Genomic DNA, 144,179 nt, shown 5'->3' on the forward strand with positions numbered 1-144,179 from the left:
TCTTTAAATTGAAGTATTTTATATCTCCAAATCTGTTGGTCGGATTAACACCAAACTTGGTATACTTATTGTCAATGCCCTCCTGAGGATAACCCTTGAAGGTTTTTATTGATCGGCCCCTAGGTTGGGGTGTGTGCGTTACAGGGGCCAGTCTATACCACTCCTATGAATTTCACTTTCATTTCAAGTGTTATAGTGTGGCCACGGTACCAAATATGAAATTAGACTGCCACCAAAGTGCCACCTAGGGGCCGATCAATAAAACCTTAAAGGGTTATCCTCAGGAGGGCACTGACAATAATTGTACCAAGTTTTATATAATCATGCACAAACTATCCCTTTAATCCTCATACAGTGTCTGAAGGAGGACTCTTAACTGATATGTATAAGTTAGAAAAGGCAGGTAGCAATGATGGAAAGTAACTATGTACATTTACTCAAGAACTGGACTTAAAGTCCAATTTTGAGGTACTTTTATGTACATTTTATGTAACTTCATACTTCTACTCCACTACATTTTGAGGCATATATTGTACTTTTTACTCCTCTACATTTAGTTGACAGCTTCAGTTACTTTTCAGGTCAAGATTTAAAATGAAAAACATGATACATTTAAAATGATTACCCATTTTTATAAATTAAACCACTTAAAAGTTTATTAGGGAGTTTAAATGAGCGGAGTGGAGTCATTTCACAGTGTGGTATTAGTACTTTTACTGAAGTAAAGGATCTGAATACTTCTTCCACCACTGTCCTTTTTACTTCTTTACTTCTTTATTTTTAAATTATTTTTAAATTATTATTTTTTAAATTATTTTTTATTTTTTTAATTTTCTTATTTTTTTTATTTCTCATTTTTTTAATTTCTCATTTTTAAAAAAAAATTTTGGCGCTAAAAAAATAAAAAATAATAAAAAACATAAAGAAGTAAAGAAGTAAAAAGGACAGTGGTGGAAGAAGTATTCAGATCCTTTACTTTAGTAGAAGTACTAATACCACACTGTGAAATGACTCCACTCAGCTCATTTAAACTCCCTAATAAACTTTTAAGTGGTTTAATTTATAAAAATTGGTAATAATTTTAAATGTATCATATTTTTCATTTTAAATCTTGACCTGAAAAGTAACTGAAGCTGTCAACTAAATGTAGAGGAGTAAAAAGTACAATATATGCCTCAAAATGTAGTGGAGTAGAAGTATAAAGTTACATAAAATGTACATAAAAGTACCTCAAAATTGGACAAAGTTACTTTCCACCATTGCTACCTGCCTCTTCTAACTTATACATATCAGTTAAGAGTCCTCCTTCAGACACTATATGAGGATTGAAGGGATAGTTTGTGCAATTTTTATACAAAACTTGGTACAATTATTGTCAATGCCCTCCTGAGGATAACCTTTTAAGGTTTTATTGATCGGCCCCTAGGTGGCACTGTGGTGGCAGTTTAATTTCATATTTGGTACCGTGGCCACACTATAACACTTAAGGCAATGAAATTCATAGGGGTGGTATAGACTGGCCCCTGTAACACACACACCCCGACGGCAGCATGCCCCGACACGCATGTACTGCGAGGGCCCGTTCAGTACTGCTTGCAGTCCTAGTTTATATATGTATTCAGTATTTATTTTAAATAACCAATTCAGACATTATATTGGTTTGTCACTGGTTTTTATCTTTGACTCTTGAATACTCTTGTGGGCTTTCCTGTACTGTTTGCTGGATGTTACTATCTACTGTCCAATTTATTTGTCTATAAGCCTCTGCAGTAGCTTCAAATTATAGTAGTAGCACACATCAAATGTTATAAATAGCAATGCTTATTATAAAAAAAATAAAATGTTACTCTATCATCTTTAGTGGTGGAAAAAGTATTCAAAATCCCTTACTTAAGTAAAAGTACAAATACCACACTGCAAAATGACTCCAGTACAAGTCCTGCATTCAAAATTTACTGAAGTAAAAGTTTAAAAAAGTATCAGCATCAAAATGTACTCAAAGTATCAAAAGTAAATGACTCATTATGCAGAATGGCCCCACTCAGATCGTTTTATATATTCTAGATATAATTTTCAAGATTATTTGGAATGATGCAGCACTACTTAACATATTGTTATGAGGTTTTATTTTCAAAAAGTCTAATCATTTTAAAATGATCAAGTTTTTCATGTTAAATCTTGACCTGAAAAGTAAATAAAGCTGTCAGCTAAATGTAGTGGAGTAAAAAGTACAATATTTGCCTCAAAATATAGTACACATACCTCAAAATTCTAGTTCAAGTACAGTACTTGAGTAAATGTTCTTAGTGACATTCCACAACTGATGGTCTTGTTGGTATTTATAATACAAAAATATTTTATAAAAGTAAAAATAAACTGCCAGCTAAAGGAATAAAAAATAGCAATGCGGATCCTTTTAAAAATGTGACTCTCTAGATGTACTTATACTATATTATTATATATTAAGAGAAATGTAAGGGAGGGTAGGAGTTGGGGGTAGGGGGAGGTAAGAAGGTGTTCACAGGGATGGCTCCTTGTCCCCTTTTCTTTTTTTCTTTTCCATGTTGTACTTGTTTATTTCTATGTTTATGGCATGTAAGAATGTATTTAAAAATAATTGTCTTAAACTGCCAGCCAATGAATTATAAACTGAAGATGCTGATTCTTTCAAAATGTTTCTCTGTAGTCTTCAGGGTAATGATGAAAAACAAACAAACACACAAACAATTGTCTTAATGAGAGCGAGTCTATGGCTGTCCATGCCGTGTGAGCACGCACTGACAAAACAACTAGGGTCTCATTTAATAACCACAGGTGTACCTGATACGTTGCATTAGACATTCCATCTTATAATTTGCTTGCTCCCTTATCTGCTATGGGTGACTAAAGAACAAAAACAATGCTAATACCACCTGACAATTTTGGAGGCATACATCACAGGATCTGTTTATGGTCTGAGACAGTATCTCCAGCTCCAATTAAGCATGCCAGAATGAGTTGCAGTGTGGACCACAGCCGCCCGGCTCAGAGTTATGGATGAGCAGTCACTCTAGCAATGCCTGACCCTGAGTGCTAATTAGATATGACATTAAAATAACATGAGCCAAAGCCAGGCTTGTGCAGGAATTAAAATGCCTTACGTCGAAGAATCTTCAAATTTAACAAATAAGGACAGACTAATTGGAATTATTGAGGTTGTATTTACATTTACACATTTTGTGGGGAAAAACACACATTGAATATAAGAGATTATACTCTTCCCTACTACTGTTATTGTAGTAGTAGCACACAGAAGGGGCAGATATTTGATTAACAGATGCGTTACTTACACTTCACTCCTGACATCTCAATGGGCTGTTTGTAATATTAAGTGTTTTCACAAAACGGCACGCCATAACCTTTTGCAATTATCGTTCTGAATGGACTGAGTTTGTTTGCAGGGATGTGAATAGTGTGGAGATTCTGTGTTTACTGTTTACCGTAGTTACGAGCTACAGCAACGGGTGGGCGGTAAAAAACACAACCCAACTCTCTTCAGAAAGCAGCATTCAAAATCTTATTTTAATTTGTATATTTACTCCATAAACATTATTACAAAACTCAGCAAGTTACCAATATTACATTATCACCATACAGGCTTGATCACAAATATTTAAAACCTTTGCAACAGTTACAACAAAACAAAAAACAAAATAATACTCAAATAATTTACATGAAAATCTATAAAACAGCAAATTGTCACAAATTATATTTTTTTTTCCAGGTTTTCATTTTTTTTCTTTGCTTATTTGTGTTTTGCACAGTAACACAACACTCTCACAACAAGATCATGGTCTTATTACAAAACTCCCAACAAAATGTAAATATTTCTAGTTTTCTGTTGATACTTTCATATTTTGGTTTTTAAAACCAGAAACTTGTCATTGTATATCCTTTCCACTGCCCATAGAGGCGCATAAAAGGTTACTCACACACACAAATACTTCACAGCACTTTCTAAGAAAAATATACACTTACAAAATATGTTACAAATTGGCACACAAAAAATATACAAGATTTTGTAGTGTCAAGAGTTCATTAAGATTCCTTCTGGTAACAACTCTAGACAGTATATATAAAGCTCGGTAATCTTTTAATGAAAAGAGCAAAAGTAATTCCAATCAATGTCAAAGAATCATGAAGTGAATACATCAAACATAACATTATAATATACATTCATAAAGAGGGTTAGGTACCTAATCTATTTTGCATTTCTTTTTTGTTAACTCTGGGAAAACAAAAGAATGAAAAGGAAAAAAGAAAATAATTGTCAGCTTTCTTAGCACCATTAACATGAGGCAGCTCAACAGTGGCACATTTTGAAAACAAAAGAAAAAAGAAAAGAAAAAGAAAAGTATCAACTCAGAGAAGTACATTCAATTTGACAATAGGCAGAAATGAGAGAAGGCAGACTAAATGGGCTTGCAGCCCATGTGGAGCTTCCCATCAGCAGCTTGTCTTGGTCCTAACCCTGATACACTGGAGAAAAGAAACAAAGGATCATGGCAGAGAGGAGAGAAAAAAGAGACAGAGAAAGATTGATTATGATTCTTGCCATATGCAAGCAATCAATTACTATCACCTATGTGTCAGAATTACCATATCCAGTGTGACAAGGCCTGTTTTTGTATCAAGCTTCGATTTGTCCGCACATCTCCATGCAGTCTCATGTAATTACTGCTACGTTTAAAAATGATATTCAACATTCAAAAGAAAGAGAAAATAAAGGCCTATTGTTTGAGTATATATTTATAAAAGATACTCTTGTAACCAGCTGAAGGGGATCTGCATTTCTCCTGAAATACATTTAGGATATAAAATCTAAAGATTTTATAACTGATTCGACGTGATTGTATGGTTCATTTTAAGGTGGATTTCTTTCAGTGCAGTTAGGCAGTGAATGAGCCCAAAGTAATTCATATAAATGGCACGGGGATGCACTGGATCAGATATTGTCAATACATTTTCTTTTTTTTAATTTGTTCCTTTATTTGGCCATGTTTTACGGGTGAAATTATTTTCTGCCAAAATATTGACCCATCAAAACTGAAATGACGGTTTATGACACAATATAAAAAGAAAAGAAAAAATATCATGAAAAGAATTCAGTTAAATTAAGACATCATGTGATAAATGCACTAAAAATAATCAGAGACTGAATACACCGGTGGTGCAACTTATGAATCATGGCAGTGTTAAAAAAATGTATTACATGAGAATGTCAAGAAAAATTACTGTTTAAATTACCCTTTTGGGTAAAATAGAAGTAAGATTCCCACATGGAGCTAATGCATCGACATGCTTTCCTTCATTTACAAGATTACTGATTCCATTTGTACTGAAAACTGCGTTCACATTCACATTAAATCTAACTGCAAAAATGTTATGTCCATTCACGACTGATGCGTGCATCAGAATCTCTATGAGTAATAAACTGCCTTGAATTTCCTTTACAAAACAGCTATTCAGTGAGGCACAGCCCCAACTGACAAATAATTTCCTTGCTTACCCTCAAACATCTGCACTACACTCTTCTTGGTCCAGAGAAAGCTCGTTTGAACATCTCTTTTTTTTCATCTTCTTCCTCTACAGTAGCCTTCAGAGCAGATCTCCCCTTTGCCTCTCTTTTGTTGCTTCTCAGTGCCAGGCGATGTTGAGGTAAATTGAATTTGGCAAACAAAGTGGGGGAAACGAGGAGAATTCAGAGTCTTTCTGATTTGGTTTAGTGAGTGGTGGTGTACCACTGCCAGCTGTTGGTGCCTTTCATCAGAGAAGAGAGAAAAGTCCCAAATAAAGAATTCCTGTAGTGGCAAGTCTCTGTAAGGAGTCTCCAACCCGAGCAGCCAATACTCCAATGGATAGAAAAGAGGAACAGCCAATATTCACACATATATAAGAGGTCATTTACACAGCATTGTTACTTTTGGCACATTGATTTTAAGATTATAATCATCTTTTTTTGCAAATATTGCATGTCCCTGTACAACAACATTGACAAAAATACTCTGAGGGTGGAGCTTTTATGAATTTGCAAGGCGTAAAAATGTAAATTTAGATAACCAGTTCCTCTAAACTCCAGAAGAAAAACAAGCGTTTGATAAAAGAAAATGGGGAGTCATTCCAACTTTGAGGGGGGAAAAAAAACAACGTCTGATATGTCATCAATACAAAATGGTCCCATCTTGTGTTTTCAAGATGTCTTGGGCTTAAATAGGGCTCATTAATTGTAGGTTTCCTTCTTGAAATGAGCCAGGCAGTGTATGAAGGACAGCAACAACAGGACATCCATATTCTGCATACAAAAACAGATGAGGAGGAGGGGTGCGTAGATGTCACTCAATGCATTTGTGTATATAGCTACATCTTTAGGGAAAAGGGGAATAAATACATAATTCAGGGGAGTTAGTTCTGCTGAGAAAATACAAAAACAAAGTTCCTCAAAAAGGCGACAGAACTGTTTTCAAGGCGTATTCTTTTTTTTTTTTCAGACAAAAATAAAACGAAAACGACTATAAGAAGAACAAACAAAGCAGAAACAACAAAAGCAAGAAAAATGCAGCCATGGTCGTTTCAAATCTCAATCAAGCTTGACACAATCACTCAATAGGTAGTTTGCAAAGTACAAGAAGTTTTTCATGCAGATATTAATTTCCTCTTCGGGTGGGGGTTAAAAGGAAGTGGGAGTAGTCAGGGGGAACGTAGTACTCATGCAGCTCTGGCATAGCGTCAGTGTAGGTATGCTTGGAAGGGAGGGCTGAGCAGGTAGTGGGGGGAAAGTGAGAAGGGGGTGCAACAGCAGCTGATAACAAAATATTACCTCAGTTTCTCAAAAGAGGTCATCAGTGCTATGTCCTTATTTGGGTCTCTCTCCGCTCGCTTCCCCTTCAATGTCTCAATCCGCGGGAACTTTGCACTGGTCTTGTGGCGGTACAGCTTTTTGTGTGCAGGCCCAGGGTTAATAAAGTTGGGTTTATCAAACATGTTACAGCCAAGAGCTAGTTGAGGGAATAAGGGATGAGAGGGGTTGAATTTGGCCTGGTTTTTTCCTCCCTTTCCCCCTGCCTTTCTGCCTCTCCCAGCCCCTGTTAGCGCGGCTCCTTTTTTCTTCAGGTCGGCCTCTGTGCCTGCCAAGATTTTCAGGGTCTTTAGGTTGAGGCTATTGGCCTCAGAGGGCATGCAGGCCTCCGACATGGGATTCCACAGTGGCTCAATGGAGGCCATCATGAACCTTTGGACCTCAGCCATGCCCGAGACAATGTTGGACAGAATATTGGAGGGCTCCTCGAATTCTCTCTGGTCGTCCCCGACCAGGCTGTTGCTCTCTGACCAGCCGGTGCCAGACCAGTCCCCAGTGCTGCTACTGTCAGTCAGGCCTGGGCCACAGCCTGCTTCCTGGTTCTTTGCTGCCTTCCCCTCCAACATGGCCTTTATCTTTTTGGTGGAGCGTGAGTTCTGTTTGGGGGTCTTGACCTTTTCTGACTTAGGAGCTCTGGGAGCCCGGACTTTCTTTGGGCTCTGTCCTGCAGCTGCCTGCTTGCAGTTGCCTTTCCTCTTTGACTTTATGCTTTTCGCGCCAGCTAACATCTCACCAGTCTGTTCATCGAATTCGTTACCTCCCTTTTTATCTAAATGTAACACATCCTGACTGTTAAAGTTGTGCAGTGGAAACTGCCTGTCTTCCACTGTGTATGCATTTGCTGTGTGCTCTTGTTGCTGCATAACGTCACAGTTCCACTTTACCTCCCTGTTGCAGTCCATGGTCATATCATTCACATCCTGGTATTCTCCAACATTCCCTGCCATCTTGATCTCACGCCCCACCACCTGGGGGGACAGGTTGGGGGTCTCGGGAGGGGAAAGCTCTGACAGTGATGAGTGTCTAAACTTGTCAGGGGTGAAGTTAGAGATGTCCAGCAGGTCTGAGGACTCCCTGAGTGGGGTAAGGGCGTCCACACTCTGCTGAATCACCACTTTGGGACTGCAATGAGCTAAGAAGCTGTCTCGGCCCTCCTCCTCACCCTCTCGCTCACAAGACTTGAGGCTGAGGGAGCTGTAATTGCTGGAGGAGGCTGACAGAGAGCCCACTGAGTCATAGCTGATGAGCCTGCCATTGTCTGTGCACAGGGACCCTCTCTGGTATTGCACCTGGCCCTCCACACAGGCAGACTGACACACTTGCAGATCTGCCCCAGGCTGCAGCCCAGCCTCAGTCAGGTAGCTCTTCTCATAAAGTAGCCTGTCAGCCTCAGGGCTCAGCTGGCTGTAGTTAGACACTGGCAGGTTGTCAGTCAGGGGCACAGCAGCTGGGAAGTTGTTGGGTAAGATGGGAGTCTCAGGGGTCTCTGGCCCAAAGCTCTGGCTGTGACTTGCACAGAGCTGTGGGTGCCACATCTGGGGGAAGCTGGGGCAGTTCTGGGGAGACTGTTGGAGCTCTGACTCGGAGGGGGGAGACAGGACGCAGCTCTGAGCGAGCTGCAGAGAAGAAAACTGTTTCTCCTCTAGGGATAGCCCCAGAGGATACTGCTGCCTAGAGGGCTGCTGGGGGAAATAAGAGATAGCTGCTCCACCGGAGGAGTCTGTAGCATCTAACAGGGTCTGCAGGTAGCCCCCCGGGATAACAGGGACACCCGTCTCCACCGCCTCTGAGGAGGGAGCTTTGTCAGTAGAGCAGGTGGACGAAACAAAGGGGAATTTCTCCTCAGATGTGTGAACTGTGGTGGTATTGTCAGAAAAATGGGGTTTGACTGTAGTTGAGCTAATGCCTGCCTCTTCTAACCCAGCAGTAGGGTCCTCAATCTGTGCCGCAGCGACACAGGCATCCGTTTCATTTGTCACGCTCCTCCCCTCCTCTCCTTCTGCCTCTTTCATTTTCTTGCTCCTCAGCCTGGCTTCGCTTTTGAATTTCCTTATCCTGACTGTTTTATTTCCTCCCAATCTCCTCCCCTCCCTCTCCTCCCTCTCCTGGGAGCGGCTCTTGGCTGTGACTGTGTGCGTGATGGAGTTTGTGTCTAATGTGACTGGGAGGCCTGAGGCTGCTATTATTCCCCCTACCGTGGGGGTGGCCTCTTCTTTAGTGACACCTCCCTGGCCCTGATCTGAGAGAGGGGAGCACTGTACTGTTGCTGATTGCTCCACAGCGTGAATCCTCTGAACCTTAAGCCTGTTTGCAATCTTGTATTTCCTTTTGGGATGACTAGAATTAAAAGGGCGATGATGGCGTCCGTTTAGATGAAAACCGCGTTGTTGTTTATCTCTGGCAGCCAGCTTAAGCTGTTCCTGTCTCTCTCTTTGCCTCTCCTGCCAGAAATCCTTTAGAGGAGCCAGTGTCTCATATTTGCTGACTGTGTCGGTGTTTAAGCTCACAGTAGCATCCACAGGGTCCAGCTTGCCCAGTTTCACTGACATGAGTCTCTCTCCTTTAAACCTGTTGATGATGATGTACTTGATAACCACTGGCGGCTCTTTGCGACAGGATTTCCGGCGCTTTTTGGGGCACCAGTCTACATCCTCCTCCTCTTTTTGACCCGAGGGGGCTTTCTCTTTTTTCTCTGCATTTTTCTCGCTCTCAAGCGAGTCAACGTCATATAAGTAATCGTCACTGTATCGAACCTTTCTTTTGGAGCGCAAGCCATAGTTGAGAGGGTTAGAGGGGCTGAGCAATCTCTTTGAGTGTCCCTTTTTAAACTTGCCCTCCTGCAGGGTGTCTGAGGAGGAGCCGGTGCACGAGCTGTCATCACTGAACTCGCCCGACTCCTCTGTGGAATTGAAGTCCATTAGATAGCTGACTTTGGGAGTGGACATGGGTGAGCCTTGTGAACCATCGAGGGGGCTCCTACCACTGCAGTCCCCAGCCTTTCCTTCTTGTCCTGTCTCTAGGATGAGCTCATCCGTTTTGGGCTGAAGCTCCTCAGTACTCCTCCTCAAGACTCCCGCTCCTTCCTCTTTCTTGGCACAGTTGGCCAGGACACTAGGGAAAAAGTTGAACTGTGTCTCCTCCTGGAGCACATTTGTTTTTTCCCTCATGTTGTCCTGGAAAGACTCGTAACGAATCTTCAGCGAACAGACGTCACTGCTTAGAGTCGAATCATCGTCTTCATCATCAAACAGATTGTCAACGTCTTCCTCAGAGAAGAGGTTGACTGACAGTTCATTCTTAGAACAAAGGTCCAGCAGCTCCATCTTACTCTCGCTGATGAAGGACTCAAAGTAGCCCCAGTCCTGGCCGGCATTAGCCAGCAGAACCTCCTCTCCGCTCACTTTGTCCAGTAACAGTCCCTCATATAAGTTCTTAGCTGTTGCATCATCTTCTGGGTCATCGCAGTCCTCTGTTGTTTTGCTCCCATCAACTCGCTTGCCCTCACCCGAGGCTTTCGGTAGAGGGAAGCTAAGTAGCTGGTCAGAGAGGAGCTGCTCCCCAAAGTGACTCACCGTCTCCCCCGCATGGCTCAGGCACTGGATGCTGATGTTGTTGATGTCAGAGAAGTCCTCTCGGCTCACATCGCCTATCCTCACACTTAACCCAGTCTCCGTGTCGGGGTTGGTGTTCGGGTCGTGGGGCGGGTTCTGGATGGTGTTTCGGTCAGTAGCATCACGGGTCTCGATGAAGCAGCCGAGGCAGGTGCGGGTAGGCTGAAGCAGACACTCCTCTGTCAGAGCAGACACAGTGCCAGGCTCCATAATTGTAGCAGGAAGCGGGAGGGCGACAGGCAGCAGAAGGGCAGTCTTCTGAGTGTCTCCTGTTGGGGCCCAGGAGCTCACAGCTGGGGAGGGAAGTGGTGTGGGAGTGGGAGTGTGGTGAAGTTGGGTGACTACAGTTGGACCATCATCGGTGGCAGGGCAGGGGGGCGCTGTGAGGCCCAGAGAGGAGTCGGTGCCAATGGGCAGGGAGAGGCTTGGTGATGTAGGCGTGGTCCTCCGGTGTGTTGGTGGGCAAGCCTGCTGTGAAGTCTCTGCGGCAGGAGGAGGTGAGGATGGAGGGAGCGCAGCATTAATGATGCCGCACAGACTCAGATCACCACTCTGCTCACATACTCCTGCAGGAACAAAAAAAAGAAAGATTTCAGATCTTTCAATTCTTTGAGCTGAAGTTAAATCACATTGTTTTTGTTCTGTAGTTACACTGGCATTTGTTCTGGGCTGCTAAAATGCAATTAGTGTCAATTAGCCCCCCAGAGCTCAGAATGTCATTTTGTGATGCCAGACTTAAACATTAATATTTCAGTTTTGTTACTAGATTAAATAAGAGGTATTAGCAATGTCAAGTTTGGACAAATTGTTACCCATTAATGATTGATGTTCAAATGTAAAATCTGAGGCCAGGTAAGAAGAAACACTGATGTAAAAAAAAAAAGAATTAAAAAAATCTACCAAATTCCCCAAACACATAAAACATGAGGAAGGTGACTCACAAATGGGTCACCTGCCTCATGTTAAGTTAACATGGTGGCATTAGCGAAAGTTTGAAATTTAAAGGAGCTGCACAAAAAATTCTGAGCATATTTATGGTTCAGTCTGAGCAGGGGTTGTTTTTGTTGATTGTTTTGTGCTATATTAATGTTCTGAGTGCAGTGTACAGTACACAATGAGAAATTTATTTAAAAAGCTTACAGGAAGACGTGCAAAGAAATGAAAACTCAAAGTGGGTGTTCGTAATCAAAGGAATGACTTTTACAATTATACAAAATTTATTTCATAGGCTAATGGTTTCAAAATGTTTTGAAATTAATGTTAAATCAAGCTTTTGTTTCCTACACAGGGAAGGAAAAATAATACTCAAATGTTACTAATTGGGTTACTAAACAGCAGTGATTATGTTTATTTGTGAACAAATTGTAAGCAAAATTTTGAAATGTCAAAAAAGAAAAGTGAATTTAGCTAACAACATAGTCTTTTGCCACAGCTGTAATCCACCAGTAAACAAAGTAGAAGAAGAGGTTTCAAACTCAAATTCAAATTTGATCTGAGAAGACAGCCGATCAGTCTTGAGTTGGTGTCTGCTATGTCAGAACTTATTCCATAAAGGTGCCCAATTTACCCCATCAACTCTTTTTCAACAAAGACAAAAACCATCTAAAGTGAGCGTAAAAACTTTTGTGCACAATTGAGAAAGCGCTTTTCAAATTTTTCCCATTTAGCTTTTCTCGTGCAACACTTCAAAATGCTCATAAAAATATGTGGCTGGAAACGAAGCTGGAGACAGTATGGTATTTGTCTTCCTTTACCAACCCGAGAGCAATATATGAGATCAAATTAATGCAATCATCTTGTATTACCTCCCACTCCTTTTAGCGTCTCATCTCTATAGACGCGGACCCAACTTAGCTGTAAGGTAACAAGATACTACAAAATTACACAGATTGGCAGCAACAATAGCAGTAATGACTAAATTGAAATTAGGTTTTCATGATTTTCTACAGGTCGATTGTAACAATGTCTTAATCAGTTGAAGACATCCATCTGATGAGCAACAATCAAAACCCACAGAAGAGGACTTGTAGCAGCAGGCAGATAGCTTTGTTTGCTCTGCATAATTAGATGACAGCAGCGGAGGCAGGTACGTACACATGGGACACGACAGGCCCATATGTTGGAGACTGTATAACCAATATCATCTACACCTGCTTCCCTCTAGAATCCCAAGCTGCTGCCTCACACATATTCTTTAAAATGGTGCCAGAAAAAATTAAATTGAAAAACATACCACAGCAATTAATGTGTTCACAGAGGTTAACGAGCACCGTCCCCCATTTTAGAATGGATGCGCCTAATCATTATTGAGGTAGATAAATGCTTGAGGGGGATACTGCTTAACAAACAGTATTCAACATGGCTGCACTGGCGGTGAGTAAATCTTTGAATATGGATATGATTTGGAAGTGATTTAACGAGGTAATGAAATTTCTGAGAGCAGGTCTCTCTGGGTCTGCGGCCTGCAGACACATTGGAGCAACCAGAACGCCTACTAAAAGCACACAACTGCGCTACTGTTGTCCTTAATGAAGAAAACCTCAGGAGAAATATGCATCTTCACTCTTCCTCTCGCAGTCAAAAAACTGTTACAGCAGCAACTTGTGAGAGGCTGCAGAAGCATCACAGCGAGGCGTTTGCCATCAGTTCCCTTCAATCTGTGAGCAAAAATGACCTCAGAGCAAAAACATGTTACTGACACATGCTCTCTGCGGAGGACAGACATCCTATTCCACATTTAACAGCTATTTTCTTTTCATTTTTACATGTTGAGCCCCATTCCATGAATGGCACTTATTGTAAAGAAATAGGACTGCAGTGATTTTTTTCTGGGCGTGGACACAGTTCATTTGGATTTATTTGGAATTATAAGTAAACAGTGCCCATGCTTAAAATGTACCAAGTAATTTCGCAGCACTCATAGATAAGTAATCATTTCTTTATACTTGTCTTATCTCTTTCATTAGCCCTACAAAGGAGCAAAGCCACAGAAAGAGGGAAATTACAAAAAAAAGGGGGAAATTAACTTCCTTTATCCCCCGTGCTTGCATGAAACCTAAGCTGCCACCTAATATTGCCAAAAGATTGTTCAAAATTGCTGTGAAACATTAAACTCATATTGAAAAATGTGTTTCCTCAGGGTTTATAATGGATTAACAATCTATCCTATCCAATGTGTGCGTGCATGATTTTCTGTGTATGTGTGAGGGAGAGCGTGTGTGAGCATGCGTGGATGTGTGCGTGCATTTGTGTGTGTTCATGCATGTGTGTGTATGACAGGGCGAGCGCTAGAGTGTGAGTATTGGCTTGGGGGTATAGTGTTATCGAGAGGCCATCTGTCTCCAGCTGGACCATTAGGTCTTCAGCTGTTCAGAATGTGCCACAGATCAGTCAGTCAGACAGGTACACAAACACACACACACACACACACACACACACACACACACACACACACACAGGGTCTAAGAGCGATGACTGAAGACGACAAATCAAGTTTGACATTAGAGGTCAAAGGGGGATCGGCAGCTTCATATTCAGCGATATGATACGGTATAATGTTACTACTGCATCTGAGCTGGCAAATGTAAACAAGATAAACATCCAAAATAGTCACTGCTGCCAGAATTCAATATGTAGAGAAAGAGCAGCTGATATACTAATAAAAAACAAGCTTTATACTCTCAGAGATCATCTTGACACAGTTGTAGTTCTGTAATTGTGTTATCAGCAGAAGTGCTCCTTGAATAGAAGCTGAGGCTGGATGTGACACAGCTCACGCGAGCTGGCATGGACATTCACCACTGAGCATATGGAAGGACCCCGGCTGCTGGCAGGAGGTGCTGATCTTCTGATCTCCAGCGCTGCCAAGCCCAGCCGTGCTAGACAGCCCGACCACCGCCAAACCAGACCAGACCAGACCGGACCAGTTAGCACTCAGAGCTCTCTGAGTCTCGCCTATCTTTCTATCCATGACACACAGAGCTTCATCCACCTGAGGTAAGCCCTCGTCTGCTCCATGCCAGGTGGCTCTGTGGGGGAGACGATCCCATGCCGATGGACATGGTCATGGACACGAGGAGTGAGAAAAGTTGGCGTCTGTGGCCTCATCTATTAGTGTCAGATGCCACACACGCACACACGGCCACACATACACATCCATGCTGTTTTTCTCTTCACTCACAATCCACCTGCAGTCACTTTATAAATGCGACAAAAACAGAAAATATATGATTATATGACTACCATCTGTCCCTGATATTGAAATATTGAAAGGGACGAATTATGCTCATTTTCAAGTTTATACTAGATTTTTTTCGGTTTCTACTTGAACAAGTTAACAAGCTTTAACATTCAAAAAACACATTATTGTTCTCATACTGCCCATGGCTGCTGCACCTCTATTCACCCTCTGAGATGCTCCATTGTCACTCCTGTCTCTTTAAGCCCACCTCCTGAAAAATCCCAGTCTATTCTGATTTGTCAGTATTTCCAGATCTTCTGCATCTATGCCCTCATCATCTCTGTAACAGGGTAAATCAGCACTTTCTACTGTGGAAGGTCAACAATCAAACCTTCTGAACAAAAGTCTACACAATGGAACATGTTCCTGCAGAAATATAACCCAAAATTTTGGGGAAAATTAACATCAGCAACCAAGATTACAAATTACAAGTGCATGGAGCAGCTGACAATATATAGACACCTGTCATGACGTTAGCTTGAGCCGAGTGTAGAAAAAAACATTTGGAAACAGACCGCTCTGAATGGTGAGGTTTTTGCTCACGTGGATTACATACGTTTACTGAATTACTTGGAACTTTGGCCACATGTAATATGAACATACAACATTGTAACATCATACATTTGACAGAAAACGAGGAAAAATGCATGAATCAAACTCACACATCCATCCCATGTGGCCTCAGGAATAAAATAGCTCAAATATCACAATATGAAGTACAATGCAAATGAAAACAGCTGACATGGCCCTTTCTTCCTTTTAATGGCTTTTGAAATCATTTTTCACTCCAATCCCCCATATCCGTCCCCTTCCTCCTCCCTTTCTTGCACACTATCTGCTTCCCTACCAACTTCCCCGCTCCTTATCCCTGCTATATGGAGGCTTTTACATTCGTAAAATGCCGAGCTAGCCGTTCTGCAGCTCAGCCACCCGGGGCGTTCACTCATCCAGCTGTTAGGCCAGCCACCGAAGCTGCTTTCCACCTATTGCTCCATCTTTACTATACAACATTTTGTGAATGGTGGGGGGGAAATCAATCCAGCCAGTACAGGATGTTCATAATAAGTGGTGAGTAACTGCAGCATGATTCATGGCCATCCTCCTCAGAGAGCTGCCCTATTCCTGCTCAATGGAGCCGATTTCACCCTTTCTTCTACCGCTGTTTTTCCTACTCTCATTCTCCACCCTCTCTCTCTCTCTTCCTCTTTTCCTCTCGGTGCCTTTGAAGGAGCAGACTAGTGTTGGGGATAATCTGTGTGATTCTCTCAGTGGGGACCGGTCAGTCCCCACTGAGCCTGACCAGAGCTGAAACACTAAGATAAACCTCATCGAAAGATCAGTGGTGCTTGGTAGAGGTAAACTTCAGGGGGCAGTAGGTAGTGGCTGAGTGAGTCTTGCAAAATGCACATTGCATCAATGGGGCTTATAGTTGAGTTAAAGGAAAGGGATATACTGGGGACATACATGGATAAACTTGAATGAATATGAATTAATATACCTTGAATATCACCCTGAAACTTGCAAGATAGTTGCAAGTTTTCTGAAACTGTATGTTTAAATGAGGTATTAACTTTAATTAATTTGTATAAATTCACAGAACAAAAATCTGAAAAGTGGATAAAGCCAATCTCAAAATTATTGTTTCATTTCTTTGACATATTGGAGTCAAATGCTTTTACTGAGTGAATTTTTTAATTTCTCCTTTTATCAGAAAATACTGTCAACAGCCCTAATAAAATGTTATATAAATCAGGCTATGAATGACATATGAACAAACCCCTCTGTAAAAACCTTCAGAATATAGATCAAGATTAAACTAGGTTTTCGTGATTTTCTTCTTAGTGATTTTGGTATATGTAAGTGCTCCTGGAGATTTTTGGCTCAGTGCATGAAAAAATAAATAAAATAAAAAATAAATAAAAAATTGTGGGCTGCCTGCATCAGAGAACATGCAAACTGAACAATTAATTCTGGCTTGAGATCGACCTTTGCAAAGGTGTTCATATTTTTCTTGCAGGCTAACTAGAGGAGACTGGGCTTTTCACAAGGGAGGCTTAAGGAGACAAGGGCTAAAATTGAGTATTTTAGATAATAAAGGTTTATTCATACGGACAGTATGAGAAAAATAATGTGTTTTTTGAACATGAAAGCATGTAAACGTGTTCTAGAAGAAACCCAAAATGCATGAACCTGAAGATGGGCATAATGTGTCCCCTTTAAGTTTTATATCAAGAGCTTACATCATGAACGTGTCATAATGATGCATGGCTTATGTTATTGAGAATTCACAGAATAAACAGTGTTGTACGCTTTGCCTATGCTAATGACTGTGAATGAGTGTGAAAGAATTATTGGTTGCACCATCTTTCACATTTGCACCTTTTTATGAGAAAAGGTAGATGTCATATTTCTTAGTTGTGGAAGCATCAGGAGAGAGGATTAACAATGGCTTAAAAAGCTTCATTTAATGTTTCTTTTCCACTTTTCATTTAAAAAAGACAGGATGTGTTTCACCTCCCCACTATCTTGTCAAACAGCTTAAAACTCAGGGTGAAAAGCTAATTCAGAAAGCTAGTTCAATGGTATGTGGTAACACTAATTGTCTTTTCAAAGTTTTTAAGCTGTTGCGAGAGAAACTGTTGTCATTAAGCTTTCATTTATTCTCAACGAATGCTTCATTATTCTTGGAAAAATTAAAAATTCTCTTCTCAGGTCAACAAGCAAGTATCTCTCAATGTTTAAAGCAAATTTAAAAAGAGTCGAAAAGCAAAATTAACATTTTCATGCACATTTGTAATTAAAAAAGAAGTTAGATATTATGTTAACAAGCTATAAATCGAAAAAGAAAGTGAATAGTTTTCACCTGTGTCCTCCACTACATTTGCATTCTCCGGTTCTGAAGTCTTCACAATCAATGTGAGACTGCTGTCTGTTAACACATCCATCAATACGGCTCAATGCTTCACCTCCTACGCATCATTTTGACTGTCCCACCTGTTGAAAGAGAGAGACAGAGAGAAGGAGAAAGACATGTGAGTACGAAAGGGATCGTTAAAGGGTGACTGCCATGTGTCTAATGGAGAATAATATTAACAGCACTACATTACATTTCACTACAACAAAGGCAGACAAACACGAAGTGGCAGTAATTGAAGAAAAATCTTCAAACATGATAGAGACATCAAAGATGCCCTTGGGGCACAAAACAATCACTCATTTCTTCTCTGCATCACAGATTCGTGTCTAAGATTAATCTAAACTTTACCAACCAAGAAAGTAGCAGAGATCACTATGGCAACTGTTTTGCCATACTATCCTATTTTAAGCTTCATTTAACATTTATAGCAGAGTTGTTAGCCTATGTGAACCTTACATGGGCGGCTCTGAGCATATTTGTTTATTGTAATTAGCTGACTCCCTCCCTCCTGTGTGCCTCGGCATCACAAAAACCAACCCGGCTCAGAGAGGACAGATTAAAGAGATGTTTCTGGGTCGGTGACGGCAAACTGTAAACAATACTTTTTACTTCAGCAAGTGATGGTGAGAGTGGGAGTGGGGATGATGGAGTGCAAAAGCTAATTTTTGTCTAGCAAGAGAACCCGGTAAAATGTAATACACAGGGTCATGAAGTACAGTGATTTTTGCTTTGGTTAACATTGCAAGATATGGCATGGCCTTGGTAGAGGTCTGCAAGTGTCCTTCTAGTTTGTTTGTTGCTCTAAAATTTGCACGAGGCACGCATTTCCCTTTCTTTTGCAAGTGCAACAATTGGTGCGATTGTAGTGCACCTGCCACACGACTATGGCAGAGGAGACGCACAGTAAGAAATATAAGACACAGACAAATCTGCTCAGCACTGTGATTTTGTATTTGACGTATTTAGAATATGCCACTCCATTTCAGTAATCTAATAGAAAATGTTACCTATTTAGGATATGTATTCAGTAATCTGTAGTGGAATACGTTTTAAAAGTAACCCCCCACCCCCAGCCGCCCAGCCCCCCACCCCCCAACACTGGAATACAAAACAATACATTAAGGTAGAGAGAGAAGTTTGTCGGCCTCCTGAAATTGGGTGGGGCGGCACAGAGAAGAGAAAGCATATTAACCTTGTGTGATTCCTGAAAGAATAATGATGATACAAGAGACTCTGGGCCAGTAAATGATGAACATTTGATGTTGTGGCCCCCTGCTTGTTTATATTGTTTTCTTTTTTCAGCTCCTGCAGCCCTTCTCTGGAGGAGTGGTGCTGCAGGATGACAAATGAGCCAGGGGAGGGGATCTAATAACATGATCTCCTTGTGGTGTGAAAACGGTGGCTGTGAGATTAAGACAGACGGCAGACAATAAGACAAAGGTAGTGTGCGGCTGACTACAAACAACTGCCATCTCTTTCATCCTATTGCCTCTAAATGTCATTAGCTGTTCACTGACCTGAGCGGGGAGAGCTACCTGAAGGGGACCCCTGCTTCAGCTTACAGTTGCATACACACCGGCTCAGTGGGTAATTACCTCATGAGCCATCACATCTGCTCATGTGTGCAGCAGGTACAAGGACCCTGTAGGTAGACCCAGCCAGAACCTGCTCTTTTCTTCATAGAGAGGCGCTATTACTGCTAAGGCAGAGGCTTAAGTGCACATGGCATTTACAGAGCTAAGAGATGTTTTTGAGGTCATCTTGTATCAACCCGCTGCACTGACAAATTGAAATTCTACATCTGGCAATAGATACATCCCCTTCCACAAAGCATGAATTGGATATCCCCTCCTGAACTGGCTGACCCGGATGAGCTAAGCCCCGGACTTATCAATGCAACAATCCTCGACTCAGGAAAAGTGAAGTCACAGCAGCACCCTATTAGGAATAGGCTGCAGCCACCGAGCAGTGTGTCTCCAGACTGACACAACACACAGCTGGGATACTGGTCAGGCTACAGAGGTCCTGCCAGAGCTCAGCGCCTAGAGCTGCTTGTGGATGTGTAGCGGGGTCTCTCAATGTGTGTGTGTTTATGCCCAATTGCATGTGTGTTAGACAAAGCCCCCAAGGCTGAGGATCCACAGCATCAGCATCCACTGGCAGCGGCTGCACATACAATCACATGAAGAGTCAGAGAGAGGGAGAGGGAGAGGGAGGGAGAGAGAGAGAGAGAGAGAGAAAATGAAAGCCAGGCATTTCACAACACTCCCAACACCCCTCCTGCCAGCCGGCTCCAATGCCTCAAATGTGTTTATTTTCCACATTATTCATGATTCTCCTGTATGCTCCCTGCCTCTCCCTCCCTTTACCATCTCCACCACTCTGTCAAGACCTGACGAGAGGCCATTTCAATAATGAAGATGGACTAACTGCAATAGAGAGTGCACATAAATTGGAGCTACAGCCAACAAGCATGTCCAATTTGCCAAGCGGTTAAGCCTGATGTCTGGGTGCTGCTTTAAGAGAGCGCCGCGGCTACCGTCAACAGGTTTGTGCCGACCTGATTCATCCATCCACATCATTAATACTTCACAGAGGGCACCATCATTTAACTCTGCAGCAGGAAACCACTCTTTAAACACCACACATTAGGGCACGTAATCACTGTGCACTCATTTCTGGAGTATTCAGCAGGTGTAGGAAAATGGCTAGCACTTCTGACCCCACCATTGTTCTTGCATGTGCGCCGGGGTTCTTTGCACGATGAGAAACAGAAATAGAGACAAAGAGCAGAGAGTGGGAAAAGCCAAACAGAATGATTAGGATTTGATTCATCCTTTTAAGCCCTCCTCCACACACCATGTGTTAATGTGCAAGCTGGATAACAAGATAAGAACATGTTTACTCGCTCTATATGGAACTTATCAGCACCACAATCTAATTCCTGCAAGCCTCGTCCTGCATCCCTATTTCACTGCATTTCTCCATCATTTGATTGCACTTCTCTCCAGTGAAGCGGCAACAAGAGGCATTGCTGGACTGAGATGGTGTATAATTGCCGAAAATACTAAGCAAGGTCCCACAGCAGTGATATATGTAGGTACAAAGGGCCCATTGTGTCAACAGAGGGAAAGAGTCAGGGGCCAAGGAACAGATCCCCAACAGAGGAGCTCTCAAAGAGGGCATAGCGCCACAGGGAACACTGATCCAAACGGACAGCGCTGAAATGGCGACTCCTCTTTTCAGCACAGGTATACAGTTTCAGAGCAGGTTCACCGACTGGCTGCAGACCGGCTGAGTAACCTGCCTCACACGCAACTCGAGGTAATACTCTAGAGCTTTTGAGCTTGCAGCAGAGAAATACAAATACAGACGCAGGTACATAGAAATACACAGAACAAACCATGAAATTAGTGGATATGAAATTCCATTTTCATGCTTTGGGAGGAAAAGCTTCACCTAGCACTACACTATGAACAGTAGTGAGAAGCAGAGACTCTTTCATGCCCAGGAAATGTATTACCTGCCTATTTTAACCTGTCCTTTTATTGTGAAAGGGCAGACATTCTCCAACACGGGCAGACAGATGCTCTAGATCTAAGGGCAGGGCTCTGATTGAGGGAGAACGTGCAAACTCCCCACAGACAGGCCTCTGCTGTCTAGTGACAGCGCCATTCAACAAACTATCATGCCACCTCACTTGTTTCTCTATCCCTGCCCTTGACTAATTGTTGACATTCTCTTAACTGATAGGCGGACTGCAGAGCTCTCTCCGCTATTGTCTGTGTTACACGCAGTATGTTCCCTCCTGCAGAATAAGCAGTAAAACTGTGGTTCGCTCTCTCTGTCTCTTTCTGTTTTCGCTCTCATAAACATGAGCATTGTTCTGTCGAAGGTCAACAGGCTTCCTTACAACGGATATGTCAGCGCTCTCCTCTTCTGAGGGTACTGACACGCCGAGCCAACCTCAAAGACGCATCGCTGTCAATGGCCAACAGATCAAACACTTTGTATCACCTCATGTCTGTTAAATGTTTCACTTGAACATATCGTTCAGGCCACAGCAGACAGACCGCCAACGCTCTAATATGTTCTACGGCTGCATGAGAGAAAATAACAAGTTGTCAGTGTTTGTAATTAGAGCTGGTTGACATGGCTTAAATCAATAGCACAATATCATTAAGAGTTTTTTTGGGGGGTTTCAATATACTGTATAACACCTGTATTAACTGTTTTTCTAACAACTAAGGGGCAGTGCAGTGAATGTGCAACATGCTAATTTACACCTCCAGTGGAAACGGAGAAACAACGTTTAGTTGGCATCCTGTTTTTATCCAATATAATCTCTGTTTTGGTCTCCACCAACTTCTGAGGGAAATAAATGCCTTTTAGGTGATAAATGCTCCACTGTGTTCACCAGCTAGTCGCTAACTTTCCTGCAACTTTGCTACAAACAGAACCCAAAACAATTCCTATACCAAAGTTTTGTCTTGTCTTGTGACATTATTACATCATTTGTACTCACAATTTTGTAAAAAAAAAAAAAAAAAAGTCCACACATATTCAACATCATAGTAACTTCTGACCCGACTGCTGGCTTGTGTTTCAGGGCATTAAAAGATCGACAGTATGTAGGTGTTTTTCTAAATGTGGCTGTTTTCAGTTCATCCACCTCTTCACACAAAGCTCAGATTGTCTGATTATTTCATGAGATTGCTTGTCACCTAATATTTGTGCTGCAGCTAAAGACATATCTCAATAATTTAACACATGAAGAGAAAGAGAGAGAGAGAGAGAGAGAGAGAGAGAGAGAGAGAGAGAGAGAATATTTATCTGTATATCTTAATTCAATGGTGCTTCTACATGTGCTTGTGCCACTGTGCGTCTCCTCTGTCAACTGTTTGCTGCTGTATTTGATCAAACATCCTCACCCAAAATCCCTGACACGGCCACGGTGATGGCAGAGATATGGTACCCGGTTGAGATAATCATCGTCAATCACAGGCTGCTGAGGAGCCCAGGAAGCATCAGATAGGTTGAGATTCACTGTGAATCAGGATTATAGAGCTGGATCTTTATCAGCAAAGCACAACCTGCAGAGCCAGACCTGGACAGTTGTAGCCACTGTTAGCTATAAAGCTAAATCTGCAAACAAAGGTGCATGCCTCAGATTGTATGTCAGAATCTGGCTTTTTCTCAGAGGACTGTACAGTCAATTAATGTTTTCTTCTTAATGAGATCATGGTCCTGCTCAGATACTGTATATGACTGACAGTTCTGGCAGGATTTAATCTAAGCTCAGTATATGGCTTCACAGATGAGTGGATTTTAAGTCATTTATCTTTAAGCTTACATTTGCTGAAATTTCCTCAATTAAATGAGAACATTTCACCACCGTTTTAAGTGAGTGAAGTTTGTGGTAACTGTCATTTACTTACTGAATAATATTTGTTCTGTGAATCATGCATAAAGAAATACTGTTTCTAAATGTAGTTTGTGCTATACTTTTCGTCTTGTGATTACAGAAATTTTTCAGCTTCTCATAATTCTCTTGACTCATTTGGATTCAACTAACAATATGCTATTTTCTGCCAGTAGGGTTCTTTCAATCAAAGCAATGACAAAAGATGAATTTTAATTATAGTCCAGCTGCAGCCTGTAGCACCCGCAGTCAGCTTTAATCAGTACAGATTCCTTCAGTGTTCACCATTCACAAAGTTTTACCAGGAGCCAAATTATCTGCAGAGGTCTCCTCCTCTACCAAACAAAGGGACCATGTAATCAAAACTGGTAAAAACATTTTATTTTTCCCTGTTAAAAATAAGTGTTTCTCAAATGCTGACTCAAAGCCCAATCCAGTTAACATATATATAGTTAAAAACAACCAAGTTATAAAAAGAGAATTCTAAAAACTGTGACTGAAAACTAGATAAAAAGTCAATATATGACACTCTCTGGCAGACTACTTCATGTGCAAGAGAGATATGACGCCATTGACGGTGACTAAATTAACAGAAATGAACCATTTTCTTAATTAGAATAGAACAATTCTCTGGTTCTGAAAATTGTTGGGAGATATTGGGGATAATGTAAGTGCACCACTTTTTTTCTGAGGAAAAATTACATGTTTAACCTTCAACGACATATTTGGACATTTCATATGATAACGAAAAATCCAATTCGATCCACTGAGATGTAGGAAATAAAGAGCTGGACCTTGCATTGAGTTTTTCTTTCTTTTTTCATCAGGCTGCTTTTTCCAAGTTCAACAATGAACCTTCAGCTTCAAGGAGCGTGGAGTTCACCGGGCAGTAAAAGCTCCAAATACAAGCATTCACTGTACATAAGGCACAAACGACCAAACTGAGCAAACTGAAATCCAGCTGTGGCTTCTTTGAGGTTCTCGTCAGGACACAAACAGCAGTGGCCTTCCTGTACTTGATGCTGTATGTTTCTTGGTGAAGGTTATATTTTATACAGTTTTGATTATTTATCAGTAGGAAGAACTGGGACACACATAGCAAGGAACACGTTATATATAGAAGACTGAATTAAATAATAAATTAAATAACTAAAGCAAACAACAAGCATTTTTGTAGCTATAACTGAAGCCATAACCTCAAGCTTCTATGCAGCTTTTTCAACTTCTGTTATTGGTAAATTGCACTTTGCTACAACATAATGTTAAATTACAAATAATTTAAGTAGTTATTGTTTCTTCACAACATTACCCTGAGGGTCAAATTTAGTCTAAAGCTGGACACAAAAACATAAACACCTGTAAAATAGGATTCTATGCAGTAGAGCGGGAGAATATAATACCTTTGCAATGCATAAAATGTCTAATATATTTTAAGGCAGTAAGTGTTTTGGAATTGCACAACACCCTGGACAAAATACACTAACATTAACACCTTATTGCTGAACTTGATTGAATTGCATTACATTGCAAGCTGTTTATTACTTTGTCTTCACAACTATTGCATTAGATTGTATTATATTTTTTCCAAGTGTATTTCAGACTTGTCCGTGTTATTGTGTCAGCCATTGTAATTTAATGTTGAAAAGACATTACAGGTTCATCCTCCGATTCAGGTCTGTATTAAATATTTAACAGATAAAAACTTTATTTCCTTTACAATCCCTCTGCTTTTTAATTAAGATGCTGTGTGCTTTAAATATGAGAAGTTCATTTAAAATGACTGAAGTTATTTAACACAGTGAATTTATATATAAATGCTGCTCGTGAAGATGATGTTCAACCACGGCGCTATTTGTTATTAATTATTTATTATCATGGGAATATAAACAACAGAAGGAGATGGTGGATACGTGTATTGTTAAATAACTTATGCTCAAATTTTTCCTTAACATAGACGCAGACATGATGTTTAATGAATAATAATCTAATTTAGTTTCTGTATACTGGGTAGAAACACAATCTGTGCATGAAATATAAGTTTTTAAATGATTACATTTTAGCTGATAACTATGTCTGATTCTTTGTTTATCCTTTGCACAACCTGAGCTCTTCAGCAGCGAGGAGAAGAGGCCAGAGTGAGATAAGGAGAGGAGAGAAATAAGCAGAAGGAAGGTCAAGAGTGAGGAGAGAAACAACTGATTACAATTCATCACTGTTTGCCACCAGAGACTGCTGCTGCTGCATGTGTTTACAATGCTGCTTCATTCATAGACGTACATGTGATCCGTCAAAACAAGGCTCCCGCTTAAAACAAAAGTAAAAAGGGATGGCGTCTAAATGGCGGTAAGGCCCAGCTGGTGAATGGCAGAGAGAAGAATGGCAATAAGGCAGGTAGTAGGCGAGGTGTTAAAAGTTGATTAGGTTGTTAAAGGTCACATAGTCAGGCCTCATCACCTGTCCTAACGGAGCACAGGAAGTGGCTGAAGATCTGATTGCTGCTGCTAATGAGAAAGAAGCAATGGCATCCTCTGTAACATGTGGATATGTCCTGCTACCACGTTCAGACACCTTCGGATGGTACATGAGCCAGTACCCAGCTAATGTGATGACGATAACAAAAAAAACAGCCTGACTAGCCTGAGGTTGCTGTAACAAGCGCCGCACAAGAACACACAGTGCAGCGGAAGACTGGGTGAGGCATGTAAAGCTAAATTATTTGATCACAGCAATTGAGAATGCAGTGTGGGTTTTCTAACATGCACATGTACTACACACACACACACACTCATACACACACACACACACACAGACATGGGTTTCACACCATAAACTTTCGCATTACAGATTCATTTGCTCATTTGAGCAAATCTATGTTTGGTCCACCCACTGCTCTTGAAGGGTCAGTCTTATGAAACGATTGCGTATTTAATGAGGCTCTGCATACAAGCTCACACGCACGTTCACACACGCGCGTTCAAATACACACTCATTACGTACACAGTTCTCCCACTCAGTACAGTTAAAAACATGCTGATGTATGAGTAACTGCTGATAAATACAGAAGATGCTTCCACCCCCCAGAAACACAGAGCCAAAACTACCAATCATGACCAACCCTTCGAACTCCTGACTGATATTCACACACAGCTGCAAGCACGCACACACTTGCATTGCATGCATCAACTAATCTTTACTGCAATGGTGAAAAAAGGTCAGCCATCAGAGATGCAATTATCATATTTCCAACAGGTGCATTTATTAGAGCTACGCTTCGTTTGCTTTGCTGAATCTAAATCAGGCCGGGGGGGTTGGAGGCCATTACACCGCAGTGATCAGTGCTAATACAGCGACATAATGTCCTGCAGGTTTACACGCCTGCAAAGGCACTCTGTCAATGCCTGTTTCTGCCACAACAATGCCTGTCAGACACATTATGGGTTGAAGTGATCAATATTTTTTATTACCACCACTTTGTTCTACCTCTCGCACATAAGCTCCAGAATAATTGACATTTATGCAATTTTCAGGGCCACTGCTTTTCTTTTCTCCATAAGTGAGCATGTGTGTCTGTCTGTGTTTCTCACTATAAATGAACATGTGGCAGCATGTAGCTCTGGTTATGTATAAGAGAGATATGCTTCTGACTGTGCAGGAGTGTGTTTGTGCACCGATCTGTGTGCAGTTGTGTTCAGCGCTGTGTGTGTAGTTTGTGCGCGTGTGCATGCCGTGCACGTCTTTTCAAGTAAGAACTTAAAGTTAGAGTCCCTCATAATGAGAAGCCCATAAAGGTGAGGTTGGATCACAGGGAAAGGGCATCAGAACAAGAAGTGATGATGGTCGCTATGGTGTTGGCTTCCATGGTAGCACATCTGAGAGAGAAAAAAAAAAGGCACAGCACATGTAGCGACACAGAGCTATACTGTACCTATTTTAATTTAACCACTGCAAGAAGAGACTTGCCTACAGTGGAGTCGGGAGAAAAAAGCAAAATCAAACTCGATATCAGTGTTGGCTACAACTACCATCAATGGCTAATCAATAGAGCAGTGCACCTATGGGAGACATGTTCCATTAAGTCTGTGGGTCAATGTGTTTGCCAGCAGATAGCACTGGTTTATTTTCCCTGACGCTTGTCCTAAGTCCGATACCCCACATGCTTTATTAGCTGCCCTGCTTGGCCCCATTGATGTGTATCAGTGGTCACCCCCCGAGTCCTATCAGTCAGTGACTCTTGGAAGGCAGAGGGTGAGCACATACGACCTCTGACCCCTGACCCAGGATGACCCTCAGTTAATTAGGCGTGTGTGTTTACCAAACATCTGCTCCACTCACACCCTTACTATACCCGGCTGAAAAAATAGAATCATATTTATAACACAGACAAAAATACTACTAGTGAGTTATGATGCAGAGATGGGCTAAATATTGACCGAGATTACTAACAGACAGACAGAAAACTGCAGCCAAATTTCAACTACCCAATATGTTATTGGCTGGTTTAACTAAACTGTGAAAATGTGGGTTTAATTTTTTACATCACTGGTCTTTCAGTTGATGTTTCTTTTTCTGTCAACAACGAGCTCTTTTGTCACGTACATGTCATCACTACACAGGCTGACAAACAGAATGTGAGAACACGCACGTAACACAAAAGCTAGTAATTAATGAAATGACCTCTGAATGCTGCACCTACAGCAGCCCCTTCTTCACAGCTACACACACACACACACACACACACACACACACACACACACGTACTAGAATAGAATGGCAGTCTGTAGCTGCTGGAACCTGCCAATTATTCTGTACTTTACTGGACCCTCGCTGCATCGGAGGTGTGATTGGAATAACAACCATCCTCCGAACCACGCAATTCTCCATTCCCTGTAGGGCAGCACTGAACCAGCTGGAGATGGTAGAGACGATGAAGAAGAGAATGTGTACAACACAGAGGGAGAAAGAGAGTGAGAGAAAGAAAAAAGCCAAGGATTACATGATGAAGGAGAGGAAAAGGGGGGGGTATGGGGGGGCAAAGAAGTCAAAGCTGGGGCTCCCTGGCAACATGCAGAGGCAGAGGCAGTGTGAGAGTGAGTGCTGTCTGAGTGACACTCACTCTCATATCCCCCCCTCTGGGGAAATAACCCCCTTAATCCAGCATGCTCTTTCAGATAGACAAAATCACCCTTCTTCTCCCAGCAAGGATATGAAACGCTCCCCCTTGTGATTCAAATACCAGGGATGAGGGCTGGAAATCGAATAGACAACAATGTGACGTGGCGCAGCTAGAGAAAGACATCAATGCCCCGGTCTCCTCCTCTCCGGCAGCTGACTCGCTGCCACGGAAGAAGGCACAAAGTCATTGGCTGATGCTGGAGGAAGTGGCCTGCCATTGGCTTATTTGTTGGGAGGTGGCAAAACATTGGTTGTAAGAGGCACGGTTTTAGAGATTGAGGCGCCTTTTACTCTAAACACATGCTTTTTACAGGACAAAGAAACACTATTTTATGTTGTGCATTTATGTAACAATATTGTGTGCAGATTTTTTTCTCTTTTCGTCTAACATAAGTGACCTAAATTCTGATTTCTGAAAATCTACTATATCCTTCCTGCTGCTTTTAATGCGTAGCCCCTCTTAGTAATGTGCTTTTTAATAAGCACACACAATGTGACAACCACGTGGAGACAGAGTTAATTAACAGTACGCAGCACTGGACGGACCATGGAATCAATAAAGTAAAGGCGGGCCCGGTTGCAGCAGGCCGAGCGGCAGGACCCGCCAACCACGCAGCCTTTCAGTGTAAACCGAGGGAGGTCTTTTTCTCTCCATACTGGTAAATCACTCCACAGCCAGGCTGCTTGGCACACAGAGCGAACTGCAGAGCTAGGCCGACACAGTGTGATATTATATTAGCATTACAAAGGCTTTCCCACCATCTGTGACACACAGTGGAAAAAAATCACTTTTCTGTTTCCAAGCCCCGAGTGCTGATGTTTCCATAGGTTCTGTGAGGAGGGTTGATGGGAGTGTGGCCGGGGATGACAAACTAAACATGCATTTATTACAGCCACTCTGCCACGTGTGATTCACCTCCAGTTCAGTACATACAGTGCACGTATCATGGTCAGAGCCTTGCTGTTATTCAAAGCCTTTTAACTTGAGCTCAGGGTTAACAAATATGGTTATTCACAGCCATTATAAACCTATCACTGTAACAACAGTGCACTCTGTGGCATTTCTACTCTGATTCAAAAAGATAGGCCCGGTTTATGATCATTTCTAGCATAGCGTATGATAAAAAAAAAATCCATAAAGTGCTATGTTCTCCTCAGTGAGAGCAGATAGAGTTCTGTGCTTCACTCAGCGGCCTAGGGGAATGAATAGACTTGGCTCGTCCACACAGCTCTCCTTGCTTTCCACTGTAGCCTGTTGTCACTAGCCCCTGGTCGTACGCCAGTCGCCTACTTGGCAGGGAGAGGTGCTGTACAAAGCAACTGGCAGGTCTGGTAAATAATGCTGATGGAGTGTGATAGAGAGAGAAGCATCTCCTTTATTCCACACAGCTACTCTATCTGTTTCAGCGGGGAGAGAGGAGAGACAAATGCCTCCTGCTTTTTCCACCCCAATCTATTCGACTGGAGGAGCAGGGGAAAAAAACGACCTACCTAGCTCCTCTTTGTGTTATCTTTCATGATGTTTGCCAGCTTAAGAAAAACCAATAGCCCTCAGCCAATGGCTTACCAGAATACCCAGCACTGCAGGAGCAGACAACCTGCCAACAGCTGGGATTTACAGTTGAAACTTCATGCATACAATTACACAGATGAAGGAGGGACAAGTGGACAATAGCAATGCAGCGTTGAGGGGAAACACTCATCCAGGCAATCATGCAAAGCTCTCTACTTAGTTAGTGAAACAGGATGGAGGGAGGGTGAGAGAGACAGACATGATTATCATAGTGACTTCAGAGTTCAAGCTTCAGCATCAACACAGAAACATGATCAGCCTCCGGTGTGAATGCTTAAAGGGACAGTTCACCCATAAATGTAAAATGCATATTTTGTCTTTTACCTGTAGTGCTATTTATTTCAATCTACAGTAGATTGTTTTGGTGTGACTTTGCAAGTGTTGGAGATATTGACCTTAAAGATTGCTGCCTTCTCTTCAATATAATGAAACTAAACGGCACTTGACTTGTGGTGCTCAAAGCACCAAAAAATACATCTGTACAAGTGAAATGTCATGTTCCATTGTAGGGCTGGGCATTGTCATTTTATATCTCAAATACTACATATACATATATTATATATATATATCGCAAAATGGCATAGTCAATTTTGAAATAACTGAAAAGCCTAATTTGTATATGTGTGAATTAAAGATTTGACAAATGTAATGAGTATTTACTTATTTAACCATTTCAAGTGAAATCATAAAGAAACACAATTTCGAGCTATACACAGACAGTAATGAAAACTGCAATCCTTTAATGCTATTTCCTCAAAATATTTTACACAATAAATACTATGTGCTTCTTCTTATCATTTAAATGTAATTATGCCTCACAATATATGATTTCATTGTGACGATTCCATTGAAAGACAATTCATTATTACTTTTATGATCATTAAATTATCCAGCCAGCACTATTCCATCATACTCGAGCGAATACCTATATCTCCAAAGCTCGACAAGTAACACCAAAACAATCTAGATTGATAAATAGCACCACAGCTAAGAGGAAAAATTTGCATGTTTGATTTGAGTGCCGTCATTATAGCAAAGATCTCTGTAGTAGATTTCCATGCATTGTTGAAAGAAGTTTGTATATGTGGCTTTATGCATGCTGAGGCTTTGGCAGAGCTGAACTAGGATAAAAAAAAAATGGTCATTTGCATTCCTCATTATCCATATTCACTGAAATGATATCCCTCTATCGACTTGGGGACATGAAGGAGCTGTGCAGCTTACCAGAGACTATATCTAACAGGAGCACACATTCAGAGGCAGCGAGCAAAGAAAACACGAACATAAAAATCCTGTAAATGACAGCACATGATCCCATATAAAGGCTCTGCGACAACCTGTAATCCATATATCTGAATGAATGCTTCGTCTATGTGGACCACTGTCATCTGATGTGGGTATTAACAGGGAGTATTACTGCATATAAAGAGCACATATGGCTCAGTGGCAGTATATAAAGCCACTCTCATCCATGTGGGAGTGCAAAGGGTCAATGAGGTTTCCAGCCCGGTGTAATATTCCTGTCACTGAGCCTCATTCTGAAAACACCTGTAGATGCATCTTCCCTTTCACTAAGAGTAATTCGCATTAGCATATGGCCCAGAATATCCAGCCTGGTGAAGCAGTCAGGGAGACAGCCTGGTGAGAGCGAAGGTAGCGGGGTTAGCTCTCTTGTCAAAACCAATATCCACCTCTTGAAGACTAGACTGGGGAGAGGCAGCCAAAATCATCTGCATAAAGGAGAGGCACTAAAATCACCTCTCATAAAATACGACAGGGGAGCCAGCTCACACTGGTTAAAGCATGATGAAAGGAATGGAATCCAGCACAGCTCCCTGTCTGTGGATAATCAAACAACCCTGGCGCTAAAAGCATGGCATTCAAATTCAATTGTGAAAGCTGCTGCTGTCTGAGAAAAGGAAAAGACACAAGAGGAAAAATACATCCCTGTTGTTTTGAACTCTGTGGGAGCTTAAAAGATGTGTTTTATAATGCCTCCCATTAGAAATAAACACACAAACCCTGAAAGCAGAAAAATAGTTAACAGTACACTTGGTATACTATGAAATGCATCGGTAATTGCGTCAAATGATGATTGATTGGTAATGCAATGGAAACAATAAAGATTTATTAAAGTGCAGGCAGCAGCGTGATCTCAGGATATCAAGCCAGAGCATGACAGCCAAATCACATCCCCAAGGAAACAGTGGTACATATTAACGAGCACATGATGACACTATATCATATGGATTATCACAACACGTCAATGCACAAGATATCCTTGTTGTGACAATCCGATCACCTTGTACGGCTCAAGTGTCAGAGAAAAGACAAAGGATTAGAAGATGTATGAAAATTGCTTTGAGAGAGCATAATTTAATCCTCAAAATGTAACTGGTTAATGCATCTACGGGGCGCAATAACATCAACGCACATGAAATAGCTGCACGCGTTTACTGACACAACTACAGGCTTTTACACTTTCGCATGTAGTGGTGCAGCAGAGCAGTCGAGGCAACAGAGAGGAGAGGAGTATGAATGCCTTATTACAGTGTGTGAAGTGGAGCTGGGAGCAGGGAAGGAGAGGGGAATGTCTCAGTGACAGAGGCAGAGGCTGATGAAAGCCCCGCACAGAGCAGTCGAAAGCGCCGACACATGACACAGCTCATAACTGCTCACCATCCAGGACAGGATCGCATTCATGTAGCCCTCTCCTTCATGTATATTTAAACACAGCTCCAGTTCAATTTCAGCTAAAAACATTTGCTTTTTCAACACGTACACATATATTTTTGAAACATCAGGGCGAGTCTCGCACAGCAGCGAGCTTTAAAAGACGAAGCCGCAGATGACCCCAGATTTGTTTTTCTTATCTTTACGTCATTGTTTCGTTTTAATTAATAGAAAAAAATTGAGCAGGCTGTAGTGGCTCTGACACATTAAGACTGTGTGATCTTCACACATGGGTGTATCTTCAAGGCCCTTGGTGTGTTTGTGTATGGGTGTCAATGTGAGAAAGCGCGTGGGTGTATTTGCTTGACTATATCTTTGTGTAAGAGAAAAAGGGAATGACGCGATGATGAGAGCGACTGAGCGAGAAGGAGAGAAAGAGTATAGACATGAGGGCTGAGGAGAGCGAATGAGAGACAGGAAAAACATGGTGGTGATGGTAGAAGGAGAGAGAGAGAGAGAGAGAGAGGAGGGGGTGCACTGTGAGCCCAGGGGGTAGGTAAGATTACAGATGTACACACAATGTTCTGGAGCACAGGCCAAGGGCTGAATAACAGAGTGTTGCTGTTTCTCCAGAGCTGCTTGCTTCAGCTCACTCTGTGCCTTGTTCTGCTCAATGCCCAGGGCAGCCATTCAGAGACTCTCCCCCAGTAACAGCACAGATAGACTCTCATATCCCAAATAGTTCATCCAACAGAATGGCACTGTTGTTGATGAGCCCTTCCCTAAAAAAAAAAGAAAGAAAAGGAAAAGAAACACCCAGGGTAGAGAAAATCAAGGCGAACGCTCACATTTTTCTCCACTGACATATTATTTGTCATTAGCCCTTCCACAATACATTTCCACCATATTTTTGTTGCTTATTCTTGTGTTCAAATGTAGGGCAGTAGGTAATTGCTCCTCCTTTGCCTCCTTCCATTATCATTATAACCAGATTAAGGTGATACTACAATTATCTCAAATGCCATGTAAACATCCAGACTCATGTTAGTCAAATTACGGTAGAAATAACCTGATTAACCTGGATTACATGTCAATCTTGTGAATTGCTGTGGCATGGGTTATAATGTGCATTTAAATGCAGACTCACTATTATTTGCATTTTGAATATATTCACTGGAGGTGGTACAGTGTCAGAAAACAAGGTGCAAAAACTTTTGTCACAGACATTGTCTAATTGTTTTGGCTAGGTATGAATTCTGCACACTGTTTTTTCAGGATGCTATTAATATCAGAAGTAGTGATAACCAAATTATGCACACCGCACTGGTAGAAACACTGTCTGCGATTACTTTTGCAAACAAAATATGTCAAGTAGTTTGACTTTGTTAATCTCCATTTCGTTTACAATTTATCTAACAAAAGACTTTTTTTTTCTGAGGTGCTGGCTCGCATTTAAAAGAGAGAATGAAAAAGCAGCAAACTCATTACCCCGACGTAATTATGTACTTGAACTTAAAGTGATCAACGCTTCAGCAAACAGTTACCTGACTGGAATTTATACTGACTAACTAGGTGATTTAAATTAGGGCAATCAACTTGAGAGGCCAGTCCAAGCAAAGCCTGAAACATAAATGTCCACATATGAAGAAGCACAAACTAGGAAATAATTTTAGTCTTAAATACTGAACTAAAATATTATATATATCAATACAGCTTCACACTCAACACTGCGCTTCCTTGGGTCCTCTGCAAAACACCTTCCATGACATATTTACATCGCTTATATGTGTTATTTAGAGCTAGTTATTTGGGGCCAGGCTATTTCCCAGAACAAAGCAGTCCCTCTGAATGTTACTGATGCTTGAAATGCTTGAGTTTACTAAACTGTAACATCTGCTATCTCTCTTTGTTCATCTGTTCTAAAATGTCATGTCGAGCAGGCTGTACCCATCATGACATTTGGTGGTGTAACAGCAAATAGGGTCTCAATACACCGTACAGTTTGTACATATCACACTACCAATACAAATTCCCTGTAGATATCAAGAGTTTGCACTCGACCCTGTCCACACCAAAACAATATGTTGACATTGAACGTTACAAACCACAGATGAACCCGTAATAAAACGGATTTGGCGTCTGGATTTAAACTAACTACAATGTGAAGTCACTTGCGTCAATATTAGATGCTCAAAACTAAGTGCTACAGAGGTCAGGTGTAGTTGAATGAGGTCGCTCTCCATGGCAGGAGGAGGTCGAGGTGGATGGATGGGTACAACAGACACCAGACAGACCAGGAGACCGCAGTTCAAAAGTGAAAGTGAAACTTAAGTTTCAAAACAAGTGTACCTATTTAAATTCAAACCACAATCTATTCCTAAATCTAACCAATAGTTGTGATGCACAGGGGTCCTGACAAAGCAGGTATGTGACGAGTTGTGAATGAAAATAGGTTTCAGTTAAGAAATGACTAGGGCTGGGCAATATATATATATGTATATATATATATATATGTATATATATATATATTAAATGTGATATGGAATTAGACCATATCACATATATTGATATAGCTCAATTGTTTTTTCATTTTTATATACAAATGCTGCCCCCCTACTAGGGTTTGTCATATTTAGTTCTTTTGTAATGTTAGTTATTCTATTCTCATTTAAATATATTTATTTCAGAAAAAGACTGGAAAATTATATTTTTATTTAAATGTGTACTTTATGGAGCTTTGATTTTTTTTTAAAAAAGGTACACCTGTTGTTATACAGTATTTATGTTCAAATAAATAAACAGTTTCAATAAAACTACTTGTGAGATGTAATATTTGTCATTTGCTCTCACTTTGTGTTAAAAATATTGGGATGTATATCATATATTGATATTCAGCCTAAATATATCGGGATATGACTTTTGGTCCATATCGCCCAGCCCTAGAAAAGACTCATTTAGATATGTCTTCTGTCATGTGCTGGATAATGTCCACATAAGAAGTTATGTGGACATTATCCTGATGAAGGCAGTAATATTAATTTCTAAATATATTACATCAGTAATGAGCGTGTGGCTTTACAATTTTATGTAAGACATCTTAATTTTGCAACATGACATTACCAAAAAATAGCACATTACATTCTAAGTGTAAACTGGGCATGAGTCTGTTCCAACGTGGACGAGGTTGTGTTTAGAAGGGGCGTGTCAGTGAGTAGGCTTGTGTTGAGTAAGTGCCACAGAAAATGTGACACACAACAAAGCCGAGTCCAATACAAGCATGATCACTCACTGCTCGGAATAAAAAGAGTATCTCAAAGCATCCAAGCAGCCTGAGCTTTGCAGCTCTTCCAATCAGCCTCACTACAACAACAACACAACAAAAAACAGTCCTGAAGAGCATCTGGGCAGAGAGAGCGTGGCCCAGCTGTAATGCCACTTCAGAGCAAACACTATTGTGCAGATTGACGCATCGGAACTTGTGCAACATCGGCCAGTTCTAGCATGAAATTCCACTTTCTTCACTATTGATAACACAAGGCCAAAGAGCTATTTTAATGGCATTCGTGCGTAGAGGTGCACATGCAAACCTCTCTGGAATCCTTTTATTAATATTTAGCCTTCACAGTAAATCTAATTAAGTACATGCTTATCAAAACACATCATTTTGTCATTCAACTTCAGCTGGGGGCCTTTTCTTTTATTTGACTGCAGCAATAAGGAGGCAGCCGGACAGGTGAGTGCATTACACAATCCCTCACTTAAGAAACATTTCCAAAGCTTTCTGCAACGACACACGACTCATCCAGGAAAGTGAAACCTATGCACTTTTCTGCACAACAGAGGAGAAGCAGAAGTTACTCCACAAGTTCATACAGTGCAATTCATGGGCAAAAAAAGTTGAACATTTTCTTGAACCAAAAACCTACAAACCATTATTTTTTTATGGGTTATAAATAATATTTTCCAACATCAAAATACCCCTGTTATGATAATAGCAGATATGGTGTCATGTAAACTGATACAGTAAAACAGGGATTGCTTTCACACAGGACATGCTTGTAGCTGTTGTATTATATAGTCATTATGTAATTTGTTTTGTCAGTATGCATATTTCTGATATGATACAGCATCTAATAGGGATCCAAATACACCAACAAACAAACAAACGTTGTGATCTGACTCACTAAATGCAGACTGCTTATTAATCACTTTAGTAATCAGAAACTACAGACAGAAACTGTGCAGGCATCCCTCTCTTTTAAAATAGCTCTGTGTACAACATCACGCATAGAAATAGAACATTATTTGTCCTTTGATGTATATTTAGGGTGCTGTATGTTCCTTCGTTTTGCTCTTCGGAGAAGCAGACCTGGACTTTTTTAAGAGCGCATCAGCAAACTCTCGCCTGCTTATGATCATCCTGTTGCATTGAAACTGCAGCAATCTCTAATATTAACACATAGTATATATAGGCTACAATACTTGGGCCAAACCCATTGGTTCCTGAAGTTTGTAATTGTTTTTTTTGGTATTTTTTAAACAGGACTGTTGGGAGGAGAAACTAGTTTCAGTTTGTGATTCATTCTTACTTGAGCATCCTGTGTAGCCTTTTAAACTGAAATGCTTTGCCTGGAATTAAAGCTGGGGTTGGACATTTTCTAGAAAAGGAGAAAATGTCATGTAATGCGATAAATAAAAAAAATATTTCCTCCTCTTGCATCTCTCCCCTCTCTGTCCCAGCAGATGAATATGGGCATATTCACATGATCAGGCTTAGCCAATGAATTTCATCATTGTTGGATTAATAAAGGATACATCTTAATGACACATGTTTTGTCCTGCTCATAGAGTCTCATTTAGATTGTCTTTTTGATAAGTCAGTCTTCCCTTTTTTGGGCTGCTTTGCAGTGTAGGTAGTTGTTATTGTCAATGCTGGAATAGCAACTTTTTCTGCAGGAATTTACACCATTGAAATTAGTTTTCACCATCTCAAAAAGTCAAAGTCTCCTGTCACGGGTTAGACTTTCTAAAGCTGTACATAGAGTTAAGAGGAGGTTCAGAAGTCTAGTTTCCTCTCAGACTACTTGAATTACATACTGAAAGGTTATTATGGGATTTTTGCCCAATTATGTTCCATTGAAAAACCTATAAATGAAGTAAACACTTGGAAAGGAAAAATGGTTGGCACTTTTGAGGAGTGTGACCGCAGATCTTTGCCATGTAAAATGATTTTTTAAAATGAATGAATGTTTACTGTTTTCTCGATCTGCTTCATAGATTTTCTTTCCAAGTGACTGGGGAACCTCACAGCCCACACTGACCTGTAGGCCTGCCCCCTGATCATGAATATTTATGAGGAAACAAAGAGCAAACAGACATCCATAATAATATCCCACAGACCTTGAGTGGGTCTCAATTTGATGTTGCTAAGTCAGAAACCTTGGCCCTAATCATCTCAGGTCAAAACATCAATATTAATGTTAGCATGTCGATTTAAATTCACGTCTAGCCTAAAGAATACATGAGCTTAATAAATACTGTCATACTATATTGTGTTGTATTTAAGCATATATTGATCATATGAGAATAAACTTTTAGTGGGTGTATATCAATAGTTCTCTATTGTTGCAGCCGAGCATTACCTCTACAGTACACTGCCCTGTCACAGTGATGGATTGATCTGATGTGAACCCACATTTCATCAGTCTAAACATCCATAATGTTGCCCTCAAACTGGATTTATCACTTCTTGGCTTTGGTGTAAAATAGGGCTAGGTGGCCATTATCTTTAAGCTATCAACCAAAATAAACCAGTACCAAATATAATCAAAACCTCTCCATTAAATTTTTGTAGCCAGATTAGAAAACTCAGCCAACTCGGTTATCTATAACATTAACGATCAATTAATCGATTAATCGCTGCATGCATACATGGACAAAATAAAAGATATATATACAGTACTATGCAGAAGCCTGTTTTGATAACAGACACTTTTATTTTGAAAGGATGAAAAGGGACTTCCTGTCGATCGTAAAACTAACTCAGCTGAGGTTATACTGTTAAGATAACATCAAGGAGTTCAATGTTTTATGTTTTAGCCCCCGAAGAGGCACGAGGTTAGTTTTCACAGTAATCTTGCATATTTAAATGTGTTTTGTGTTTAAATAAGTTTTGGATAAAACTAAAATTCCATGTGATCCACCAAATTTTAAACGACCATTAATCGATCATCGATTAATTTTCCCATCCTTAATTTGTATGGTTTCGCTTGCAGCCAATAACTATAAATGTTAGGGATGCGTGATATTATCGCCACGTTATTGGTATCGGCCGATACTGGCTTTAAAATGATGGGACATCGGCCAACATGCCGATATCCACAGATATAACAAACAATAAAATCATAGGTTGCTGCTTCCTCAATGAAATGCCCGACCTTTACGTCCCTAGCACAAGGAATGACTATTACATCATTTCATGCTTTGTATTTTATGCCTGCATTTGCTGGCGGGCATACACACTAAAAGTATGCACAATAACACTGTATGTTAATTCCACTACAGAAGAGACTTGACGATCTCTGCAATTAGGTGTGAGGGTGAAAAAACATCACTATTGGCAATCAGGCTAATGAGTTGTAAAATATCAGCATATTGGATATATCAGCAACAAAAACCAATATCGGGCATCCCTTATAAGGGTTCTTTTATTTAATGCAAGGTGTGATTGGCCCACTACCACAAGACTAAAACCCCTAACAGTCTGTGGTGTGGTGAAATCGAGCGTGGTATATTTGACAGAGTTGGCAATTGAACTTGTAATGCATTTGAGTAAAAATCCTTTGAATGGGGAAGAGTGGTGGTGGCTTTTTATGGAACTAAAAGCTTCCATTCACAGGATGGGAATGATGTCGGGGGATAAAAGGTATTAAATGAAGTACTCTGGTATTAGTATCACTTTAAGGCTCCTGTTAGAGGTACTGGTATCTTCGTTTTAAAAAAATGATACCAGGCCCTATAGTGTGAAGGAATGAACATAGGGTTCAAGCAAGTAATGACAAAAAATACAGGATTTTTATATCATATATCAACAGAATTATTACTAAATAAATTGCTGGTAAATCAATAATAAATTCTGCTCTCCTCAACCTCTATCATCATAATTTTAGATTGCATAGCTAGTGTGTTGTATTAATTTTTCACTGTTAAATTTGTAGCCTAGGCTTTGCAGCAACAATTTTTAATGAAGTAAACCGCTAAGGTGTGATGATTATCAGGTTGACTCGTCGTATTTATGGAAGTAGAGCTGCTGACCTGTGAATAGTGATGGTGAGGGAAGCTGAAGAGGTCAACTGCATGTGGTGCATCACGCGTGTGTTCATTACTTTCTTGTTTTCTGTTTAAATCTTCTAGCAGCACAGGAAACTCTCAGCAGAACTGACTGTAAGAATCACATTGCCCGTTGATAAAATTATTGTGGGATTAAAACGAAATAATTTGTACAGATGTGACACTATTTAACTCCTTTCAAACCTGCAGAAAACTGCAGACAAGTGTTGCGACATGACGGAGAACCTGTTTGAGTCAAACTCACTGGTGCTGCTAATGTAAACAGTAAATAATAACCAATATATTATTTTGCAGCTATGGAGTAGCACACATCTGTTGATCTTTATGAGTCAAGACTCCAAAGACAAAATGAATAAAAACAAATATTTCACTCAAAAATTGGAATAAAATCATGACCTTAAAATCCAAATGTTAGAATAATTGTAATAATTATGATAATAATAATATTTTGCACCTTTCAAAACAAAGTGGTTTTTTTGTAATAAAAACAATAACAAAGCTAAAACATGTACAAGATATAAAACAGGATAAAAAATGTTTTAAGGTATATCAAAGGTATATTATATATATGACATTTTGAACATTAATATAGCAGCAAACAGCTCCCTGCGATGTAAAGATGTAGTGGATTAATGGCGTCTTGAGCACAAAAAGGAGTGAGAACTGAGATGTGAGAATATTATCCGAGTCAGCTTTTGTTTAAAGTGCATTTGCTGATCCGAATCAAGGCCACATTGCGGTTTTGTCATTGGAACAGTGCATCAACTTCACCACAGAGCTCTCTGACCTTGTTACATGCCCTTTTTCTCCAACAATTACAGCCCAGTATTAGGCTTTTGTCCTGTGCCATACCTGGTGGCCTTGCTGCCTGTATACAGCTTCTCCTGTGTGAATGACAGCTGATAAAAGCTCTGGGCTTTTGCTGGCGTCACCGCCACTATGTAATTCCACTGCAGGGGAGTGTGCTTTTAGCTATGAAGCCTACTGCCACAAGAGCACTAAAGACACAGGCACAAACCCTCGCCAAATTGCCCTTAAGCTCCAGAGACATTTCATCTGACATGTTATTGACAGAGACAATTGTCACTACCCTAACTGTGTGTTATTTATTGTGTTGCATCAGTAGCCCTGCGTACACCACCACCACCAACACTAAAGCACAACACCATAGAGAGATAAGGCTGCGAGCTGCATCAAATACAGCCACCCTAATTATGAGGGTCCGCCTTAAAATTTCATAACAAAAAACAAGATGACAATAAAGGCTCTCAAGTCAATAATGCACCAAAAGTGGCACAATACAAAATTATTTAAACAACACAGAAACCTGAAGTAAAATACTGAACGCAGCCTATTTATGCTTGTAAAAGTGTGTGTGTGTGTGTGTGTGTGTGTGTGTGTGTAAGAGAGAGAAACAGAGAGAGACCTTGAGTGCAATGGGAGGAGTAGATGCTGCAGCATTCAGGGAGGGAAAGCAAAGCTAACTGTGAGTCAGACTCTCTTTCTCTCTGTTCGGCCCTTACCTCCCTCCTTCCACTTCCACTCTCCCCTTCTCCTCCCTCTCTCAGCACTTAAGCAGCTGCCTCCACTTATGCAGGGCACATTTCAGATGACAGGAGGGAGGGAGGAAATAGGGGAGGAAGGGAATGATGGGGGGGGGGGGCAATAGAAGTATTGGGGGAAGGAAACAAAAGGTTGCACTATGATTGCACAACGATTCAAAAGCTGCTGAAGGGGGACATTCCAGCCTAGGTGAGGATGCTCCCCCCTCTTCCTCCTCCTCCTGCTCTGAAAACCCACGCTGCTATACATCAAAGAGGAGAAGGTTAACCGCTAGACACAGTAACCTCTGTAATAGAACTGTTTTCTAATGACCATCAAAGAGTGTTTACTACCTCTGGGCCTGTGATTAATGGCTGAATGCACGAGCAACCTCCCACTTCACGTCCTCACTCAGAGACGGTGAAATAGATGTGGAGAAAATGACAGCCGGAATCATGAATGCTTGTGCAGGATCTTTCAGGATACGACCAACTCGACCCCCTGACCCCTTTTCGGAGAGGAATTACCTTCCAATATGAAAACACAACCCACATTCCATTTGCTACTTTAATGAATGCTGCTTTAATGAATGGAAGACAATGCAGCAATGATTTTTCAATATCAAAGTTAATTTTCAACGCCACCTAAGAGTGCTGCAGGGGCCAGGTATTTTTGTAACCATCGCCTTGGTTCCCTTGACAAAAAGCAAGTCGAATTTTTTCATTGGATTGTGGAATATTGCAGAAAATAAACTCTGCGACAAGCGAAATTTATGATACTTACAAATCAACACTATAAATGTAGTCGCCAAAGGTAATAAAAAGCTAACATTAGGATTTAAACAAACCACACCATGGTCACATGACTTCAGCATCACCACCACTAAGCTGACGATGATGTTTTATGTCCCAGACAGCCGCTGTAATCTCATTAAGCTACTCAGAAACATGAATGTTCCAAATTCACTTCTTGAGTGTTTACTGGCATATTTTTTTTTCCTAAAAAGAACAAAATGTGAAAATCTCTTAAACCTGTGTTAGCTACAGACCCAATTTCAGGTATCTAACCAAAAACCCATTGTCTTTGAGACGAGGTGCAAAAATGCTCATTAAAGTTCAGGTTTTAGGAGTCATTCCTGCACCACTCTATATACACACATTTAATAATAAAGGCCTATTATTTCACAAAATTATTTTATCAAAGTATCATTACATTCATGCCCAGTATATTTCTGGTCATGTCGAGCTGTTCTAGTAGGTGAGAAAACCACATATCTACTCATTAGCTTCTGTTTTCCATGACTTTTTTCAATTAAGCTTTTAACCATATCATGAGCAAAATAAGTAGTAAATGCCATGGATGAACATTTCCATTCTCAAAAACAGACAGCCAGAGTTTCATACATCAAATACCTAAAGAACCCACCCGGTCATTTCGGTATTCTGCAAACTAAGTTTCATTATTTTCAAAACGATGGCAGAGACGTAAATAAGAGCTCATTTGCAAATACAAATCGCTCTGTTTTATTTATTTTCCTTAACCATGTTTTTGTGTGTGTGCAAGCCTGGGAATATCAGTCAAATTGTTGTTGAGTTGTTGATATAAAAATCATTTTCATAAGTCATGTTTTTGTAATTGTGTACTCAAAGGAATAACGATCAAGCTGGTGTTGGATTATTTATTTTAACAATGTCTTTTGTCTGTTTTTGCAAATGAAATACCATATTACAGTGTGTTAACACTGTCACATTGTTACTGTCTTTTTTTACACAGTAAAATAACATTAAACAAAATATTAATTATCACAGAGTATTATAGAGACAGAGAATAGACAGACTATTAAAACATGTCTGGGGGACTTTAAGGGACCAAGATGCTCCAAAATACCAGCTTCTATGGGACATATAAAGTAACCAATCTCTGTTATGGCAAACACATCCTCCAAATTAACAACAAAATACAATGTTTCTGATCATCATTTGTCTTTTTCTTCCAAAACCATTACAAACCAAGGTTGTGACAACTCTATGAGGTTTGGTTAAGTTCAGGCACAGAGACAACTTGGTTAGGTTTAAGGAAATATCCTTATTTGGGTTAAAAGACTTTAGTTTGTTAAGGTTAGAATACCTTTATGGTCATGGTTATAATATCAAACAAACAATAACAAACATTCAGGTTAGGGAATGACTGGCTCATGTTTTAAAATGGATTACATTTATGTAGAAACATAAATATCTGAATTCCAAATTCGATTTCTTTACTTCTACGGTGGGATGGGCCAGCGTCTTCATTAAGGACTGAAGAATAAAAAAAATCACATTTCACACACTACAATGCAGATTTAAACCAAACTGAAGGCGTAAACATGCATTGCAGCTGTCAGTGAATACAATATCATGTATTATTTGTCCTGAAGATATTTTTTCAGGCTGAATGCAATTGTCTAGTGCAATACATACAAGCTTGTATTATAAAGCTGGATAAGTTTTGTTTGGTTGTAAACAATGCAGTAAAACGGTTCACTGCAGTGTAATCACTGGTGACAAAAGGACAGTAAAGTTGTTATACTGTAAGGTCTGTTTCCCCTGACAACTGTGCTGATGGATGAGAAATAAAGATGACTAACAGTGTGACTCGAGCAGCAACGGAGAGGAAGCTGAGGTCACCCCCCCTCCAAACCGCCTCTATCAGCTTTGTGAAAGCCAGCGTCGAGGGGGACGGAGGCTGCAGGAGCGGTGCAGGACAGACGGCTGCTGCACTGATTACACTCTCCCTCAGCTTTGTGGCCTTGAGTTAGCTGCACAAATTGTCTCAGTTTTGTCTGATTAGCATTTAATTTAGAGGTTTAAAAAGTGGGATTTTTATTTTCATAACATAAAAATCTTCACAATAATAAAGCTTATGTGGGGGTTGTATTGGTTTGGTTAATACCATCAATCACTTTAACAAACTCACACATTGTCTGGACTGAACATTTTGTTTTGTTTTCTATTTCTGCTAGTCAACATTAAATGTCAGTGTTAAGAGCAAGTGCATTTTTTGTTCTCTAAGCTTAAGTCACAGATGCATTATCATTATTACTTTTGAGGTTATCCGTCAAAATTTTTAAATGTTTTTAGCTCACAATATAATTTATGAAATATCAGAACCTACAAACGGAAACAAAACATCCTTTAAAAGAATAGTTTGACATTTTGCTTAATCTTTTTGAGAGGTAAAACAATTGATGCCATTCTTGTGTCTGTGCTTTAAAGCGACAGTTCACCACAAAATAAAAAATACACATTTTCGCTTACCTTTAGAGCTATTTATCAATGTAGATTGTTTTAGTGTGTGTTGGACAGTGTTGGAGACATGGGCTGTAGAGATGTCTGCCTTCTCTCGAATATAATGGAACTCGATGGCACTCAGCATTTGGTGCCCAAAGTGCCAAAAAAACAAATTAGAAAAATGCAACAGCTATGTTTCTTTCCAGAAATCAAGACCCGGTTGTTCAACAAAATATACAGACAAAGTTATGGGAAGTTTCATGGAGGAACTGTTTTCTTTCTAGTATAATGAGGTTTGATTTTGTGCTGAACTGTCCTTTTGGACAAGGATCAAGGAGGCTGTTAGCATAAACACCGAACCGGAAGTAGGGAGAAACAGCTGGACTGGCTCTCTCCAAAGCTGAAATATAAAGCTACCAACATCATTAAGATTAAAAAAAAGCTCTGATAAAACACTGTGAACAAAAGCCATATTTCTCAAGAGTTGTTGGAGACAAAAGGATGTAATTCTACAATGTAATTTAATGCCATTGTAAAAGGAGACTAAACATCTCACTTACAGGTCAGGTTAACAGAAACATGACTCTAAATGAATGTCAACTCTGCTGCGGTGTCTGAATGTAGCATGTTAACAATAACAACAAATAATTCAGCTATTGGTCCTGTTCAAGGTTGTGAAGCAAAGAACAGACAGCCGGCTGGTTCACTTCACTTTCTTCAGTCAATGTGTCCAGTTGTTGCTAAGTGTCAAAAAACACTTCTTTTCTGCCTATTCAATGAAAAATATGCCGGCCATTATCACTAGAAAGAACAGGAGAGCTTCTGCAGCTAACAGAAAGCCAACAAGCAATAAACTGAAAGGGGTCATTAAATGCATCGTGAGCACACTGCTTCACTTTTTTTTGTTGATAATTTGGAAATGTTGTTATTCACATATTTCTGATGACGATAATGACACGCTTTCAGGCTACTTTAAGGATCTTGAATACAGAAGAGTCACTAACCGATATTCCAGGTAATGGAGGCACATTTTTAAGAAGTGTTCTGAAATTTCTGTTGGAACATTTCGTTCTTTATCATGTTATTTCTGAGAAGCAACAGTACATTGACTAAACTACAAAAAAATCCTATTGGCTCCACAAAGACAGCCAGTGGTAAAATATAACATTACTAACTAATATCCCTTTCACTCTGAGTGATCGACCAGGGTTGAGTTGGCATTTAAAAAGGTTGACCGACATGGCAGGTTGATTTCAATATGAATATCACAGAAACAGGGTGGCTTACAACTGGGGCAAAACTAATTATTTGTCATTGGTTGGAATTGGGGGCGCACGTACTGTAAACAAAAAGTCTTTGCAACACACAACTTTTTCATGAAATTCAACATTGGCGTGGATTTGGATACATTTCATGAACCTGATATAAAGTTATAGTCTGCTATAGTCTACAGTGACACACAGAGCAGGTCACAGTGTCCAATCAGTGCAGAGCACCAGACACACAAAACAGCTGATAATAACATCACAAAATTCACCAAAAAGGATCAGGACGTCAGTGCTCCTTTCAGCTTTTTCATTACAGTAAAGTAAGTGAAATATGCATTTCTGTTATACTTTTGTAAAAGGAAAAAGACAATTAAACAAAATAAAATACCCCATGCATTCACTAAGCTCCAGAAATAACACAGTTTAACACGGTTTAACATTTTACAACAGTAAAAATGCATATATATTTTCATCATATCATGCCATGCAAAAAAACATGCATCAAATTGTGACGTTTGAACCCCCCGCCCATTTCCAGCACATGAGATTATTGTCATTCTTTGCTGCTGGATTGTGGCCGAGGTCGTGTGTGAATTGTCATGTCAGACAACCCTTATCCGACCCTTGTCATTGGTGTGAGAGAGGTATAACTGAGGAGCAATAAGTAATAAAACATATTCGTTGCAGTGACTAACGAGTATTCAGTGGAAAGAGCCTCAGCATCTTCAGATTCCCAATTCCCTTTTTTCTAGCACAATAAATGTCCCTCTAATATGTCCACAGTCTCTTGAGCCAAGACAAAAGCAGCTCATTGATAACAGCTCAATAAGTGAGCATGGAGGTCTGTTGAGGGCTTTGAGGAATTTCTAGTCAATAAGTGACCATAATGGATTCTACATGGCCTTTTTAAAACAGTATTGTAGTCCTGAAATTGCAGTAGCTGTGATTTGCCAACTTCTCCAACACTGCTTACCCCACCACAATACAATAACAATGACGAACACACACTTATAAATAATAAGCAGGTGATAAATTGTTAATGCGCACAAGGGATTTTTTTGTAAAATATATTTCTTTAAGTCTAATAATCATGATCCTGAGAGAGAGGTACACTTTTATCCGGCACGTATTACACCCTTATTATTTTTCTCTTTAAATCGCAACCTTTTATCAGTATTTTGTTTTTCAAAATGAGAGTCGAAAATGAAGACAGTTTTCATCCACATCACAAAATCCATTCCATTACTCTCACAGTGAAGATTTCCCTTTGTTCTCGGAGCCACAAATTATTTCCCTGTTGCTTCAGAAGGCGACTCCTTTGCTTGGCTTCAAAACCAAAGGACGGGGGCAGGTGGGGTGGAGGGAGGCAGGGAGGGGGCGGTGGTAGAGGACAGAAGGAAAAGAAAGGACAGAGAAAAAGAGGGGGATGAGAAAGAGAAAAGGGCCCGAGAGAGACAAGGCAGTGAGGGGATCCGTTAGAGGAAGACTGTGTGCACAATGTGTTTATACTGTATGTGTTAGGGGGCAATAATAAGGAGGGCATGGGACACGGAAACAGCCCCACTCTGCCCTTTGGACCGTCGACAAACTCAAATTTCAATATTCACCATCTCTGGTTTCTAATACGCCGCCTTCTTTTGATATTTGTTTTCCCTTTTAAAGTCATTGATGTTATTAGTTTTTGAAACCCGGCTTAGAGGCTTATTGATAGGCTGTGCAGATGGAAATATAAATGGCCTCAGAATCTCTGATGAGAGAGAACAATAATTCTTGTCTACTGCTTATGTGAAGCTGCAGCACATCTACAACTCTCAAATCACGCCAGGAGGGAGTTTCCGTGTTTTGCTGCGTTGAGACGCTCTTGCATGCTGCAGTTTAGGCCACTGTGATTCCAGTGGACCTAACCAATAATAAATAAAAACGCAGCCTTCCTGTGAAACACTTAATCAAGCAGTATGGAATCAGTGAGAGCAGTAAAAGGAGCACACTGTCACGGTTTTAATGTGTGTCTCTCTGTGTTCAGGAGTGGGGGGGGGTTAGCCTCTCTGATGTGCCACAGCTGAAATTGGCAGGCTATCAGTCACAACCCTGTAACACAATGTACAGCATTTCTAAACGGTATAAAGAGATATGACAGCCAAGAAGGCAGAGAGACAGATTGAGGGAGGGAGAGAGAGAAGACACGGAGACACAGAGTGCAAAGCAGAGAGTGAGAGTGAGAGAGATGCCATTTTTAGAAGCCTGATGTGTTAGTCTAAATGTTTTCTTTACAACTGGGTCAGAACAGCACATTATACTAGACTCAAACAAGCGTTTAAGTCTTTTGACACCGGCAGATCCAACTCCCAGTGCAGCAGGTCACATTTCTCATCAGAAAAACAGACAGTGGAGGTCTTTAAACGATACTATATTGTGTCTCAATGAAAGGAGAAGTTGGCAAGATGTTTGGGAAGGGGAAAGCTTTTCTTTGGACAAATGAGAACAAAGCCTGCCCAGCCTCCCTGTTGGTAATCAGGTCTATTGATTAGTGGCTGTGTGGGGCTGTGAGGGGCCGCAGAGGCCTGGGAGCCAGTGGCTGTGTGCATATGCACAGGGGTATTAGCAGCGCTTATTCTCCTGGCCTGTGGGACAATGCAGCCTCTGAGCGAGGTGATTAAAAGGCCCGAGCTATTGAGCTCCTCCAATCAATGCCCTCCTGTGCTGCTGGACAGAGCCGGAGGCCACATCCTGAACAACACTCACACACATGCTAACATACTATTGCTCTCCCAACCCCTCCAGTTCTCCTTGCCCTCCCCCCCCAAAATCTTAAACCAACTTCGTTAAGTGTCGGGGCCAAAGGGGGCCAAATCCCCATTGCCTCTCTGCTGCATGGCCTGCCATGACCACACCGCATCACAAGGGGACTTGCCATTTTCATCATGTGCAATGGCCAATTAAACAAATCTAATACTGGAGAGAAGAAGGGGGTGTGGGATAAAAGTAGGAGCTTTTCATTTAAATGGATAAGGTTAATGAGTTATTTGTATGGTTGACGTATTCCGATGGTTTAAAAGGTTAGGCGCATCTACACAGCTGCCCTTTGGAGTGATCTCCTCCGTTTCACGCTCCCTCAAGCAGTGGTAATGAGAGGTCACTGTGCACCACGAGGGCCCTGGGAGCCAGCAGCCCCAGCCAGACAAAACCACACAGCCACCGTCATATTACTATGTCCTCTAAAATAAACAGGCCTTGAAGAGAGGAACAGGTCATTTCAGCCCTTTCTCTTAACCTGCCTCTTTCTCTCTCTCTCTTTCAATATCCTGACAAGTGGTCTGCTCTCAGCTCACCGTGACCGGAGAACACTCCTCCCTCTTGTTTTTGGAACATCCACTTTCATATTTTCAATAACTGCAGAATCCTATTTTTGTTTCCTAATGGAGCTGCTGTTTTTTTTTTTTCTCGTCTCTAAATTCCATTTCAGAGAAATGGCCCATCTTTTTTACATCCGCCGCCATAATCAGACCTGCTATTTTTTGCCACCGCATGTCTCATCAACACCTCGGTTAATCCAGTCAAAAATATCACATATTGCTGACATATATTCAGTCATGGAAAATATAACTAATCACAGCATGGCTGTGGAATAACAGAGCACATATATATATATATTGCAATTTCCATGCTGTTCTAAGCATGAACTTGGACTCGTGTTGGTGAGAATTATGAGAAAAGGCCTCGCTTCGCTTAATTCAGAGCTATTGATTTGGTAATTATTTCATAAGCTGGTATGTCCAAATACTCACAGGCACAGAAAAGCCCATATCACAGGCGGCCAGGCGGCCTGGGGTGTGTTGCTGTCAGGTTTGCCAGTGTGAGCGGACAGAGGCGGTGGGCTCTGCTTAAGACAGAGTATTGGACAAACACAAACAAACGAGGCAGCGGCCACTGTGACTCAGTGCTCTAATGAACCAGCGTATTGACTTGCTGGCTTTCTCTTTCTCTCTGCCTCCATGTCTCTCTCTCTCTCTCTCCCTCTCACACACTCACACACTCTGCCTCGCTTGCTCTCTCCCTCTGTCTGCTGTGTTTGTATGGATCCCAGCTGCCACTCGGAATACCAATTACTGTAGGCCCAGGAGTGGGGGAAGGAGAGGGAGAGAGATAGAAGGAAAGAGAGAATGAGAGAGAGAAAGAGGGATGCTGGGGAAGCAATGAGGACATGGAAGGACGGAGGGAGGAAAGGGAAGAAAGAGGAGAATCGTCAGAGAGGAGAGAGGGAAATGGCAAGCGATCTGGGAGGCTTGTCCTCACTTGGTGGCCGGGAGAAGAAGCTCAGAGTCGTGGGTGATGACGAGGAGTAGGAGGAGGGGGGTCTTCATGCCTGAAGCTGTGGCACCTCACAAGGAGGGAAAATCAAAAAGTGTCCCCATGTGAGACACTTACATCCCTGATGCTGTGACACTCTTGCAGCTGACGCACAGGGTGGGAATATCAAAGGGGACCTTTTTGTGGTCTTCCACAAATAGGTGCACCCAGGGAGGAGGAGGGGGGAGGGCGTTTCACAGGCAAAAGTAACATTTTCCCTGTGAATTCCTGGGACGAACCTGGGCGCTACATCTCCCATTACAAGATATTTGTATTTGATAAAGGGATTTGGACCGTGGAGAGCTTTCGGTTCCAATGACACTCTCCCTCTCTCTTTCTCTTCTCTTCTCCAACCACCGCAACAATTCTCATGACAACCATAATGAGCATGCTCACATTCTGCACGATACCACTAATTTGAGAAATTTCCAGCACAAAGACATAATTAGACAAACTAATTAGACGAAGACTTCGCTGCACAGAGATCCTCCGCAGTTCAACTCATCCGCCTACCTGCCGATGACTAAAATAGGAAGCAGCCGTCAAGCCCATCCATGCTTATTCCCCTCAGTTAGTGCGGTGAGATGTTTGTGAGATGGCGCACAAGGGAGAATAACATGATCTCTCCCCGAGGGCTGCAGCCGCTCCTCAGCAGCAGTACAGCAGTGTCTTTGTTGTGGCTTTAGTGTCACATAGGGCTAACAGGTCTTACCAAGCCACAGATTGTCTTCCTATTTTTATCTGAGGCAGTGACATTGTCTAGGTGTTGTGAAAAAGCCGACTGAGAACAATTCGCGCAGGAAAACAGATATATGTAAGACACATTAATAAATCAGAGAGAGGCTCTCATATGTGGCATGAACACTTAAAAATACACGGAGTTCCGGCTGAGGTGTTCATGGTGAGCTATAGGTGAAGTGGTGGGTTTTCTAATGAAGAATATGAGGAGAGTACTTAGAGAGTGTTGGAGAGGCGAGGGAGGTAGAAAGGTAATTGATTTTAAAAGTGATGGGAAAACCCACAGGTCTCAGGAGGGAGCAGCAAACCGTCTCAACGGATACAGAAACCCCAACTGCCTCCAAGAATAATGGAATTAATTCTTAGTCTGATTTAAATACATTTTATAATGGGAACTCAAATTAACATTTCCTAAAGCCTCCAGAGATGGAGTCAAAGTGTAAATTGTTACAATCTTTTTTTTTTTTTACTTTTCTCTCCACAATGGTGCCTTTGTCCTCTGAATATGTGTTCCTTGTACGCCCTGTGTGTTATCCAAATAACAGTGTTCACTCGTTATCATTTTTGTACAGTGTATGGTAAAAAAATCTTATCAATATATGAATGTGGACTGAATCGTGCATACACAAAAACAAAGTTCCATGCCAACACACAAGCTCAAAGGGCCAAATAAGCATGTGCACATGTGTACGTACACATTCATATTTTCAACTGCTTGGCAGACTGCTTTCACTATGGAGCCTTTCTATTTGTAGGCAGGTTTGTAAAAGTAAAAGAGGAAGAAAAACAGACAAGTGTTTGTTTTTCCAATACTTGCAAAATGTAGTGTGGCCACCTGGGCCTGAAAAGTGAACCCAACGCAGGAGTAACTTAAAACAGTATTCTTTAATGACCAGCAGGGGGCGACTCTACTGGCTGCAAATAGATGTCTCAAAAGGATTGTGTGGTTTATGTGGCGTATACACATGCACAACGCCTAACTGCGCTGCCAAGCAAACTGCATCTCGGTGCTATTTGCATGTATTTATATGAAGAAATATGCATACAATTGGTACAAAAACTCTGAAGACACACTTATCTTTACCGTTAGATGAGCAGAGACTGATCAATTAAAAAAACAAAACAGCCCAAGTCAGATTGGGAGTTATCAGTGGCGGTTCTACACAGGGGCCTACAGAGGCCACTGCCCCTGTGAAGAAGCCCCTGGCCCCTGCTGTGGCCCCTGTGTCAAATTAATAATAAAATGATCAATTTATAACGATCAACGACAGAACAATTCTTACCTATTTTTTGTTCAAACAATATCTCATTGTACACAAAATGAACCCAGAATGTGTACATTGTTTAATAGTTTAATTGTACAATAAAAGCTTAAAAAGATAATTCTCACTGTACCACACTTTCCAAAAAAAAAAAAAGTAATTGTGCACAAAAATGAGAAATGTCATTGTCGTACAAAAATAGTTGTTATTGTTGGTAAGTCTCATTGTTTCAATTAATGTATTTGTATCTTCCAAATATACTTAAATGAGATTTTTAAATAAGCTAAAATAAAGGTTTTGGATGCTTAAATACCATCTTTGCCGTTTTTTAATGTGCCCCTCTGATTAAACACTGGCCCCTGCTTGGCCCCCACAGTAAAACTGGTCTAGAACCGCCACTGGGAGTTATTCAGGGCCCCACCCCTCACAACGCACGCTTTAACCTCTAGCACACTTATACTGCCACTTGGATACTTGCAGTCATGTGTAAAAAGGAGGCAAATTGCGCTCAGCTTCAAAACTTTATGGGCATATTTGCGTCATGATATCATTCATGTAATATCTTCAGTGAATAGGTCCTTATGACGTGGCAGATATTTGTTGCAAGTGATGCGCTATTCTTGGAGCTATCAGCTGCCGCAATCCATTCTTTTTTAATTTGCCCCAGAATGTATAGAAGTCTGTGAGAAAAAATCCTTATCATTTGATTCATTACCTCAGTAAACATTTTCCAGATGAGTTTATAGTTTAGTCTTCTAAAAGTCTTCTTAAATACAGCATGATTTTGTGAGCAGTTTGTGAATTATGGTCCCATTTAGAGTAAAATGGACAAAAAAGTAGGGAATGCTTTAGGGCAGCTACCAAGGTTTTTTCATCTTAGAACTTTGACCTTTTCACAGTGTGTTTTCAGTTCATCCAACACCACATTCATTTTATATTCAGTTTATAATCATGATGACTATTGTACATATTATTAATAGCACTTACCCATTACTACTCACTCAGTGTAGCACCAACAACGTAGCCTGATTTTTAGGTTGCTATTCAAAAAGCTAAGACTGGCGGTCAGAAAACTCTGTAGAGCCGACCGCCCTTTTCATAACAATGACAGTGCTTTTCTTTATTGTAGTAGCTAGTTAGGTGAGCTGATTGTCTTACCCGGCTACTTAAGGACACTGAAACCTAACTGTGAAAAGTAAGATAACAAACTTGAGAATGAAAAAGTACAGAGGTGATCATTTTGGAGGCAAAGGTAGTGTTACTGTAGAGCTGACATTAAGTAAGCAGACGTGCAGTTTATAATATGCGCCACACTACATTGTGCGGGTAGAATTTCTAATTCTCTGTCAGTTCACTAAGTCCAGGTAGACTCGATGCAACTCGGGATTAGCAGTCAGCACACATCGCTTCTCTAAGCACCGGCTGCCCCTTAAACAGATAATTCCTACACACAAACACACACACACACACACACACACACATACACTATGCACATAGATACCTTACCCCACCTCTCCAGAGGCCTCATCACTGGAGCCAAAACACTGCAGCAGCATACATCTTTGATAGTGAGTTTTAAACCTATTAGATCATATGGCTATAAAGTATGCATGCAGACTGTACACTGGCTCTCCCCTGACAAAGACTTCTCTCAATGGAATAACACGCATAAATAAACCATAAGCAAATCCCAAATAGTGCACACAAAAGGCAAAAGGCGAGCTTATACGCAAGCATATATACACACCTCAGAGACAGATATCAAAGGAGCAGGTTATACACAGCGTCATTTGAATATAAAAGGAAAGTACCTGGTGTTGTGATGCTCTCAAAGTATTTAGCCCATAGTGACAGAACAACACTGTATCATACCAGTTATAGAAACAGCAAAAGAAACGCTCACACTGGATATGAGACACACACTGGACACAATGGATTAGGGGCGAGTATGTACTTTCAGCGGCATGCTTTCATACTGTAGCCATCACATGTAAGGCACTGTTTGGACCTGAGATATGGTACCACTAACAAAGTTTCCATAGACTGTATAAAACATGAAAGTAGTAAAATCACCCATAGGTTCCTAAAAAGCCATTATGGTGGAACTCCTCCTAACTTCCCTAACTTAACTGCTAATATAAAAATGGGAAAATAGATAGCGCGTGGGTGGAGCTAAGTCGGGCCAAATGAAACCTGGTGGCTGCCTGTGATTGCGCCTGCCTGTCACTCCAAGCGGCCATCCCCATGATTATGCATAAATGAAGCATTATTATAATTTAAACAGGTGACTGTTATAAATATCATCCCCTGTGCAGATGTCACGAACGGGAGATTAGCTATAGAGACCGAAGCCTTTTTTTGTACCAGGCTGTAAACATGCTAAACTTTTTTTTTTTTACATGGGGGTCACCTCAAGTTGCCATTGGATGAACTAGTTTTGGGCATTTTGTGGTGTCTTCATTTCTCAGTTTTATCTATTACAACAAGGTCAAACTTGTCAAATTCAGCAGTGCTCATGTTTGTCTCAAGCTGGACTAAATCTAACTTGAAGATATTTTGTTTATTACAGAATAACAAGAAAAATTATCAGATCCTTGCAAATAATATGTGTTAAAACTACATTTAGCAATTTTCACATTATAAATTAAGTAAGCAACATGAAGGATCGGACAAAGCATCCAGTGGCCGCCTTCAGTACTTGACAGCTAAGTCATTTCTAAATAAGGTTCAAAACCAAACCTTAGACATAAGTTTAGAAGGGGGAGATGGGAAACCTAGAACATTACTTAACTGGAACCTAGAACATTACTTTCCTCTTTTTTCCCCCCGAAAAAATGAATATTACACACATAAATTGGAAAGTAAATAAGGCTAAATACTACACTTGGTATTATACAGAAAGCCTGGAAATTATTCAGCAAAATCCAGATCTCCTGAATACCAACAGTATACAAGATAATACAAAGAATCTCTGAGGCTTTGTGTGACTAAATGATGAATTAGCTCTTTTATCAGTGGCGGATACGCTGAGATGCATATTTGACTCCTTCTGAAGAGCATTTTACTGGCTCCTCTGTGATATATGTGGGCTGTATTCCGACAGTGTCGCTGAATGATGACTTGGGGAAATGGGTTAGAAGAGCACTGAGAGATGGCGAGTTGAAAAATGTCTATTTGCGCATGACAGAGCTTCAGTACGACGCTGAGGATGAATGTGAAGCAGGACGTCGTGGCCCCTTCGTGTATTTTTATGCTACAATTGGCTATTTGTGTGTGACAGCAAAGACTGGGTCACTGTCATATTGTAAAACGTGAGTGCTTGAATGTGAGAAATAACAGAGCTTGAAGGAAACCCAGAGCCAGCAAAAACTGTTACAGGGGCGTGCTGGAGCGAACACACACGGGGAAACAGGCAAGTATACACACAGCTGTACATCCTAGAAGTCAAAGAGCCACAGCACACACTTCATACACCCTTCTGGGATGCATCTGAAATGAGAAGTCCTAATTATTATTTCCATTGTGCCCCACTCCTGTGACAAGGACCACTAGCTGTGAATGATTATAATTATTACCCGTAGTAGAATAGCAGTCATGCTGTTGTATCATCAGCAACATCATCCAACAGATCAGGGTCAAATCCAACTTGAAATTCATGTATGCAATTCAATTCACATTCTCTGTGTTAAGATATTCAAAAACATTTCTCATTTGACTTCTGCTTAGATGTGTCGTGCATGGATTGTGTTTTGCCTCTGGCGTGCAGCTATGGTAAATGGAAAGTAAAGCGCTATCCGTCAGCTGACTGTATCTGACAGGAAGACTATTGCATCTGCTCAAAAGGCTTTTGTCATTCTGCTGTTGCAGCATGATAAAATAGCTATTTGATTCAATTATCACTAATGTTTGATTAGGGCACAAATGGCGCAGTCTCCACAAACAGCAGCACAATTAAAGTGAAATGAATTACAGAGAATCTTAGACCAAACGCTGGTTGTGCCATACATTTTAAACACTCAACATGTGTACGCTGTGAAGAGATTTACGGCAAAATATAGCCTGTCTCTTATTTGTACATAAATTCACAACATCGTTTAGAGTAGCAAACAAGCCTGTCTTGAATGGCTGGTAATTATGTACAGCAGCAAATAAAGCGTGGTTCCTTTCTGAGGCACTGGTGGCTTGTTAAGTGGTGAACAGACAAAACAGCATTTAGAAAATGAAAGGTGCAGGGAAACATCCAGGGCACAGCGAGCTTCTCTCCCATTAGAGACAACACTGTCTGTCTCACGACCGTTTGTTTGTTCCAACTGGCTGTGCTGGGAGGACGCACCCTGAACCCCCACCACCAACAGTAACTATGTCTCTCCCTTTTTTCCGTCCCCTCTCTCCCTCTGTCTGTCCAGCCCTTCCTCTAATCTTCCCACCACGTCCATCCCCCCTCTCCTCTGCAGCTCCTCTGTTTTCTCCTCTAACAGAGTACACCCTACCCTATGTTTTGCTCTCTTTCTCATCATCAACCCCTTTTTTTCATCTCACCCCCTCCTCCATCCTTTTCCGTCCAACAAATCAAAGATAAGGCTAATGAAGGTGGCTTATTATTTCAGCATTCAGGACGCTGACATGTCTAAAGTAACATGGATATGTGGCTCCTCTGGCTCCAACATGAGGAATTAAAAAAAAAATAACATGGTCAAATTAGACAAGGGGCGATGAATCTATTAGGGTTATTATATAACAAAAACCAGAGCTGTTATTGCCACTGTGTGTGCCATTACAAAGGGAACAATACATGGGAGCACACTGTGTGAAACCAATTAAAATCCAGCCCCGTCATATAGCTTCCTCCCTCCCAAGTCATGTTGTGAATATGCCGCTTTCACACCATTCATGTCAGTGCACCTGTGTCCACTGCATAAAATCCCCACCTCTTTCGGCTCCTTCTCAAATTTCCCAGCATCACATCTCACTATCTGTTTCAAGAATCCCATGAGTTGAAATACAAGGGGGCCCGGGAGATTGTGAGCAGAACAGGGGAAATTTCACATTATCTATCCATCTGCAATATAAGGGTCTGATGTGGAAGCAGGAAATGAGCTATGAACGTCAAGCGTGCATGCTCATGGTCCCAGTGGCCACCAGCCTACATATTGAGATCAAGTAGGCAACGCGGAAAGTGGTTTAATAGACCCCAGTTTAATTGGACTTTTATTTGTTAATGGCAGAAATCCTGATGCATTACTTTAATTATCCTGGCAGAACTAATTCATGAACACGGTGCGAAAACGTGCCTGGACTTGGCATTTAAATTGCATCCAACTGCTTTTCTGTCTCTCTGTTTTTTAACTTCCTATCCTCAAATACTTCTGCCTTCCACTGGAATCTCTCTGATAGGACTTGTAAGGCGAGAGATGGTTTAAACCCTCGGTGTACTTTAACCAGCCGGCTGTCATGAATGAATCCAGAGAAAGAGGAGAGGAGAGGCCATTTTTCCCCTAAAAGCGCTGGGGCCCACCCAGGTCCTATATGTGAGTCCATGTTTGCCAGGCTCTCAGAGAGCAGAGCAGCCCTTGTCGGTTTGGCTGCTGCTATGGAGGGAGGTTGGGGGTGGGTGGCGAGGCACAGCTCCCCCTGCAGAGCTCTGGTCCAAGACAACCACAGGCAGCCTCTGCTCACATCTACACTCAGCCCAATCACACATCAGCTGCTCTGTCAATGCCGACCATCAGCCAATGGAGGGAGACCTCCTTAATGTCTTTCTGATTGCACTGTTTTTAATTCATTACATGACTGCGCTGTAACAGTTTTGCCTCAGTGCCTCGCGCCTCGTACTGACACATATTTTCTAAAACGGAGCATTCTTTAAAGTAGATTAGCGCAGTTTGCCTGTCAGCTACAGATGTAATTTTTGCCTCTCTCAGCCACTGTGTATGTGTGTGTGTGTGTGTGTGCAGCGGGATGTGTTTGTTTACGTGTGTGCATGAGTATGCCAGTAGCATGTGAGTACAAATGTGTGTGTCTTCCTGGAACAGCTCCCGTCTCGGGGGCAGAGCAGGCAGCAAAGAGCTCAGCAGCGCCTCAGTCCCTCAGGACACGCTGCAGCTCTCTCCTCGCGGCCATGAAAAGCAATCAGAGCCCAGCCTTCTCCCCTGGACTTACCTCTGCCTTTAATTACAGAACTGAGCCGCGGCAGCAGCACAGAGAAAGACTGCCTCCGCTGGGCCGCAGCCAGCATGTCACAGCCCAAACGAAGGGCTGGGGTCGACGCAGCAGGCCTCTGCATACAGTGGCCCGACATAAACACAGTGTGCTTAAACATACAGTCAGTCCTCAAGGGCTCAGTGTGCTTCTGTATAGATTGGGACGGAGCCAAGGTACTTCCATACTGTAGAGATACAATGTGCAGAGAAAACTGCAGAGTTCCAGACACAAAACACAGCGGGGCTCCATATAGGCAGGGAAAGCCCTTTCTGTAACGAAATGTTCTCGCCTGTATTCTGCCATTTGTACAAGTCAGAACTTGTAGTGCAAGCTATTAGGCCATGCCTCGTCACTAAAAAATGATCAATCATAGAATTAACAAATGCAATACTAACGTGTTGCATCCTTTTCCTTCATCATGCCTTATAGTGCAGGCTGTTCTCATGAACAGTTTGTAGTTATCTCGATAGAAAGTAATGTAAAAAATGTTATAGCTATCACACTATATTGTGTCCGTTTATGAAGCATACAGGCCGGGGACACATTAAGGACAGGTGGAGGGGAGGTGGATAGACCTCAGCTCAAACCCAGGAGTTCGACCAAGGAGACCAGTGTTCGTGTCCTATTGGAAACTCCTTTACTCACATTCTATGTCCCCAACGTAAAGAGTAGAGCCTGACCGCTATGGGATCAATACAGATTTTACAAATGTTATTTCTGATTCTGAAAATTTAACCAACGTCCAATAGGGCAGCGGATATTGTGAATTTTTGAGCTGCAATGCAAAATGCAGTTTTGCACCTATAAGACTATGGAAAGGTACTCAGGAGGCTGCTTTCTAAAACTAATAACTTAATCAACTTAACTTAAGAATATTTATTATTATACATCCTGCATACAATATTACACTCTCAACCAATTCTAGAAATGTTAAATGAGAAGATAAAAAATAAATAAATATCAAACAAATCAGACACTATATATACCGACAACAACAGATACCGATATGCTTTTGATAGGCCAATATCGGCCGATAATATGGGTCAACCAATATATTGGTCGGGCTCTAGTAGTAAGTAGTTATTTTAAGTCTAACCCAGTTCTTTTTTCCTAAATTTAAACAAGTGGTTTTGTTGCCTACAACAGCAAGTATTTCCATGTCACAACATTATCAATCTAATCTAAAACAGCCGCCTTCACCTCGGGCTAGGTTACACAGAAAAAATCAACCATCATCATCATATTTTGGAACAAATACTTAATAGATTATAGAATGGCTAGAAGAAAATGACATTACTTTCTGGTAATGTGGCCTTTAAAGCCAGGTACAATATTATGATTAAAAGTCTAAGATGATATCTCGTCTCATATCACCATATCCATTATCAACACACGGCCCAGCCCTACGGTCACGTCTTTAGAACACTGTTATTTCAAAGGATATCATACAAACTGCGTTGCATAGGCTTTCGTAATAAATCAAACCTGTTTTTGAGAATATGTTATATTGTTATTACAACATGCAAGGTGTAAAATACTTGAAACATGTTCCTCATACATGAACAATAACACGTCAACTGGTAAGAAGAGGGATGACTGATGAGGATCAGTTCAGTCTGTATAATTGAGACTCTCTCCCATTCAACTGCCATGATAGTAGAGGCCCATCACATGTGCCTAAGGCTGAAGCAGAGGAGAAGCCACAGAGCACACATGGGTAGGGGAAGATAAGAGACTATGTACACAAGCTGCTGGTTTTTATTGCTGCAACATAACGCTCGGATAGCATTTTAAACACATTTTCGGAAAACCTTCCAGCGCTGTCCTTGCTACTGTGGAACAGAGCCACGGTGTGGAAATGTGTCATTGGGCTCAATTTCTCACCCAATCTGAAAGTGAATGGAGAATGAGTGAAAGCAATGAGACTGACCAGGAGGTGATGTGAATGGTAAATGCTGTTCAGAAAAACCTTGGTGGCACGTCACAGAATGAAGACACAGTTTGATATGATGGCTCATGATAGTTTCCGCATCTGTGATCTCCAAACCAGCGTCCAGAGCGAGGAGGCGCTCTCCCTTCCACGCGTCACGTAGCCTCAGGCCCAATGACGGCACACATTATCATGTATGTTAATGACACCCACATCAACGTGTCATCTCAATTTGGCCCTCTTAAAGGCTCTCTTTGACTCAATCAATGCATGGCCTTCCATCTGCTTTCCACTGCTGTCTTCACATTAGAGAAGGACAGGCCAGTGACAGGCTGCCCATCAGTTTAACATTACATTTCATTTCTGAAGTCTTCGAACAATGCATGCTGGATAAAGTCAACAACACCCTGACAAATAGGCTAATAAAAGCTCCAAAACATAAATCAAACCAAGTCATGTCGGGTCAATAACTGTGCAGTGCAGATCATTAATTGTGGCGATAAATTCACCCAACTTCTAATTTGAAAATCCCCTCTTACAAGGCTTTCCAATAAACATCAGCCAGGGAAATTTCTAGCTCGTTAAAATTTAATCCAATTAAAACCCTATTTGAAACAAAGTTAACAACTGATTCTAACACCTCCACACACAAAAAACACAGCACAGAGGCTGTTATTATGGGCTGCAGCTCATTATTCTCTTCCTTGTCTATCTGGCAGTGTGGCTGACTGGGACATCCAGTAAACATCTGTCATGAGGCATCCTTAAAGGGGAGCACAGACACAGTAAGCTACTGATCTAGTGACCCGACAGTGCAGGCATTCACACATGCCTTAGTGCACCTGTGTGTGCTCTGCCATCACGGTGTTAAGGCCAATTTTAGGAATTTGTGCTTATAAACCGTTTATGAATCATTTATTATCGCAGTGGAGGGGCCTAGCTCTAAGATGATGTGTTATCCCATTGGGTTTCAATAGCCCATTCATGAATCATTCATTAGTTTGGACTATAGATTATTCCCCCTTTATCCATCTCTTATTCATTTTGGGGCAGCACTGCTCGGGATGCATAGCGTTGATTCAAAATGACGTCCACAGGCCACTGTTTGCCTTCAAAACACACAAACAGTGCAAGGCTTCAATATGAACAACCACACGTGGTATCTGTATTTGTGTTGGATTTCTGAGCCTAAAGCGAATAGGTCAGTGCCTGTGCTTTAAATAAGTGGGGGTATTTTTCGCAGGGAATGGGTAATCGATGGAGCAGAGACGAATGAATGTAGGCTACGACAGCTGTCCCAAGGAGGTAGGGCAGCTACTACACCGCATGCTTGGTGTGTTCTCCCTTTGAATAAAATGTCCGATCAGACCAAATCAGGCAAAGCAGGGATATAAATCAGTGTGTGTATAAATCAAGCTGTCATGTGCATACCTAATAGAGCTCGCTCCCTATTCAAATACACACAGCACACGCTGAATAGCAGCATAATAACGTTTTCACTGCCTACCTCCAGAGCGTATGCGCCCAAACTGCGTTTTTCCCCCGTCGCAATGGGATCCTTCTCAGCTGCTTTGGACAGTATCAGAGATGCGTCTTTCCCCCGAAATGCAAACACTTCCCCTGCATGTTCCCCCCCACCCTCCCCGCCACCACCAGCAGCAGTAGCCCGGGCCTCCAGTAATAGCAGGTGGACGCGCCTCTCAATGATGGAGACAGCGCGACTCTCCTCTCCCCCGCCGCTCCATTTTCAATTACGGAAGAATTCGTATTCCAGGAAACGCGCTATAGGGCAGCCAGCATGTCCTAATATCGCCGCTTTTCTCAGGACAAACAGGGGCCGTCGCCTCTCAAACTCCCGATTCGCGGCGCCCCCTCGCCTGTTATCTACCTTTTACGAGATGCTTGATGTTGCCATTGTCACGGCGTATTTTTTTCTTCCTTTTTTTTGCAGCTGGACCTCTCCCCCTCCTTGCGGCGCGCAGTCTCGTAGGCGCGCACTTTGCCTGCTCCCCCTCCGATTCTTCTCGGTCCGACCTATGAGCGCGCACAGCCAGCCGACGCAGGGCCACGCACTGCTTTGACGGACGCGCTGAGCAAATCAGGTAGCCCACTCCAAATAGGACTGTATCATAACAGGGCAACTGCAATGACATGAATAATGAATAGGCTACTCATGTATGCCTATGCTGGATGATAGGCCCACTCATAACACTTACCGGACTGGAAGCAATATTTGGATAGACTTGAGTCTCTCTCTCTCTCCACCTCTCTCTGTCTGTGTGTGTCTCTCTTTCGACATGAGATCTGCAAACTGAAGCAAAAAAAGAGGAAAGAAAGAGCAAGAAATCAGTTATTAATCGATTAAATAGATTTCAATAACTATAATATAATATACAATTTCAGGCCAAACATAGTTGATCATGTCACATTTCCTGCAGTTATGCTCAGTGTCATATGAGAGCTCACTGTGCAGCTACATGATGTACTGTAAACATGCCAGTGTGTACCCAAACTTGCTTATTTTCTCTGTTTAATATCACTGTGCATTGAATATGTTTTGGACTATGGTTCAGAGAAAACAAGACATCGGAAGATGTTATTTTGGGCTCTTTGAACTTGTGATACTGATTCTTATTAAATATATGGTATTAGTTACAACTGCAACTAGCTATGATATTTATAATTCATTTATCTGACCATTATTTTATCCATTAACCAACTAATTTTTTGGTTTAAAATGTCAGCAAACGGTAAAATTACATTTCTTTTTAAATTACATTTTCCAAAAGCCCATAGTGACATATAAAATGTTTGTTGTACTAACCTGCAGTCTAAAACCCAGAGAAATTCAGTTAGATAGAGGGATACTTTATTATCACCATGTAAAAATAGATAGTGCAAGGAGTGTGTATGTGGGGAGATTAAAATAGTCCATAGAAACCAAAATGTATATGCTTCTTTATTTTAAAAAATTGTTATACGGTGTGTGTATATATATATATATATATATATATATATATATATATATATATATATATATATACATATATATATATATACACACACACACATATATATATATATATATACATACATATATACATATATATACACATATATATATATATATATATATATATATATACATATATACGTATATATATACACATATATATATATATCAAAAGAAATAGAGAAAGAACGAAACAAGCAAACAGACACTGTAAATCATTACAGAAAAACACACAATCAGGAAAATACACAGTGAAGATAAATGTAATATATATAAGTATGCAGATCAGTTTTCCAGTATATAAAGTCGACCAACAGGTAAAAGTACAATGATTGATGTCACATGTGAGAAACTGGTGCCGGTAAGTCTTCTGCATCTTTGATTAAAATATTATTAAAGTATTGATCAATTATCTAAATTGTTTCAGATTAATTATTGGTTGATCAACTTATCAATTAACAGACTTCGTTACAGCATTATTTCAGGTCCACTAGCTTTAAAAGTCTTTCTTTAGACATCTTAAGGCTCTTCAGTTTCCGGCTCCACTGATGTGAAAGTCTGTAATCTAAATGTGCAGTAATGTCCAATGGAACAGAAACACTAAAATAAACAATTTATTCCAACTAAACAGTTGATTTCCTGTTGTGCGAATTCACAATTGAGCTGTAATGGCCTCCAAAAACAGAGACAAAATCTGTCCTTCCACTGCAGCTCGGTCACACATTATTACTGATGGCACATGTAAAGACAGACTTTTTATTGAACTCTTTGTTATTGAACTTGATCTCTGTGTTCCCGCACACAAAACATGCACACTGGTCTGATTTGCAGTATCTTTCTATAACTCTCTTAAACACACACACACAGAGAGCAAATTACCTTGGTAATACATGTGTAACATTAATTTCATGAGCCATGTTTCTATGCAAAGTACAAGACATGATGCTAATGAACTCAATAGTGATTCCATAGTAACAGAAATTATATCCTTGTCGCTTAAAATACCTTTTCAGCTGCAGCCATCAGTTTGTATGGAGGAGACAAATTGGCTTACATCGTTTTTTAAAGAAGTCACAGCGAGTTGATAACAAAACTGAAATCTAAAAACATTTTTATGCTGTGATAATTACAGTTTCTTCACCTCTCTAAAGTAAATAGAGGTAAATCACTACTGCAGAGTGATGACTGTAATATGAAAATATAGGCTCAACTATACAAATGAACACTTATTACATGTTATAATGGATATTTGTGTTCAAAAGTTTGAGGTAAGGGTTTAATTGGTTTGCTTATGTGAAGATCCATTCATCAGCTGTATAATAACGCATTGACCATCAAAGTTAATCCTCTGCCCGTCATGTTTGTCTGCTATAATCATAAATATTGTACAATACAGTATTATATATAAGTAATTATTATCCTCATGAGTTAATTTAGCTATAAAGCAAATACTTTCTTTAAAATTCAAGTAAAATAAAGACATTTCAATGTAAGAAACTGAAGAGAAAGACTTAAATATGCCTGCTGTTCGAAGTACAACTTTTAAAAGGTTCAATCATTTTCATTAACTTTTTCATCAGGCGTGAGAAAAAGTCATTGCAATACATCTTTAACTTATCAGACACAAAATGCATTAAGGGAATTTTCTTAGAATAAAAAGTGTTGGTTATACTGTCTATGAGGACCACATCTATCACGTATTATGAGGACATTCATAGTGAAATATGATACATTTGATAGTGCTTCATGACTACAGTAAACACATGTAATCTGCCTTTGTACTTTACGACCTGCAAGCTTGGAATAAATAAAATGCAAGACAAACCCTACTCCAAATTATTACCATTTGTTGATACATTCAAAATACCTTAAAATCAGAGTCCTCCCCTTCTAATACCCACTGGATAAAAGATGCCTTAGTCTCTTTTGACATAAGGAAACAATCAAACAGTCTGTGTGGCACTAACATACATTTTCCTCAAGTTCGATGCGGTCTCCATCGCTGACCGCCTCCGCCGACAGCACCAGCATCCTGCAAAAGCATGAAAACACATTACACTTTACTCACCACCAACAATGAATGTTATGATAAAGCATGCAGTATTATATGCATAAATAACTTATGATGCTGCATGGACTACTACAGCATAATATAAATCCTTACCACAGTTGATTCTTGAGGTGTGTATCATCATTATAATGTGTGTATATATATATATATATATATATATATATATATATAATGTTATATGACTGGTAAATATATGAATATAGTGTATCAATGTATAATTATATCTATACTATAAATGCTCTAGTGCACTTTAGTTGTGGTCTTTATAGAAATTGTTACCAAAGTGTTTATGCTAAATAAATAATCTATAACTGTCTCTCCTTCCAACACATAAACAATCAAACACAAAATAAAAATTCCACGTTGACAGCTGTTTATAGTATAGTAATGGAATTTTTACAAATATTATAATGTGAATAAAATACCATATCATGTGTAAACAAAGAGTGACACATTGTTTGCAAGTCTGTATTTCAGAATAACAGCATCACTAACATGTCTTAATGTTACGCTCAAACAGCTGTCTATCACAGCTGGAAGCGTTACAGGTCCAAATCCTTTACATAGACAAATTAAAGGAAGTAATTGTGTTTTCATGTTTCTCTTTCACTCCTATTTGGCTTTGCAGGATTTCTGTTGTATGTTTATTGTTACACTGTAAAACAGGAGCTCCCGTGTAAGACATCAATGACAAAGTACATCAATATATTGCCTGTACTTGTTATATATTATAGGAAATAAATGTTAAGCGTTTCAGGATTTTAGGTGCTGTAGCAATAACAAAAGTTTGAAACAAAAGCTCACTGCAGTACACGGCAAAACAAAAAAATGATAAAGAAAACATACAAAATACACTTTCAGATTTTTACTACATTTTGTCACAATTTGTCTGAAGATATCTCCTAAATTCACAAAAAATTAGAACTAGAAAATGCCTCATTTACATATTAAGCAGAACATTTCAGAAAACCGGGGACACCACTTGATTAATTCCACAAGGGGAAAATTCAACTTTTATTTTATTTGTCTATAAATATTAATTTCAGAACTTTCATTATTATTTTGATGGCATGAACGGCTGTTCATGCCATCAAAATAATAATGAAAGTTCTGTTGAGATTGAGTCAAATGTTGTAGATGCAATAAAAACTACTGAAAAATAGTCTGACTGACTTTTCAATTCAGGGAAATTATGAATAGAGTTAATGTCAAGGTAAGTACATGGACTAAACGCCTTCACAGAATGGCAGGAGCATATACTGACAGGCTTAGCATGGTGATAAAATGTTTTACAATATAGTAATAAAATGAGGTTTTCCATGCTGGGCAGCTAAAAAAAAAAAAAAAAGATAAGCTGAATTGAATGTGAAAAATGAGCAGATTCTCCATAACACAGTCAAAATGAATCTACAGGAGGTGACTGGCATTCAAGCTCATGTAAAAGTAAAGGCTGCAAGGAGTTGAGAGCAGAATGTAAATGCTGAAATTTCAGACTTTGATGCTCACCAGCTCTGACACTCGGTGTGAAATCTCCAATAAGATTATGACAGTTGTAACCTGTGTGTATCCATCTTTGTATTAGCATCACTCTGCCTGACCAAACAGTCTACGAACAGGCCATTTGGTCTGATTTGTCAGCTCTGTTTGATATGTGGAGAGCTTGATTCAACAAGCAGTCCTAAAATATACATGCAGGTTCATACTAATCCATGTGAATATGTCTAAAAGTCTTAAAGATGACTGAATGACGGGACACGAACGGAACAAACGCATGTGTCATCCTCATCATGCAGGGCCCGCAGGCATTTGATCCAGTTTTATAGTTTTCTTTTCAGCAAATCCACAGGACAGGATTTTTGCGGTAACATAAACACGAATGGCACACATAACTTTTAGAAAGGTTTATTATAGGCTATATGACAATGATAACAATGACTACTTACGATAACTGGTAAATGGACCGCACTAGTATGACGCTTTTCTAGTCTTTGCTTCACTAAAAGCACTTTAACACTACAGACAGCGCTCATTCATCCATTCACACTGTTGGCCGAGGCTACCCTATATGGTGCCACCTTCAGGAATTCATTCATACACAGATGAACACAGTAGTAGGAAGTCAATTTTTACCAGCTTACATACTTTAAATGCACAATATGTCATTTTCTGGTGCTCGGGGTCTCTCATAACAATGCTTTAGTGAGTTTAGTGTCGTAGTAAAGAGGAATTGTTGGGAATTGTTGTCTCAGCCACCAATGCCATCATCACAGTCAGCTTCCTCAGTTGGGATTCCTTCAGTGTTTATCTTTTAGGGAGTTTTTACCAGGAGACGCATATTCCACAAGTCTCTTCTCCCAAATAAACAAACCAGGTGACTAAAACGGTTAACAACACTGAATAAAGCAGTTGTCTGTCGCCTGTTGTCTAAACCGAACCACACTGCCAAGTTTTGACGTTAACGTTGTGTTTTAAACTGTGACCAGGAACGCTGAGGTATGAGGAAGTGCTAATATCCTGCTGGTGGTAGGGTAGCTCATTTGGAAAAACAGTCCTGAGTCGCTTCGAGAGTAGGAATAAACAACATATGTGGTCGGGTGTTCTCAGAAGACTTTGACATAGCTTGTTTCTCTAATCATTTAAGATCAAGACATCCCATGACTAATCCGGGGCGGCTGTGGCTCAGTTGGTGGAGCGGTCTCCCTCTGATCCGGAGTTCGTGGTTTGATCCCCGACCATGGCAGCCGACATGTCGAAGTAACCTTGGGCAAGGTACTGAACCCCAAATTTCTTCCAATGCTGCTGCATTTATCAGTGTACCAATGAATTCCTGATGGTGGCAGGTGGCACCATGCAGGGTAGCCTTGGCTACCAGTATGAATATGTGTGATGGATGAATGAGCGCCTGTAGTGTAAAGCACTTTTGAGTGGTCACAAAGGAGTGGAAAAGCGCCTTATAAGTGCATTTACCATTTAAAATCCTTCATCCAGTTAAAAAAATATATAATTATATATCCTGGTGCATGCACAAAGGAAGTAAAAGACATAAGTCATTGACTAGCACCCAAAAGAACCTGCTGTTACCTTGATTAAATTTGTGTTTTTCTCAGGGAATTCTTATGACGTAAGCACATGACTGAACAAAATATAACACATTATTATCATTTTCATTTTTACACATTATAATGAAGAAAAGTAAAGTATAGTTACATATAAAGCCTTTAGACCAAACCCTTCAATAGAAAATCTCTTAAGCAGAAGTTATGTCTGCAGTATTGGTTATAAATTTGATTGATTCTCTTCTTAGGCTGAACCTCAGAGAGACAGACAGTAGTGATGATGATGTCATCCAGGCACAGACCCCAGAGCTGCTCCGTAGACAGTGAATAATGGAACAACTCCTGTGGGACTCCTTGACAGCAGCTACAGTCATTTTTACTGGGACATGGGGACTGCTTCCAGTACACAGCCAGCAGAGTAAAAATGTCCACAGATTCCGTGTCACTTCACCTCTGACACCTGATGACATCACTTGTGGAGACTCTGATTTTCATCTTAGAAATGGAGAGTGTGACTGAGTGGATGATTCAACCTGTGATAGCCATACAGCCCCTCCTGCCCCTCCCATCAGAGAAGTACAGGCATATGCACATACTCCATACAGTAACCCTGATTGTGATTTTGTTTCTATTGCCAATATATAGTGGCAGTTCTATGAGAATCATCTCTTTGTGATGAGATAATGTGATTTAAGTAAGGCTAGATACACAAACATGAATTTGAATTTGCTGTAGCCATGAACCTTTGCCTACAATCAGCAGGTCTTACTATTAGCAACAATTTCTCGCCTTCTCTGAAATGCTTCACCAATATTGAAACATTATTATTTTGTTTATTGTCAGACTTTCTTTTAAATAAAAGTTCATCTTCCATCTTCCTTTGCAGTGTGGACAGTTATTGTCAATGCTGGAAAAGCAATTTTTAATAAATTTAATCAGTTTTTCCCCATTTGAATTGAACAACCAACTTCATGAGCTAGATTTACTAAAGCCTGAAAACAGAACCAAGAGAAGCTGCTTTAGTTCAGTTTTTCTTTCAGACCATGTGAATTACGATATGCTGAAATGCTTTTTACAGAATTTTCCCCCTAAAAAAACTGCCCCAACTTTAAACACTAATTTTCCCTTTTAGTATCACGTCTCAGAGTCTTACAGGTCTTTTATGCTTGAGGCATCTTACACAAAATAATAAATGTCTTCTGGAAAATAGAATAAATAAGCAAAGGCATAGTTCACAATTTCAAAATCAGCGGAGTCACGACTTTTCAAAAAACAGATTGTATGGTTTCCTTCAAAAAGAGAAAGCATTTAACCTTGCATGATCAGAAGTTGAAAGGATTCAGTGGTTTTTATTGCTTTAAAGAGGAAGGAGACATTTTTCGCCTGCGAGTGTAAAGAACATTTAAATTCATAAGAGAAGTTTTTTTTATCTGCAGAAGGCGTACATATTACAAATGTGTGTCCTGGCTCATCCAGGCTCTGCTCAGAGGTTGCATCATCAGCGGCATCCTGTTTATGTGCTGTAATACCACTATATTTGTGTTTATTGACTTTAAAAGGATCAGCCGTGTGTGCGCAAGTGCATGCATGTGTGAATATTCATTCTCATTTTGACCAGGAGCATTGATATAGTACACAGGGATTACGCACATAAATTTACACTCCCACACAAAACGGTGGAAATAACTACATCTTCTCTGAGGCATCGATGCATATTTATCAAGGCGTAGACGCCCTTGGCCACATACTAGTTCCATTGTAGTGGGATGGGAGTGAGCTGACTGTCTGGTGCAGAGGGATGGCCCTGAGTCTCAGCCCGCTCTGCTTGTTATCATGATGAAAAAAAACGTGGCGGACTTCAGCAACAGGCCACGAGAGGGTCAGCGGGGATTTGACGTGTGTGGCTGAACCCCTCGTATCACCTGTGCACTCTGAACAGCTTTCATGAGACCACATGGGATGCAGCCCTTTTTTTTAAAACAAGAACCACATATTAAATCATGCAGGATATGATCAAGCTATGCATAGACAGAAATAGTGCATTTAAAAACGGGAGATATCATCCTATCTGCACATCAGCAGCATGTTCTTTGAAAATCTCTCCTTCAGTAGAAGGTCGTGGTTTGCATTAGGAGCTGAATCTCCTGCTGCGGTCCATATTAAGGACGTTATTAAAGGCCTTTGTGCTGCTGTCTTCCTTTGTGCCTGCAGAATGCTGCATGGTAAACAGGGAGATGGCTTCCTCATTACCTTGCGAGGACATGCAGACAAACAGCCCCACAACACTCTAATCACATGCACGCCATACAGAACAATTAGGGTCATTGAGCAACAGATTTTGTGATTCAGTTTTTAAACATAAATAGCCAGAAAGCAAACACCCTCCTTGTGTACGTCCATCTCAGATTGCTCAGTAACTTCAATACTTTAGAGTGTTATGTCCTTGACCGTATCAAACACACACAAAGCTTTGCCTCAGCAAAGCAGAGGAAAAGCACAAAAAAAAAGAAAGAAAAAAAAAATCCTGCTCTGTGTAACATCCAAGGCTGTCTCACAGAACCGGAGCAGATCATAGTGAATTATGTCCACTGAATAATTAGCGAATAACGTGTTAGGGGCAGCTGAACGTTGTTGGGAGTCGCTAATGAATAGTCTCATAATCTCTTCCTAGGTTAGATTAGAAGGACGCCATTAACATCAACTCATCTGCCTGGACATGTGATGCATGAAAGGAGGCCCATCCGACCAGTAATCATCCAGTTGCTTTCCTTTTATGCTGGGCTTTATCAAAGTCTACTTTCATCTATAATGTGTGACTTCCTCCAGAGGTGGCAGAGGCCTCACTATGCGCCGCAGCAGGGCACGGTCTGTCACGTTATTTGAATGTTTTTGTTATTGGCGGTTTCAATTATAATCTTGCCAAAAGGCCTCACAGAAAGAGCCTCTAATGTATCAAGTGCCAAGGAAAGATCCCGCAGGGCTTCTTGAGGGGGGATCCACTGTCATTCTGTCCACTAAATAACAAACACAAGAGTGTTGGGTGTTCATAGATTTAACGCTTCAGCTTCTAAATCGACTTGTATTCAAGGGAAGACTGATCAATAATCTGTTAAATCTAAAACAATTTCTTTGTCTGCTCTCACTCAATTTATACCCAATTCTAACTTGAAAATGAATCAATGGCTACACATGTTGAAACCCATTTTAATTAATAATTGATGGAAAGCAAGATCATTTCTAAATATGAAATATAGTATTAACTTTTAGATCAATTGACGTAATTGTGAATATGAAATGTATCTTGGTATATGTTCATATTTAGTCAACAGACATGAGAGTGGTATCAACCTTCAGAAATTGGGCCAGTTGTTTTTCCATAATCCTGCTAAAAGACAAACGGTCAAACAGACAAACCGAGCTTCCTTGGAGGAGGTAATTAACTGTGAAGGTAAGTACAGGGATTAAAGCAAAAAAATAATAATAATCTCACTGAAATTCTTTTTCAGGCCAAGTCATATTCCTCCTCAGTGCCAGAGTCTGCATATCGATCAAACTAATAGACACTTCAGGAATACATACAAATACATATATTGCATTGTTCATCTCACTGTGACCCATGCACTGCCTTTAGAGCTCATTCAGCTCTATTCTAAGTCGTTGCTATTATTACAAGATATTCTGCAGAAATATTTGTTGCACTAATCACCATGCACCTGACTGTAAATATGTGTCTGCAGGTGTCAATTTTTCTGTTTGACTCTTGTCTTCCCCCCAAAAACAGAATATTTCATTCAATCCTTACATCTTCTGCCTTTTCTTAAACAATATAGTACGTTTTTTTCTAGTACTTATTCAATGTGACTTACCAAAGAAGGGATCATGGATACTTCAATTGGGTACGTGTGTATTACCAGTGGTGGAAAAAGTTTATATCCCTTACTTCAGTAAAAGTACTAATACAACACTATTAAATTACTCTACTACAAGTAAAAGCCCATTCAAAACTTACTTAAGTAAAAGTACAAAAGTATCAGCATCAAAATGTACTTAAATTATCAAAAGTTAAAGTACTCGTTATGCAGAATGGACCCACTCAGATTGTTTTATATATTCCAAACATATTATTGGATGATTCTTATTATTGATGCATTTTTGTAAGCACTGCTTTTATTTTGTAAAGATATGGCTCATTTTAACTACTCAAAATGCTGTAAACGGTTTAATTTTATTTTTTTAGACGCCTAATCGCTTTAAATTGATCATTTTAAATTTCGATCTGAAAAGTAACTAAAGCTGTCAGCTAAATGTAGTGGAGTAAAAAGTACAATATTTGCCCCAAAATGTAGTGGAGTAGAAGTATAAAGTTACATAAAATGGAAATACTCAAGTAAAGAACAAGTACATCAAAATTGTATATAAGTACAGTACTTGAGTAAATGTACTCAACGTACGGTAGTGACATCCGACCCTTGTGTATTTCTAACAGGCAGTGTGGGGAACCACACAAACATGAGCTACATGTTTACACAACTCTGTATTCAAACTCAAAATTGTCACTGCTAATGTAACGTGCAATGAGCTTGTGGCCAAATAAAGTATATAAATTTAGGGCCATTGCTCGGTCTCACCTGGTGAGAGAGGGGTACGGCAGCCTGTAGGGTTTGGGTCAGAGCCTGGTCCGAGCTAACATTTGTTAAAGTTGATGTAATATGCAAATATATATGACGATGCTCAGGTAATTTAGTGATATCCCCGCAGCTGTTGCCAATGTTGCAAGCTCATAAATTGGCAGAATGTAAATTATGTAAATAAATCACTTCAACTATCTGTTAACCCCACCAGTATTAACTAAAACACTTGAAACAGATTGTCCCTCATTGAATTCACGCAGAAACAAGACTTAAATATATGAATATGCACACCAAAAACTAAAAACATTTACCAGTCGGTGGCAAACTCCAGTTCAAATTCCAGTATACGCCCTCTAGAGAGCCGTTAAATTCACTTTTAACATCATTTAACATATTACAACCATAAAGACAACTATACAACTTTACAGTAGAACGTTTCTGTATAGTTTCATTATGTTCTGGATAGGTTTTATTTAATTACTTACCTGGAAAACGTTGTAAAGGGCAGAGAGTGGGCGCAGTCCGTCATTGCTGTTGAGCAGTAAGTTGCTTTTTTGACCTAGCACAGCACCCGTACCGAATATAGGTCTAACTTCCCAGCTGTTTAATGTCACCTATTGGTAAATCTGGGTCACCTATTGGTAACCTGGAGCCAAGTTCTTGGTTCTGTCATGTATCATTCATATATATTTTTTCAACAATGTGATTATGGTCCCTTTTTGACTCATTCATGGCCTCTGTGGAATCCAACTGACAGAAAAAAACTTTAATCCCTGTTAGTAATGCAAAGATAACCAGCAGCTGCCTGAAGCCTCGGGCTATATTCAACAAACAAATGAAGTGAAAAGCAAATTTGAGAAACATTTTTTTAAAATTATCACAGAAATATTTTTTTCTTCACTTGCTTATAAATCATCCTGTAGCTCCCTTATTTATCAAACATCCACTTATGGAAACCACCAACATGGAAAGGGCATATTCTACTAGATGGGAAGAGATGATGGAGAAGGCAACATCAGAAAAGTCAAGTGGGAAATAACTGGGGGAAAAATAGTATGAAGTGGTCTAAATAATAATTGGTCCATGTTTGTTATTTGGATAAAATAAAAGTCTGAACAGAAGATGTGATCCGCCATGTTGATATTTCTGTTTACTTCCGTTGTGCATTGTGCATCGTCCTCAACTGATGTCATTTCCTTGATTACAATGATTCCACTCAAAACTGGTGACAACACAGGCTGGTTCGCACCATGGTCCAATCGACCAGCGCTAATTTGGTGGAAAAGGGTTTCATACAACCACAGACCTTAAGATATTTTTTTGGTATATGTGGTATTGAGTGATATCCATTAAACAGAGCAGAACAGCAACAAGACCTTGTTATGTAGACAAAAGCCAAGATTTATTAATCTCTCAGTGTACCCACACAGTCATAATCTAGAACACCATGAAAACAGGCTTTATTGTGCGTATATTACACAATTAATAATTCTCTTCATTTATAGATACAACATACCAAAGTTCCCAACAAAAGGTGCATACTGATGCCAAAAGAGCCCTCAGAAAATGAGGAGATATGTCCCCGGTCAGTTTTAAATATTGATATTTACATATAACGCTAAGGAGGAAGTCTCTTTATTCTGATCAAACAAGACAAAAGGCTGTCTTAGCACTGTTAAAAGTCACTGAATATGTTTTCATTACAAGAAGATTGTCAACCAAGGCTGTATGATACAATAGTGAAACGTTACCAGAGGACACTTTCAAGTTGTTGCCTCTTAATGTGGCTCCAATTGTGGTGAAAACCATTCATGATTTATTAGAGTTACTTCTCGTCATTCCCAGAGTGTTATATTTACATGAATGTGACTGCGACATACTGCTAATTCCCTGGGGAGCTATTATGCATGTTCATGAGCCCAAACATCCACATTATGTTGCGTGTTGAGTTAAGAAGACTTGATTATCTGCCAAATTTAGTATTTTTAGAACATACATTTAAAATGTCATAGGCAATGTGCATTGTAAGGGAATCCCATTGAAGTATCTGCTAAATGAAATAGTGTTTTTCACACCAACACATACTGCAACAATCTGTTATTCAGTATTTCTAATCGCAGGATAAATGTGTGTACATCCATAATATTAAAAAAAACAAAACTATAGGTTTATTTTATTTTGAAGATAATTTAAAAAAATAAATCAATACAATTTTTGTGTCGACATCAAGGCATATGTAAGTCATTACGTGTACTCTCATCTGTTTCCACTGCAATGGAAGATGTCAATAAAACTGATGTCAAAAATGAGGAGGAGGGGGGCAACCATGTTGACTAACAGATGTCTTACACACACGTATGTGATATACAAGGTCTCTTATGCTTGGCTTCAGCTGAGACAACTGGCATAGTAGCTCTATCTCTGGACACCAGCCAGTGCTAAACACACTTGCTCCCTGTTCTGCTCCTCCTCCTTCACTTTGGCGAGCAGTGGCCTTTATTCATATGAGGAGGAAGAGGAGGAGGGACAGTCACATTGGTGGGGGCTTGGCTTGAGTGGGTAGTGGGGATGCACCCCTACTCTGCTCCCTCCCAAATGCTGCACAGACCAGGGATTCCAGTGGAGGCCATCTGTGAGGTATGTAGAGACATGGAGGTGGCAGCTCCTCTCAACAGGAGCAGTTCCCACAGCCCTTCACACTGTTGAGGATCTCCTCTTGCAGTTTTTTCCTCTCCTCCTCCTTTTGGGACAGACGCTCAACCGGCACCACGGGCGACCTCTTGCTCATGTTGAGGAGTTTGTTGTTCTGGGTGTTCCATAGGTCTGCGTACAAGCTGCCGGGGGTGTTGAGGAGGGCGTCGTGGTTGCCTCGTTCTGCCACTTTACCCTGGCATTGAGGAAAAAAAGAGCAGGGAACAGGGGGGGAAAGGATGAAACCTTAACTTGCCAATGTATTTTGTACAGTTAATCAGAATTTCATGAAAATCGCAATATGGACTTGTGCATTAACAAGAATCGCAGGTGGTGCAATATATTTTAAAGGCAAAATACCACTCTGAATTAGGTATTGTGGTGCTACAAGGATGTTTCAGCCTATAAACTTAAAAAAAAATTCTTTGTTTGGTGCAGATCCAGTGTTTCCCATCAAATTAGATTTTACTAGCTGCTGTGTTGTACTGCGACACAAAAAAAGTTAATATTGGCATCGGATCACAAATTTGCGGCGGTTTAAGCTGTTAAAAATACAAAAATACATCAATTCTCCTAATTTCTTAATTTAACATAGAGTGCCTGTCAGCAGGAGAACATTTATAATTCTTCCTCAACTTGAATGCTGCAGAGATGCGTGACAGTTCTGTCGTACAAAGTTTTAGAGGAGCAGAGCGGAGCACAACTAACTGGTCTTTGTTGAGCTCTGACAGCAGTATTACAGCCGGTACGCGGCGCAGCTGCACCCGGTGGAATCCAGGATAAACAGGGAGAGGAGGGGCTGTTCAATATTTTTTTTCAATTAAAATGAGAATAATAATGCAAAAATGATGGTTCCCTCCATTATCTTGAATAATAAAACATTGCAGTATCAGTTAAAATAATCACAATTAGATATTTTAACCACACCCTGCAGGCCTTTTGTGCAGCACACATGAAGTTAAAATGAAGAGGCCATGAACACGCAGTCCTATAGTTAGCATCTCTTCATGACCACACAACACCGGCCACACTCTCGGCGGAGAGTCAGCTCCCCCCTACAATCCCTGCCGCCTCCCCAACAACTGTTGCAATTCCTCTTGCAAAAAACATGGACTCGCAGACACACGCGCATTCGCACACAACAAACACACATCCCTCCCACACAGTCAAACACAAATGAAGGCCCCCTTCCCCCACCTCCCATGAGCATGCAGAGGTGTTGGCATCATCTTTAGTGCACCCAAGATGAGCACGTGACTGCTTCCGCTCGTTATTTTAATGAGCACCCCAGGCAGTCCTCTGCTGGTGACACCAGCAAACGGCATGGCGACATCACATGCAAACATGCCTCCTCGCCACGACCCTCTGATCCCCGCCATCTGACTCTGGAAACATGGAACGACACATGCTCACTCGCCGCAGTTCAAAGAAACCTCTCCTTATTTTATCCTATCTGACTCTAGCACTGGTGGAAAATGTCACTTCACTTACATTTTATATTAACTCTTACTTTCCAGATAATAACTGACTTCCCTCTGTGCTTTTTTGTGCTTTACCGTGTCTCAAGCCCAGCCTGTTATGTACTGCAGTTCCTTTTTTCTTTTCACTCGGATATTTCTCTGATGCACAATACAAAGACGAGGCACCAAAAAATAATTTAAAATCAACCCCATGTCTCCATGGCACCTTCAGCCTGACTTAAACGCATCTGACTGTATGGATAAAACATTTGAATGGCGATCTCCATTAAAAGCCATGTTTAGTCCTGGATGAGGCCTCATCAGTGTCTGGGAAGCTGGCCCATACATTATTAGTCACCGAGACAAACAAGACACGCCATCTGACCAAAACAGCCAGTCGAGTCTGACTGCTTTAATGAGCCCTTATGGAGAAAATAATACATTCACTTCTACCAACAGTGTCCTGTTGTTGTTGAAGTTAATGAGAAAAGCTAAACAAAGCATGTTTTCATCACACACACATTGTAGAAAGGTAAGTCAAAATAAATGAGTGGCAAAAACAGAGGCTGCTTGCTAAATTCTTGTTGCTGGCAGATCCAGTGCGCTGAGGGTCACGCAGAGTGCAGGTCATCAGACTTCCCTTCAATGCAAAATCGTCTAATTGGACTGGCAATTAACACAGCGCATGGTTTTACACTGAGACTCTGAACCGTCATAATATTTGCTTTTCATGAACCTGACATTACAACGGGAAATGTTAATCAGGGAAGATGTGAGATCAAGTAAAAAATAAGTGGACAAGTTCTACTCACCTCACTGAGTACGATAATCTCGTCTGCGTCCACAATTGTGGAAAGCCTGTGGGCGATGAACACTGAAGTTCTGTCCTTCACCATCTCCTTCATTGAGGTCAGGATGTTCTGGAAGCACACAAAGACACAGACAACTTAAATTTCTTTGTTAAGATTTACAAGAGTGTCCCCGAATCCAAGAGAAAATAGCTGTGCGCCTCCATCAACCCATCAAGTTGCAGTTTACATTCATGTCTGTTGAGAAATTTAATAAAAGGTATTACGTTTATTTGCCTGAATGTAAGCTATCACTACGTTATGAAATGCCTGGCTCAAATCAAGCAATCTGATTTGTTGTTAGCCATATAACAACATATAATAACCTTATAATAAGAGCATTCAAGGTCCATGACATCTTATTCCTTTACACAATTCAGTATCACTACAGGTCTGAGGTAAAAGCGGTTAGTCTTATAAGCTGATACAAAGTAACAGAGGTACTAAAACCTACTAAAAATGTAATGATTTAAGGTTCACAAGGATAGAGCTTTCTCTATAGCCGCCCCTCCCTCTGGAAGTCTCTCCCAAAAAACATAAGAGACTGCTCACATCCACCCACCTTCAATAAACATGTCAAAACCCACCTGTTCACAACTGCTTTTAATGTATGACCAATACTGTTGATCTTAATTGTGTGTTTTTATTTGTAACTGCATTTTCACTGTGTTTTAACTGTAAAGCACCCTTGAATACCATGTAAAGCACTCTATAAATAAAATGTATTATTAATATTATTATTAACGATTTAAGGTTAACTTCGACTACACATGCAAAGTGAGGTAAAGAGGAGGTCAGAAAGTTATGAGTAGTGTACGTTCCATAACAACTGCATTGGTATGTGCAGGAAGCAGATACAGATGGGTCTATTTTATTGTAACATAATCGATATTGTTAAAAATTTGACAGACCTGACAACAAATAAAATCACATCATACAGCCTGCTGTGAAGTACTGCTGAATTAACATGTATGATTCCAGTGAATGATTTTCCATGTTGTCTTGACTTTTCACAAAGAATTACAGAGGGTTGATAAATTATTTATCACATGGTGCCAAGACAATCACCCGCAGCTCAATATCAGTGAAACCAATGAGCGTGTGGCAAACTACCAGAGGAACAGCAAGGAACACAAAGCTGTATGACCGGTGACAGCACTTCAGATATAGATGTTGCTGAAGAAGCTACAAATTCTAAACAGAGGATGCTTCACACACATTTTCAACTTGACAGCATAAAAGATCTATACAGCCACCGCAGCGGGCAACTTCGGTACCCAAGATAAGTGTCAATGTCAATTTAGTATTTGACTGAATGTGAAATATGTCAGGTTTCAAAAGACTTCCTTGTAATGTGTCACACTGACTCAAATTTAATACCCAAATGTTAAATACATTTGGCACACAGGAAACTCATCACATGATATTTTATTATAACTTATAACTGTAATGTGACCCTAGTGACTGAAATTTAATATCTTCTCCTTCATATAAGATTTCTTCGCCTTTTCTATTATTAGTAAACATATTCATATTCATTTTCAATAGCAGCTCAACAGTAGTGTCACTGTAAAATTTGCTGAACCTGGCCATGGTGGAAGTGCCCAGAAAGAAGGACAAATACATTAAATGGTGCAGTATATATATATATATATATATATATATATATATATATATATATATATATAGTTTTAGTGCAGGTAAAACAATAGTGCATGTTATTTTAAAAGTTATATGCACCAATGCATGTGCTAAGAATTAAGTGTTTTGAGCCTTGTATGGTCACAATCTGCCCCCCAAAAATTGTGTGGTCACAATGATCTTGACCTTTAACCATCAAACTCTTATCAGTTCATCCCTGAGTTCAAGTAAATGTTTGTGCCAAATTTGCAAAAATCCCCTTCATAAGTTCCTGAGATATACAATCACTTGAATGGGACAGACGGAGAGACAACCTGAAAACATAATGTCTCCGGAGGCTGACGGCGACGCGTAGGCATAAAAAGTGCATGAATGACAGGATATATATGAAATGTACTCCAAACTTTGAGGGAGAAGCTAAGTCAACAAAATGTTGCTCAGCAACATCAACCTTCATATGCTTTTCTTTGCAGTGTTTACTTATGATAATTTTAAAACACCATCGGGATGAGAAGCAACTAAAATTCTAAATTAACAACCACATCAGCTGCCCCTTTATTTTTTTTTCTGAAGTTCAGAGAGGGCATGCTGAACTTTCTCATTAAATGTAACATTTACAAAGACTGTGGGGTTTAAGCTGAGCTGGAGATTAAGTCGGAGAAAACAGTGGCAGGTGGCAGGGGAGAACATGGGGGTGGTGTGTGCATGTGTGTGTGTGTGTGTGCGCGTGTGTGTGTGTGTGTGTGTGTGTGGGGGGGGGGGGGGGGGGGGGTATGTCACAGCATGTATGTGACGCAGGAGTGAGCTGAATTATTGTGCACCTACTGCAGGTGACTGAGTGGGTGTTTGTTCTGCTAAATGTGTAAGCGGACACGGCGAGGTGTCAACCTGTAGGTGCAGCAGAGAACGGGCATTACGAGTATGTTATGTATGCACGCCTGTGTCTGTCACTGTGTGTGTCTTCATGCACTGTCAGGCCCACCTCTTCTGTGATAGAGTCGAGGGAGGACGTTGCTTCGTCATACAGGAGGATCGGTGGATTCTTTAGTATTGCACGGGCGATGGCGACACGTTGCTTCTCCCCTCCTGAAACGAAACAACAGATGTCTTAAATAAAAGCAAATTAAAGCCAAAAGGTTTGAAATATGTGAGGATACAGCAGGTCTCTCTCTGGTTCTTCTCATCAGATAATTAGCTCAAACGAAGGGCTGGTTAAACAGACTTTCATTTAATTGTGAAGAAAAATCAGCAGGACGCGCTGATTTTTCCCACTGTGTCTGACTCGGCCTTTATTACATGCGAGCTGTGTGTGGCCTCTTGAAAGCAAGCGGCGTTCGGCGGATATAAATATTGCTGGCAGTGGAGAACAGTAGTGAAGGAAGTTAGGAGCCTCACAGCCCAGACTGCCCCCCCCTCCTCCTCCGACAAACTCACTGGCAGCTGTCACGTACAGCAGCAGTGAAATTAATGAGAAGTTAGTCATGTCTTTATTTTGTCCGTTCTCTCACTCACTCAGTCACTCCACATAAAGAAATCTGTGCTGCCAGTAATTGCATCTTGAATGTTGAGTGAAAGTGCTCACACACTGTGTGTGTTAAACATTGTGTGGTAACGTGGGCTAAATGAGTTGCAGAGTGATGCGAGGAGCCAAATACTACACAGTCGTGCGCTATCACTGCAGATCAAATAAGGCAACGTGCCATTAAACAAGTTCACACACTCAGAAGAGGACAACAAAATAACAATGGTGCAGCTACGGATGAAGTCTGATAATGAATCGCATAAAATAAGGTCAAATGTAATAATTAAATTATGGGTAATTATCACCCTCTTTCACAAGCCAGCAGCTCATAATCAAAGAAAAGTAATTTTCAACTGCAATCGTTAGGCAGAAATTTATAGTAATTTACAGTACTTATACTGTAGAGAAATACATGTTTAGAAACTATACCTTCAAATGTTGATCAGTAAAAAACTAAACACAATCAAATATTATAAAATTTAGGGGTTAAATACTTAACCCCATAGCAGTTCGCTTGCTTTGAAGAGGGGTAGGGGTCTGGGACAGGAGATCTTTAGGGGGAGATAGCAGCTCTACAGTAGATGCCGGATAGAAGTGGCGTGCATCATCTGAGAGACACCTGAAGATTAATTTGAGCTCTACCCTGTGTGTCAAGTAGTTCTAGTCATAGATCTGTAATAAAAAATGTTAATTATTCAATTATTTATTAATTAAAATTGTGAAACTCTATAAGGGCTTAGGACATTATGATGGGAATATATAAGGCCAATCTCGTGCTCAATTATGTCTCATAGGTTTTTGGAAAAATTTTTGACCACTCAAGAATTGATAAAAAAAAATCATCAAAAATACCTAAAAAATACCACATTAAAACACAAATACCTTAAGAAGCATCATAGAAAAATACATGTTTTGATTTAGTATCAAAAACTTTTGACATTTTGGAGATTTCTGGAAGAACTCAATTTTTCAGCAACTGGACTGCAAGCACTTCTATTCTGGAAAGTGCAGAGAACCCCTCTTATTGACAGTATACCTAGGAAATCCATCCTGTGAATCAGAGTGGGAACCCTAAATGTTCAAGCCATATTTTTATAATACTACACCCGAATTCACTCCTCATACTACAATATCAACTTTATGTTAGAGCTGAGAAATGTGTTAATTAATCTGTAACAACCTTGATTAAAAAAAATAATTGATTAACAACGAACCGCAGAACATTCTCCGGTTGTCTTATATTTGAGGATTTGCTGCTTTTCTCTTTTGTACATCAGTGTAAATTAAACATTTTTCATCAGCTAAACAATTCATTTTTAAAGAAGAATCGACGGATTAATCAATAATGAAAATAGCAGCCTCATACTAGAACAATATACTGAATAGATTTCTTCTTTCTTGTTTTTTGAAATTGGTAAACCATAAAGGGAAATACTTAAAACACACAGCTCTGTTACTTGCTTCTGCAGAGGAGACCATATTTAAACAGTAGACATAATAGTGCAGCAAACCTGACAGCTTGAGGCCCCGCTCCCCAACCTGGGTGTCATAGCCATGGGGCATCCTGAGGATAGCATCATGGAGGCCTGCTAGACGCGCCACTTGGTACACCTCCTCTGGTGTGGCGTTGATGTTCCCGTACTGCAGGTTGTAGAAGATGGTGTTGTGGAACAGAACGCTATCCTGACAACAACACAGTTAAGAGAAAAAAAAAATGAGGCTTCAGAGAATATTTTTATTGCAGCTGAGACACAAACAGAGGACTGCAGATACAAAGACAAGGGTAGGAGGGAGAAAGAGAACGAACACAAATGACAAAAATACTGTTCATGTACCATCTGTTCAGATCAGCCTCTGAGCTCACTGCAGTGAAAACCGCACTGAATTCAGCTTATTTCTAATGCTGTTGTTAACTGCTCATGTTACTTTGTTCTATGCTGCCCCCTTGTTGTGTATGCTTATCAATAATAACTCAAACATATTATATTTTCTATTGAAAGGTCCTATCGAGACACATTTGTGTGGAAGAAGCTCAAAATAATGAAAAGCAGTCTGTGATTTTGATAAAATTACTCTTTCATTGTTCGTTTTGGTTGTTTTACTGTGTTGATGTGCATCATACCTGAGGCACGACCCCCAAAGTCTTCCTCAGGCTGTCAAGGCTGACGTCTCGGATATTCTGCCCCCCTATGTAGACGTTCCCCTGCTGGGGCTCATAGAAGCGGAACAACAGCCGCATAATGGTGCTCTTCCTGCAACCAGACGTGGAACCAATCGTCAGCATTATTCTGTCTGTGAGCTGCACCCCCACAGTCTGCTGATGACATCTGATGATCAGACTGTCTAAACATACAAATGAGATGACATACAACTGTCTAAAGGTTTGACTTCTTCTGTGAGAGGTGACCTACCCTGACCCGCTGCCACCAACTATTGCCACCTTCTTCCCTGCAGGCACTTCGAAGGACACTCCGTTTAAGACTTTCTGGCCCTCCAGGTATTCGAAGAAGACGTCCTCAAAGCGAATTGTGGCTTCCTGCGGTGTGATGGCTAACGGCGGGGCAAGATCCCTCTCCTAGAGAAAACCATCAGAGAGTTGAGGCAGACGAAACACAGAGAGAGGAGATGGATACAGAACAGCCAGTGGCAGACGAGGCCCAGCATGATGCAACGTTACTCCAACACCTTGTAAAGGAGTAGAATGCTGGAGCACAGAGCCAACATGGACTGCATAAAGCAGAGACATTCACAGCAAATTCCAGAGGTCGTTTCAACTGAATCTTCAGACGCTGCCCTTCATGGTGACTGAAGGATCAATAGGCGTGAAAACTTTCGGTACATACCGAGCTGAGCCACAGAGCTGAGATGCAGCCAAGGTCAGCAGTGAATAAAGCGCCGTCCTTACATCGAGTGTAAAAGCCTGTTCTGCTCCGTTTCTATACTATCTAATAGCAACATAAATACCCACAATCCACCTCAACCAATTAACACAAATAACTTGTAGTCCATTAGTATAAACAAATGGTAATTTCACACACCCCCAACATGGAAAACAGCCAAAATCATTTATGTTTTATTTTGTGGAGCAGCTTCAAGTTAGGGGGTGTTTTAAATTATTTTACATCTACATAATAGGCCAATGTGTTCCACACACAGAAAAAGCATTCAGACAGTAATGGCCTGCTGGGCAGTACCATTCCACAGGGAATCACAATAGAGAGGAGTATTACTGATGAGTGAAAAATAACTGGACAGATTCATTTCTCCTACTATAATTACAGGCTGGAGACGAGGATGGCATTCATATTGTTAGGCAGCGGGCACCGATTTACACTTAAATGTGCTCTTCTGACGCAAGATGGTCTGTCGTGTTGTGTAAAAAAAACAAAAACAATAAGATTAATGCAATTAAATGTCTTACAAAAACAAATGATAGCTATGACATTGAACAGACGGAGGACAAATGTCTAAAATCAGAACTGCTTTTGGCTATTTTACACTCCTTCAAGTAATAACCTCAAAGATAGTCAATTAAATAAATGTTAAGTCACTATCTATGGCCGAATGAGGTAACACAATGATGATTGAGTCTATGGCCTGCTGTTGAAAGCCCTTGCATTTGTAGTATTACAAAGTGGGTGTCTGTAGCACCATTCCCAGAAAAAAAAAATCACAAGCAGCGTACAGTTAGCGACCGTTTTCTGTCACTCAGCAGTGGTCGATCAACCAGAGAAGGTAGGTGAGCGAATGCAACAGACTGACTCTTCAAACTCACGTGTGTGTGAAGCTGCATACTGTTATTTTCCGGCCCCTCTGCTAGCATTGTGTGTAAACAGTTATTATGGCCAAATAAGGTGGGCTGATGAGGGCAAAGGCGCTACAACAGCCCAAAAGATTTCCATTAGGAGAATCACTTCAGAAAAGATACCAATTCCAAACTACATGTGAAAATCTTTGGCAATTTTGTGTTCTGAGTGTTTTAAGGTGAATTCCCAAATAGATAGTTCAACATTACTAACACCAAGTAGTGTCACAAACCCATATAAGAGGCAGTACATATTTTTATGGCACTAGAACTTTTCTGATAACCACAAGGAGCCTTTTTTAAAGAAAAAATGCCAAACATAAATGAAACGGGTAAAAAAAATGAACCACAGAAGGTTCAACAAAAACAGCTGAAAACAAAACATGCAAAACAGTTTCGCCCTTCAATCCACAACCTGACGGTGAGAACAGGTGTGTATCCTCTAAACAGTGGGCGAATGAGCACCATCACTGAGCAGATGATCTGCTCCAACAGTACGACAACAAAACTCTCATAAATCATCACCGCAGGTAGTTTTATTCAGTTATCATTTTTGCCACCAAACACAATTACACATATAAAACGAGCTTGTTCTGTTATTTCAAAAACCTCCCTGAAATCAATGATTTAGAGAAAAAACTGTTCATGTTAGAAAACACTGCACAATACAAAATCAGCCTGACTTTAGGGTGCAACAATTAAAATAGCTTCTGATCACAGCTCATTAATGCTCTGACTGAATCACAGTTCTGCAGTAATTTGTCATACCATCCCGATCAGCGAGTAATGTCGTGCTTTACATGTGGCAACAGATGAGGAAGCACCTGAGTCACATCAAGCATGTAATTACTATGTTTGACTACAACCTATCATTTTTACAGCACATGTGGATAGGTTAGCTATGTCATGCGGCAATGAATAACTCAGTCCTGTGTAAAAATCTTTTACCACATTTCTCTTAACCACCATTATGTGCTGCTGCTGCTGGAGAAAAAGTCTCGGTTAAAGACTTGATTGAGGTTTTCAGATTTTTTTTATTGAATTCTTTCTATTGTCTCGAAGGCTACAATTCCACCTGAGAGCAAGACAAAATGTAAAAATAAAAGAAAGATTTTGCAATTTAGTGCTACAATGGAAAGACGACCATGTCAGGGTGACAAGTTACCTTGATCTTGGTGTCCACGCTGAGCAGGGTGAAAAGAGTGTTCATGTCTATTAGGGCCTGCCTGGTCTCTCTGTACACCGTGCCCAGGAAGTTGAGGGGGAGGGAGAGCTGGAAGAGCAGGCCGTTCACCATCACCAGGTCTCCCACGGTCATCGTACCTACACAACATTAACGGAACAACTTAAATACTGCACATAATACGGCTTTATTGTAACATTTATGCATCTTGGGATATAAGATCTAAAAAAAAATAACACTCAGACCGTTTCTTCTTTCAATTTGTGAAAGCAGACAAAGCATGTTACAGTCTGAATCTATCTCCACCTGCTGTGATTTCATTTTCTGCATCAAGGCTATTTTATTTCCTATTCATGACACTTTTTCAAGCTTGCTGTGCTTTGTTCTCATTTAGTTTCTATTATCCAGTTCAGTCAGTGCTTTGCTTGTCATTTTCATCTGTCCATTTGATTTTGTTTTAAGGTGTGTCTGTGTTGTTTTGAGCTTTCTTATTTACAAATGTGCTGCTGTGGACACAGTTCATGGCCATGACGAGGTGAATTCTGGTCAGGGGATGTATTTTGTATTTTGTGCTATCCATTCTTTTCATGCTTTAAAGATCTTTAGACCGTTCCTGGCAGTTCAAGTATGTCTTTTAAATATGTTTTTAATACAGAAGGGAATTTAAGACCAAGTTTACAATACCCACATTTTAAGAAACACAAACAACAACACACAACAAAACATGAATCTTGTGGCAGGGACGAGGGTAGAACAGGATTGGGAAATATGTGTTCTTGGTACTGGCACTGCCTTCCCTCTGTTCTGGAGTTGAAGAGCTTTTTGCACAAAATACACAGAGCTTTGTATGCATTGCCTTGTACGGGTAAATTCTTGCTTAAATAAACAATTTTCTTGAATTTCAAATGCATTTTAATACATTTTAACACACACAAACATTCACTTACCCGCTGCTATGCCCTTGCTGGCCAGCACCATGATGGCAGTGAGGCCGACACTGAAGATAGCACTCTGGCCAAAGTTGAGCATGGCGAGCGTGGATGTGGTTTTTAAAGAGGCTGACTCATAGATCTTCAGGTATCCATCATACTTTTCAGCTTCGTACTTCTCATTGTTGAAGTACTGCAGCCGAGATGAGAAACATGCAGAGAGGGAGGAGAGAGGGGAGCACAGGGCACGGAGACAGAAAAAAGGATTCACAAAAGGGAAGAAAGCGCAAGTTGAGAGAGAGAAAGAGAGAGAGACACAAAATACGGTAAAGGTTAGAGTTTAAGGAAGCATGGAGAGCAGTGTCAGGCAGATAGACACTTTAGTGCAGCCTGCCTCAAGGCTGCATTTGTTCTCTGTGACCGCTTTGGGCGTAGTCTGGGTCTCAGTTGGCCTCTAAAGCACTTTTTCATGTCTATGTATCTTCATCTCCTCCCTACTGATATTAAAGGACTAGAGAGCGGCAGAACCAAACCCAGGGCTTGCTCAGCAAAGCAGCTTTGGCAGAGGATAGTGATTAAGGCAAAATAACAGTTTATAAAATATTAGGCAATTATAATTGTAAGGAAAGCCAAAACATCACTTGCAAGCTAAACAAGAATCGCTGCAGAGTATTCATCATTGGCACTGTCGTCAGCCTCTGTGTTTACATCTGTAGCAGCTTACACAGACACCTACCAACAGAGCACCGATAGCTCTTAAGTGTTACACCACACAAGCAGCACTAATTTTGATTAAGACATACTGCTATCGTTTACAGAAAAAGCCTTATGAATCAGCCACAAGCACATCTCTTAAATTCAGCACATAAAACTATGCCATGATCATAACAACGACCCTCCTCAACTCTGCTGCCAATTACCTAATATTGCTGTTTGTTTAGTTTGCACTATTGTTCCTCTGCTCTGGTTAAGTGGGCGATTTGCTTCTCTCGCTAACGGCAGTGGTGCTGTGCTGCTACAGACTTGCTACTGATTTGCATATAGGGAAATGCAAGAAATCAGAGAGAGAGAGAAAGCGAGAGCGAGAGAGAGAGAGAGAGAGAGAGAGAGAGAGAGAGAGAAGAAAGTAGAACATGGAGGACAAACAGAAGCAGTGCAAGGCACCGTGTTCAGGTTCTCATCCAGCCCTTTGTGAAAGTGGAACGGATTTCTGAGTGGGCGGAGATCTAATTACATATGCACACTCACAGCTCAGAGTGATGCTAAATCCGGCCGCATTGGCACAGATGACACAAAATAACAGAGAACAAAACGTTAAGAAAAACAGGATGCAAAATAATACTGCAAAGAAAATAACATGGGTACAAAAATATATCTAGAACAGCCCAACAAAGCACCCAAAATTGGATGGTGACTCTGTGTTGTGTGTCCTGTGTACAATGAGGTTACCTAGAAAGAGGCTTAAAACAGCAAAAGATGAAGATTCAGGATGTCCATGCCCCTGAGATAAGTATGAAGCAATGTTTACATGCACAACCCATCAACTCAGTCAGGTGTCTGTGAGAGCACACTCACCCATAAACCACCCCAGCTCTCAGCAGACATTTCTATTCAAAATAAAGCCTGCGGTAGCAAACACTTCCAGTCCAAAATATAACCGAGACACTATTTGGGTCATTGACTAAACCAGAAAAAATAGCCCTGAATATCTGGTGATAAATGTCTCATTGTTTGTAGCAACTGGAGTGACATTTACATGAAAAAAGGAAGAGAAGAGAGAGCACAGAAATATGAGCATAGTATGTGTGTGTGAATGGGTCTCAGTAAAGCTGAAAAGGTTACTTTACTATACTGTTAGAACACCATCTCTCAGAAATGACCTGTGTTTGGCCAAAGTCTCTCGTCACAGGCTACATTTTCTAAAGCCTTAAAAAACAGAACGAGGAAGTGGTGCTGAAGTATAGTTTCTCTCGGATCACATGAATTACAATATGCTGAAAGGTTATATAGGTCAATATGTGCAGGCATGAACAAGCAATATGAACAAATTGAATGTCATGATCATGATCACTGCATCAATTCAGTGCTAATTTACTTAGTTAATAAGTATCAATATTCACTCAAGTATAACATGATCAAAAGATAAACTGGTCATTCCACTGAATAAACTCAGTGTCATCTCTTTAGGCATGACAAATTTGAACAATATCTCATGTCTTGACAGAACTATTGATTAAAATGAATTGCTCACTCTCTGGTGTTGTTTATTGCCTTAGTTCTAAAGGCAACAATGTGACTGTGTCTGTCGTGTTGATTCATTGTGAAATCCAGCTGACGACTACAGTTGCAATCATTTTAGTTACTATTATCTTTGGCAACAGTTGGATATCAAGACACTATGAAAGTTTAATATTCATAGTCCAACTTATCATCTATTGACTGTGACAAGAATCATATCACAGCATGTGGCACTTCCCCATAATACCTAGAGACAATATGATAACCTTTAATTAAACCTCTACTTAGTGACTTTCCACCCTCTCAGTCATAAGTTTCTGTGTGAAAGTGGTGAGAGACAGAAACATGGAGTGAGAGTAAGGGAGATATTTTCTTTGATTAGAAAAGGTACATTCTGACAGTGGCAATCATGCCAGTGAAATACTATTATCACAGACAGAGTAAATATTTGTTCACGACAATGTGCCTTGCTTAAGTGAGTAGAAGTAAAAGAGAAAGGAAGATATAAAAGGGAAGAATTGTTGAAGGGTGGGGGGCAGGGAGCTGAAAATAGATAGTATGCGAGGTATGTGTATGCCTGTATGTGTGTGGTTGTGAGGGGGGTTGATCTCACCTTCACAGTCTCATAGTTAAGGAGGGAATCAATAGCTGCATTGCCTGCTTCATTGTCCGCTTTGTTCATCTCTATCCGGAACTGAGTCCTGTGTGGAGAGACACGTGAACAAAGTTGTAAGCATTTTCTTTAGTACATGTTTCAGTCTCAGAGTGAACTTTGTTCAGAGAGCTACAGAACTATTTACTGAATCTTTTCAAAGGAATGGCAATATGTTGACCAATTGTTTGAAATACAGTCTGACACAGGGCTAGTACAAATATCCTCATCGTTACCTCCACTGAGTGATGAGAATGGTGAAGAGGGTGTACGCTGATAATGTGCCCAAGGACACTGCTGCAAACTGTCCACCACACTTGTAATACTGCAGAAGAGAAAAACACAGTCAAAACAAAGCATCCTTTACATGCTGCAATTCAGTTTTGTGACATAAAGTCATGCAGCCTCATCAGACCGCCGGACTCCGACGTCGGCGTCACAAGGCCTTTTGAATAGGCTCTGTTTTTGACCATTCCACTATGAAATTGAGTGTTACAAATGGAGGGGAAACTACAAGAACTAATCGTGCTAATGCTTTAGCCATTTGGGCAATGGAGTCTGCCCTCATTACAGGCAGGCTGACATTATGGTCCAGAAGCTATAGACGAGCCGTTCTTTCAGCGGTGGCCAAGGAGGGGGCATCTGTTCAGGGCATTCTCCACGGGAGGACATTAAGCTGCTACAAAGCTTTGGGATTCATCATTGACGCTAATGGGCTCTGTGTTGCCACCAAAAGTTCATGGGGATTCATTTTCCATTTAGAATGTAAATGAGACAATATCTCCAAAATTAATTTCCGGACAATCTGCTGTGAAGAGTGTCAAGGTGATGGAAGGTCCTGTGCTAACATTAGGGGTTGAAACAGTATCAGCAACAAGAAATAAAATCCAGAAGATTGTAAGCAGTGTCTCTGGCAGCTTCGTACAATAATGTCGCAGCTTATGATTACCGTCATTAGTATCTGTGTGTGTGGAAGCCACCATGAGACTCACCAGAATGGCACTGACGAGGCCCATCTCGAAGACTGTGGGTCCTAGATTGAAGACGAGTGCACTGAGGACAAATGAGATGCCCCGTGTGCCGCGGTCGATGGCCTTGGACAGCGCTCCAGTCTGGCGGCTGAGATGGAAACCCAGATCCAGATTGTGCAGGTGGAGGAAGACGTTCTTGGCGATGCGTCGGATGGAGCTCTGAGCCACCTTGCCGAACACAGTGTTCCTCAGCTCGTTGAAGAGGGCTGCACAAGCCCGCGACGCACCATCTGGAACAGCGAAGGAGACGGAGTTTAGCACACCTGCTATGAAAAACAGCAGGGCCGGGCACTCTCAAACACTGAGGACTGTTATGTAGCTCTAAAGTGCTATGAGGCAGTAACACCAAAATGTGACCCCTACCTTTCCTGTCAGGTAAGATGTAATACAGCATTGAGACAGTTGAGGCTAGAGAGGGTATATATTAGTCAACTGCTCTAAAGTGAAGGTTGTGTGAGGTGGCGGGTTTTTCCACATCATCTCTGGTCTGCAAAGCACTGCAGTTCTACAGCAGCAGCCTCCCCAAGCCTCTGTAATTACAGAGCAGGATGCTGTCTGAAGCCTCAGTACCATGGCAGGCCAGCACTCTGCAGACTGAGGGGAGGGGGGCTCTGTGAGTGTACACAAGTGTGTTCAGTGTGTGTGGCGGGGAGAAGGCTACATGTGTGAGCAGAATACAAGAAGAGGGGGAGGAGGTTTTTAATAAGAGTGTCAGAAAAAGATTGAGTCGATGAACAGGCTTAATTTTACCACTGTGTGAGTCTGGAGTTTTGTCTGGCTGATGTTTATGATGAGGGTGGGTGCAAGCAGCATAGCCTCTTTAAAGGGATTTTTTGAAGTATTGTTGTTTACGGTCTCTATCTATAGTGAGTGTATTACCTACAGTAGATGGCAGTCGCCACGGGTTTGGAGAAGTAGAGAAAAGCTTAGCAATGTACTGCTGTAGACAGGGAAAGCAGCAAAATGCATTTCAATCACAAAAAAAAAATCTATATCAATATAACATCAATGTGTACGCTCAATTTCTATAAAATATCTTCATTGCAGTGAGACAGCCGTGTTTAAGTTTACTGATGCCGTCATATATTCTCTCTTTAAAGCTACCAGAATTCATTTACAAAAATAGTAATTTTACCTCGCAGAACACCAGTCAGTTAGTTTGTTTGTGTTATTGTGTGGCTTTTTGGTGAACCAGAACTAAAGTCATACAACACTGGTGCCACACAATAACACAAAAACAAAATGATCGAGCCAACTCTGGTGTTCTGTGAGGTAAAATTACTGAGACGTACATAACAGCTTCAGTTCCCTCCACATAAAGTTAAACAGGGCTGTCTGACAGCAAGGGAAAGCAGTGAAAATATTCTAAATATAGAGCTCACTTAAACTGATAATGTATTTCTTTCCCTGGTGGGGGAAATCCATTGGGCTGCTGCCTCCATCCACAGCACTACATTTCTTAGCTTCTGAGACAGTACTCCTGCCTGCTTCTCCAAACTGGGGGTGTGTTAACTGTCCTCTACTGTAGGTAATACACCGACTATGGATAAATACCTCATACAACCCCAAACCAAAACAATTTGACTATCCCTTTAAGGTTTTTTCTTGTTAGAAATGTTTAAAAAAGACCTAATTCTAAGGAAGTCAATTACTTGATCCCTTACACTTCTCATAATGTGTTATACAAGCAGATGGCTAGCATGACTGTCACAAATTAATAGTCTGTGTTTGAATGACACGTGGCCTTCCTGTGGCGATTTCACCGACTTGTGTGAATACACGACTTGTCTGCAGAGACCAAAGTCAGGGTAATAATCGCTCTGTCTGCCGGTCTTCATGGGGCTGTAATGTGGCGTTAAATAGGAATGCTCATCTAATGAACGTGTCCACATCTGACAAGGTAGGATGAGCACTGTGCAACCTTTTCAGCCAAATTACACCCGTCACTGCGAGCTCCAAGTACTGGGCCTCGAGTGTCGGAAAGAGGGAGCAAAAAAAAATAAAAAATACAATTCCTTTCTTTAAGAGCATCCCCTTCATTCTTCCTCGTCATCTTAATTCCTCCTGTCTGGAGTCCTGTTCATGTGCTCCAATTATTCGACAGGCAGCATTAGTGTGCAAGACCTAAGTGGGCTCATTAAAATAAGTGGCTACAGGGCTAAGTGTACATTGCATCCGATCTCACTCAAGGCCAGAGTGACTTTTGTAGGCGTCAGGTTTATAATATTTATCAGCTTCATCAGCAGCTCATAGGAAAAAAATGTACTCTTAAGCAGAAAGGGACTTCACATCTATTCTACATGTCAACCCTGACCTCTCTATTACATTCACAGGAGCCATTTTGACAAAGAGAGGGAAAAAAAGGAGGTGCTCTTAAGGGACGAAGTTTTACATAACAAAACTTTCAAAAGGATATTAGCAATTTCTCCCCCCCACTGCTTTATGTATCCAGCTCTGTTTGCCTTGGGAGCACACAGGTATGATACTGCAAAGTTGTCAGCGCTCACGAGAGGCTCGCATGGATTGTCGGAAGCGAACTCGGGCCCACATAATGTAAATAACGTGAGGGAGAGGCATTGATATGAATGTGTCGGGAAAGGTCAGCCTGCAGATAATAGGCAGTCCCACAGTCCCCTCTGATGAGTGCGGCACCTGCCAGTGCAATACAAGTCTGGGACTCACAGCCAATCAGCATGGCCGTTGCCATGGTTGCCACAGTGCTTGGCGCGTCATTCAGGTTCAGCATGTGTCCCGACATCTGGTTAAGCTCGTCCACTGCATACTTAAACATGAAGGGCACCGTCACATTGGTCATCTGGGATGACAGAGAGGGAGGGAGGGAGGGAGGAAACATTCAGAGAGGAGGAGAAAAAAGGAGAGAAGTAGTTTCAAATTATTAGATGGACATATGCTCCATATAGTACTGTGACATTTTTCAAGTACCTCTCTACACATGTATATAGTTGCTCTCCATGTAGATTTCCATTATTGTTAAGCAGTAATTCCAACAATACCCATTCAGCTGCATTCATGTTAATATATATATACATATATTAACATGAATACGGCTGAATGGGTATATAGATGCGTGTATGTATTGTATTCTTTTTACTGGTTGTGCTGGTGAGGTAGCTGGTGCTTCCTGCTAATGGAATTGAAATGGTTATTAGGGCTAATTAAAAGCACAGGGACAGCTGTGTGACTCAGGCAAGGCGGTCCGCTGCGCATTAGGACAGCCAGAGAGCACAGCAGCACACAGCAGAGTATTTTCATTTGAAATCCATTTCATTTGAACCACTCAACCCCTAACACAGCGGAGGGCTGTTTTTGAAACTTCTCCTTTTGTTCCTTTTTCTCCTGTCAAATTGTGCAAGATATAATTTTGAAAAAAATCAAGGTAATGGCAATTATATAAAAAAAAACAAATATAATGAATAGACCCATGCCGACCCTGCTAATGTAAAAGGACGCCTAATAATGCACCATATATACCGCAAAGCTACATCCCTAGGGCTCTCACTTGATACACTTGGGTATTTTACTCAGACAATAGAAGTCCTCTGAGCCCCTCAAGGAAAAACAATATCTTTGCTACCAAGACAACAGAACATTATTAGCTACCATCACAGGGCTGAAACATGTCCTCAATTTTACCACTAATACGTTATAAGGTTGGATGTGCTCTTTTAATCCATTAACTGGAGATTAAATCAGCACCGTGTCAATCTGTACCTGGTAATATGTCATCTCATAATAGAGATATTGTGTCAAGTAGTGGAGAAAAGGCTTCAGGCTATGAAGAATTAGCCTAAGATGCAGCTAAGTATGACACATCTGCACACAGGCAGAGAGGGCTTCATTTGAGGCCAACGAAAACAACAGCTTCTATATAATCAGTTTTTTTTAAACGAAAATGTCACTGATATTGTAGAGTGCAGAGGTGTGATGCGCTGTAACCACATAATTATTCAGTTGATTTAAAAATTGTCTCCACGCTGCTGGTGGTTTCAGTTCAAACAGACAAACTGCAGAAATTGAGGCTAACTCCAGCCAAGCAGGAAAAAAGAAGAAGATTGGATTGCATGTGTGTGTGTGTGTTTGTGTGTTCTCTCCTCCTTAGCACACACATTTAGACATGCTGAGCAGCAGCAGCACATGCTTATTTAGGTAGCTGTGAATTTGTGATTGTTTTGTAGGGTGTAAATTAGAGACCATCAACAAAGGAAGAGGGAATAACATCATGCACTGATTGATGCATGCAATTAATTATTTTCAAGCTATTTTAAAAATACACTGTTTCTGGTCTACACAGGTTCTTTACACAGCGCAACAACTGTTGCTTGAGTAACTGGTGGTCAAAAGAGAGACATTATTTGATTTAGTAAGGAGGTGTTTTTAATTACAAACATATGAACAAATTGGACCAATGTTTTGCTGTGTTTTGGCATTAGCCTGTACTAAAATTACATGACACTGTAACACTTCAGTAATAACATTACTGCAAGCAATTTTCTTAATTATCAACCTTCTCAAGGGGTTGTACAGCCATGATTAGGGGTGATGGCCAATCCTTAAAAAGTCAATAACAATTCACAAACCATCACGTGCCAGACTAATGAAATGTCCAGCCCAGCTGGTTGGCTATTCTTTTGTATTGGTCCTGAAGCGGCGTGTAAACATCAGCACTCTGCTGGTGCTTGGAGCAGTCCTGACAGCATTACTGAGCCAAGTATTGATAATAAGCTAACTGTCGTACATGAGAGTTGTTTTATTTGATGTACGTGAGGACTAATACACGAAAATGAATCAAATCGTTTTTATTTCTCTTATAAAAGGAACGAACCGGTGGGAACAGTGGGCAAGTATTGTTATCTTTTTTCCAGATGATTGGAAACACCACCTACTGGGGCTTGCTTACTAACAAAAATATAAAATTAGATTGATTTGAATTTGTAATTTATTATCTAAGGGGAAAAATCAATTGGATCAGGACTCTTTATCGGCAGATACTAAGGCCCCGTTTACACGAGGACGCTTGCAGGTAAAAACAACAAAATATTTTATTGGAAGAGCCTTTCGTTTAGACGGTGACGGCGTTTTTGGGGCTTAAAAATGCAAAAATCTGAAACCACCTTCCAAAGTGTAAAAAATCTGCTCACGTCACGTACGCATTTACGTCACATACATGCTCCAGTACAGGAAAATAAACAAACATGTGGGATTATTTCCATGCGTCGGACCTTCAAGCTGCTCTGGCAGCTCTAACAAATTTACAGGAGTCTTTCCACCAAATGTACAGGATATGTACAGATAGTATTACTGAACAGAGAAGGATCTGTAATTACCTCTATCACATTTTGGATGCACCAATTGGTCGGAGGCGAGCCAAACGGCTTTGGACGAGACCTGGGAGATCTAGTGGATGGTGGATAACTTTGTGGAAGGAGTAGCTGATGAAAATACGTGGTGTGAAAACTTCCACATGCCCAAAGATGCTCTTATCGCTTTAAGTGATGCCACCTGGCATGCATACAATCCAATTCCACACACTTTTGCATCACCGCATGCACGCAGATTTCCTCCCAAAAACGCTCGTCTAAATGCGGAATGAAAAGTGAAGACGCTACGCCACTTTTGCGTCTTCTGTTCAGACCGTCATCATGTAAACGTAGCCTAAATGTGAAATGCCTCTGATGGGGATCGAGGGTAAAAACACCTGATCGGGACATCCTTATTCTTTATGTCAACAAACTATGGATAATGAAATATATTCTTTATTTAGTCTTAAACGGTTTAAATGTGAACTATTAATTTTCCACCAAAATAAATAATGTAGGTCATAAATGCATTGCTGCGTGAGCTGCAAAATCTCAACTGTTGGACACACAGCATCTTACCAAAGTACAAACCCAACACATTAAACAAATAATGAAAACAGACATGTTTGCTTGAGCAAGTAGGGCACCACTTTGCCATGAAACAGATTAAACTACACCAGAGTGGTGCTGCAGCCTTCTCTTAAAACATGAGTTAGTGTTTGAGAAATATTACATTCCTTTTCTAACTCATTGGATGGACATTCTTTCTTGAATCCTGACACTCATTTCAGAGTTGGTAAGAATTGAAAATATTGGTCTCTTGCACTTAATAACACGGTGGTTTTCAACAGCAACCTTGAATTGTCACTTCTCTCTTTCACTGTTTTTCACTATTTACTACAACCTCATCTGCAGCACTATCTCATTTCCTGCAGGAGGTCATATGTGAATAGGAGGGAAATATTATATTCAAGGAAATCAGTCCTGACAATCATCCACATCAAGACCTAGTAACAGTTCAGGGAAATGAAGAGTCCACAACGCTGTCAAAAGCGTCAGGAGCAACGTCAGTGGAACAGTCAGGTGTGAGTAATATTTGTTCCTGCAGCGTTTTTGGGTAGTTGTGATTACATTTATTTTCTTAATTCTTCTTAATCTGCTAAGATTAGTTTTTTAATCCCGTTGTGAGACAGTATGTGCTGTTTTTCTTTTGTCTTATCTGATTTAGTATTCATATATTGCGATTAACCACTATTTAAATATATTTGATATTTTTAAAAAGGAAGAGAGAAGAGAATTTAAGTCCAACCTTTGAAACCATGAAATGTTAAGCTTTCAGCTTGACCAAGTTGTATCCGAGAGAAAGTGGGTCCTAATGTAATCAGGTAGAGTATTGACTCTTGTTATGCAATTTGATTTTAGAGTGGAAGAATAAATATGACAAAAGGGGCCAGACCATTCTCCTCAGTGTTAAGCAGCTAGACTTCAAATAAAGAAATATTTGGCGTTATTGGGTATGAATAACACTGCTTATCATTAATCACACACATCAAATTAGCTTTATATAACAAAAAATAATTCAGAAGTCGAATAGGAAGGAACCACTCTTTAATACCCATGACATTGTCTGTAAACTGACCTTGGCTCCAGCGAGCAGCCCCAGAGAGATGGCAACACGAGCCCGCAGGTCTGGTCTATTCTTTGGCCACACGTAAGACAGCATTGCAGACAGGATCTGAGTTGAATTAACCTCATTCAGCTGTGGAGAGGAAAACAAAAGCAAAGCCATAGCCACCCTTAGTTTCATAAATCAGTTTTTCGCTGTGTAAAATGTAAATAAAAACAAAACGATCAAATTCAGAATTCAAAGTGTATATATATCAGTTTGGACATTAAATATCTAATATATCTTTATATTCAATTGAATATAGGTCTAAAAGGATTTGCAAACCAATTAATTCATTTAAATTTCATTTTTTTCACTGCAGCCAACTGTTTTGGATCCGGGTTGTATTTACTACACTACGATACGGTGATAACTCCCTAACCCACCTTATGTTTGCCAATATTGGCAACTAACTTGCATTTTCAGTGTGACAATCATAATAACCTCAAGATGGCTCTCTGGGCAGACACATGGAGCATCAAATGTCAATGTGAGTCTCCTGGGAGATCCGAGCGCAGCAACAACAGCAGAGTCTCCAGGTGGACCTGGGGGTCCAGTCTGACACTACAAGTCCCAGGAGACACCTGGGCTGTCATCCCAGCTGAGTTTGAGAGCCCACTGGTGCCAACATGGCTGTTTACACACACTCCACCACACACCTGCCACAGGGACTCTCCGCAGGCCAAAGAATATGCAGTAATTCCTCTAATCCACTCAATATGGTGGCACCGCGTTACAGCGATGCTGTATGGCAAAGCCTCCAAGCAAATTACAGTGAAATTGTGCCCAACACCTGCCTTCAATCAAATACAATGACGCCATATGTGACACTGCAAAGACAGGAAATAGTATAATGCTTTATAGAAGTCGCTTCTTTATGTGAAGGAAGCCTGTAATTCTATAATACAAGCCTGTTAGCTATATTTAATTTGTTTTTCCTAATATATACATATATATATATATATATATATATATATATATATATATGTATATATATTTATTAACAGTAAATGCCTGAATCACCATTCAGAGTTGAACTCTTTCATAGTATAGAGAAACAGAGGACATGAGGAAAGACTGTTCATATGTATTGAACAGCCTATAAATGGTGAGGGGGGGAATAATAATAGTTTTGGTGCAATCCATGTTTCTTTTGGTATATAATAAAATGTTCCATACGCTGATCATGTGAAGACAAAGAGACTCCAACTGTTAAATGATAAGCTTCAAAGAAAAGTCAATAAATTGATTTGTCAAGGGCTTTTTAAAATTGTTTCAGTTCAACAACCCAATATTTAGATTCTAAAATTGACTTCCAGAATTAGACAGTGATCCAACAGGCCCCTGGACACGCACGCTTGAACGTTTGAAAATCCACCTGTGACAGTGATGTGAGTAAGGAATACTTCTGTTCAGAACTTAAATGAGTATAAAGGGAAATGATGACGTATTAGATGCATGTATAATGTTTAATACAAGCAAACGGCATTAGAAATCCTAATTGATTCCAGTAGAGCAAATAACCAACTTGCATGGCAACTGGGTTTGGGTTTCGGCATAAATTCTTAATTCCAATATCGGTCTATTTATATCTCAATAACAGTATATGTCGAGATATAGCATGTTTCATGGTAATTTATTAATTGTGAAATAACCACATGGTAAAGCCTATTTTTCGATACTTCATACTTAAAATAGTGCCTCTATGGTTTGCTCCAAGTGTTTAGACTGTAAAGCGTCATTGAAATTACCGTAGAACAGTTTGGCCATTTGGCAGTTTTGATAATGCAATAAAAATGATACAGAAAACAATTTACGATAGACAGTTTTAGATCGTTTTCACAATGTTTGTTGTTATATTGTCCAGCCCTACATGGCATCCTGACTGCTTGTCTTTAAGATTTATTAGCGTACATATCAGCAAAAAACACCACTTTTATTTTTGAAAAATATTTGTCAGTATTGTTTTTTATGCATAGACCAAAGACCAAAAAATCAATACTGAAGCTAATCACCATCATTAGCTGCAGTCCCCATGTCCACTGTGTTATTTTCAATTCACATGTAAAAATGGCCCTAAAATAGCAGCATAAAGAGCTTCAATAACCAAAATCTAAAAAAGGCTTACCACGTTTTTTGGATCTGAAACGAGCTTTCCTCCTGCATTTCCATGCCAACATGTTCTTTTGTCTGTAATCTGCAAATGCTGTGGAAACAACATGTGTTGTTATTCTACAGTTTATTTGCAAACATTTATAACTTACTAGTATTTCCGAAAACATACTTACTTTTACTGCGTCCAAAATCTGACGACTGTTTTCGCTCCTGTTTGTGCTCCATGTTGCTGTTCGTAGGTGTGGAGGGGAACTCAGCTGGTACAAATGAGAAACATATGACTGTCATTTGACTGATGTTTCCAAATTATGCTGAATCATTTTAAGGGATGTTTTAATATTCAGAAACATTAATACACTAAAAGTCAATAATCTGCAATAACAATTGATTACAATACAAACAAACAAACACAAAATATTTAGTTCTCTGTGTGTTTTCAGCAAAATGCTCACAGTTCAATGACATCAGTCGGGTATAAAGGTTACATCAGGGATGGGGACATTCTGAACAAATATATCATCAGAGGAGAAGTTAAGTAGGACTGGTTTCAAGAAGGTTCTCTACATTTTCATAGCTGTTTTTAGCAAGAATATTATGTCACAAATACAACCATTCATTTTACACAAAATGAAATCAATTTAAGCAATACAAGTTAAGAACCTTTCTGAGCTTATGACGTGAAGTTCAGAAATAGTTTCAATATCTCACCTGACAACCTGGGAAACTCAATTTAAACAGTCACTGTTTAAGTGTGATAAAATAAATTACTTAATTACTTAAAAGGGTGAGCTTAGACTCACCCTGTGTTGGACCTATTTATACAAAGATGTATTGATGCTGCTGGTATGCCATATTGGTGTGCCAATATTAGATACTTTATCTCCGAGAGCACACTATATGACTGCAACCCATCCTCTTATCTATGATGACCAAGCACAATACGTAATAAGCCACTGTACAAACAACTTTTTTGAGAAAAGCATTTTTTACTGTTAATTATTTACTATAATTCAATCTTTCAATTGAATTGTATTATGATTAAATAATTTATCGAGATTTCTGGATACACAATTACATTGTCTAATTTGATAATAACAAGTGCATACTAACTCAAATAATAATGGTAGACAATAATGTGTAATGCATCACTTGAAACCTAAATGTTGGTTAAAATAAATATCTGGGTTTTTCAACAGCAATGTGCAGGGTTTTCTTCACTCATGTTCAAAGTTCTGCATGCAGACACCCAAGAATTGTGTTTATGTGAAGTAAAATCAAGCAATTGTGTCAGTCAGTGTACATCTGGAAATATTTTTTCTCTATAATGTCACCATTATGTTCATTTGAATAAAATTAGAAAACACTTAGGGCATTGAAAATTATGATTTACCGCATGGTTTTATCATACAGATTAGACTATTACTTTATTGACTTCCCCAAAAAGGTGTATTTCATTGTCAAGATATAAAATTACCTTTATCAAAGAGAAGATTTTGGCTATATAGCCCAGGCCTACACATGTTTTTAACTTGTCAAACGAAATTTGGCAATGTATCTGTATCACAAATGCTAAAACTGGATGACATTTTTTTTTTTTTAATTATTCAGATGAAAAACACTGTCCCCTAGCTAAAACTGCAGTAACCTCACCAATACAAATGGAGAGCAAAGTAATAGAAACACCCTGTAGTACCAGAACAATTCAACAGTCCCCTACAGCCTGAAAGATGACCATGAAGTTTTAAATGTAACAGTTACAAAAGTGAACAGTATAACCTTGATGAGGTTAGGTCATATCGCAGTGCTGTTATAGATCGTGTATCGTCTGACAGGGACATAGACAATGATGTCAGTAGGTAAATGAGTTATAAAATGTAGGATGTATAGTATTGATTTTATAAGTTTAAGCCAGATGTACCGATAGGACGTGCAGCTGAGTGTTGACATATAAAGTTAAACAACTGTTAGCACGTGATGGCAGTCACATAACTAAAGTGCCCCCCTGGGTGTCATAACAGTCTTATCTAACATTTACTGACTGTCCGTCTTATCACATGTGCATGTGTGGGACCACTGACAAGCTACGCTGTTGTAGCTTGCTAAATAGTGACATTTATTAGCAGACAGTGGGCTATAATCCGTTCATTTAGTAACGTGTCAATAAAGGACAAAGTGCAGCCACCTCCGTAACGTCCACCACTCACCATGACGGTCAGTGACGCTGTTAAACAGATAACGCAATTAGTAAACAACAAGTTAGCCAGTTAGCTAGCTGCCTTTCAACACTAAGTTAGCAGGTGGTTGACTAACATTATATTAACATGATATCAGCTACTCCTGCCATCAAACCGACCAAATCATATCTTGTAACTTTCTTTAAAAGTTAGTTAGAAACACTTTCTATCTCTGCCCTTGCGTGATGACTGTCACACCAAAAACACTGCGTCCTCTCCTCCGGCCCGCTCCTCACTCACCATATATGTACTTTGACGTTTATGTTCCGACACATTTTCACTGCGCGTTTTATTCCAAATGTGATACGAGCTCGTCTGTCGAAGGAGAAGCGCTAATTTTCGTCTTTGGAAGTGAAAGCCGCATTTCAGCGGTGCCAACATCGGCGCCATGTTGCCGAAAGAGGAAGGCGGTTAGTGGACACGCCGCCTACGTCATATCCGGTCTTCGCCAACGCTGCCTGTCAGTGTCAAAGCTAGCTTACCAGCGGCTTTACCTGCCTCTACGTTTTTAACTCGATATCAGTCGCTGGTTTGATTTTAACACGACGTGATACACGATCGGAAGGTTTGTGAGTGTGGTCCTAATGGGCAGTGTGTCTGCGGTAGCTGCGTGACTCGGATAATTTCACTTCCAAACAGCAGAAGAAGCTAAAGGGAGAACACGTTGCCTTCTTTGTCACAGCGGGTAAACTGGGTCGCTCGGCCAACAAACGCCTTCTGGCTTTAGCGCAGTTTTAATAGAAACCCCTCGATCTCTTACTCAGGATGCCATGCCACAATCAGCAACTGAACAATGTCAACAGTGGACAGGAGCACCCGATGAAGCAAGTACGGTTTGCAAACAACAACAACAACAGCAGCAGCAGCAGCAGTGTTCCTGCAGTGCTGTCCAACTCTGAACCCACTGAGGACACCTTACAGACGGGCAGCCAGGAGACCCTGGGACCTCAGCTTAAACTGCTCCCTCTGAACGACCAGATCCGAGAATTACAGACCATAATCAGAGACAAGTGAGTTACATTATTTTTAATATATAAGGGTCAGTGACAAATAAGGATTGGCAAGATGTGAAAGGGTGTAAAAAGATGATAAATATTAAATATTTCATCCACCTACATTGTATTTTATTAGTGGACAGTGATACATATAATTACTTCATTTTTTTTTAAAAAAACATCTTTTTTTTTCTTTTACCATTTCTATATTTACGTCAATATTGAGCAGAACATATTATAAATACAACCATTTTTTTCTAAAGTTTTGACAATTATGTAAAATGTGTTATGTACTATAGTGTTGCAATGTAAACGTGGATTGTATTTTGTTTTTCTCATTTTAGTTCACATTTATTTTCCTGTATATAATCTGATTTTTATGGGAAGAAAATTACTGGTTACACCAACTGACACTGGGTTAGATCACGTCATTGACCCATAACTCAATACCTCTAGTACAGTTTTAAAACAAAACAAAAAAAGAGTCAGACTGATATTGGACTTTTTGAGCTTATGCCGATATCTGTCCGATAGGGAGTAAAATATTCCTATATCAATATGTCAGCCTATCGATATGTTGATTGACATATCAGCCTATATATATATATATATATATATAGTATCTTATTGCACTTTATTTTAAGCCTTTAATCATAGGAAAAGGCAACATCGAAGCTGCATCACAATTCAATACAGTCTTATGTAACTGCATAAAAATGCACGATATGTGTCTTCTGGCACTCATTTTGAATAATATACAGATATACTGATTTTCAACTACCAGTTAAAAAACCTTCAAGAACCCATGATTAAAATTTAAGAATCAAAACAAGTTTTTTGTTGGTTTCAGCATCATTTTACCTTATTTTAAGATTTTAACATGAAAAATGTCCCTGAAGTAGGATCAGTGCCCAGTACCAATACATAATATCATGGAAGAAGAAATAAAGTGGATTTCTAAGAGAAAATGCATTCTGAACCGATAAACCAAATATTTATATTCACATTTTCAGGACAACCAGCAGAGGAGACTTTGTGTTTTGTGCTGATCGACTGGTAAGATTATGACTTAATACTACATGTTATACTTTTTTGTTGATAAGCTACGAGCTGTAACCTTTTTCTTTCTCCATCAACAGATCAGACTAGTAGTTGAAGAGGGTTTGAATCAGCTCCCCTACTCAGAGTGCACTGTGACCACGCCAACAGGTGAGGGTCACTTCCTCTAATAATAAGTCAACATTAGACACAGAGTCTGAGCTCCAACATTAAAGATCCTTTTAAAGGAACAGTGTGTAGGATTTAAGGGGATCTGTTGGCAGAAATGGAATTAAATGTAATAAGTATATTTTCGTTATAACCACCTGAAACTAAGAATCGTTATGTTTTTGTTTGCTTAGAGTGAGTTCTACGTATCAACAACAACACGCAGTCGGGCATGTTGCATAGCCGTGTTTCTACCATAGCCCAGAAGGGACAAACCAAACACTGGCTCTAGAGAGAGCCTTTTTTTAAGTTACCTGAAGGCAAACATAGGTTCTTCTACATGTCTGTAAGGGAGGGAAAAGGTTATTCAGCTAGTTGCAATCTGCAACTTCACAGCTAGATGCCACTAAATCCTGCACACTGTTCCTTTAAGAGCTCACCAGATTATTACAATAACGAAAATGTAAGAAGAAGTACAGGGCTTCCTTCCAGTTCTTTGTGTGACTAGTGGGCTTGTTCAGAGCAGCTACATTTGTCAATGTTCCTACTTCTTTCTTTCCCTCAGGGTACAAGTATGAAGGTGTCAAGTTTGAAAGAGGCAACTGTGGAGTCAGCATAATGAGGAGTGGTAAGTAAAACCTGTCATAGCGCACCTACCAAATTAGAGTCTTTCCTTTGTAAGGGCATGTATCATGTACTCAATGCATATGTGATTTGTGCCGACTGTGCAATTCCGCTGTACATTCTGTTCTGCACATATTCATCAGAGCAGGCTATTGTGTGCAGCGGATCATTCCCTTTTTTTTTTTTTATGAGCAGTCAGTTCTTTTCTCTCAGTGAAAGTGATCGATCATTTTATCACAAAATAATACAATAGAATGATGTTACACGGGGCAGTCCTGTGCTTTAGAGAATATGTTGGCAGTCAGCGACCCACACTTTCTTTTACCTTCAGATTTAATGAGAGTCTTATCGCTGTCAAATGCGAAAGCTAATGCAGGCTTTGCAAACTTTATTAAATCCTTTTATGGCAGAAATGTTAGGGCCGTAAATGTAAATGGCCTGTTGGACACATTGTTAGATCAAATACTACATCCGAAAGGGAAACACACATCTGCAATGTATGACTAAAGTCAACACACCTGCACCTTTTCTTCTCTATCCAGTCCACAAAGCATCTTGACATGAGTACTTGTGGGTTGATGTTTATCAATGTGTGTGTTTACAACACTGGCCTACTTTTCAGTGACACAACAGCATCCCAGCAAAGCAGCAATTCTAGCACATTTGTTCTTCAGATTGGCCCATTCAGGCTACTGTGCCTTTTAACACTTCTCCCTGCATGCTGCGTCTGGTGACTTCTGTGGATGTTAAATGATACAACGTGGCCAGTGCGTGTTGCACTTCTGTGTGTGGGAAGACAATCAGTCACACATTCGGTCGATGTGGAGGAAAAGTTGACACAGGATTGTTTTTTGTGATATTTTAACTGGCAGCATTGTATGCATCAATGCCAAGTATTGATATTTTACTATTGTTTTGAAGATGAATTAAACTTTTTTCTTGTTCATTGTACTGTGCAAACTTCAGCACAATCAGTTCAGTTTGTGTTCAGAAACAGATATGAGTGTCATTTTTTTTCACTCATCCCATTTTCAGGGCCAAGATGAACCGAAATGTAGAGTACTTTTATCAGATAAAACAGATTTGAACTTTTATTATTTATTAGATTTATTATGTCAAATAAAAAAAATGAATTGTAATATACTTTAATCACAATAAACTGTCACAAACTAATACGGAATTACAAGCAGGAGTGCATGTAATGCGGTATCATATTGCAATACTCATCATTGTACATCATCCTCTGGTGATTCATATCCCTAATACATGGTGTGAAAAGACATAGCCCTCAAGTTTTGTTGCCTCGTTACACACACACATTGCATGCTGGTGTAAGGTTATTGATGCAATGCTGACACACTGGCTCCAAACAACAAATGTATTTAAAGTGGCTGTACTCGGAATTCAATGAATTTGGAGCATAAAATCGCTTGGTCACAATTCTCAACATGGCAGAAACATGCATGCACAGCAGGACTGGCTACCGACACCATAACTCCAATATATCTTTACAGTAAATCATTGTTTGCTGCTGTTACTGTTCTAAATGTCCTGTACAGCTCCTTTTTAAATAGACAAAATTTGGATCTCAGTTGTGTTCGGCGTATCCCCCCACAGGTGAGGCCATGGAGCAGGGTCTCAGGGACTGCTGCCGCTCCATTCGCATCGGCAAGATCCTCATCCAAAGTGATGAGGAGACACAGAAAGCCAAGGTCTACTATGCCAAATTCCCTCCAGATGTGTACAGAAGAAAAGTGCTGCTCATGTACCCCATCCTCAGTAAGTAACACAGGGCCCAGCAGTTTATTTTACTGCCTCCAGTTTCCCGCCCTCAGTAGAATGCGAATGTCAAGACATGTCCATTTTTGTGCAAATGGAAAAACGGTTTCATGTATTTATTCATTTTGAGAAATCTCCCTTGAGTTGACCTTCTCTGCAAGGTCTGCATTTCCACATCATACCAGCCCATTCACAGTTCTGATAATTATAGCTCTCATCGGGGAAATTATACACTGCCTGGGAGATGGCCACCAAGCTGCTGAATAGCATAATGAGGGCCAACAAAAATAGTATCTTAATAGCCCTGGTTTTCCCAGTGTCACAAAGCAGCATTTTTCTGCTCTCAGCTTTTGAAAAAAAATATGATTGGTATCAAGTCAGGTTGAAGGTAGAATGGAGAATGATGGAACATATGGTTACAATGATGCATGCTAACAGGGTCAGAAATGGAAGCCTGTCAAGTGACCAGCAGATCGGTGCCTTTTTCAGATGCTTTACGTAATGCATCAGTTCTGTGCGAATAGTCAAATTATAATCCCTGCTTTTGATGCTGCTTGTTGATACAATGTAAAACTGAGTGAGCACATTTTGAATTAACTTAAATTATTAAAGTGACAGTGTCAACATTTGAATTACAGGTGTGAATCAGCAGAGGCCCCACAATACGATTTTATCCCGATACTTGAGTCACAATTCGATGTATTTTATATTTGAATCATTTTGCGATATGTTGAATATTGTGATACAATATATTGCGATTTAACTGTTAAACTGCATTTTGTGTCGACAAAATTAAATTAAATCAAGAATTGTTTGGTGAAAGAAAAGAAAAATGAAAAAAAGAGACTTGTGGGAACCCAGAGAGCCTATTTTTATTGAGAAAAAAAAAGCCTGACTTTGCGTGTTATTTCAACAACTTCCAAGATATCCTGACACATGGTGCCTATAGATTCCTTAGATCTTCGAGTTTCATATGATACCAGGATCTCCAGTATATTCCTTAAAGTGAGCCTCTTGATTGGCGAAAAAAGCGGGCCGTTGGAACACTAAATATCCATACCTGGCGGCCATGAATCGATATATTGCTCTGCAAAATGATGAAGATAAATTCCCATATCTAATTTGAATGTGAAACAAACTTTAAACCCGAAATGTTTTGTGTCTGCAGGTACTGGAAACACTGTGATTGAGGCGGTGAAGGTGCTGATAGAGCACGGTGTCCAGCCCAGACATATTATCCTCCTCAGCCTCTTCTCCACGCCTCACGGTATACTACCACAACCAGTTCACCATAAAGTTTACGAGTTGTTGTCCTGATTTGGGGATTCACATACATTTTCCCTGTTGGGAATACATTTATCTGATTTATTCTGCCACCACATAAATACAGCATAGGTTTGATTTTTACTGTTAGTTTCTCAGGTTGCTGTTGTATCACTTTCAACCACTATTTTATTACATGTTCCTAACAGCAGTAGTGTTGCTGGATTATATCTGAGGTTAAATTTAAACACTTCATCCAAAGTGTATTGCTTTTTGTGTTTTTCCTAGGAGCCAAATCTATAATCCAGGAGTTCCCTGATATCACCATCTTGACCACGGAGGTCCATCCAGTGGCCCCAACACATTTTGGTCAGAGGTACTTTGGCACTGACTAGACGGACAACCAGTAGAACATGACCTGCAAATAGTTTGGGGTATATTTTGTCCTGTTTATTTCAATGTTTCATGTTCTCCTTGTTGTGCCAAATACTGCTACTTCATCTCCAAAGTTCCTAAAACTGACGTTTAATTGGATTGATTGTATTTATTATGTTGTTTTTTTGCTGTGTGTGCTCTTATTCAAGAAAGAACAACCATATAAAGAGTTCAACTTGGATCATTTTATTTTGCATGTTACAACAACTGATGGTAAATAAAGAATTTATATTTGTTAAAAGACAGAACAGCAAATGAAACAGTTTCAGTACTTTCAATGGTTCAGAGGTGTTGGAAAAGGGAAGCGCCACAGTCACTTACTCCAAAGACGATTCAAAAGGGACCATATTGTATGTGTTCTAGCAATATTGAACTCCTGTCTGAAAACTGGGTATAATTTGTCATCTTTTCATGTTATAAATATCCTACTATTTGATAAAAGCACAACGCTTCAATAGTTTATTTTAAGTGTCACTTCATGGAGCAAAATATACAGACACCGCCTGCAGCAGTTATGAATCAGTAAACTCAATACACAGGATAAAAGGTGGTTATAACAATAAATAGACAAGACTACATGAAACACTCAACATCCACATCTTTCCTAACATTTAATACATGCTTTCAAACGCTGACTCATACCTCAGTTAAAAATGGATTAATAAATTACTCATGGTCAGTGCCAAGAAATAGTAAGTAAACCCCTTGGAGTATGTTGCATTTCTGCATAATTTAGTCATAAAATGTGCTCTGATATTGTTTAGTCACAACAATAGACCAGCTACAAACAATTACTTGAGTGCTATTATTTTACATAGAATCTATTTGTCTATTTTAGTGACTTTGATGAAGATCTGACCGCCTTTTATGGATGAATTATGCATTAATGTCATTTGGTTCCAATGATTTCCTTTTTTCTTGGCACTGTATGTTATGTTATGCATTTCTCAAACATCTGCAGCATTTATTTGGCTTTCCCGACATAGTAGAAAAACAGATCTGATGAAGCAAGTCAAAGTGTCGTGATGTCAAACAGCATCAAGGTTTGATAAAGGCCTTACTCAGAAATGGGTTTCAACTAAGCACACTGACTAAAAACAGAAGTCCAGAAACCAAACAGTCTCAATGAGAATTTGTTTCATAGGTAATAAAAATTTTCAAAATACATAAACACAGGTAGAAAAAAGTTTAGAACATCATATTGCAGAAGATTGTGGACCTCTACCAACCAGTGGATGAGGATCAGTCGTATGTACAGTTATCTGCATGTTTAAAAAGCTCAAAGGTGAAAACAGACGTTGAAGGTCCTTTCCTATGAATGGTTTGTGCCTATGATAAAAGCTATTTTTACTTTACTTTCCTGTGTCCACAAAGTGTAATCGTGCTAGATATGGTAGAAAACAAGATTGTGATAATTCCTTTTAAAAGCAAATTCTATCACAGTATGTCTCGAATGCTCATCCTAGACCTTCAGGGGAAAGTTTGGATTTTTTTGAAGTGGGATAATAAGCTTTAAAAGCTGAATTCAGATTTAACAAACACACAATAACACAGGCAAACTAACCGATTGAAGCAGTGGTAAATCAGCAACTCCTATGTTCTGCAAGGTAGAATTACTGTTTTTGTCAATGGAGTCTGGTGGCTTTGAAGAAAGCATAGATGATGACTTTAGTTCCCCATCGGAAGAGCTGTGACAGCAAGCTAAAGCATTTAAAATGTCTAAATACAGCATACGCATAAACTGATATGGATTTTTTTTGGTCACCCATTTTTTAGGTGGCTAAAACATTTTTTTGCTGATGCCCCGGTTCACAGCAGTACATTGCTTAGCTTCTGTGCCGGTACTCCTGCCTGTTTCTCCCAACTGGGGGCATGCTGACCACCATCCACTCTAAGTAATACACTGACGATGGATAAATACCTCATACAATCCCACTTTTTAAAAAATCCAAACTACCCTTTTAAAAATCAAGCTGATTACTGTATTTGTGTTAAACAGCAATGTAGCCAACATCATTTAAGTCATGATATACAGTATATTCAAGATATGACAAATGTTATAATACTCTGGTTGAGATTTCAGCAACATAACAGACTGTAGCTGTGAACCAAAGCTACAAATATATGCTAGTTCTGTTTTGATTACCATCCCCAGTCTGATTAGACATTGGTACTGGCATTTTAACTCAATATTAATGGTTTAATACTCCATCAAAGCATAATATGAGAGGATCTATCGTAAATAGGTGCCCAAAATGTTGGCACGGTCTATTTACAAGCAGGGTGCTGGATACATTCTCAGGAGAAATGGACTCCCAAAACACAAGAATAAATATATTAATAAGGCGGAGGGTAAGTCAGGTATTATAATATGCTTATATTCGTTGAAAGAAGTAAAGTAAAATCTGATTTTAATATGCTGCAAGACTTAAACTGGTAGAGTACAGACAGCTGAGTCACTACAAGAGGGGTCAGATAGGGGTCAGTTTAGACACCACTCTGAACAGACTGAGCTCTAAGGCTAAACACTGTGAAATCACAGCCGAACAATTAACCAGAGGCCTATAAAGCAGTACAGTGCCTGACAGAAACTTCCCAGTTAACAGCAATTTATAATCCCACAGAGGCCAGTGCCTTGAACAACCAGAGGGATATATGTATATATATCTGTATATAAATGACCCACGGTAAATAACCGTTGTCTTTTTGTATGTGAGGTAATATTTGACGGTATATTTTGACCTTTTTTTTTTCTGAATCAAACTGATACGGTTGTCAAGGAGAGTAGAGGTGATGCTACTGGTTGTCCATTGAGTTCCTCTGTTCTTCATTATGTAAAACACACGGGTAAAAGTGGCAATGACAATCCAAATGCAGGTTTTAATCCACACGTTTGGCCCCCTTCAGAATTTTTTTTTCCAGTGTCTAACATCCACATGACTTGGAATGCATTTGCCTCATGGTACACAGTGTGTGCCATATTAATCTACATCATCTTTACCAGTGTAAAATGTCCTTACGTTCACTTTTATTCCTCCATCTCGATTGTTACAGAGGGGTCTCGGTCCTCAGCTGGAATGAAAAAAATAAATATCAGTGTGCATTATTTTTCAGAAATGGCTGCTTATACAGTTAACATTATTTGCATATGGCCACCAGGTGGTAGCACAAGAGTGTGGTTACAATGCAAACATATCAAACTGTTGTGCAGGTGGAGACTGGTGCCTCCAGATTACATGAACAATTGTATTTTTGGTTTGTTTCACTATGACAATCACATCTCTGAGCCTTTTCCTCCAAGGTGACAGAGAGTGTTCTCCAGACTGTTGATGGTGGGTACTTAAAGGTGACTTTCTACAGAAGTTATTTTCGTTGTGTCCCCAGTACTGTGACAAAGGAACCCTTCATGCCTTTCAAAAAAAAAGTTCAAAACTGTCAATAAAACCTGCCATCATTTTATGGCAAGTTTATTATTATTTTCCACTTTCACTTAGTAACATTTTTAAACCAACTTCAGTCTCGATTATAACGACGAGATTTTCATTTTCAGAATTTTCTGATTTCAAGGGGACATGTTTCTTGTGTCCTTTTGTTTGTTTGTGTGTCTGAATTTTGGTTGCAGTTTATTATAGACCTAATATATGAGCCAAGGTTTAACTTCCAAAATTCTAAGAAAAAAAAGAAGAAGAATCATACCCTAGCCAAAATGTATGCCACATGCATTCACACAGCCAAAAAGGATGGACAAAAAAAAAAAAAAAACGGAAAATCCAAAAATGCAAGTACAAAGACTAGCCAGATCCGAATACACTACATTTTCAGTATATTTTAATAAGTTACGAAAGGTATTTTTCTAACAACTAAGGCACTATTGTTGCACTGCGGTCCATAAGTAGTACTTTCAAAATGTGGCAGATACATCAGCAGCTTTGGACTGCAGGGAAAATTAAGATTATAATAATGTTTCTGGGCAACTATTTTGCTTTGGAAATGCATTATTTACTGTTGCTAAATAACCTCATTAGCAGGACTGGTGCTATTAAGATTGAGGTGTTGATAGTGGGACATTATGCAGCTCAAGAGACTCGTTACAATTTGCATCTTTACACCTCCACATTCAACTCTTTTCAAGGAAGCTTTCTCATCATGCTAACATTGTGGTACTTGGGGAACCACATTCAACCACATTAGAAATGTACATGTACATTTACAAATTAAACATACTTTTAAAAATTGGTCTTTTGTAATATTTTTTTTGAGATCCTGAATTTTAGGTCTTCATTAAATGTAAGCCATAATCATTATAATTAGAATAAATAAAATAAATGAAGACATGAAATGTTTCATTCTGTGTGTAATGGATCTATATAATGTGTTTCTCCACTTTTTGAATTTAATTACTGACATGAATAAACTTTTGTATGATACTCTAATTCATTGAGATGCACATGTACACACAATACAGTAAGTTACTGATTTCAGTTTGAAGACACTGAAAAGCATTTTGTCTTCTTTGAACTACAAAGAACATGTGGAGGTATCTATCTATAAAAGCAAAAAGCGTCTAGAGCATATCTCCCTGACTGTTAGTCAGACTGACCTAAGATTTCGCATGTGGCTTGCACATGGCACGAAGGTGTGCATCCTCGATTTTGAAGATTTTTGAATCCATTTTTCAAAATATCATTATTTACGTAGGACGTGTTGCGGCATTGCACAGTTTCTGATCGGACGCCTTTTAGGGGAGCTCCGCCCCATTGTGTGATAGGCCTACACCTGGTCAGTAACATAATTCACTCTGGATTTCCACCCTGACTCATCTCATCTGTAAGTCTATTTAACCTAGCTATCTTTAGGAGTTTTAAAGTGCGCTACAAGGTTCGATTTTCCAATAATATTCGAATAGTTTCCAGCGAATATCCCATTATACGAATACATACATACTTCCTATGGGCACTGCACTAGTATGACAAAATTAAAGTCACTTACCCAAGCTTCCCTCCTCAGAGCCATCGTCCGACTCCTCCCACATGTCCTCATTAGCTAATAAGGGGTTGTGAGACTCAGAACTCCGATTCTTCAGGGGGAAGTAGTGGCCATTCCCTTGGCTGATGTGTACAGTGCACAAAAGAAGATAGAAGCTAGTTAATGCAATATGACTACACCCTCGACCCACTCCCACTCCAATACTGCGCCACCTACAACTTTGTATTCTGCAGATAGTCAAATTAATATTATATTATTATTTATCTGACTGTTTCAATTACTATTACATTAATGTTTTATGGTATTACTGTTCTCTGGTTCAATATTTTATTTTTTTATCTGATGCAAGCAAATTTCTTTTGTTTGAAATTTAAAAATTTAAGAACACGGGTGCATAACAAATGAAAATTAGCATCACCACTGAAAAATGAGCAAGAGGTGGACAATCAGTGAATTATGCATGTTGCAGCCTCTTGAAAAAAAAAACTCACCTAGTGAAAACAGGAATGAACCACAGCCTCCTATCCTCTCCAAATACCTGCTGCAGGTTTCTGCGTACGCCAACATTGAAGCCATTTCTGTCTGGTCCGTTGACAAAAACTGGAGCTGAGAAGGCCTCTTCTCAGAGAAGAGAAAAACAATTACATTATGTTTTCTTCACATCTACTTATACAAAAGGACCTACATTCATGAGGTAGTGAGAGCGCAGAATCTATGGGGTTCTCTGATAAATATGTAAATCCTCACCTAAAGTGGATCGGTTCTTGGCCACCAACCAACAGTGGTAGCCAAAGAGGAACATGAGACTGACAAAGAACATTAGTGCCACAAACATGAGGAAGAGGACGTGGAACTTTGCGGGCCCATTTTGCAAGTCCCCCTGGGAGAGCGAAACAGAAGAATGAGAAACTTGAGAAAATTGGTGCACTTTCAAAAGGTGTAATGTTCAATGAAGTCACACTGTTTTAACAAACCTATGAATGCTTTTAAAAACATTTTGAATTGCTCATCTTGCCAGCCTGTATTTGTCACAAACCCAGAACTCATGACGCTGGCTTTAGTTCTCTGTTCTTGTAGAATTGCAACAGTTCTGACTAACTCCATTATGACTCCATTACCACTGATGATACTTACCACCCAGAATTTGAGGAAATACTGAAAGACTGTTGCTGCAATGAATACACAGTACAGCATGGAGTAGGAGAGGAAAAGCAGGAAAAACTTGTAGTTGGAAAAGCCCACACAGTTGTTCACCCTACAAGAAAAAATAATTCTGGTGTAAGGGCAAAATGTATGCATAAATTCCACCAAAAAGGGAATTACGGGATGAGTAACTACTTACCAGGGACAGTGATGGTCCATCTTCAATACACATCTTAAAAAGAAATAAATATTTTGTTTCTGCATATGATTTTGACAGTATAGCAGCTATGTTGAAGCAGAAAACACCTTAACAGCATTTCTCACATCATAAAACTTGTATTAAAGCCTTTGTTACATGTCTACTGACAGCAGTCTGATATCTTTTGGTAAACATCTGCTCTGATTGATCATTAGGATATTATCTCCCAAAGAGACGGTGTGCCAACAGAGCAACACCTTCTAATTATAACAACAGTCCCAGGCCAACAAATATCTCCTTGCGGAGGGTAATCTCTCTAGATGAACTGAGGAGGAAAGAGTGACTTACGTTTCACAAACCGAGCAGTGGTGACATCGGTCAGGCTTCAGTACCTGGCAGCGGTCGCAGAACCTGATAGCTAGAGACAACAGGATGGCCAGTTGAATGAACGACATTTGAGCTGTGTCTTACCCTTCACTTACTTCCTGTAGCCTAGAACTTAGTCTTAGTAATCAGCACTAATGAAAGAGATGCATTGGCTGATTACTCTGAATGGGGAAGCTCATGAGAACAGCACACACGAAGCTAATTGCCCTAGCCTACTTCTTTTCAACACACACAGATTATGTGCAAGATGACGGACTGTGGCTAATGTGCCTGCCAGGTTATCCCTGTTGTTTCTAGATGTGGCAGATGAGTAAATAATTCCATGTGAAATCATATCCTTCCAGAAGAAAAATATAAATTGCTTGACAGGACAATTTACCTCCAGACTGAGCTCGGGAGAAGATGGGCAGTTTCTTTGCAATCTCAACCAGGATTTGTTTCTGAGCATCTGGCCTCTCCTCCATCTCGTACCTTTGCTTGTCTGAGTATGACAGCTGAAACTATAGCAACAATCATCATAATAAGTGTTTTAATATCACAGATTTATAATATGGTACTAAATCAACAACATTATGGTTAATCTGTAACCAGTCATCTTTAACAGTGTAGGATACCTTTTTGCATGGTGATGCAGGAGGGGTAAATATTGACTTCCAGTAGGTCCAGGAGAACATCACAAAGCAGACATGAAACACCAGTAGATAGGCCACTGAAAGCACAAACAAATATGCTAAATAATTTACAAAACCACATACAACGTGTTGTTTAGTAGCGCACAATACCTGTAGCACAAATACACAGGTAACTCACCCTTTTCCAGTGTGTTGGTGAGCGTAACTGTAAAAAACAAGAATATGACAGAATAAAAATAAATGCCAAAATGCCAGAGACTAGCAACAGCTCAGCTAACTGTTACCACCAGCACTAGTTTGATTATTTAAGGTTAAATAACATTTCCCGGCTAACACGACTAGCCAGATTGACAGGTTTTAGCTAGGAGGCACAACAATAGCCTAGTATTTGTATAAAACACAGAGTCAACACGAACCTTTTTAGTGGCAATAGGGGAATTAAATTACGTGTCACTTCTTTAAAAGCTAAATGTAACGTTAACCGAATAAATGCACACACCCAAAACCACTTCCGCCTAGTTTGCTAGCTCCTGCTCAGTCTATAACGTTATTTTTGACAACACTGCTGTGCGGCAATCTGCGATGTCTCCAGTTAAACGGTGAAAAATCACAACAGACGAACTCAATTTCTCATACTCACAGAGACATAGCTCAAAGACGTAAGCGTAGTACGACCACAACACCACGGATGTTATTATGAGGACGGGTATCCAAGAGAAAACCCTTTGACAGCATCTCAAACCTCTGGAGAGAGCCATATTCCATCTCACCTCTGTGCTCATCGGAGCTCGACTACCACTCCTGGGATTTATCCATCAGTGAGATCTGTGAGCGATTCACCGCAAGGAGCCTGAGCAGTTCATCGTCTTAAATCTGAATTTATTTCAGTATGATAGTTACATAACCTACACTTACGATTGTAATGTTTTGACCTAATTACATATGCAAAGCCTTTTTCTTTTTTTTAGGAAAACCAAAAGCTGCAGCGCCAAAAGAGAAAGAAAAAAAGTCGTCTTTAAAAAAAAGATAAATAATAATAATAATAATTATTATTATTATTATTATTATTATTATTATTATTATTATTATTATTATTATTATTATTATTATCATTATTATTATTATATAGTATAGTTAAAAATATAAAAATGCCCCAAAATCCTAATAAAAAAACATTATTTTGGTATTATAGTTATGACTAATGTAATGTGTTGACATATGTATAGCCTAAAAAATCAAAACCTGTAGCGTAAAATGCATCATAAATATCAAAAGGTTAAAAAAAGGTATTTTTTAAATAAAATTAAATAGTATAGTTATGAATATTTCAAATTATTGTTGGCTAAATTTCATCTGGTCCGAAAAAAGCACCAAAAAAAACATTATTTCTGTATTATAGTTATAACCTACACCTATTAATGTACTGTGTTAACCTAAATAAATATGCAAAATCTAAAAACTTTTAGGAAAATCAATAAGCTGCAGCGCCAAGAAAGAAAGAAATAAGACAAGATAAGATACATATTTTTAAAATAAAAAACAAAATAATATAGTATAGTATAGTATAGTACATTAAAATATTAAAATTAATGTTGGCTAAATTTCATTTGGCCCAAAAAAAAAAGCCCGACAATCATCGATAAATAAATAAATAAATAAGATAATACATTGCACTAAAGCATTTGTATTCTGTTCAGTCACTGTGGAATTTATTTTTTGTGTTTCAGTTTAACCAGCATGCAAATAATCTTATGGTCTAAAGTCTCAGATCTACAGATTTATGGTATATGAGCTCTGATATTACTTTCTATCACCAGAAAAGCTTTTTGTAATGTGCACATATTCCTCCACAGATGAGTTATAGGACCAGAGACCAGAGATAGGAGGAGCCGGAGATTGAACCATCAGCTCTACAACTAACAAACAACTCGCTCTATCACCAAAGCTCCACCCTTGCACTCCTCTACTCTTTTCATGAGTCCAGTATGGTCCAGCGCATAGGAGCATGAAAAAAACGCAACTCACACCACTTTCCTGACTCTTAAGGACTTTATTTCAAGAGCAAACATAATAGTTAATTCCAGTGTACTATAGCTATATGTATGACAGCTATTTATTAGATAAAAGACAAGCTGACAAGAAATGAGACAGAGATAGAGGACAACAAGTAACATCGGTCCCCAGCTGGAGCTGAGATGTGGATTGATTTAACAGTACTTTTCCAATTAAGCACTCTTGTTTACTTCTGCGTGCTTCATTTGAAGGTTACACCAACAGCTGGATTCTTGTTTCAGGCCACACACACACACACACACACATGCACACACACACACATACACACACACACACACACACACACACACACACACACACACGCACACACAAGAAACAAGAAACAAAAAAATGACCTAATTGTTTTGACCTCCCAAGAACAAAAGTGGATCAACATTCTTTGAGTATAAGCCACGAACACTGCTGCAGTTCATTTACTTTTAGCATAAAGACTGATGTTCACCTTCTCCATTGAAACGCTCTGTGAATTACATCATCTAGGCTTGTTTCTTTTTTATTTTAATGTGACAATTCTGCATTGAATTACATTCTCCCCTACCTTTCTCATTTTATATGCTTAAGCAGCTCAACATTTAGATTTGACTGGATTAGATTAAACTTTAATGATACTGGGGGGTCTTTTGTGCGTGGGAGTTACAAGATGCATCAAAGGAAAAAAAGTATTTAAAGAAATAAAAGCGCCAATGACTGTTTACAAACCCAGTAATGTGGCATGTTTTGTATATTATGGGAATCTGAATCTGGATTCTAGTAAAGATTTGTAAAAGCACAAGTTGCAGCGAATGCACACATGTAATTATAAATGCAATGTAAGAGTTGTGTTAAATAACAAACAAGTCTTGCAACCCATACGAACACATAATGTAGATCATTTGTTCCTACACTTTAATTAGACCCATAGGATTGATTCCTAAATAAGCAACCCTACCGGTGGCGGTAAATCAATTCATTCTCATCCCTAACCCTGACAGTCGCAGTTTCAAACAGGTGGTTAATGTTTGCAGTTTAGTTAGGTTTAGGAACCCAAAGTACTTGGTTCAAATAAGTGTGTTTGTTATGTAACCTAACATACATAACATATTTAACTTACATTATATAGGCGCCATGAGTTAATTAAGTTACGTTAAATTAAAATAAGTCAATGTTGACTCTTGACTTTTGGACCACAAACACTGATTTCCTGGTTCAAAGTTGTGTTTGTTTGGCCTTTGTTTCCCACCCCCCACCCCAGCCTCCTATGCAGACTTTGTCAGCCTTTATCATAACCTGACTTCCTCCTCCTCCTGTCATATTTACTACAGCCACTAGAGACGGCTGTCTAACAATAAACTATCTATTTATGAGCAAGTATATGTGGAAATATCTACAGAAGTGGTATTTTTTACATTAATGTGTTAAAAGATATCATACACAAAATGTGTAAGCAGTAGCATTCACTGACTCCTGTCACACTTTTGGGGTATAAGGTGGATGCTGTCGGTGCTCCATGCATTAGCTCCTCACAGAGGAGGTAAATGTGTGTTACTGACTCCAGGGTGTCAGGTTAAACCCTATGTCACTACTTTATTTATCCTCTTTGCCTCCCCTGTTTTAATGCTGCCTTCCCTATACACCAAAGCTAATAGGAACAATTGTTTTTTTAATGTTACTGCTGCACGCTGAATTGCCTGAAGAAGAGTTGTGTTTTCTCCTGCTTAGCGCCATTTGAGGTTTAGAACAAACTGCATATCAGTTTTCTTGCTCTGTTGGAAGTTTTCTTACTGCTTCTTCATCTGACTGACACTATGCTGCAGATTATTATTCTTTCACTAGTTGAAAGTCTCTGCCATGTTCTCAAAGCCAGCCCCAAATACTAAATAATCAGAAAACTCAGAAGTAACACAATTGAATAAAACTTTGTGAACGTGACAAGAAGAGTGCTGTCTCGCTGTGGGTCCAACAACTTTCTCACATTACTTTTAAGACATAAAAATACATTTTTATAGATTGTAAAATGAAGCATTTTAAGCTTTGCTCCACTTTTGCTTTTCAGATGTCCTGTCTGCTGTTATAGTGTATAAAGTTAATGGAGTAAAGGATCATATAGTGGCAAACCCTCAGTTTACACCACCAATACCACAAGCACTGTGTAGTTGTCACCAATAGGAGGCACTGGGAGACCAATAACTTGCATCCTTACAGCCACAGACATCATCTAAGCAGTTTACAACACCCCTTTTACCATGCCCTTTGGAGATTCTCAAATTTGAGCATGAATAAGGCAACAGTAAAAAGTTAGTTCACCATGAACTCATTAGCAGTGTTCATCCCTCTATGCAAGTTTTATAATCTGCATCAAAGCAGATTGAGACTTGTGTGAACATCAAGGTGTCCAAGTAGACTGGTAATTAGACTTGTTTGAACACAGACTTGTGTTTTATGGTTCATAGTTGTCTTTGTAAGACAGAGAAAAAAAGAAAATTCAAGGAAACAAACTGATCTTATGCCAAGAAGACCAACATGGCTTATGTCATTATCATCTCTGTTTACGAGTGTGCAACACGCATCTTTAATACAGCCCATTAATTCCTCCTCCATCCCTTCAGAGAGACGCTGCTTCCTTTTGTTCTGAAGATTTACGACATGCCGTCATCCTCTGACGTGGCCGTCCAACACAATGCGTAACAACCAGTGTAATAGTCTCACCATTACTGAGTGCTGTGAAGCTTTTCATCATGTCATGGGACCCCAGAGTCACTGGAGCATTTAACCATAGACTCTAACAGCCCAGCAGGACTGTTGATAACAGGCGTCGTACAGTGTGCTTCACAGTACCACCTGCTCTCCCGCCTTTACGTAATGCAGACTCCCTCTCTGCACTGCCTTCTGGGATAGGGGTGTGAGGTGAGCTGCACCCAGTACTGACCTCCTCTCTTCCATCACACATGTTCTCTCCTCTCATTCTCGAGGCCTGCTCCTTTCCGTGACATCTTCTCCCACTTCAACACATCGTCTGTCGCTGGCTCTCCATCCAATTCCTGCTCCCTCTGACCCCCCCTCCCTCCCCAACCTCCCCTCTGTCTTCCTCTCTCTTCAGGCAACAGTGTCGGCAGCTGGGTGATGACAGCTCCTCTCTCATTCAACCGCTCACTGGAGGCAGGGAGCGGCCGTCCATCCATCAGCACGGCAGCAAACCCCTCCACTACAAAGCCATTGTGACTAGCAAAATAGTAACGGCCTTTTAATCAAAACATTTACCCCCGTGTAAAAGTAAAACACAAACAGCTCATATCAGCAGGTTGAGGCAGACTCCTTGTCTCAGAGGTGTGTGCGAGCGGAGCGTGGTGGAGGTGCATTCCATGCCGCCCCGGTGGTAGTCTACATAAACAGACAGTAGGGGCTGGAGGAGAGCCCGTTTGGGGGGAAGTCATGCGTGGCTGCAGAAAAGTGCGAAAGGCCCCTGGTTCACAATGTACCACCATGCAAGCGTTTTAGGAGCACAATGGCGGACACAGTCTGGTGTTATTTGAGTTTGCTCTTGAGCTGCTGCTCACTGTTATGCCTTGAAGATGAAGTGGCACTTAGAGTGTGCATTTCATTTGACCCCTGAGACTCTCATGTCATGCAGTTGTGCTCTGCAGTCACGGCTGGTTCAGGGAATGCTGATGATGCTAAGCACTTGGGAGGGTGATTCATTTGAGAGGTGCGTGTGGGAGCAACATGTGTGCACAAGGAAGAGGAATTGAGGTTTTATTTGTTTTGCAGATTCTTGATTTTGTTGTGTTGAGTGTTGAGTTTGATAGGATTTCCATTTCATTCCCTGCATGCTTCAGTGTCTGGACGGGGGAATTCATAATGTGAGCATCCGTTTGAAGTCAATATGGAGCACATATTGGAAAGCCTGCATTCATCTTAACATATTGTCATTGGTGTGAGTCCAGGTGATCAAAGCGTCCCTGTTCTGAGTTGCCCAAATGTAGACAAAAGGTGTGTGTGTAAAATTCAGACATGAGCACAGGAGTAATTAGAGAGACAGACCAGTACAAGAAAACACAGCTATGACTTCACAGAACATGGTCACACACGTCATTTGCAATTTACTTTAACACAACACAGAATAAGACTTAATGCATTCTACCATCTACATATTAACACCAATGTATTGCAGGAACGTGTTTTGGTGCATTATGCAAGTATGAATAAGTCATGTTGGTATAATGCATGCCTTTTCTGCATTTTTCTTACGTCATGCAGCCAAATGTTCTGACTCTGAGGACGACTGCAGAGCCTCAAGGTCTCGTTCTCACCCCACTGATGGACACGGCGGACTACAGACGTCTGGAAAGCTGTTGGGTTGGTGTGACATCAGCAAACGGCACTCAGCGGAACAGGAGAAGCCCTTAAACAAGGCTGAATTTCTGCCTGGACTCTGCTCATATTCACACTTAACAGCAGAAAAAACAATGACAGGGTGGGGAGGACTTGCAGACACCTCACCCAGCATGTGTGAAAATAAATCTGCTCAAGGGTGGAGACCTGTGTGTCTTCAACAATCATGGAAATTTCAATGGCCACGCCATGAAGGAGGGCTATACAATTTAATAAAGGCATTTCATTAGGCTGTGCGCATGTCACGCACCCATGGCCAACTTCTGTATCACATGCTAACCTTAAAAAACCTGCGTAGAGCTCTTTTCATTGCCTTGACAGGATCTCAACTGAAAACGTATTTCATCAGGTTCATTGTTCTTGATCTCTGCGCTTGTCATCAAACAGATTAATTGCATTTTGCCAAGTGATAAAATATTGCATTGTGTCTAACCACATGATAATATTTGGAGTGGAACATCAAAGCACAATTGTAGCAGCTTTGTCGCTTTCAAGGGCCCTTTTGAAAGCTAAAACAGTGCTTTAGCTCTGTCTAAACTTAACCACCTCTTCGCCCCCTGAAAACACCTCATGGAAAATCTGATCTGGGGATAACCCTTTTCTACTCGGAGATAGTGAGAACAAAAGGCAATCCTTTCACTTACATTTTCAGCACCTCAGACTGACTTTCCATAAATACGACTGGTTGTATCAATATGTGTTATTTTGCTGAGTGAAAAGGAAGTGGTTGTTAAGTGCCGTTGGTGAGATACAAACAGAGACTGGGGAACAGAAAGAGTGCAGCAACTGGACACAGGAGGCAGCTGGAAAGTCTATCATCTCACAGGTTTAGATGCTGTTTGCCTTGTATTGTATGCCAGCCTCCAGTGTCCCCCAAGGACACTTATCTTTCCATGAAACACAGACACAATATACACAATACCACACACAAGGAAAAAATTACAAACCGCGCCACCTCCCCTTTGGATGTTTTGCTGCAGGATATGAATTTCTTGTATCGCACTTTGTCGAGACGACGCAGACAGTGAGAACAGTACAACACTAATATGTGGACACCCCTTTTCCCCAAACTGCCTCAGAAAACAGATTAGTCAGTGATGGTGCAGCGGGGAATAGACTTGAAGGCCTCATTGGGTTCTGATGATCCAGTCCTACTGGCGCAACCATGTCAGGTTCACATGGGACCAAATCAGTCTTCCGGTGTCTGTCACCCATGATTACATACTTATGTGCCTATATACACACTCAGAATGGCTGCTATATATCAGTCAGTCGCTCTTAGGATTAATGAAATGGAACTATTTAAGCATACAATCAATCAACAGTCAATTCTAAGACTTACTGCCTACTGTATGAAAGGTAAGAATGAAAATCCAGGTGGCAATAATCAACAAAACGTATTTTCTATCTGTCCTTCCTTTAATGGATATGCCTCCCTTAGCATGTTGCACAGTCCAGAACACTCCTGAGAACTTGAACTGTGTATTTGCAAGAATCTGGCAATACAATACATATCACAATACAGGGGTCAAGATTCAATATATTGCGATATATTGAGATACTGAAAGCAACCAAGGGCTACAACTCTAGCAAAATGCCTGTATTTGTAATTAAGCATGTCAAAGGAATATTGATATAAAATATATATTTTAGCACCCTATGGTCCATCAAAGCGACCAAGTTAGCTGTTAGTAAACTAATGTGAGCTAAGGCCCTTTAAAACACAATGTTGCACAGCATCCTGACCCACTAACCCTCACTTTAACACAAATTGTATAGGCCTACTGTCAAAATATTTTAGCTTAACTTACTAAAACACAGTTGGCCTAAAACTGATATTCAGATATTTTATTTATTGACAAAATGCTTGCTGCACACATATCGTTAGATCCCACAGTTTTCCCATTCTTTCTGCTGATGTCACATGTCTTTAGGCTACATCTGCATCAACTTTACTGAACTTAAAGGCTCAGTTTTTTTTGGGTTCTACAGCTGATAAAAACGTATGGGTTATGGGTTTTTTTTACACTGTAGGTAGTGCATCACACAACAGCAACGTATAGGCATTTTTGTTTGCTAACAGATGAAATTGACAAGGGGGCACCATCATGCAAGTCAAAAGAGAACGATTAATTGTTTTCCCCTCTGGTGCGGATGATGCTTAAAGTTTACTTTTCAATGCGATTTGAACAGTGGGATCTGTGTTTGCATTTATCACAATCCCTGCAACATCAAACATCATAACACTATTTTTGTGCAATCTGTCTGCTAGAAATCATTGTGTATAACCTATTGTTTAAAAATCAATAGTGATTTTGATGATTAAAAGTATCACAAAACATAATATCGAGTCACGCAATTGATAGTCTGAGACCTCTACATGGCCCTGGTTGGTGAGATGACAGAGTTTAACTTAAGTGTCACCACTGTGGTACCAGATGTGTGTAACTCTATCAGAGCCAGATCATGCAAAGAACTGAGCTCTGACAGAGCAGTAATGTGGCATAAAGAAAATCTGGGTGACAACAGCTCATCTGTCTCCTGCTATGGTAGCTTACAGTAATTTATGAGCACCCCATTTGAACCATACACAAATGAACGCTTTCCAAGATTACATGCTCATAAATATTCTGACGAGTGCCTTCAGCGAAGAGGTGACCCAATCAGTGACAATAATTTATATTACAAATGTTGCAAAAACACTTTAATGGCTTGTTTTTCCTTCTTTCTATGTCTGAAAATGTGACTTTGGGTTGACTGTTTTCCCAGTTCTGCATGGAAAGGGTCTGGAGTTATCATCGCGGAGGAGATTCCAGAGCAGGTACTTAAGGGAATCTGTTTCCATGCTCCAATGTAAGACACAGGAGCAGAGAGGTAGACAGAGAGAGTGGAATAAATAGAACAGAGAGACGAATGTGGGAGGAGATGGAGAAAAAAGATGAGATGGCTGAGGAGTAATGAAAGCGAGGAACAGACAGGAGGGTAAACAAAGTATAGGTGGAAGAGATTAAGAAGATACATGAATGTGGGGGGTGCTGAAAAAGAGAGATCCAGGCATGAGGGCAAATAGAAAGTGTATGGGGGTGGAAAGGGGCTTATTGAGTTAGTAATGCACTCAGAGCTCCCAGCACTGTGAGGGAAGGCAGCCAAAGGTGGGACAGAGGTGTAAACCACATTAAAGAAACTCAACCTTTGCATTTAAAGCCCCCTGTTGTAGGCACTAATGTGTTTTCATGCTCCGGGTTACCAAAACAAAGAGGTGACCGTGTTTTGTTCTGTTTTGCGAGGAATGTAACAGATGCAGTCTGGAGCCGCAGGGGGCTGGTTGGTAGTCATAGCACATGTTGTTGACCTTGTCTGCACCCCCAAGAAACCTGGACCCGTCGCTGTATCTGATACATACATGCCTTTGAAGTGCAGACAGACAGACAGACAGACAGACAGACAGACAGACAGACACACAGACAGACAGAACAAATCCATTCAAATCACTGCCAATGCCAGCAGGCACACTTCATTAGCTGACATTGCTTATAAAAATAGAAAATAATACATAAACCATGTGTTGCAAGTTGTTACTCATACTGTAGAGAAATTTCCTCCCAATTTGTACAACTCTGTGTCACGCCCGAGGGTTCACACTGTGTAAGCAGTTGTGATGACAGAAATGAATACCAACAAAAACTGTCTGTTGCCATTATAAACAGCAGCTTATTATTCCATTTTGTGCAGCTTCTACATTTTGGGACTTTTGTCCCTGGAAACAAAGAGTGCATTCAGGTAGATGTGTCACAAAAAGAAAGAAGTGGTGAAATTAAGCAAGACTACGAGTCTACCATGCTATACTGGCTCTGTGTGGCTGCAGGCCTACTTTGGCACAGCAGTGCATAGAGCTAAATGTCAACATGCTAATATAATCTGATGTTTAGCAGGTATGCTGTTAAAGCACCAATAAAACACCTCTGAAAATCTCAACAGCGATGTCTCTTTCCAGATGTCTCATCCATAAGATGCATGCTTCCTTCTGCATGGTGATAGGTCTGGTGGGTGTAGTTCAGTAGAAGGAAAATAGTTTCTACATGAAACTGCTCACAACAAGGTCTGTGGATTATCTGGAGTAATCGGGTCATGATTTTCTGGAAAGAGACATTGCTGTTGAGTTTCTCAAATGTAGTTTTTGGCGCTTTGAGTGCCACAAGCCAAGAACCATCCAGCTCCATTATATCCGAGAGAAGGCAGACATCTCTACGACCAAAACAATCTATATTGATAAATAGCAAAATTTTAAAAAATCATTTTTGATTTTGTTTTAAATATCCTTTTAGATAAGATACGTATGTTATAATCCATTTGAAATCATTCTCAATGAAAACCTTCTGCCAATTTAATTAATATTACCACAGTAAAGCAGCAAATTAATTAGTATTTGTCAGGACTTGCAAAGAGCTTATTTTGTCAACTGCTTCTTTTATCAGTCGGAGAAAGCTGGTTTCATTGAAGTTCTTTCCACTGATGTATTTTAAACGCTCCATCTTTCCATTGGCAGTGTCATGTAAACCCTGGCAGCTGACTTTGTCTCCCCTGGATCCAGTGTTACAGTCCCACTGCTGTCAGGAGCCACCAGCCAGACCGACAGCTGCCTGGAAAGACATTCTCATGGGTCCGAGCAGGACCTCGGGGTCCTCTGGGTCTCAGCGTGACTGTAAATCTTCATCCAGCCTGTGATGTTCCAGTACATTCAGACTACACCTACAGTGACCCCGACGCCTCATATGACATGCCATTCCAGAGACTATTATGAATTTGACAACATAAGTAATCACTGTCGAAAAGAGTGCAAACACAAATTCTTGCTAATGTGTGTGTGATTCATTGATGGGAAACAGTAACCAAACGAGTAGAAACATGTTTCTCTTGGATATTCATGTTAGGTTAACATTATGAGCAACTGTTGAACGTCTGGCCTGGACTGATTTCAGGCTAATAAGAATGGTACTACTTTTGCTTTCTACAGCTAATCTTGTGCTTATTTTTTGTCACCAGTTATAGAGACATGAAACCAGATGTAGAAAAAATACATTTGTACAAAATTCATGTCACATTAATGTAAAATCATATTTCCAGTGGATGTTGTTGCCCCACTGACAGAGATATGCATTGTATATACAGCAGTGTTTCCATCTCCATGAGAACAAATTCAACTTGCCCACATGTCATCAGGTGGCTGATAATGGACACGTCTTGTAGTGATGATGTCACTACCTCCACACAAAGCGGAGCTCCTATACTCAATAGAGTGTGGAAGAGACTTCTCATTCGCAAAAGAGCTCTGTGTTGAGTTAGGGATTAGGGTGGAATTAGAGTGCCAGTGTCACCTCCAAATAGTTCCTCCATCTTTTAAAGTCACATAAAAAGTTAAATCTATGCACTTGGGCAGCAACAACGACTTTGTTACATTGTATTTTCCATTCAGATTCAATAGCCAAGAAAAATATGGCATAACCAGCAGAGCTACATCAAAGTCAGGGGTTGCAAGGGGAGGAGAGGGAAAGAGAAAGAGACTGAGAGGGAGGAGGGGTACGGCTCGTACTGCTCCTGTGTACCCCACTCCCTCTTTCCCACCCTCTGGCAAGTAACAGGCACGCACTGCCTCAGTGCACCGGCGCTGAAGCTATGAGCTGGGACGGCAGCCTAACTATTTAGCCTCCGCAGCCATACACCCTTCACGCTTGACACTTCTCCCTGCAGTCCCTCAACACATTAGCATAACAAACTTTCCACTTGAGGTAGTTCTCTCATAGTTCTCCTTGGTTAAGCAGGGTCTTTGAGGAATGTCTGTTTTCTGCTGGATGGGACGGCCGCTACGGTCCGTATGTGTCGCTGGAGGCCAGGGTGCCTTACTGGTCTGTAGGGCTCTCATAAAGTCCTTACCAGCTTTTGAAGGGCCTTTCATGTTACCTGGCTCAGAGCAGCCGATCTTTCCTGTACATGAGTCTTGCTCTTTTCACACGCTTGCTCTAATACAAAACCTGGTACTTATTCATTTAAAGTCGTGTCCAATCATAAATCATTAATTCCAATGCAAGTGCAGTAAAATCATAATAAAGCTGCTATTTTTAAATTTACAATGGATCATATGGCTTCTTGTTGCTCATAGTGACAAAACCCAGAGAATCATAGTTCCCTTCAGATCTACAGAACTTTTTTAGGATCTTTCAGCTTACTGCATTGGTTTTCCGCTTTGTAACTTTACTGTTCTGGTTCACCCTTTCAATGTAACAGCAGAGTTTCCAGACCACAGCAGGAAGCTGTTTTCTTTGCTAAACACCCTGTTCGCTATCTGCCAGAACCAACAACAGACAAAGTTAGCAACTAGCTGGTGAACATAGTGGAGCATCCCCCTCATGAGTTGGTGGAGACCAAACAAAGAGCTACACAAATGAGTGCTAATGCTGCTCTGATTTGCCAAATGTTAAATTGGACAGCTGTTCACTAACATGTTGCTATATCAACTAAAAAGATGATAATATGGCAGAGTTTACAGTTTGTTTCTGCTGCCCCTAAGTGGAATAAATGGACAGTTAACTAGTGACAAAGGCAAACAAAACACATAAAATAAAGGTTTTGCCAATCAGATGCAAAACACATGGTGGTTAGATCGGACTCCAATCTGATTTCTACAGATGTGTCCTAGTCTGGCCACTCTAATTGCTCAATTTTAAAGACTGCCACAGAACCTGACAAATGTTCCCCCATGTCTGTTATTGGCAAGTTATCTGTCATCATAAAGTGTTCCCGCTTGTCCTTTGCTGGTGGCACAATACCTCTCGCTGCACGGTGATTGTCTACTGGTGGTCCTCTGAGACCTTACCACCACTTTTGCCAAGCCATTGCGTAGATGCAGGGAAAACAACTGCGTTGGTGACTTTAATGTTTATCAGAAAACAAATGAGACAAAATTAGCTTACTAGGTCTCCCCACGGTCCTTCCACCTCAGACAGCCTACGGCAATGGTGGAATTTCAATTTCTAGGCCCGTCACATGATGCCATGGGGCCCAAAAAGTTTTTTTAAAAATGTATCAAAAACTTTTGCCAATAGACTTACATTGGTAAAGAGAAGTCTGGAAATCAGTGGATAAACGTTTTGAAGGTCACAGCCTCTGTGAAATGATCACATTTTTATTTATTTGGTCTGATAACTTTTGGTCTAAGTCTAAAAGAGCCGTAAGATTAAATTATTTTACGCACATTCAAGTAAGTGTAGTGTTAAACTGGATATAGCCAGACGTCTCTAGTGTGTTTGCTCTATGGGCATATAGATACAGAAGAACCATAGAAGATCCAGACATTGAAAGTGTCATTGAGCAACTTTCATCGGAATTAACAGGGCCCCCCTTCCAACGTTGCATCCAGTTACATATATCCATGTCAGAAGCTGGCTAGTTAGCTTGCTAATAGCTCACGCTTCGGTGTTGGAAACCTGCGTCACCAAGCAGCCGAACTATAGACACTAGAAAAGTGATATCTGGACACAGAAATCTGATCTGATCACATGCAAATACACAGTGTGGACAGTCAGAGCAGCAAATCAACTTTTGCCTGCAGTCTGAATGTATTCTAAATGTCACAACTTGTATTGAGCTGGCAGACAAAGAAAGACAGAAGAGCAACACTTGCAGCTGTCCAGACAGCCTTGATCAAAGGATGGATGATTAGGCCTGTTTTGAATCTGACAGACACTCATATCGTCTGCCCTTCAATGACAGCACTTCTGCTGTGTCTAAAACATATAAGATACACACACTCCCCCTCCTCCTCCTGATACATATAATAAAGCGATGAATTTGTATTTTATACCCCTCTGTTATTCAAGTTCTCAGTCCACAGTTGTGCTGTTGCACCTGCAGGTGTGTGCTGTACCATCCACTGTAACCTTGACAGATAGAGATGAGGCTGTGCTGTTTTGTTTTGTGTTCGGGGAGGATGACAACTGTGAACTCTGCTGCACACTCTGCTGTGAACTTTTGTGTCTGGTCGTGCCGAGGACAGCCAGGGTCACAGAACCGGCCGGATAATCCCCATCCTCATCCCTGCGCACGGCTAACGTCTGTGTTTGGCCCCTAATAGAAAGCAGACACCATTAATAGCAGATTCCTGCCTGTGATTAATGATATTGATTCAGTTTTCCAACCCTGTGTTTTTCTCTTTCTCTCCTTCTGAAATGTTTCATCAGTGTTGCCATGGCCAATTAGTCTGATTGCTCTGCGCTGGCATCAAAGACCGGCTGGGAGACCGGGCCTGATGGGTCCTGGGCTGAGTGTTCGACATGCACAAGAAGGACTGGAAAACAAGCCTGATGTCTCTCATTAAAACCTTTCTCACGTAATCTAACAAGACTTAAGTAAAATGTCAGCTATTTCAGCTATGCTTTTACGTCTGCTTGCATAAATGGTTACAAGTTACAAATCTGCCATTAATAGGTGATTGAGATAGGAGAGATCTTCCTCACGCAGAGGCACGGAGCTAGAGGGAAATCACCTTTTATTGCGCAAATTCAAATGTACTATGGTTGATTGGGAGACATTATTACACTGCTGGAGAGATTACAATGGAAAATGGAAATATTTTCATAATTAAATCCCTCATGAGGAAATGTCATTCAAAAAGCAAATGTCATTCAACAGGGGATTTACAGATGAAGCACGAAAAAGGACAAGAGGAAACAATCAGTGTTGAAACCAGGAAAGACTGACCAACGAACCATAATAACCTACACAAACAGCCTACAGAGACCAGCCTTTGGACACCTGACACAGGTACACCCTTTCTTCCATGCACTGTTCCTTTTCCCTTCAATTAAAAAAGGGTCATGGATATAAATGTTCCAACCAGACCTGACGTTATCTGATGATGTAGCGTCGTTCCAGTTCCTGATCCGTTCTGTGTATGCACTGGTACAATAGGTGAAGGCTATAAACTCAGATCACCTTGGGTTTGCAGAAATGTGAAATTCCAACATTTATCTGGCGATTGGGTTGTGCAAAAAGCAAGTAACAATATAATACTGGTGCTCTCTTTTTACCCAAATAAAAATATGAAAAAAGTGATCTGTTTCATTCTGAAGAGTCAGCTTCTTCTAAACCAACATGGCTCAGTTCACAATTTTGTTTCATCAGAACTTCTCATCTCTTCTCTGACATGATTTTGACATCACAAGATTTGCTACCACTACACTACATTCATTACACTTCATTCTATTCAAAAATACAGATTAATCAGATATCTGGCTGATTGTGTCCTCTGTTTGTCGTTTTAAGCTCTAAAAGAAACAACAAACCTACAAAAGATTTTTTTTTTAAATGTTGGCGACAAGGTGAAAATATTCCAATATTATTACTAATATATAATATATACCTTTTCTGACAGCTCTCTTCTTTTCAAATCTTTCAAAGTGTGGATTTATCATTCATGAACAAAACTCTCTTTCTTTATGCATTTTTAATTCCCTGGTGTGTAGATAGCGAGAAGTTTTAAACTTTTTAGACTACTCTGCATGGAAGTGAGTGGTCTGCTATGACTAAATGAATGTAAGTGAATTAGTTAAAATATATATATTTATAGATGAATATTAGAAATTGAGTCAAAGACTGCCAGTAAAATAAAACATCAATAAACCCTGTCTTTCCTTAACTTTATCACATCAAGTCAAATATTAAGCGGATATAATGCTGCATGCCACTTCCCACACACAATGTGCACGGTTACCAAAACATTTCAAACCTAACATGATTGTATTTGTCACATTTTACGGAAAGATGCACTTCAATCTCACTGTCGCTTGTTACGCTTTGACCACACAGATTTCTTCTTTTGATCACTTCTTGTTCTTTTTCCCTCCCTAATATTTTGTTTACTGGTGTCTGTTACTTCCCATTACTCGACACGATTTCACAGAGACTCACATCAGATATTTTGCTCCTGTAATGTGCAACCAATTACTCTGAATTACCTTTGCACACAAGCTGCCGCACATGGCTCGTGGCTTGTTTCTATTGGCTTAGTTGAATGAGACTGAGGAGCATGTTTGGTGTGTGAACAGACAGACAGGGGAGGTGGGGACGCTGCTATGGGAAGTTACTGTAGATGTTCAAGGACAATTCAGGCATAGGGGAAGAAAGTAAATAAAGATTAAATTAGTTTTGAAAGAAAGGGAAATCAGTTACAAATATATGAGAGCACTGAGTAATTTTGTGTCTCTTTCATCCTGCATCGAGGTAGATACTGGAGACGGCCAGTACTGCTGTGAGGATCGGTGCTTTACAGCCTGAATGGCAACAGAAAGCACTTTAATGGTGCTGAAATTTGTGCAACATGTGGTTCACAAGTAACATACCAGAAACAGGAGCGGGGGCGGGGGGGGAAGAGAGGGAAACAAGCCTTTCCTAAAAGTAAAATGGTGCACCGTCATGGTACAGAGGCCCCCTCTGAACACGGGGACCGCATCCTAGCAGTGGAGAGTTTGTTGCACACCGTGAGCCCAAGCTGCTAACAAGGCTTTATCGATTCAGTAATGACATTCCTGTCCACTCTATCTCCACAGGGTGCCCCACCCTAACTCAATCCAGATGAGCTCCATCATGTCATACTTGGAGGCGAACCAATCTTACATGACAGAAGTGGGTGGGTATTTCTATACTTCTGATAAAAATGGGGAGAGTAGGAAAAACATTTCTAAGGGGACACTCTATTAAAGAAAAGGCATGAGGCCTTTTCCACAGCTGTTTTGCACATTGGCCTGAGTCAAGCGGCGCGGCTGGTAATGGAGTGATAGGCAGTGTGGAGGCTCGCTCCACCGAGGGCCATTTTACGCTTTTCAGGGTGTTGAAGAAGTACACTAGAAGGACCGCACACACTCACAGCTTTTTCTGTTTGTTTCTCACATAAGAACAGACACCGTCCAAATGCAAAAAAAGGAATCAAAGACAGAAAGAGCTGATACATAAACACATGCTGGACACTCCAAATTCATCTGTGAAGAGTAACTTTAGACCCTGCTGAAATTATGTACAGGTGTACCTAAGAGCCCCATGATGACATCACTGTTAGGTGTGGTTACAGGTGCATTAAAGCACATTTCTGACCAAATGCACCCGGCAGTGACGTTGGTGAGGCCTGAAACTTTCAAAAGGGCAGTAAAATCCAGCAATTCAGCAGAGTGTTAAATTACTCTTTAAACCTGCAATCACACACTTTAACACTGATAATTATCACCTTTTTAAGTTGATCGGTAACCTGTTAGCAAACAGTTGTCTATCCAACAGAGACGCAGCAACATAACCCTTATTGTAGTCGTGTTTACATCCACCTGTTGAATGTAAGTCCAGTATTTACTCTAATTGTAGCTCTTGCCATTTCTTGCTGGGCAGGTGGTGTAGCTGTGCAATAAGGCCACAACCTTCTTTCCAAATATCGCTAATTTCATATCTGGATAACGATAGGTATCACAATATTGCATGTTGCCTGGTAAATCAATAAACAAACAGTCTATATGAAATAACCTATATAAATACAATTTGTTGTGTACTATACTGCATGAAAATAAAACAATGCTCTGCGGTTCACTCGTAGTTTCTCTACAACATGCAAGAATTAATGTCATGAATATTGAGGTTACACAGTTCAGTTGTTGGTTTTTTTGACATTGTGATAGACATGATGGAGAAAAATAGCATGGAGTGTGCTGAAAAGAGCAGACTGATGAGAGTAGTGAGACTAAACCAAAACAGTAAAGTTGAAGACCGGAAAACAATGACGTGATGGATGCTGAAACGCTCAACAGAGCTGAGAGGGACTGGCATGTCAGGTGGTAATTCTTTGTGACAGCTTTTCTTTTTGTAGTTCATAGTTTCTTCAGAGACCTCTACGGGTGATTATCTCCAACTGAAACTCACACCAAACTGTGAATCAATGTATATTGATTTGGGGGAGAACTGTCCCTTTAATAACCTTTTTTGGTCTAAAGTCAGAGAGATGAACTCATCAACTTAAGCACAGAGTCTAAAATGACATTACAACAAGCACCACATGATTTCTTAATTTCCGGCTGACGATGAGGAACGTTGTTCAGTGAACTTCGTGCTTCGACTGTCATCACTGTTCAGAGATCAGTGACACTTTTCTTTTCCATGACTGCTGTAGCTGCAGTTTTAGACAGCAGCAGTCAGGTCTGAGCAGGCCTCTAGCAGCTCAGCCTGCAAACACCTCAGACAGCTTGATGGGCTGCGTGGACTCGCTCTGTCCACAAGTTCCCACAATTTTACTGCCTGGCGTGCAAGAAAACTCATTACACGAATGTGCACTTCAAAGTTCATTTGGATTCCTGAGCTTCACGCGCACTGATTGCTTCACTCCTGCATTAGAGTCATGAGCAATACTAAAGCAAGCTGTAAAGTTACAGTGTGACTCTGCTGTTTAATGCAGTTTCTGCTGTTTGTGGTGCAGCGCAAGACTTAATGTTTCCTTTCCCCACAGCCAAACCTTATTTCAGTGCACGCTCCAGTGATCACTTTGCATTTGCACTCAGCAGCTCTTTGTTCCAAACACAGACACACATCTAGAATCATCTGTGTCACATGTGATTATGTGAGCAGATGGAGACAAGACTATGAAAAATTTACAGCAAAGACAGAGACGTAGGAAAGCAGTTTAATGTGATAATCAATCAACAACATCATCAAACAAAAGGGCCCACGTTAAAGCAGCGCAGAGTTGCTGACCGGCCCCCGGGGACTTGCCTCTGTCACTGCTCTCTGAATTAATTAAAAGCTTTGTGTTTCTTTTTTTGGATGCTTATGTGGACTAACGTTAACTTGTTGTGCACACTGGTGGCACTGTAGGTGAACTAAAGAGAGGCAAGGCACTAAACATCACATCCTTTGGATTTTCCCGGCAAAACTGTCCCTAGTCCTTTACACCAGACTCTTCTCCTCTGTAGAGCCCCGGTGGTGGATTGAACTTCTAAACTACATATCTGCTGAGTCCTTATCAATCTTTAAGAAGAGACTGAAGTCCCAACTGTTTATTGAACACCTTCACACTTGATCGACACAGATGACAACGATAAATACATAAAATAAAACAAACTGTTTGCACTGACTGCACGCACGACCTAAAAGCACTTACATCCTAATGGACTCAAACTTAACCCATAGCACTTTCTCTTGTGTTGTTTCTTTGCTTCATCTTTGTTTGTGTTGTACTAACTCTCAAATGTACGTCGCTTTGGATGAAAGCATCTACTTAATGACATTGTAGACATAAAAATCAGTCAACAGGCTGTTATAGGCATCTCAGAAAGTAGGGGACGGTTTCAGTTTTAAATAAGCCTACATTTCACTACCCTTACATATTGGCAATACAAAGCAATTAATAGGCCGACATGTAAATTGCTTCACATAGTGACTTTAACAACAACAATAGGGTACCACTTTCTAATAAAACACCCTCTATAAAAAGGGTTCTATCAAAGCTTTCTTTAATTAATTCATAAAACCCCTAAATTCACTTGATACATAAACTAAATCAGCTTGAATTAATTAAATTAAATTAAATGCAATTAAAATGAATAAAATGGATTTTGGTGGTCAAATAATTGATTTGATAGGGCTTTGATTAACAGTGAGCTAAAGGAGAAAGCATTTCATGTTGGAAGAAGATTATCCACAACCTGGCAACCCAAAGATTGTCCTTGGAAATATCTCAACACTGACAAAATATTAGTGAATGACCTATTAATTAATAAAGGAATTAGTTAGTCAAGCCTTTATAAGAGTTCCTTATTAGAAAGTCTTGTTTAAAAACAGCATGAATCTGCTGTTTCTTATTGTCTCTATATTCACCTTATGATGGAGGATTTGTACAACTGGGGCTATTTCATTTGACTTTATTGTTCCAGCGGGAGCGCTTAAAGTCAATTAATATATTAAACAATAAACAGCTTCACACAGGCATTTAAAAGAAGACCACGCCAATGGCCTTCATCAGTCCAGCACATAAAACACCTTAACAGTAGGCTTCATGAAGCAAAATAACAGACAATTATCTGCTGAGGTTAGTCAAGGTCCAAGGGTTCACTTCCAGTTTGCTCTGCTGCCAAACACTAAGACTCTATTAGTTCACACCTTGTAGTGCAATGAAACATGCCTGTGCTAGTTTTACGGGTTTTGGCCAATGGTGCTCTGTATCCACACTGACCAGTAAAAACCTCAGAGTGCACAGTGGAAAGTCAAGGTAGTTGGCCCCTGTGTGCAATCAGACAAAGACAGTCGGGATGGGAGAGATACAGGCTCTCACAGCTCACAGAGCACACAATAATGTCACACAGCGGAGAAATGAATGCATGGAAAAGACACATAATCCTCATTACAAAGGGTTTGGCGTCTCTTTTTATGACACATGTGACTGGCGAACAATTATGTATTCTCTAATCCCATCAACCAGTCAGCAGCCAGCCTTCTGCAGGCTTAACCTTTGTGGTAATAATGGAATCTCCCGATCAAAACAGGAACATGTCAGGTTCCTCGCTCCCCCCCTCTCCCTCTCTTTCTCTCTCTATCCCACTCACACTCACTGTCCTTATTGCGTTACATCAAGCACAAGTCTGACAAATTTGCACATGCATGGACCAGTATGTGGAGAACAATTCACGTGTCTATCTGAATGCACTTGTACAGGGTAATAGTGGGGAAACAGCCTTTCATTTGTTCTCTTGCAGGATTGAATTTGTTCACAGCTCTCTGCTTTTTAATATTTTTTTCTGGTTTCTATGGCCACAGATTATTTGAGACATTTCTTGTCAGAGTAATAAGGCTATCACTTGTTTTAAGGCGGAGTGAAGAGGACAGAAAGGCGTAGAGCGGCTGGCAGCACTGTTGGAAAGAAGACACAGTCAACAATAACACAATGAAGATATGTGTGCACCATGTGATCATCTGCACCAAATTGCGTGCATGAGTGTATAAGGTGCATGTGAGAATTGCCTGAAAAGATGGGGTTCGCTCGGTGACCCCGCGCAGGGCTCCTCCAGCAGCTTGTCAGTGTTGGCGGCTCCTTCCCTGGGACCTCTGGCTCTCTTATCCAAATTGCAGTCAAGCTTCAAAAATAAAGAGCCCCTGAGACCCATTCGCCTGAGCAGGCAAACCTCGCACCGACAATGCGTCACAAACTCCACATTGACACTTTCATGGCCGATTCTTTTTTTTCTCTTTCTTCATTTCACTCTCTCTCTATTATATATAGATATATATATACGGTGTATATATATATAAATGTATATTTTCTTCTTTTATGTTTTTTACCAGTGCTTTGACCTTTGGAGTATTTTCACAATTGTTTCCTGCCTTGTTCCCTGTTTTCTTCTTCTACATTTTCAGCCCATTATAGTTGTTTTGTTTTTCTGTTTCTCGCTCTTGATTGCTATGGTGACAGTGCGCTTCCCAGGAATAATGGAGGCTGGGGGATTAGGAGGCGTGAAGGCGGATGGATGGCTTTCTCATAAATAGGTAGGAAACTCCTGGAGCTGGGTGGATGGGATCAACAGATGTGTGACATGAGCTCAGGCTCTAATTGGAGACTTTTCTATCACTCAGAGGGAACCAGGAAACATTCACACAGGAGAAACACAGGCACCTTCTTGTACAGAGCTTCATATCATCTCATCTGAACTGAGGGGCTGCTCTGAAAACGCCACTTAATCCCTGTTATAACCAAACATACACACTCCACATGCACATATGCAGGTGCACACACACATACACACATCTCCTAAGCTTCAGCAGGTAATGACATCATCAGATGCCACTTGCAGGCTTCATCACAGCGAGGCTCCATGCTGACAGGATCCCATCCACTGCAGCTCCAAATGGCACAGGAACCACACACACCGCAAAAGCCTCAAGTCAAAACACATCAAAACACTCAGCACACACACACGGGCAGCAGAACGGGAGGTCGAACAGAAACAAGCTCAGTGTGTTTACAGTGTGATCTGACTTGTTTGGAATATAAGTTTGGGCTATTGGTGGGTTCACCGACGGGATGTTTCGCTGCAGCATGCACCAATTCTAACACAGTGTAATGAGGGAGTTGGGTTTCGACAAGTGGTTTTGTCAAAGGAAATGCCAACCTCTGCGGTACAGCACTCCTGGCCTTTAGAGAGTGAGAGACAGAGAGTGTAGTTGCTCAGTATGTGTGTGTGTGTGTGTGTGTGTGTGTGTGTGTGTGTTTCTTAGAGAGAATTTGTGTGTTCGGGAGCCTAAAACATCCAGTGGCTGCTGTGCTCCATACTTGCCTGACCGCGGTAACCACAGGCGAGCCACAGCTAAGCCTCCAAAGCCAATTAAAATGTTATGAAGTAGAGTTCCCTTTATTTATTTATTTATTCCTGCTGGCGGGGAATAGCCAGACACTTACTATAACTGCGCAAAACTGGCCGCAAGTGTCAGGCCTCCTCCTCCTGCTGCTGCTGCCTGTGGGAAACATGTGAGTGGAGGTCCCTCTGAGGCCTGGCTGGGCAGACCAAACCTCCAGATTTTTTTGAATAAGCCTTCTGACAGACTGACGGCACAGAGGAGAAGGCGAACGAGCCTGGCTGCCATGAAGCAGACATCAGACAGAGGCTACAGGAAAGGCCCCGCCGCTGCTCTGAGACCGACCTACGTGCTGCATACCGAACATATTGCGCAGTGACGCATGGTGCACTGACCACGTAACCCTGCGCAGTCAGAACTAAAGCCCGTAAGCACCTGTGTGTGTGTGTGTAGATTGTGTGTACCGTGCAGGAGGGGATCGCCTCCCTTATAAAAACATCCTGCAGGTCCAGCTGAACACACACCGGAGTCCCCAGCAGCCCTGAGCTCCACACACTGGGCTGCATGGCAAACAACCCAGGAACACACACTTCTTCAGGCCTCACACACATCCCCACCCCTGTCCCCCCCAACTTCCCCAAGGGAACCACAACCATGCTTTTCCCAGGCTTTGCTCATATCGTGTGTCACAGGTGTTTAAGTAGAGAAACAGCGGCGAGGCTTCGGAAATACTCCCGCTGCCAGTCGCAGGCGTGAGGGAACATGCTTGATATTGCCTTGACAACATGTTTATTTCTTTGCTGTTTTGCCTTCGCCTTGACAAAATGCCTCTCCCCAGGGTTCGCTGCATAAGTCCATGTACAACACCAACACCCTGCAGATGACAAGGCATCATCTGAAGTAATACCCAACTCCTGATGTAATCCACCTGGCCTCGCTCTGCAGCACGAGTGTCTCTGTTGCCTGTGTGTGTGTGTGTGTGTGTCTGAACAAGAGGAAGAGCTCATCATTTCTTACCCTGTGTGTGCGTGTGATAGTGTCTCCTGCTCTGCAACAGGAGGGATTACATATGATTGTGTCCACTGTCTTGTCTGTAAAAAAACTGCAGTGAAATGACTCCTTTGTCTTTCTCTCTCTCTCTCTTTCTCAAACACACACACACACACACACACACACACACACACACACACACACACAATCCTTCAGGGCACCTCCACCTCCTGACTGAGGAATGTTTTTCTCGCTCACCCATCAACACAGGGGGAAATTGTTCGTGTACGTGTGTCTGTGTGTGTGTGTGTGTGTGTGTGTGTGTGTGTGTGTGTGTGTGTGCAGGCTCAGGGAGACAGTTTGTAGAATACCTGTGAGTGGGAAGACAATATCTCATGTCTTAGCAGGTTGAGGAGACAAAGTAAACAGCAAGTAACATGACAACCTGTTCCTAGATCAGGCGGAAAGTTTCACCACACACACACGCATTGTTTTCCATCAGTTAATCTAGATTGCTATCAGAAAAGATCAAATTTTCAATCATTTCCACTCCCTTTGATATGAAAGATGCATAGCATGGAAAAATCAGCTGCAAACCAAATGACATTGGAATGGAAAATGTGATTTTTTTTCCGATTGCGATTGCTGAAAACACACGCAGCTTGTTTGATCTTTTCAGTCACATTTTACGTTGTGTTTTCTGGTTGACCACTAGAGGCCATAGTTTGCCCTGAGGTACAATTTGTCCAAACAAATAACACACGCCCAAGGTTATGAGAGAGATGCTCTGAAAGGAATGAAGGAATTCAGATTGCATGTTTTGGAAAGAGAAATCCAGCTCCAGCAAGATGCTCTGTCCTCCGCTGGGTGAAGGATGACGATGTTAATGGTGCTCATGTGGGATGATGGATGTGTGAAGAGTTGTGTTTCTCCATGGCCCAAGAGGTGTGCTTCCTCACTCTCCAAATCCTCCCCAGCCCTTTGATATCATGTCTTCCCTGCAGCATGTTCGACCCTGGCAAGAGCAGCAACACTTATCCTCCCCTCTGGAAGGAGTGGGAATACTTGTGTTTGTCAAAATGGTGGAAACATGGAAGCCAGAGGGAGAACGATTCCCAGAGATCTCAGGTGCAACCTTGAAGAAACCCTCCTGCAACAGCTGAATGACTGAACCGTGTGAGTGTATATTTGTGTGTCAATAAAGATACCACTGATGAAAAACAGGCGGTGTCCGAGGAAAAGTGATAGATTGTAGAAGTGTCTGAAAGAGGAGGGAGCTCTTTGGGCTTTGGGAGGAATAAAAAGAGACTCATGTCCTCCAAAATCAGCAAACAGGAAATACCGCAAAGACATAAAGTTGTGTGAGGAGCTGAGAGGCTTCATGTATAATTTGCTCTGGCTTGTCCACTTTTGATTTAAAGTTCTTGGATATGCAGGGAATCTCAAACAGCAAGTGGCTTTCTTATCTGAAAATAGAGCTAAACCTTTTGCCTGACCTTTGACTTATTTCCCATAAATAAAGACAGATACCCATGGCCGAGCAGATATAACAGCTCATATTTTCTTCACAATTATCAAAGGGGGAGGCAGACTGCACCGGGGGAACAGGAGGGGTGGCGGGGTGTAATTCACTTCGGTGCATGCAGACCATCTCATATCACAAAACCTCTTTGATCTCCTGTGGTAAAAAGACGAGAGGTTTTTCCTCCACTTGAAAAAACAAACAGTGGCATTCTTTCCAATCGAGTCTACTGTATGTGCAGGCGCATATTTGTTTTCCCTTTTCGTGATTTCCCCCCCTCCCCCAATCCCAATCAATTCCTGATGGAATTACTGCATTATTCCATGGAAACTGCCTAACATGAGCAGGTGTTTCAGACTCTCTAGCTGATTGCCAGACAGAGCAGGCCGGGGTGCAGCTGACTGTTAGTGCTAATGTGATGTGACAGGGCCTCTGAAGCCAGGGAAAGAATAGAGGATCATTCTACTTTCCAGAGCTGCTCTAAGAGTTATCAGGTTAACCACAGGTTAAACACGAATCACAGAAAACACTTAGATCCAACATTAATTGTTTTTCTACTTGACAAGTTCAACTGCAGTTGATTAATTGGCACAAACTATTATAGAATATAAACTTATATGCACATATGCACAAGTCTCAACTGTAAGTCATATTGTTCATTGTATTCCACGCTTTATGCAGGGCTTAATCTTAAATGAAAGCACAATATTCTGCCATAATAAAGCACAGAGATATATTAGTGATATTTCATCCCTGAGTATACTGAGCTGAAGAAAGTATAATTTGTCAAGATAATACTTTTTATAGGGCATAAATTAATGATGGATGCTGCTTCTCCTTCATATAATGTAGCCTCCATGACACACATTTATCTGTTTTATGAGCACTACAAAACATTCACAAATCATATGTCAACCAGGAGATATTTTTCACTTTGCATTCTCCCCCGCTATTTATTTTTTGTTTGACTTCCCTTTGTACTGCGCTGTCAGAGACGTGAGAGTGTCAGCTTTGATTTGCCATCCGCCCCGGCGCAGCAGGTGTTTTGAAAGCGGAGAGACACTCCATAAATCCAATGAAGAACATGTTCACAGGCAAACAAAATGTCATCAATCCAACCATCTACCAGGTTTTCGATCGAAAACAGAAACCTGAAGGAATCTCGCCCACATCTGTTTCTTGTGACGCCAACGGACAAAAGTCATGAAATCACTCACTAGAGGGGCAGGGAGGGATGGAGGGAGAGAGAGAAACAAGAGTCAAGGTGGTTTCAATTAGAGAGCTATAGATAACCCTTCATTTATTTGAGGCTGCGCCTCGAAGAACAAACGTTAAATTCACACCATTGGCTAATAGAGTCTTCCTTAATGAAAGCAGATACCTCTATCTGTCCTGGACACCATCAGCTGCTTGCTGTTTTTAGCCAAGTATCCAGCCATGCTGACAGGATGAAGGTAAACACTGGGGAGGACGCACGCAAGGCCCGAACCTGTACTCCCTGGACTGAACCTCTGACAGAGAATAACTGAACGACTGCCACGGCAGCCTGGATGAGGAACAGAGAGAGGGCCACATCTGTTAGGCTCATGACTGGTCCAATCCACACCGAGTCTGTGCCCCTACTCACGAGCTGAAACTAAAAGCAAAAGTCAGAGCCACCTTCAGACTTCTTCCGCACCTCGCCCCCTCATCCCAGCCCATCCAGTTCAAATAATCCTGCATTTATCCCCCAAAATGTGATATCCCCCAATAAAGACCATGCTGTTTTTAAATCTGACTGACTGGTCACCCTGTCCGGACAATAGCACCTAATATTGCACCACAGAGAAGTCTACTAAAGACGACGGCACCATTCAGTTTAACTTTTTGTCAGCGTTTTAATATTCTGAGGCGGAGGACTTATGAGTGAAACCTTATGGGCCAGGTGCATCCGCAGAGCAGCGTCAGAGTCTCTGATTGAGACACAGGGAGAGGAGTCAGACAATAGACGGGCTTTGTGAGGACAATGAAAAAGCCATGTGTCCACGTGGGCATTTCCAGACCCCGGGGTCAGAGATGTAAAGTTTCATAATGCAGTGATCACTCGGCAAAAACCTAAACAAGCCTATGATTTTAACATCGCCGCTCTCCACCTTCTCTGGAAAATGACTTATGTCTGGACCTCTGGAATGTGTTTAGAGACAGCCGTCCACCTGACAAAACCATCGCCAGATATATGAACTACTGTCACCAGTCACTTCAAAGGTTATGCTCATATCTTCCGAAGAAGCTGCTGCTGTGTGTGTTCTGTCTCCATCAACCTAATACTGAATTCAAAGGAGGGGCAGAGGGTAATTTACTTATTACCACCAGGTCTATTTCCTCAATTTCCCACATCATTAAAGTCCCCTACTATCAGTACATTCTCTTTATTGCCACCTAGCCATCCATTAAACCCCTATCTTGAACTAAAATTGTCAAATTTTCAAATCAAATCTTTGCAACTGTAACCAGGCCTGTCATACTTTGTATTTCTCCATCTTGAAGCCAGGCGGCAACCTCCGGGTCTGAGTAGTGAAGCAAACCAGGAAGTGCCTTAAGCTGAATTCTACCAAAAATTCCAGCAGGGGGCGCTGAAGAAGGTTGCAAAAGCATTTTTGTCCATTCATTTCAATGCAAGGTGAGAAAACTTCTCACTTGATTTATTACCTTAGGA

The 144,179-nt window shown here is 40.5% G+C and overlaps 4 protein-coding genes across 7 annotated transcripts; 1 reads left to right on the forward strand and 3 right to left on the reverse strand.

Annotated features, from left to right (window-relative positions):
* Positions 1–3,542: 3,542 nt before the first annotated feature.
* nexmifb (neurite extension and migration factor b) lies at positions 3,543–62,315 on the reverse strand. 3 transcript variants are annotated; one of them, XR_009395321.1, is made up of 4 exons: positions 61,918–62,046; positions 17,610–17,740; positions 5,549–11,072; positions 3,543–4,518 (listed from the first exon to the last, which is right to left on the reverse strand). XR_009395321.1 is itself a non-coding variant. In XM_059346138.1 (3 exons), the coding sequence occupies exons 2-3, from the start codon at positions 17,689–17,691 to the stop codon at positions 6,853–6,855; spliced, it is 4,302 nt and encodes a 1,433-aa protein (XP_059202121.1). In that variant the 5' UTR covers positions 17,692–17,740; positions 62,299–62,315; the 3' UTR covers positions 3,543–6,852. The 3 variants fall into 3 exon arrangements, 2 of the variants coding, with proteins under 2 accessions (XP_059202121.1, XP_059202120.1); XM_059346138.1 differs by lacking the exon at positions 61,918–62,046 and adding an exon at positions 62,299–62,315 and having other exon boundaries at positions 3,543–11,072; XM_059346137.1 differs by having other exon boundaries at positions 3,543–11,072.
* A 12,243-nt stretch (positions 62,316–74,558) lies between these two features.
* On the reverse strand, positions 74,559–102,994 carry abcb7 (ATP-binding cassette, sub-family B (MDR/TAP), member 7). The gene is made up of 16 exons (XM_059345541.1): positions 102,755–102,994; positions 100,454–100,537; positions 100,294–100,371; positions 98,139–98,258; positions 93,864–93,996; positions 91,143–91,411; positions 90,387–90,475; positions 90,112–90,199; positions 87,279–87,453; positions 86,314–86,471; positions 83,755–83,918; positions 83,466–83,595; positions 82,855–83,026; positions 80,804–80,907; positions 78,145–78,252; positions 74,559–76,068 (listed from the first exon to the last, which is right to left on the reverse strand). Exons 1-16 carry the CDS (start codon positions 102,902–102,904, stop codon positions 75,850–75,852), a joined length of 2,241 nt encoding a protein of 746 aa, XP_059201524.1. The 5' UTR covers positions 102,905–102,994; the 3' UTR covers positions 74,559–75,849.
* On the forward strand, positions 102,980–109,064 carry uprt (uracil phosphoribosyltransferase (FUR1) homolog (S. cerevisiae)). The gene is made up of 7 exons (XM_059345544.1): positions 102,980–103,524; positions 104,523–104,565; positions 104,649–104,718; positions 105,281–105,343; positions 106,957–107,118; positions 108,287–108,385; positions 108,670–109,064. The coding sequence occupies exons 1-7, from the start codon at positions 103,280–103,282 to the stop codon at positions 108,774–108,776; spliced, it is 789 nt and encodes a 262-aa protein (XP_059201527.1). The 5' UTR covers positions 102,980–103,279; the 3' UTR covers positions 108,777–109,064.
* A 1,254-nt stretch (positions 109,065–110,318) lies between these two features.
* Positions 110,319–116,959, reverse strand: zdhhc15b (zinc finger DHHC-type palmitoyltransferase 15b). 2 transcript variants are annotated; one of them, XM_059345542.1, is made up of 11 exons: positions 116,804–116,959; positions 116,342–116,368; positions 116,146–116,240; positions 115,911–116,031; positions 115,493–115,562; positions 115,145–115,177; positions 114,937–115,057; positions 114,550–114,682; positions 114,294–114,420; positions 113,806–113,924; positions 110,319–111,888 (listed from the first exon to the last, which is right to left on the reverse strand). In XM_059345542.1, the coding sequence occupies exons 1-11, from the start codon at positions 116,943–116,945 to the stop codon at positions 111,845–111,847; spliced, it is 1,032 nt and encodes a 343-aa protein (XP_059201525.1). In that variant the 5' UTR covers positions 116,946–116,959; the 3' UTR covers positions 110,319–111,844. The 2 variants fall into 2 exon arrangements, with proteins under 2 accessions (XP_059201525.1, XP_059201526.1); XM_059345543.1 differs by lacking the exon at positions 116,804–116,959 and adding an exon at positions 116,580–116,746.
* Positions 116,960–144,179: the final 27,220 nt, after the last annotated feature.

This window comes from Centropristis striata, chromosome 12 (assembly GCF_030273125.1).
Source record: "Centropristis striata isolate RG_2023a ecotype Rhode Island chromosome 12, C.striata_1.0, whole genome shotgun sequence".
NCBI lineage: Eukaryota > Metazoa > Chordata > Actinopteri > Perciformes > Serranidae > Centropristis > Centropristis striata.

What these genes read in the sequence shown, in the direction of transcription:
- abcb7 (XM_059345541.1), bottom strand. Translation starts at nt 102,904, where the DNA reads ATGGCGCCGATGTTGGCACCGCTGAAATGCGGCTTTCACTTCCAAAGA. An exon ending in GTTGGTGGCAGCGGGTCAGG is followed by an intron (nt 83,596 to 83,754) that starts GTAGGTCACCTC and finishes GTCTGGTTGCAG; the next exon opens with GAAGAGCACCATTATGCGGC. An exon ending in GCGGGGCCTCAAGCTGTCAG is followed by an intron (nt 80,908 to 82,854) that starts GTTTGCTGCACT and finishes GTTTCGTTTCAG; the next exon opens with GAGGGGAGAAGCAACGTGTC.
- nexmifb (XM_059346138.1), bottom strand. Translation starts at nt 17,691, where the DNA reads ATGGATGTGTTAACAGACAGCAGTCTCACATTGATTGTGAAGACTTCA. An exon ending in AAATGTAGTGGAGGACACAG is followed by an intron (nt 11,073 to 17,609) that starts GTGAAAACTATT and finishes TTGTTCCTGCAG; the next exon opens with GAGTATGTGAGCAGAGTGGT.
- uprt (XM_059345544.1), top strand. Translation starts at nt 103,280, where the DNA reads ATGCCATGCCACAATCAGCAACTGAACAATGTCAACAGTGGACAGGAG. An exon ending in CAGACCATAATCAGAGACAA is followed by an intron (nt 103,525 to 104,522) that starts GTGAGTTACATT and finishes TCACATTTTCAG; the next exon opens with GACAACCAGCAGAGGAGACT. An exon ending in CACTGTGACCACGCCAACAG is followed by an intron (nt 104,719 to 105,280) that starts GTGAGGGTCACT and finishes TCTTTCCCTCAG; the next exon opens with GGTACAAGTATGAAGGTGTC.
- zdhhc15b (XM_059345542.1), bottom strand. Translation starts at nt 116,945, where the DNA reads ATGAGCACAGAGGTGAGATGGAATATGGCTCTCTCCAGAGGTTTGAGA. An exon ending in CTGCATCACCATGCAAAAAG is followed by an intron (nt 116,032 to 116,145) that starts GTATCCTACACT and finishes TTGTTGCTATAG; the next exon opens with TTTCAGCTGTCATACTCAGA. An exon ending in ATGGACCATCACTGTCCCTG is followed by an intron (nt 115,058 to 115,144) that starts GTAAGTAGTTAC and finishes TTTTTCTTGTAG; the next exon opens with GGTGAACAACTGTGTGGGCT.